At 39.4% G+C, this 100956-nt stretch overlaps 3 protein-coding genes across 4 annotated transcripts; 1 reads left to right on the top strand and 2 right to left on the bottom strand.

The window, feature by feature from the left end:
- Positions 1-5966: 5966 nt before the first annotated feature.
- Positions 5967-21120, bottom strand: egln2 (egl-9 family hypoxia-inducible factor 2). 2 transcript variants are annotated; one of them, XM_030152526.1, is made up of 6 exons: positions 20842-21120; positions 18824-20255; positions 9249-9368; positions 8917-9053; positions 7790-7857; positions 5967-7646 (listed from the first exon to the last, which is right to left on the bottom strand). In XM_030152526.1, exons 2-6 carry the CDS (start codon positions 20063-20065, stop codon positions 7594-7596), a joined length of 1620 nt encoding a protein of 539 aa, XP_030008386.1. In that variant the 5' UTR covers positions 20066-20255; positions 20842-21120; the 3' UTR covers positions 5967-7593. The 2 variants fall into 2 exon arrangements, with proteins under 2 accessions (XP_030008386.1, XP_030008387.1); XM_030152527.1 differs by lacking the exon at positions 20842-21120 and adding an exon at positions 20608-20629.
- A 14491-nt stretch (positions 21121-35611) lies between these two features.
- Positions 35612-41562, top strand: tmem160 (transmembrane protein 160). The gene is made up of 4 exons (XM_030153040.1): positions 35612-35927; positions 36075-36099; positions 38117-38209; positions 40221-41562. Exons 1-4 carry the CDS (start codon positions 35706-35708, stop codon positions 40547-40549), a joined length of 669 nt encoding a protein of 222 aa, XP_030008900.1. The 5' UTR covers positions 35612-35705; the 3' UTR covers positions 40550-41562.
- A 4895-nt stretch (positions 41563-46457) lies between these two features.
- npas1 (neuronal PAS domain protein 1) lies at positions 46458-83111 on the bottom strand. Its single transcript, XM_030151248.1, has 12 exons — positions 82973-83111; positions 73602-73769; positions 71928-72166; positions 60301-60368; positions 58495-58584; positions 52813-52987; positions 52496-52611; positions 51874-52070; positions 51567-51673; positions 51231-51378; positions 49905-50017; positions 46458-49798 (listed from the first exon to the last, which is right to left on the bottom strand). The coding sequence occupies exons 2-12, from the start codon at positions 73694-73696 to the stop codon at positions 48696-48698; spliced, it is 2451 nt and encodes an 816-aa protein (XP_030007108.1). The 5' UTR covers positions 73697-73769; positions 82973-83111; the 3' UTR covers positions 46458-48695.
- Positions 83112-100956: the final 17845 nt, after the last annotated feature.

Below are 100956 nucleotides of genomic sequence, written 5' to 3' on the forward strand. Positions count from 1 at the left end.
TTACACATAGTGTTTCATAATCCTAATGTCAAAGGGGGGAAGGGGAAGACAGATGCCCTCAGGTGAAAGAGGATATTCACATATTTCATAAAACTGCATTCAAGGAACAGCTTGACAGCCACATGTGCACACAGAGGAGGTAGTTGTAGGAGCTGTGGAATGACATTCCTGCTGTTTTTCTGCTTTGATGTCTTGGTACAGATGCCGTTCCGACAATAAGGACAGAATGTTCGGTCATCACCCTGAAACAAGTGCACACCTTTGTGTTGTTTAGTGTATGTTCAATGTGGGTGTTTTTTCTTTTGTAGTCTCTCTCTTTCGCCAGTAATTTTTTTTTTTTTTTTTTTTTTAGAGGTATGGAAGTGATATTAAAGCATTATTCATGGGATGCTTACATGACCTTGACTCCAGAGACTTTCCTCAATTCTTCCTTTTAACTTATTAATTGATACAGACTATCATGATTAGAAGATACTATCATATTTATTAATGATTGTATTTGTAGTAAATATTCAAAGTGCATATAAATATTATGTTTTGTTTTGTTTTTTTAAAGGTTTATTATACAAATCTGATTGTGTGTGAGGTGACTAAAAAAGTGTATGTGAATGGTTTGTATAGATGTTTTGTGTTATTTTAGAAATATACATATTAAAAATTGTTAACAAAGCAAAGGAAGCAGAATTAATTTTATTGTTAGTTTGTAAAAAGGGGGTGGGAGTCTGAGTTATACTTCTTCCCATTCCTTTTCGAGCACCGAAAATTCTGTTTGACCATGTTGTATGGTTCTTTGTTATCTGATAATTTTATGTGCTCAAAATAAAACTAACTAACTAACTAACTAACTAACTAACTAACTAACTAACAGCACAAATAATAAAGCCTTAGTTCTGCATCACAGTACAGTTTCTTGACTGTTGTAATAAAAAAGCGACACTCTAGATGTAAATCATGAAAAAGTTTAGGGCATATTCATGGAAATTAAAGGAACAAATGAATGTAACCTTAAATTTTAGATAATGAGCCCATGGTAGAAACTGTGAAAAACCCATAAAACAACAGATAGTGATGATTAAAAATCCTGGACAAGTCATGTTGACAGGTAAATGATTTGTGAGAGGCCTGGATTAACTAAAAACATGTAGGAAGATGTATGGAATGGCAATAACACATGGTTTTGTGTAGAAAATTAAAATGAGCTACATGATCTAAACGTGGAATATGACTTTTTAATCCAATGCACTATTTTCCATATTCGTAGGTTTTCTCATGTCCTGCTGTGTGCATAGAAAAAAAATGAACAAGACAGTAAACAGTAGCCCCTGGCTCCGTAAATAATGGGGGAAAAAAAAAGAAAGTGTTCAGGCCGAACCACAGAACACTATTCCACCAACCAGGTCAGTGGATTTTGGAGACAGATCATCTAAAGGAACTTAAAAGGAGTGTGTGTGTTTGGCTATTAGTTTAATACATCTGCAATCCCTGACTCCACCTTCCAACTACTGACGCACCCGGTAAGACTATAGCAGGCCATATAACTATTAATAGGAAGAGTAATAATTTGGAAGGATTGCATCATTATGACAAATCTACAAAAAAAATAATACTTAAGAGACCTGTAAGGACTCCAATATAGTAAAATATTGCCTGCCAGTATCTCATGTTTGTTCATATAAGTGGAGAATATCCTAAACCGTACAATATTTCTATGTTATAACCACACTGCCTTGGCTGCATCTGTTAGCGTCACATGTCCAGTGTTTGTTGTCAGTATAATGTGTGCTGCGTCAAATTCATACTGCCTATAAAAAACAGACAGAAGGTACAGACACTGAGTAATGCTTCACAAAGACAGCCATTCACATACTGCGGTGCACTGAGAATAGATTCACACCATATCATGTCCTGCCCTCTTGTGGTTGAATATGACACTACAGTAAGAATTTATTTTATGATATGGAGAGAAAAAGCCACAAGGTGGAGATATATGACAACAACACTAATACACATCAGCTTTGTAGGTGCATCTGTGGTAACACATGGATAAAGTTAACCCACAAAGACCCAAACATCCAGTGATGACCATAAGCATCTACTGACCTAGAATGTTTAATACCTGTTGATTCACTAATCCTATCAATACATGTAAATAATTGGTGTAAAATGCAGTTTGTCATGTTTCATGGTCATCAGATATGACCCATTTGGATGTTCAGAGGCTCCGTAGTTACTGTGGAAACACCATCATCTTCTACAAAATTGATTCGCTAGTAAAACCCATGGAGTTGGAGCAATGACAGTGGATGGACACACTTGGTTTATGTTCAGTTAATGAGAGATTAGCTGAAAAAAAAAAATCACTTTTTCTTCAGTTTTCTCTGATTTGTATGGAAGAGGATTAGGGCCACTGGAAAAAAGGCCCAATACATTTTCTTTTTTATTATTCTGAGAAAAAAGTCAGAATTCTGACTTTAATCTCAAAATTCTGACTGTTTTAAATATAAGATTAAAGTCAGAATTCTGGGGGGAAAAAAGTCTGAATTCTGACTTTTTTTCTCAGAATTCTGACCTTAAACTCAGAATTCTGGCTTTTTTTGTGGAATAATATTTTTAAAAATATATACTGACCCTTAATTTTATTTTTTTCCTCTTCTGTAGTTTCTGATATAATAACCTTCAACTTTAATCTGAGTTTTTTATGAACGTCTACACGATCAGAAAATGAAATATAGGAAAATACCTGATTTCCACTGAAAAAATGCAAAATTCAGAGGATAATATATAATAAATGGTGGTAAATCACTTAAAAAATGTTGAATAGGGAGAAAAATCCATTTGGGAACTGTTACAAAAGTGGCAATGTGTCTTTACGGGTTAATGTCAGTAGCAGTCATTTTATTCTTTTTTGTTGGCTTTTTAAATTATCTGCATTTTAAGTGATTACAACTAAATTAAAAGATCTTTGTGCCACTTTCAGCAGCAACTTTATGAGCAAAGCTTCCCTGTGTTATCATCTTTCTTTTTACCAAGCAGAGTTTGAGAAACTGTAGAGGTCAAGGCTTTGTAATATGCTGACTATAATGTTTATGGGAAACATAAAGCAGGCACTCCTGTTCTGCCTGAGAGTGCCTGGGCATTTCCATTAGACTGCATTATGTGTTTATAAGGTCATTTATCAAGGATTTATGGGATAGGTTCACTGTGAAAAAAGAAGGAAGCCTGCATTAAACATACATTCTATGACTGAACCTCATTGTTTGATTGAACAGTGGCATCATTTTCCCTTTTTTCTTTTTTTTTTCACATACTCTAAACGCATCACTGTAAGTACTGCAGAATCACTGGAAAGGCCTGGCATTCTCAGACCATGACTTTTTTTTTTATTATTATTCTTTTTAACCATTCCCTAAACACAGGCTGTCCTCCAACAACCATACTCCACTTTTACAAGCTTCAGTCTAAATGGAAGCTATTTGTTTCTCCTCTGACTTTTAATTTCCCCTTCAACCATGACAGTGTCTTGTCAAGGAAGAAATTAAATCCTGTGTGTTTTCCTGACCTTGCTGTTTATATTTTTAATTTGTCTCAGACTGTTAACTTTTATACACACACGTCTGTGTCATGAGCTAAAGTGGGACTGTATTCCTGCGATCCTCTGTGGGATTTCATGACATCAGAGCAGTTTGTTTATGTGCATGAAGCATGTGAGTAAATAAACTAATGAATAGCATCCGCATGTCAGTGTCAGTGTGCAATGGAGGAATTTATTTTGGCAAAGTCTGAGATGATAATGTCGCACTATCACACAGGCGATAACTGGAAGGGGCAGAGTGACATATTCGTTAGATTTTTCTCTGTGTTTTTTCAACAAATAAACTTGCTCAAACTTGCAATGTCAACTTCACTGAAGAAAATGCACAGAGTTTAGTTTAAAAAAAAACACAAATCTGAACTGGAACAAATATTGGAATCTGACTGAAGAGCAACTAAAAGCATTCTTCTACTTGAATGTCATTTTAATCACTTAAGAATCAGAATAGAGGAATTAAAACCACACCCATGGGCGACATGATTAGAATACATTCGACTTTTACTGCAGCAGAGGATGTCCTTTCTTTTCATGTCTTTGTGAAGCCTTGGACAGTGTGGTGCATTGCTATAGCAAATACAACACTACAGTTTGTTTTGTAAACTTTTACACGCCCTAGTATAATGGGGGGGGGGGGTGTAAATGGTGTCATTTTAATCATCTATTCAGGAATGCAGAGGCTTTGACCTTGGCAAGCTCCAAGTTTCCATTTGCATTATGAGACAAGGCAAATATAACTTTATCAGTCTGATGATATTGTGTTCATATGTGGTATGCTATTGTGGTAAAGCTCCCTAGAAAAACAGAACCAGTGATATTAGTCCTTTGTGACTGTTTCAGTATTGTTGTAAAGAGCAGCAGCAGGACTAAGGTTTTCAACCCTCAAAGACCTAAACCAGTGTTTTTCAAGCTTGGAGTCAGGACCCCACATGGGATTGCCTGGAATTCAAATGGAGTTACCTGAAATTTCTAGTAATTGATACAAAAAAACCAAAAAACAAACAAACAAAAAAAACTTATTGATAAAAAATATATGGTACAAAACAGACGTGACAAACTCTGAAGCTGAAACTGAAGCACTGTGGTACTGTTTATCTTTCAAATGTTCATTGTGGTTGGTTTCAGATGCTGCAGCTCTTTCATAATTCATAGTTTGAGTTATTGTTTGTTCAGTATTAATTGTCAGCCTTGTAAATACAAGCTGGACTGACTGTACATATCCTGACCAAGGAAAATAAAATTCTCTCTTTGTACAGTAATCTGAACCTGGCTTTTCTGCCTCCGTCCATAATAATATACATTTTATAGCCTAAATGTCATCTACAATTAATGTTTATTTGCAACATAGTATAGCTAACTATTACATGATCAAAAACAAATTAATTTTTGCAAAAAATGTCTCCAGTTTGAATGTCTGGGATCGCCAGAAATTTGTGATGTTAAAATGGGGTCACAAGCCAAAAAAGGTTGGAAACCACTGACCTAAACAGTAGCAGACAACCAACAGCCACCTATTGACTTAAAATATTTAATAACTGTTGAGCCACTAAATCTATCAATACATTTAAATAACTCAGATAAAATGCTGTTTTGCAGCTTCTCTGCAGCATCAGTTCGTACCCATCTGGACATTCACAAGCTCCATAGTGAACGTGGAAACACCATCAGCTTCTGCAGCAGTAATTCATCGGTAAGACCCAGTTTGTGATTGTAGATGCTTGTTTTCATGTGAGGTTAATAATATATTTTGTTGGAAAAGATGCTCTTGCTTCAGTTTTTATAATAACCTTTGAATGTAATGATTTTTTTATTTATTCTTTTGAAATTATTTCAGTAATGTTATATTTTTATTCTTTCTCTTTTGTGTATTGTTTATTTCTGGGGAGGAATTTATATGAGTGTCTTTTGCTTCTATCCTCTCCTGCACTATGGTGTTACTTGTATGATAATTTCTTTTTATTTTATTTTTTCTCATTGTTTATGATGTGCAAATAAATAAATATTACGTACTAAATCAACTGAAAGGTTTAATAAACATCTAAATGGTCGGTGAATTCAATATTGCTGGTCACAGAACAATGCAGGGGAAAAAATAATACATATCGGCAAATCATTTACTAAAAAATTCATGTGGCAGTCACAAAAAAATAGTCTTTATGAGTTAAAGCTTAACAAATTTCATTGGACTGTGCATGCAGATTGTCTAGTTATACTTTTTCTTAACTTTTTAAAGTTTTGGTAAGCTCTAACTGTCCCTATAATGTTCTTAAATAAGCCACTGTTTATTTTTCCTGGTTTTCTACAGTGCACTCTGCTGTATTTTTTTATATCCCTTTTATGGCTATAAAGATTTAATAAAAGACGACTAAATTACAAATGCTTGTGTACAAAACAGACAGATTTTAATTAAATACTCCAAAATTAAAAAACAAAAATTAGGCAAACAATTTTCAGTTGTTCTCATTGTTTTAGTTTCTATTGCATTTGAATGACCATAGTATCCACAGCATAAAGGCATTAATCTACATTTTTTGTTATAGTTTTTTCCCTCTATCTTTCACGCATGGCATTTCAAACAATAAAGTGCTTAATTTTTTTAAGAACCTTCTTTTTAATCAGTCTAACAAACACTGAGACAATACCTGCGATCCTCTCTGAGACAGTGGAATTTGTCACATACACGTGCATGGAGACATTTACATAAAAACACTCAACCCCACACACCAACAGGCTGTCATCTGAACCTGCAGCTCAAATACAGTGTGTTTGTGTCTGTGCTTTTTACTGTAAATGCTGTACAGGTAAAGTGTACAGGATGGGTGAGGTCACCATTCCCCTAAGCACTGTTTAGTACAACTTTCTGCGACAGCATCTGCACTGATTACACATACTTTTTCCATCTTTTCAAGAACAGTTAAGAGACAAGCTGAATCTGCATACTGTCATAAGAGCACACATACATACAAACACACACAAACATGGACAATAGTTTTAATCAAACCCTGTGTTAATGGACAGCTTGTCTCTTGCCTCATGTGTGATCTATGTGTTTCAGCCAGAGAGCACTACCTATTAAATGTACAGAAAAGCATTCACGAAAACATATGACACATACCGCAACTGATTAAAATGAACATCTATTGTCTATTCTTCAGCATCTTTGTTGCTCTAAAACTTTTGCAAAAATTTTTTTATTGCAGTGGCACAAGAACACTACTCGACTAGATGTGCTATACAGAGTAAAAACTACAGTGTAGAGTTGTCTTTGTGCACTCATTCTACGTGTCTTAAGTGTATCCCTGTAATGTTTAGGGAAAGTGCTTTACTGAACAGAAGCCAATAAGGCAACGTTTCACTGTGTTGTGGCTGAAAGTACAATAGGGCTACTTCTTTTGTGCATCTCTGTCTACAATGACCACACCATGAGACAAAGGGACCACTTCCCAGACCAGGGGAAATTACGAATTTCAGAGAAAAAGGGACATTATCTCATTGAATTTGGATTTTTATCTCTCTTTTCCCCACTGTCTGTCCACTGTCATCATATACTTTAAGTTCCTTGTGGTTTTATTGAAAGTACGCCAGAGCACGCAGATTAAAACAATGATTTCTCAGTACATCACAACATCACTAGTAAATGAACAGGAAAAACTGCAACAAAAGAAAATCAAGGAGTCAGTTTTTCAGTTGTCTTCTTTGATGATTCGGTGAGATGTCTAAAGAAGAAAGAGAGTTTATCTTTTATTTCCTCTTCTTCTTGTCATGTCCCCTTTGCCATACAGTCCATTGGTTTGTGCTCTTAATGTGCAGTATCTTTGATCAGAAGCCCAATTATGTGGCTGGAGACATTACACCGCAGCTTGTGATGTCAGTGTGTGACAGCAGACACTGAAAGAGCGACATGGAGCTGCAGCATCGACTGACAGTTCAGCGGCGTCTCCCTTTAGGGTCATGACGTCCATTAGCAGGAAGGCACATAATGCTCTCCAGTGATTAGATGAGACTTATGTCCTGCTGTTTTGAGTGACAGGCACTTGAACACCTTTCTGTCCTGTTGCTATGGATGCAAAAGAAAAAAAAAAGAAAAAGAAAGGAACATATTAATCATAAATTTAAAAAAAAAAAAAAAATATGTGACCCAACTCAGTAAACAAGGCAAAAAAAATAAAACAAAAAAGATAAATAACAAAAAATTCTTACCCAATCTGTACTTCTCTTTCGCCTCTGCTCTCTCTTTTGCATCAAAGTACCAGACTGTAATGGCATAGCTGTAAACACAAGAAGATACACTAATAAGACTTAGGCAAGAAGCAAACTGGCTGTGCATTATATAACTGCTGAAGAAAACCCTGTTTTCTAGCAAATGTCACTGAAATAGGCCTAATCATACAAAACTAAAATATACTTATTTATTTATTCATTTATTTATCAAGGTCAATGCAATGAAACATAGTGGAAATACGGAACATCAGATATTATGCACAAAGAATATATAGCATTGACCTAATACGCAACTCTTGTGTCTGGTTGCACTTTTCAAGAATGGAAATATATTTACAGTATAAACAACAATATGAAAATAGTATAAGCAATAATATAAACCAAACAATGTCAAGGCCTTCTCCCATCTACCTACATACATTTTAGAATTGAGTATATTCTTGTTTTTTGTCACCCAGTTCTTAATCTTTGCTGTGAATTAATATCACTGTGTTCATAAATATCTGTGCAAAAATTGTTATATATTTCTTTTTTTTTTAGCAAAAAATAGAGCTATTTTTGTTTATATGCCAGAACAGTTTTGTAATCTAGAATATTAGTTAAAAAAAAAAAAAAAATCTATGCAACTTCTGAAAGGTCATTTCTGACTGGGCTCACAGCAATAGATTACAAAGTAAATGTCCTGAATAGGAGAGGGTTAATTTCTATGGTTTCTTGCCTCTCCTGTGGGGCTGTGTTGTTTATTCCTGTCTCTCATGTCTGTGCCTCTCCAGCACGAGTCCTGCAATCGAACCTTCCTCCTCTCTCCCTTCCACCTAGCCCCTCAGGAAACACATACTTCCTGCCTCTGACCCCACCTCACCCCCCTCGGCAGTCAGATTACAAGAGGAGGAGGAGGGAGAGGAGCATACCCCTTAACAACAGACAAGACAATTTAATATTTCAATTACTTTATTTCTGGTTTATTTCTACAGAAAAAACATCGCTTGTCCTTGTGACTTGAAGATTCTCATTTGGGAGAACTGAAGAAAGGATATAAAGCACACATGCATCTGTCTTTATGTTTGTGTGCATGCGTATGCTGTGCAAAGCCAACAGTTACTAACCGAGTGGCATAGGCTGGTTTAACTTCATGTGGGTTCCTGCGGTCAGACCAGAAGATGAGCAGCCGGTCAAAGAGAGGCTCGATGTTGGCCACCACATTTTTGCCTTCGGGGTAGATCTGCAGCATTCCTCCCTGTTTCTACAAAAAAAAACACACACAACACACATTAAAGACTTTTCCATGCAAGATACACACTTCAGTGAATGTATTGCAAGCAGTTGGTCAAATGTGACTAAATTTCCAGTATCAGTTCCATACATAAATACATACAATAAATGAATACATGTTGTTTAAGTGTCTAAAAAGCATCATATGTTCAACTTATAAAAGTACCTTGACATCCCAGTTCTTGTTAAGATAGTAGATACATGTGATGCATCGTCCGTCACCATTTGGGTTGTCAACATGGCGGACGTAGCCAGCACCATTACCTGGGTAACAGGCAACCATGGCCTAAAGACAGAAGAAATGGGAACATTAGGTATGCATTCAAGTCCACCTTAGAAATTTAATAAATAATACCAGCAAAATAACAAAAAACAAAAGTAAGCATAATTGATTGCTTAAAGGGGTCGTATTTTGCTAAACCCACTTTTATTAGTCTTTGGTACATTTATTTGTGTATTTGGGGACCCTAATAGTTCAAAAAGTTTGAATTTGAACCCTTCAGGTGCTGCAAAGCTATCTTTATATTCATTCTGGCAAAAATTGAGTGGATTTCTACAACCTGTTTTAATGCCTTCTTAATTTGTTACCTCTATTACTAGTTACATCACGACATTTGCACATATAAGGTCAAGACTTCCGACGAACATTTCTCAGAGTACGCCATAATTGTTTATCATCAGCAGCAGTTGTAGTCCATACTGAAAATATGTCCAAACTTCAAGCCAATTCCCTAAAATGTTCAGTTGTTGGTTGAACGGGACAGAGCAGCACAGCCAACAACCTGGAGGGGGTGGAGCATGAAGTGGCTCATTTGCATTTAACCCTTTCATGCACTGTCCACTCCAGTGGACAGTTCTTCTCCAGCTGTTCTCTTGTATATTAATGGGTTTTGTTGTTTTAGTTCCATATCAGCCAACACAGTGGATGCTTATGCACCATCCCATACACTGTAATTCAGACCATTACTGTAACTTTACTGTTCTTGATAAACCTGATCTGCAGTAACATGTTTAGTTGTAAATCAATTGTTATTTGTTAGACAATAAGGTTTTTTTTTTGCATATTATCTCCATGAAGTGAGTAATTACTAGCATTAGAATATGTTAAAATGTGAGAAGACATCAGATTAGCAGCATTAAAAATGTTTTTATTTCATTGTTTTCATATCACTTTCTGATATTGGGTTTTAAACACATGTTTCTTTACTTCAAAAATTAAATGCATGGATATTTTTGTAACTCCATAGAAAAAAAAAACTCGATCGCATTGTTTTTTTCATGGCTAAACACTGAAGAAAAAAATCTTGACTAAGGTTCTCATAATTCGTGCATGAAAGGGTTAAAGGGCCAGCGCTCAAAACGACTTATCTGGTGTCATTACTCAGAAATAGGGTTGAAGATGGACCTGTGGAATTGAATTAATGAAGAATTCAGACCCAAGCATAGCATTTATAGTTTATGTAGACTACAGGTAAATGTCTTAAAATGCATAATTCCTTTAAAAAAAAAAAAAAAAAAAAAAGCAAAATATCACTCCTTTAAGGTCTAAAAAAAAAAAAAAAAAGGGACATTCAACAGAGCCCAGTTTTATGTCGACCAAAAAAACTCCAATATACAGCGGTCAGCTTTAACCACATTCTCTCCCTTTCCATTTTCCCATCACTTCATAGTAAATCATTTTCCAGCTGGACTATTTACAGACCTAGAATAAGATTCCATGATGTGATATGTGGCAAACACACACTCAGATGAAAGGTAGAAATATGTCAAAGTTCAGTTGTTGTTCCCAGCTTCGAAATGATTTGCAGATAGAGTATCCATTTTAAAACAATGGTCTTGCGCTGGTATTTCCCCTGCTTGACGTCTATGTGTTGGATTCTGTGAAGCAGGAGAGTGCTGCTTTGTCTGCAGAGTCCGATGGGAACTGAGACCTGCGTGAGAGCTCTACAGTCAATGCACATTCCAGGGCCACTACAAGACCACATGACTTAATGTACTATAAGATTAAAAAAACAACAACACTACTCCTCAGCCAAAGACCATAGAGACATTCTTATATTTCAGATCGAACTTTTGTAAATAGTTTCCCCAACGATCTCTACTGGTTGCGGCAAGCTTTCAGTCAGACCAGCAGTGTCTCAGCAAAGCAGGAAAAGTCGACAGCTCATTCACTTACTGACTGACATCACCTCTATTACACTGGCAGAGGGAGATTATAGGTGATGATAGCTGGCAGCATGTAGAGTAATAAGTTCTCTATTATCTCTCCAGGCTGACTACAAAAGAAGATACTGTCACTGTCTTGAGTTATATTCTTCTGCGTGGCAAACAAAAGTTACAATATCAGAGTCGCAGCATCAATTCATTTTGGCTCCAGGACACTATCATTCATGACAAACAGGTTCCACTCTGCTGCAGTATTGATTCAACTTGCCTGGCGCTATCTGCTGTAAGCTGTAATACTACTATGTACGAGTCTTAACCCAGAGGAAATCACACAGATTACTAAGACAAATGTGCCTGTGCTCTTGTAAAAAGTAACAGTCCATTTTGAGCAACAGGGCTTTAGTCAGAGAATACACCACCCTCCTCCTCTTCCTCTGATTTTCCCTCCTTATTCACAGCCAAGAGAGCTTGGACATGTTGTCTGTGACTCTGCTAACTCACTATTGTCAGCTCTCATTACAGACCAGTGCTTGCAGTCAGAGCTCATTAACCTCCAGACCTTTTGCTCCAGACTTCCACTGACAACCAGACTGTCTGCATCAAAATGGATGTATCAAACGTACACAAAGAAACGTGGTTAAAATCATATCCAAACACTGAATGACTACTAGAATTATTGTTGACATCTGAATTGAACTTATTTGATCAACTCACAGAAAATGTAAACGACTATTTGTTGATTGCATTTCAGAGTTGTAGTTAAAAATTCTATTTAAAAAAACAGACAAAAAAATGCTAAACCTCTAATATAAATGTAAAATTCAACTTGGGATTAAAGCAAACACATGAAAGTCAGAGTTTGTGCCTTAAAATTTAAAGGTTCAATATATAAGATTACCATATGCTTGTGTTCTTATGTTTTATGTCTGTTTCATCCCAGGAGCCGGTAAGGTGTTGACTGTTGATGTTTGCTACTTTCATTTTTAAGATAACACCTGTTGAGGTCGCCTACTTTCATGATAAAGCCCACAGAGTGATTCATCTACACAGAGGACTCGAGTTGGTTTTTCAACAAAAATCCTGTGCACTCTTGAATTTTTCAACACCTCTCTTCTGCTGCTGTTTGGTGTACAGCTCCAGCTGTCACTGCCATCAAAATGGAATCAGCTGACGATAACAAACAACTAGTTCTTAGCACATTAATCCTAATGTCACAAGTTGTGGCAACAACATAATTGCTTTAAATCCAAGTCTGGCACCAACCTGATAACAGCCATTACTTTGTTTTATAGTTTATTACCTCCACCAAGAGGGATATATTTTTGTTACTGTGAATTTGTCTGTCAGAAGAATTAAGCAAAAACTCAGGGAATTTACTTGAATTAAAAGGACTGCAGGGCCTTGGCGGAGGTATAAACTCTGGAAGTGCTCTTCTGGTAGTGTATATGTAGATTACAGATGAATTTTCCCCTAATGTATATAGATGAGAGCGATAATTTTGGGTGTGTATGTGTTCAAGGAAGTTCATTTTCCCAGCAATTAGCTTTTTGCAAATTGGTAACCACAATTAACATGTATCACGGCAAACCACGGACAGCTCAGCCCTAGCCTGCAGCATAAACACATCTTTCTCTCTCTCCTTCTCACACACACACACACACACACTTTACATCTAAGCTCACATAAGACAGGGATATAATTTTGGAATAGGACTGGTACTATTTTTCTAACTCCAGCAGAGGCATACAAATTACGGCCTTTAAAAATTATGGTTTTAGTTTTCTTATGTCGGTGGCTTACTCATGTGCACAATGCCCAGTATCACAACATGCTGTGTCACGTTGTAAAACTGCGTGTCATTTCTGCCCCCCTCACTGATTCATCTCTGTTCAGATCTACTCTCACAGTATGTTAAAGTCAATTTGGCACCGGCATTAATGGTCTAATCATGGTGCTGGGTAGATAACTGGGCTGTCAGCGTGATGTTCAGGCAGGCTGAACAGGATGCTCTGGACAAGAACAAAAATAAACTTCAATGCTGCACATGTATGCTGATAAGATGCATGTTAGTGAGGATGGGGGGGGGGTCTAGATAAGGCTGTACAAATACAGGCATTACTGCTTAGTGAGAAAGAGAGAAGAACCAACCATGTGGATTTGTCAGAGAGGGTAGCAGGGTTTTAAGAAATACAGCAGGGCATTACTGGTACACTGGTGGTGTTGGGTCAGGGACCAATGGAGCATTAGTTCAGTACCTCATGTGGACAAATGTTTCAAGTCAAAATACTTAAACGAATAAATGTTTTATACTTATATATATATCGATCAATCGATAGATATATACTCTATCTATCTATCTATCTATCTATCTATCTATCTATCTATCTATCTATCTATCTATCTATCTATCTATCTATCTATCTATCTCTCTCTCTCTCTCTCTCTCTCTCTCTCTCTCTCTCTCTCTCTCTCTCTCTCTCTCTCTCTCTCTCTCTCTCTCTCTCTCTCTCTCTCTCTCTCTCTCTCTCTCTCTCTCTCTCTCTCTCTCTCTCTCTCTCTCTCTCTCTCTCTATATATATATATATTATATATATATATATATATATATATATATATATATATATACACATACACACACACACACATTTTTTTATTTTTTTTTATTTTTTATGTCCACAATACAGTGTGCACTCATGCTATCTGCTTCAAATTACCCAGGGTCTAGCTCAAGGACACTTTTGCGCAACCTGAAACTGAGTTGCCATTAACGTGTTCACAAAGCTTTATGAAATTCACGGCAAAACTAGAAAGGCACTCCAAGAGAATATACACAGTCAAGCCACTACAGTCCTGTAATTCAACCAATCCCCAAACATGTAACATAAGAAAAAGTAAAAAAAGAAAAAAATAATACACAGGGGCCACTCCTTTATATGGATCTCCTCCAAAATGTTACGGGTTAGTCCTTGGCTTGTGGCCTACTCTTCCACCAAGTTTAACAAAGATCAGTCAAGTAGTTTTTGTGCATTACTTCTTCATTAAGGGAAATAAAATATGATAATAACAAAATGTGTACAGAGAAAAAAAAGGTGGGAAACAGTGCTCATGATGAGTCAGTGTTTTGGTGATAAAATTATGCATGAGTCACATTAAGATGGAGAACAGGAGTGTGTGAGTGTGTGAGTATGTATGTGTTCTGGTACATTGCAACAATGGAAAAAAAAGATGTACATGTCCAAAAGTTTTGGTTTCATTTTGAATCCGAATATATTTCAAAGCTACATGTTTAATTTAGCTAAAAATCACCATGTCTAGGAATCCTCAAGCTGCTGTATGAGTTATTTTGTACGACTTCTGCCTGCATGGTGGCACTGCTGAGCTCTAGGAGGAGCATCTAAGGACAATCTGCTGCAGCAGACATTCTCATTACGCCAGAGCTTCTGCTGCATCGCCCCTTCTCACTATAGCTCAACAATACCCTCCCACTCTTTGCTCCCTATCCCATATTCCCTTCCACTCTCACTTTCACCCCATCCCTTCCCCCTTCATGTAACTCACTCCCTGTGATAAGTTGTTTCCATCATCCCAACGGTACAATACCCCCAATACTTCTGCTATTACCTTGCAACATAATACTAACACTAATCCTATTTACATGTCTCACACACCTGATTCCTTGTGACTAAATGTTGTCACAGAACAGAGACATAACCCACTGCTGGTGAAGCAATATTTTGGGCACTGCTAGCTTCTCTCTTTTTCTCTCCATCTCTTTGATACACAATGCGGAGATTTACTCTGTATGGACCAGTTACCAAGGTAACAGCTGGGAAATATTTTGTCCAAGTACTGAGCACGGGGCAAATCAGATGAAGGAAAGTGGAAATAAAGAATATGGTTAAGGAAAAACAGGTCAAAGTAAAGGACAAGAAGGGATATGAAAAACTTGAACAGCAGCATTTCTGGACAAATAAGAGAAAGGAAAAGACACAACACTCTTCTTAGAGTATTTCTCCCTGATTTTTCCATCACTTCCTCTCTTGATGTCACTCCAGTTGTTTTTCTTCTACTACACTGTCTCATCCACAGGAGCATCAAGTCAGAACATTTTGTACTGTACCACCCTGAACGTTTTAGGCACCCAAGAGCAAATCAATACATTTGGCAATAGAACTGTTGGTTTAAAGGGAAATCTGAGAATTGGCCTGGCTACCACCCATTAACACAATGCCATGCCAAAAAAATAAGTAATAAATAAGTAGTAAGTAAACATTCCATTCTCTTAAATTCCTGCCAAAAATAGTGCATTGTGACGCAACTGGCATCAATCTTGGCAACTATGAGCAGTGATTTTCATTTTTTTTACCTTTATAAATCTAACTTATTTTTCTTTCATCAATTTTAGCTGGTTGATCCAAAAAACAGCAGGTGACATAAGGTGACAGCTTTGATATGTAAAAGGTTTTACTGATTATATTCACTGCAGCCACAAAAAGAAGCTGCAGTGTCAACAGATGAAGAGGGGTTTTCTATTTTTCATGAGCGAGGTACTGTTGGTGCTTGGCAGAACGCAAATCAGCAGCAGGTGGAAATTCTCTGTATTCTGCAGATAAAAATAGAAAATAAAACCATTTAACAGTCCCTTACTGTTTCTGTTTTGTTGGTCATTTAGTTAAAAACACCCACGAGGAATGACTTTGACCTGGAAGCATAACAGTCATCCAACATCCAAAGGAGCAAAGGCTGTTGTTGTGACGTCCCAGCTAGTCCCTGTTTAAACACTGCCTCCAGCTTATGTAAATGACTAGAAGAGCACAGAGGGCAAGGTGCTATCTCTGGTGTAGCACAGATGGGGTGAACGACGCTGTGGGCCCAGTACAGAGGGAATAGAGGTGAATATTGATCTGATTACAGACAACACGATGTGACTGCTGAGTGACCAAAGTTTTAGTTAAAACCTTTTAAGATATAGGCTACATCATGTTTATTTACAGCTATGGAAACAATTAAGACACCATTGGTTTAGGTATAAGTTTGAGTTAACTAAAAATCTTTGTTTTGTTTTTTTACTTCAAATTACTGCCAATATTTGTTCCAAATTCAAAATACTGGTGATAAGTACATTAATTTGCAGAAAATCACTGCTACCAAGTGTTTTCAGACCCCTAATAATATAAAGACAACTTTATACCACTCTTTACACAAATACTAATGTATGGCAGAATAAACCTGATTTTTAATCATAGAACTCTCCTGCACTCTTTCATGTTATTGGATGTGCAAAAACTGCAGTTTGTTCCAGCTCAGCTTTGTTTCATGGCTTTTGTCCATCCATCTTCCTCTTCATCACACTCCAGAGGTTTTCAGTGGGGTTCAGTTGTATATATACATTTCCAGCAAGAAGCAATCTGCTATCACATAATTTTCTCATAAAGACCAATACTGCTATCCATTTTCCAGATAAAAATCCAACATGTTATTCATCAAAACTGTTCTTGACTCTTTGATAGTTTAACTTGCATTGATTTTTCCTCACTGACACTGTTTTACCAACATGTTTCTGCAACTATACAAAACCCGTAACTATTAAAATCTTATCTAAAAAATGTTTCAGTGCAGTGTCTGAGTTTATTACATCACAAATCTTGACTACACGGAACAAGGGGTTTAATCAGAGACACAGACAATGTTAGGTAACAGTCTAGACTTGCATGTAATGGTTAACTCAGCTGATTAGGAAACAAACCACGACTCTAAATTATAGACACTGACAGAAAGAAAATGCAACCATGCTGACAACAGAACAGGTGAAAACACAAACAAACAAGTGACTTAATGTTTTCACTCTGTTACACAGTAAACATGAGAGTACAAATTCTGTCTGCACAAGATTTCAAACAAACGGTCACTGACATCAGCTCATTCAGATAACCAGGCCTGTGTGTGAGAAGAGGATTGTGGATGATCTGTCCTTTACAGCTGTGGATATCATGTGCAAGACAGAGAAGCCTGCCAGCCATTTGTGAACAACTCAGACTCAAATCTACACTCATATGCTTTAAAATCTAAGGGTAAAAGCTGTTTAAGACTTATTGCTGTGTCAATTATGCATGACATTTCCAAATTATGAATGGAGAATGACATGACATAAACAATTTTTAGGGCTCTGCAATATGACAGCCGTTTATAGTTTCATATTATCCTTTATCGTTGATTTCATTGTGCCACAAATCACACTCATTACGCCAACATACTTTCATCAGTTGCTTTGGGTTTTGTCACGTGACACCGATGCAGGCAGGAAATATGCATGACGACAACATAAACAGTGAGTAGCGGGAATGTGACACATAAAGGAAATACATTTCTGATATTTTAGGCCTATATGATTATATTTTATTTCAAGCTATTCAAGAAAAGCGTTAAGCACAAAATGTACCACATGACGATATGCATTGTTATTTGGATATGAAATTACCAATACTGTGAGAGCAGATTTTGGTCATTTTGAAAAAGAGGAAAATGTAATTCTAACGGTCAAACTAAATAAAGAAAAAAATATACACCCAAACATGCTCCTTCCATGCCTGCTCATGTCTGTATGGGTGAAAGTAGAGGTAGAGAAAAATGTTCAAAGGCAGAAATATAGTGATGGCATAGAAGATACAGATACTGCTTGGTACCGGTGGTATGGGGGCAGACAGAGGGGCAAACATAGACAGGCCTAAACTCAGGCACAGGGCCAGGCTGGGAGGACGCCCGCAGACTCCCTTATCAAGCTCCTATGTGCCAGAAACACAGCACGACTCTTCCTGGCATCCTACCTGTACTCAGTTCACTCCCCCACTGTGCTGGGAGTGTGTGTTTGCCTGCCTGCATGTTGGTATTAGAGATGAAAAAGGAACAGTCGTATTTCAACAACAGACACACTGAAAAAGTAATGATGTCATCAGACTCAGACTCCAATAATGGATTTTTGTGCCTTCGTTTTGGTATGTGGCTTAAAAATAAACAGTTTCAGCATCTTACATCCTTACCTTAACCTGGTTCAGGGTTTTGTATACATTTTTCAAGGTCAAATTCAAGCACTTATAAGGGTTATTTTCAATTTTTTCTAGCACAGCACCTTATCTACAGGAATAGATCTACTTATGATTTTTTTTTTTTACTTTTTATCACAATGATGTACATTGTATTATGCTATAAACATCTAAAATTATGTTTCATAACAGCAAAAGTTTATAAATTAAAGAACACAAAATTTTTATCCAAAAATAAGGGGAAGATACTTGGCATTCTTCAGAGACACTCGCACCAAGCCATAGATTAAGATAAAAATTTACCTGGAGTCAACCTAAGAACACATGCTAATTTTCTTTTTTGACATCAAGTTGTATCACCTCTCTGTAAGTAGCTTTGGCTTGAGTTAATATGAAAAATAAATACAATCGCATCACGGAGTTATAATTGCAAGCACTTTCCAGACCTTGAAATCACAACATTGAAATTCAAGCATTTTCAATAATTTCAAGCATCTGTATGAACCCTGCTGGTTTTATGAGGGCATCCTCTCACCTTAGTGCGTCCGTTGATGACACAGTCCCCTAGCTGTCCACTGGCAGCACTGTACATGACGGCCTCATCAATGTGAGCCATCAACACCCCGATGTTCTCGCACCCGGGTTCCCTTCCCTCCACCCAGGCAATCTGGTCCCCCCGGATGCTTCGCGAAGGGATGCTCTTCTGGCTCACCAACTGTCCCCCTCGAAATTTTCCACTGCGGTTTAAAACCTCCACCTCCTCCAGAACCCTGTCACCCAGCTGAGGGCTCAGAAAGTTGTCCTTCACACAGATGCCGTAGTACTTCATGCAGGGGACGATATACTGCTGGGCTATGCGTTCTGCTGACCAGCCAGCCCCAGCAGGCAACGGTGGGGTGACCATCCTGCTGGCCTCCAGAGGTGAGGTCTGGCTGGGTGCAGCAGGTAGGCCCAGGGATGCCACCTTAAGTTCATTGTGCTGGTTAGTGTGATGGACTGCATTGGTAAAGGGAGACTGAGGTAAGACACAGTGCACATGATTGATACTCATCTGTGGGGGTTGGATGCTTCCATTGACTGGGCCCGGAACTCCTCTGGCCACTCTGGAGGCCTCTGCAGATTTATGAGCAACACTTCCATCTGCCAGCCTTCTCCTCTTTATATCAGATTCTCCTGAAGCATAATCCGGGTCCACAGAGCTACCCAACCCTGAAAAGAGTCCATTTAGACTTTCTGACCCCATGTCCCTGTTCTCCCCACCCCTCCGCTTTTGTTGTTGCACCTGTCTGACTTTAAGGTCACCATTAATTCTCCTTATAACCAAAGGACACTTGTCTTGAACTGGTCTGTCCCCATTTTGCACCAGACAGGCTTTGCTGCTGAGGGGGTACATAGAGTCGTCAGAAATCCCTGCAATCCCATTACTTTGTGCCGGGTAACCGTTCGGCGTTTGAGCCAAAGCGCCTGCGTGGCTCCCCTCCACGGTGGCGGACGGAGACACCACCCCGCCGTTATAGAGCGGCACGCCGGTTTTAGTGTGCTTCGTCGGGGTTGTGATTCCGGGGGAGTCGGTTTGGGAGGCCAGACCTGCCAGTAGCTCTGCGGCTGTGGGGCTCCCGACCGGCGCCGCGCATAAGCCGTTCAGCCCCATGTCCGCCCGGTACGTGTGGTGGATCTCCAGCTGCTGCCCGGTCGTCCTCTCCTGCGAGGCTAACACAGCGACGGGTCCGCGGGAAGAGCTTGGGTTTAAAAGGTCCGTGTGTCCCAAGCTCTCCATTTCATCTCGTCATCTGCTGGATGCGCACGTACTTCACGTCCTCCCTTCATTTTCTAGCTGAGCCGCTGCTTTCTCTTACCACAGCCACTGGAAGTTTCATGTCCAAGTTTCCCCCCACTTGTACCATTTATTTCACCCATTACTCTGATTTATCACCCTCAGTATGGTTATTTGTTTGCATTTTGAATATCTGTGGAGAGTAAAATGATACACGTTAGTCCTATTAATAGCACAGCCACAAGTCCACTTGTCACACAGTAAATAAATCTACTGTATTTATATGGTTTCAAAGTAGAGTGGCCTATATTTTTTTTTAACAGAGACCCTTTTTGAAAACACATCAAGGACACTGACAAATGCAATGAAACAGTACTTGATAAAATTTTAACCATTCCAGTATTGAGTGCATATCTATACTAGTTTTCCATAGACTAGCTGAGTGTATATATTAAACTGACAGGAAATCAAAGGTAAAAAAAAAAAAAAAGTCACTATAACTGACTTAACCAGTACTAAGACAGAAAATTAGCATCTACACGTACTCATTCCGGATAACATTTATGACATACAGGAGTCATATTAGGTTGCGGTTAAACATTAAAAGACTTCAACGGTTGTCTGCGCAGCCTTGTGATAAATGTGTCTAAATTAGAAAAACGCAGGACGTCCAAATGAAACATATATGTCGCAATGAAGGCTAAAACGAATAGAATATTTAGATATCAACGTCAAAAAAGTCAGTTATATTCTGCTTTCTAACACAGCCCTCTGCTTACCTACGGCAGCCTACAGCAATGCAAATCCACAGTGAGCGTACGTGACAGGCTGCGAGTACGCATGTTATTTCCGGGATTGTCTTGCCCGCGTGTGCGTCCCATCCAATTTTCTTGTCGGTTATAAATAAAATTGAGGGGATGACGGCAGCCAGCGCCGGTCAGACAAGTCAAAGCCAACCGAGGGGCAGAGGGAGAAGCTCTAGGCCGCTCAGGGTCCCCTCAATCACCAAAAAAGACCTTTTAGTTATGTCGGTGAAAGCCCCCAGCTCCTATTCGCCTCCCCCCGCTCCTCCTCCTCCTCCTCTTCTTTACTGCCCGCGCGCTCTCTCCCTCCCTCATACACACATACACACGTTGCTGTCATTTAGGCCAAAGTGTACCTCCATGTAAGCAAAACACGTGACCACTTTCTACTACAATCGACCTACACTATCATAAATGTATCCTACAAAACTGCTAATTGTAGAATTTGAGCATATAATGCCGTTCAATTGGAAAGTAACTGTTTGTCACTATTCATTTGTGTTGGTATTATAACAGTAAAGCTCAAAGTGACATTGTTAACAATAGGCCAACTGTAACTTAATTCAATTGCATGTCTTTTGTTACCCAATAGTGTGCCATTTAGCAGTCGCCATCTTGGCTGTTTCGGAGCACAAAGTGGCAACCGTTAGACAAAAGGGGCAGGACTACAAGAGTACAAGCGGTCATGGGTAAGCTAATGCTAATGCTAGCTTACTGACATCAACCCTTGTATAACAGTGGGTTTAAGTCGATTTACGTGTCAGGGTAATCTATTAACTGTGAATTGTTTGCTAAGGAAAAAATAATAATTTTATGAAATATAAAGAAACTCCAAAAGTCTGACTTGAAAGGCAAGCAAGCTATCAAAAAACCTTTTCTATCAAAGCCAATAATGGGGTTAAGCACTTTAAAAAATAACTATGTCACTATTTTTTCTTGGTAGGTAGACATTTTGTGTCTCATTCAAGAGATGAGAGATGAAATGTTTTCAAAAGAGCAAAACTAGAATCTAGAACTACCAAGAAGAATGTCCTGGTCAAATAAGAACTTACGCAGACAACTTAGTGTAACCATGATAGGCTGGCCTTTTGGAGTCAACCCCAGTGGCTGTAAGCAGTATTAGAACTTTAAGATACTTACACTGGTTCCTCTTTTGAGCCTTGATTCTTACTTAAAGCAAATCTAATGACAGTTCAACTCAAAGAATGGAGTAACTTTTCCAGTAGTTTGCAATTTGGTTATTTCCAGTGATAGTTCTATATTATAGGAAGCTGAAGTCCCACCCTTTCCTAAATTTAGACAAAAAAATATGAATAGGAATCAATGGCGAGAGATAAATGATTTTTTGATTCTGTTTGAATTGTGCCACCATTTATGTCTGTCTGACAAAATTGGAATTTGTGGTAAAGATAGAAAACATTTGTTTGAAAGGCTCAGTGGACTGCACATGTCACCAACACCAAATTGTCTGTTACCTTGGCATATTTCAACTCGTTCCTCTAGAATTAGGTGAAAAACTATTAAAGGAAAATTTACCACAAGTCTGATCTTGTTGAAGTTGCAGACATCAGCTGTGACTGAACAGATTGTGCAGAAAGAAAATTACGATGACATACCTCTGCAACTTTTGAATGTGTAGTCTTTCTACTTATGTTTTTTCACAGTCTGATACTTAAACATTTTTACAACAAACTTTGACTTTCTTGATTCATGAAATTATCTTTTAAAGTGACAAACATCATATGGACTAATACTAATACTCTAGGAAAGAATATCTTGGTTAATACTGAGATGTAAATGAATCTTTAATTTTGTACTGAACTTTATTTTAATGTCACCACTGTAGCTTCATTTTGTGGTGTCTTGTCAAGCCATGTGGGTTGGGCAATTTATGTGCATGACAAATGAAAAAGTTAATCAAATCAGTCTATACAACATCTAACCTTATTTAAACCCAAAGAGCATTAGGTGCTGATCATTTTTGCAGTGATGTAGAACATGGATGAGAGTTTTAATGACATAAAATACAAATAAAATTTGCAAAACAAATACAAATAGGCCTACAGTAAATAAAAGTCATGAGATCAAGCTATGCAAATCAGTTAGCATGCACAGGCAGAATGAGTGGTGGAGGTAATGAATAATGTTATGCAACTTATTTTAACAGAACAAACACACTTGGTAGATAAGTTTTCTCAGACGTTAACTGAAAAGAAACAGGGAAAGGTGAGATACTCTCTCACAGTGAAGCAAACAATCCTATAACTCTCTAATAGGGCTATAAATCATTCCTCGTCATTGATTTGCACTATTGTTCCCAATGGCATTATACAACTAAAGATAAAGAAGACAGAGAGGGAGTATAGAGAATGTAAAATTCATCTCTTGTCTCTTTTCAGAGGTTTCACACCCTGTCTGAATTGGACAGTTGACTAAACTTGTTATCATAGATCTGCCAATGTATACATACATGGGTGGGGTAACCGTTTCTGGCTGTATTTTTTATCTCCAGTAAGTGCATGGTTTACAGTCAGTGTATTTCTTTTTCAATACATATATAATTCAGTTGAAGATAATTACATTCATGCAGAAGGTACACTGTAATATTAATAGTTGTGTATTGTCTTGACCTCCATATTCAGCGTTAAAGCATCGGTAACTCATTATCAGTCATGTTGTTCATACTCATTTATGATAGCAGTGAGTTTTGATCTGACTTTTGCTGATGCAAACTGTGAGTGCAAAACTGATCCATGTGCTTAATAGCTGCTTAGTTTTGACACATCCACCTATAGATTTCTGCAGCAGGAGGAAGTGAGGTAATGTGCTGTGGTAAAGCCAGGCCTGGGGTTAGGGTCCTGGATTAGTGCCTCACCCTGAGGGATTAGGGCCGAGGGATGTGCATTGACACACTGGCACGCAACATCCATCTGCTGTTTCTGGTATAGCCATGGTTCAGCCTATAGATGACCTGGAGTGGAGCATTAGGCTTTAGCTGGACACTGCACTGATTTATATTCATTACCTTGAGATTAAGCCTAACTTTTTCCACAACTGTAAAATGCATATGTCATACTTCTAACATAAACACAATAAACAACAGCAACAACTCTACATTCTTTCTGATAAAGGATACCAACTCCTACAGTGTCACGCTCTACACATATTTAAGTCCTCAAAACATATTTATCTACAGATTATGTATGCATATACATACAGAGGTGTGTGTATGTGTGTGTGTGTGTGTGTGTGTCAACAGTCATGAAAGAGAGTCAAACAAGTTTTTCGACTTAGACTTTCTGTCACTAAAATCATCTGAATCATATTTGGACATGCAAAGTATAAATTCTGAAGCATGTAAAAACAATTTCCGAGTAAAGTCATGCAACTACAACTACATACAGACAGACCTAAGGGTTAAATATGTAGTAAGTTAATTGATGCAAATGCAGATAGTCTGTAAGCAACAACTGAGTTTTGCTGAAACTCCTTTTTTTAAACAGTTGAAGTTAAAACTACCACTTGTACTTATTGCTAATATCACCTTAGTTTATCTGTTTATTTACCTTTATTTAGCCAGACAGGCCAATGGACAACCAGGTCTTATCTAATGATGACATGGCCAAGAGGCAGCTGTCTGATGCATGACAATATAAAATACCGAAAACATTTTGGTACAAAGTGAAGCAGTGTTATACAAAATATAATAAAACATTACAATATACAGTACAATGGCGCTAAACCATCTTAACAATTAGAGACAAGTGCAATGGTCATGAATTATTGACTGAACTGACTTTCTGAAAGAGGAAAATGGGACTTCTAGCTATTGTTGTAATTAGTTCCAGTCGCAGGTTGCAGTCATGAAGGCTTTAGGGATCAGCACGTTGACAACATTTTTTAGAATACAAGTAACGGCTACTGTTGTTGCAAGACCTGAAACTGAGTTACAGAGTAACTCTAAACTGGAAACCTCCAGTGACTCATCCACAACTACACTCATCATCAACATTAAATGATCCTGTTATTAAAACCTATATAACCTAAAAAGTTGAAGTACTTGACAAAATATATTAATTTGTGTTGTGTTCCGGTGTATGGAAGGAACATAAACAGTGTTTTAGGAACAATATCTTGACGGCAAACACTAAGCTTCAGGGAATAGGAGATGTGTTTGGACATAATCCACTGTGGACATAATCTGTTGCCCAAACAGGTAACCTCTGACCAGGCTTTGTGGGCGGATTTTATTTATTAATGGAGCTTATGTGGCATTAGCAGGTTAACGGTGTTCAGTGTGTTTTACTGCTGTAGAGCTTAGAAGGTGATTTTTTGATTTAGGAAAGCAAGACTTCCACAGACAGCATTTCCTACAGAGCAAGTCAAGAATTCACTGTATATTTTAGGTTTTTAAAAATAAAGCACACAACTCATAACATATACACACATAGACTGATCCAGAAAATCATGGGGGGCTGCCACATTATCCATTAATATACACAACAAAACCGTACCAAACAACGATACTACATAGAAACACAACTCCTAAACTGCAGTTCTACAGTCTCCTTAAACAAGGACAAAAATTATTTCTATGACTTTTGGAGATGGTTTTGTGTGTTTACATTTATAATATATAACACACCTGTTCCATTTTAGTAGTCTAATAATATAAACTTTTGCAGCTGCAACCATACCAGCATTACAAACCTTTTTTTTATGTGATGGAAAGTAACCCAAATCTGGCAAATGACAGGTCTACATAGTTTAGTGAACCAGATAAAAATATTACCCCAAAAAACTTCCCAGTACTGGATAGTGCTAGTGATCCTTTTGCAGTACCAGATCTGTCACACACAGAGGTAGTGCAGTGTATGTAGAGCTTTACGTTGAATTAATCTAGACCTAGAATTAATGAGCAGGTCTGTCAGGCCTTCCTCTAATAGTTCATCAAATACTGGGACAGCCAGTTTTTTGACTCAGGCCTCCTTGAGATGCCCGGTATCCACTATTTCCACAAAAACAGATTTAAAAATGGGAAATCAAGTGTTTAGAGTTTTAATATAGAAAAAGCGAATCATAAAAAAATGCAACTTTTTGTTATAACTTGAAGATGATTTTTAGTTTGAAGTTTTATGTGGAAATTTCCAATCTGTTCTCCCTCCAGCTCTGAAATCCATTATCTGAGCAGGTTTGAACTGAGACTTTTGACAGTCCTTTTTCTTTTTTTTATTATCAATTACTTTCAGTTAGTTTGTACAAACAAATTACAACCAAGTAATTTTGAGGGAGATAAAATTAGAGCAAGGGGAGAAGTCTCTTAAAGTGACATGCATTAAACTTTTGGCCGGAGTAAAAGGACAGTAGGTCGGTCATCATTAGACAGGCCTTGTTGCCATTAATAGAACCTAAAAACAGGAAGGCCAAGGCCCCTGCCCCTGTTTATATGTTTCTGTTGGTGGGATATAGATTTAAAAGGTGGTTTATTTGCCAGAACAAATGACAAAATAATAGAATCCAGTTTGTAGATATATGTTGGCAAGTCGAAAGGTAGAAGATCCTCAGAAGTACATTCATTACCTGCTATTGCATTATAAAACCAATCACTGAAAGGGGGAGGAATTCACACTACATTAACCCATAAAGACCCGGTGCTACTTTTGTGGCAGTTCCCAAATGATTTTTTTTCTATATTTAACCTTTCTTAAATGATTTATCACCATTCATTGTAATATTATCTTCCTTATTTGGCATTTTGTCAGTGTAAATCATGTATTTTCCTATATTTAATTTACTGATGATGTGGATGTTCATAAAAGCTCAGAATAAAGTTGAGGGTTATTATATCAATAACAGAAAAAAGTGAAGAAAAAGTGACTTTTTCAGCAAAAATATCAATAACTGAACATTAAAAAAAAAAAAAAGTGTTTATCCACTGTCATTGATCGAACTCCATGGGTTTTACTGGTGAATCAATGCTGTAGAAGATGACCGTGTTTCCTACGGAGCCTCTGAACATCCAAAAGGGTCATATCTGCTGACCGTGAAAAGATGACAAACTGCATTTTACACCAATTATTTTCATGTATTGATAGGATTAGTTGATCAAAAGTTCTTAAACATTTTAGATCAGTAGATGGTTTTGATCGTTGGTAGAGTTTTGGGTTTTTATGGGTTAAGGCAAAAAAGTAATGTCCTTCACTCTCCGTTTATATGCTGGTGTTACATGTCAGCATTATTGCATCTTCTCTCTTTCCCATAGATTTTTTTCTCTGCACTATCTCTCCATATTTGTTTTTGTATATTTCTGATGTGCAGTTACTGGCCTCATCAACCTGCCCAGTGTTTGAAGTTTCTCAGTGCTCTTTCTTCTACTGTCAGCTTTCAACTCACCCCAGTGATAGAAGCTTTTGTCCTGTTAAAGGGAGTTTTGTTTTGTTTTTTTGTTTACTGTGCTTTCCTCAAGGGGGACATGCTGAGGATATGTTTGTCACCCTAATCATGTAAGATCTTGAGCTTAGAAAGTGCCATAATGTTATTTTTGTCATGATTTGGCTTTTTTTTTTTACAATGTACATTGCTGGTTCTGAGAACTGATTTCGTTTCATGCATATACATGTATTGACAAATAAATTGAACCTTGAACCTTGATATATAGAACATGTTAAGTCAGTGAGATCATTTTTAAGTCGTACCTCACAGAATGACTAAGGTTGACAAGATATAACACAACCCTCCCAAGTTTTACAACTGCTATTGCAACTCTGACAGTTTGATAATACTGGAAAAATGATATCATTGTTTTCACAGCAATGAGAGATTTATGGTAATTCGTTGTCTGGTGCTGATTGTAGGCGTTATTATGTCAGTTAAAGTTTATGCATTGCACAACATAGAGTTGGAAGAACCCAGAAAATGTTTAATGACTTGATTATAGCAGCTATAGGTGGTGATATAACGCATACAGGATCACACGTGCAAACCATTAGTACATGACGTAGGCTGCAAAAATATCACCATAAGAGTTATGGTCCAAGCAAAGAAGTGGACTCAAAATAAATCACAGCTCTCATGTACGAAGAGATCAAAAGGACAGCAGTACCATAATTAAAGGAAAAAACAAGCTTGGAAACACACATTCACACACCTGCAACATTAAATAACCCCAACAGCTTTCCATCCTGTATCCTGTAGTGGTGGTACATGATGGTATTTCTCCTTCAAAATAACAATGCATGGTTTATGTAATGACATTTCAAATACTTGCACATTTTGAGTGACAAATATTCAGTTTTAACCTGTTAATACCAAACAAGAATGCATTTTTCTGTCTTTTTAACCTTTCTTAAGTGATTTATCACCATTTATTATACTATTATCTCTGTGTGTTGTGTTATTTCAGTGAAAATCAGGTATTTTTCTATATTTAATTTACTGATCATGTAAATCGTGTTCATAAAAGCCCAGAATAAAGTTCAGGGTTATTATATCAGAAATAGAGAAAACTGAAGAAAAGTGACTTTTTCCACCAAAGATATCAATAACTGAAAGTAAAAACAAGTGTCTCCATCCACTGTCATTTATGGATTTTACTGGTGAAACAATGTTGTAGAAGATAAAGGTGTTTCCACGTTCACTATGGAGGCTCTGAGCATCCAAATTGGTCATGTCTGATGACCATAAAAAGATAAACAGTTTTTTACCTGAATTATTTACATGTCTTGATAGGATTAGTGGATCAGAAGTTGTTAACCTATTGTTTTTCAACCTTGGGGTTGGGACCCCATGTGGGGTCGCCTGGAATTCAAATGAGGTTGCCTGAAATTTCTAGTAATTGATAAAAATAAAAAGTAAAAACTTACTAATAAAAAATATGTGGTGAGTTGAGAGAGACAATCACAATACATAAAAGACACTGAAGCTGAAACTGAAACACTGTGGTACAGTTTATCTTTCAAATGTTCACTGCGGCTGATTTCAGATGCTGCAGCTCTTTCATAATTCATAGTTTGAGTTATTGTTTGTTCAGTATTAATTTGCAGACTCGACAGACTGTACATATCCTGACCAAGAAAAATAAAATTCTCACTTTGTGCAGTAATCTACAGCTGGTTTTTCTGCCTCCATCCATAATAATATACATTATATAGCTTTAATGTCTTCTAAAATTAACATTCATTTGCAACATAGTATAGCAAACTATTACATGATCAAAAACAAATGAATTTAGCCAAAAAAATGTCTCCGTTTTGAATGTCTGGGGTCACCATAAATTTGTGATGTTAAAATGGGGTCACAAGCCAAAAAAGGTTGGGAACCCATGGGTTAACTGTTTTAGATCTGTAGATGATTTTGGTTGCCAGAGGCAGTTTGGGTCTTTGAGGGTTAAAGAATTTTTTTTTACATATAGCGTGCAGGCAAAATGAATGATTTAGCAGAAGCTTCTTCTTCGTCAGTAATTTGGTCTGTTGACCATTTGACACTTCAGTCTAACACTTGTTTGTTCCAGTGTACTCATTGCAGAGGTCAGTGCTCCCAATGCAGCTGGCTGGAATCCCCCAGACTGTGTAACACTGACTAGTGCAGCTCCGCACGTATACACTTCTCCTCCTCCTCTCCGTCCCTCTCTCTATCTGTCTCTTTTTCCTTTTCTGTTGACACCAGGGGAATCAAGCTGAGAGGATAACAAACAGTTAACAGTTGGGTGAAGCCTATCGCACAGTTTTGTTTTTGCGAGAATCTTCAAGTCTTTAAACGATCAGTAAACAAAAAGTTAACTGGAGATTTTGCTAGACATGATCTTACTTTTATAGTTTATAAAGTGTTTATTATGTTTGACTATGCATGTGTGTAAAGCCTGTCATTTAGACTAGGTTCAACAAAATGCAACACTTTAAAAAGGCTGATACTTTTATTTATCCTGGCTCAAAGTTCTGAGAAATGAATGACCTGTTCCTGCCAGATACATGACGATGCACATTATAAAGGTCATGCCAGTCAGATGATCATGTTAAAAATAGAGAGCAGCACGGACAGTCACGGACAGTTTGTTTTTATTTATTTAAAGAGAAGTGAGGAGAACAGGATGAGATTAAGAAACAGATCCTCCTTCTCATGTCTGTCGCCATATTTGTTGCCATGTCCGCCACAACTAAGTGTATTTGTGATAGGTCTGCCTCTTCTGTAAGTTTTTCTTTTCTATTTGATATCGATTTGTGTGTTTGTGTGACAATTCTATGTACAGTCAAGTGGAAACAAATCTCCCTTCTGGGACGCATAAAATCTAAGTCTAAAACTGTCAGGTAACAATGAAAGTGGTAGTGTGTTCAAACCAATCCAAAAAGACAACTAATAATACAGTTGATTTAAAAAAGGCTAAACTATGATAAAGGCTACAAGCTGCAACATGTCGATTTCACAATAAAGAAGTAGGTGTTGTTGAGGTTCAGACTGTCTCCTTTTTTGCATCTTAGTGACATGCAAATCACACAAAATCAAAAAAGCATCACAGAACAAAGCCTTGTCTGATTGAATTTCAATGCACAACAATAAACAAAAAAGAAAGGAAGGAGAAAGAGGTTTGGCAGACAAACTGAGGGAATAAGAGCAAGGGGAAAAGAAAGTGTGTTATAGCAGAAAGGACAAAGAATGATAGTGAAGAAGTGAGGCAGGGAGGTTTGAGGATCAACTGTGGCCAACATGCAGTCTTAAAATAACTCAGACAGTTACTCAGAATACTACTGAAAGTGCATGCTTTCAGTGTTTTAACCCATAAAGACCCAAACAGCCACCAACAATATAAACCATCCACTGATGTAAACTGTTTAATGCCTGTTGACCCACTAATCCTATCAATACATGTAAACAATTGAGGTAAAGTGCAGTTTGTCATCTTTTCATGGTCATCAGATATGACCCATTTGGACGTTCAGAGGCTCCGTAGTGAACGTGGAAACACCGTCATCTTCTACAACATTGATTCACCAGTAAAACCCATGGAGGTGGATCAATGACAGTGGATGGACACACTGAGTTAATGATATCTTTGCAGAAAAAAATCACTTTTTCTTCAGTTTTCTCTGTTTTGTTTAAATAACCTTTGAATTTACTCTGAAATTTAATGAACATCTACATGATCAGTGAATTAAATATAAGAAAATGCATGATTTACACTGATAAACCTCAAAATAAAGAGGATAATATTACAATAAATGGTGATAAATCCCCTAAGAAAGGTTAAATAGAGAAAAAAAATCATTTGGGAACTGCCAAAAAAAGTAGGGTCTTAATGGGTTAATGTAGGCATATTCCCCAGATCCAGTTTTGACATTGTTCCAGATCTTTAAACACACTTACAGACGATAAATACAAAGTGCGCAGCAAGACCTGGTGTAATCCACAAAATCTTCAGACAGATGAAAAAGTAGTACAGATGATCATTTCTACATATCTACAGTAGCTTTGTGTAATAAACACACGTAAAATAACTCATAAGGTGGCAGTCCAAAAAGTAAATTATAATACAGTTAAATCAAATATGCTACAATTTCATTATCTGTGATCTGCGACTATATGTTGTGTGTGTCTGTATACAAACATCAGTCCATTGTGTTGGAGACAGCACCGTGACAATGATCTCATCACATCAAAGATTTGGCCGCTCTGTAAAAGACCCTTCTGTCAACACACACACACACACACACACACACACACACATACACACACACACACACACACACACACACTCCCAGCTTAGACCCCTGTGCAGGTCGCTGTGCTGCTCACGCTAAACAATCAGGTATGACAGGCGTGGTTTTACATGGTCCCAGTGGATCTGAAAAGACAAAAGACCCTCAGGAAGAGGACGTTCACTCATCCTCACTGAGGACACATGGGAGTGGAGTCTCCAGATCTGTCTCTTTTGCACAATAAATATGCACACAGGGTTGTACACTGTTTGTTGAGGAGGGAAAGGAAGCCAATTCATCTTTATCTTCAGTTGCATAAAGCAAATAAAAACTGATTACAACGCTATGACAGAAATACATAAATGCAGTAAATTCTGTATTTTGCACCAACACATGGGCCTTGTAAAACTTGAAAATAACTCAACACTTGGACAAACATTGTGTAGCCAATACCAAATCAGAAATTCCAGTTAACATCATGTCAGTGTGGTTAAATGTCATGTCCACTTTTTTTTTTTTAAGTTAATCTGCTTGTATGTTTTCGAGATGTGCATTTCAAGGCAAAAATATTCTGTTGTCCTTTAAAAACTGACATAAATAATTATAGTTACATAGGCCACATGGAGTATTGTACTCTGGCACCCCTCTGTGGTGTAAATATGTAATTGCATATGTTTTACATTGACAACACTTATTTCAGAGAGTGTCAATATGAGCAAATGTGTGGTGCAAAAATGAGTAACAAAAGAACAATCAGTTGAAGATGAAAATACAAATAATTTAGAACAGAGGTGCCAAACACACGGCCCGTGGACCAAAAGCAGCCCGCCAAAGGGTCCAATCCCAAGGTGGTGCTATAAATTTATAAAATGCAAAAATGACACTGAGGTATTAAGAGTCAAGGGGGGCAAAATCATTTTAGTTCAGGGGCCACATAGAGTCCAACATAGTCTGAAGTGGGAGAGGCCAGTAAAATATTATGATAATAACCTATTAATAATGAAACTCCAAATTCTTCTCTTTGTTTTAGTGTCAAAAAGTAAAATTTCATGAAAATGTTTACATTTTCAAACTGTCCTTTCACAAAAATATGAATAACTTGAACAAATATGGACAACCTGAAATGCAGAGAAGACTGAAGAAAAAGTTACTTTTTCTGCAAAATATATTAAATGAACATAAAACAAATGTGTCCATCCATTGTCATTTATCAAACTCCATGGGTTTTGCTGGTGAATCAATGTTGTAGAAGATGACAGTGTTTCCACATTCACTACGGAGCCTCTGAACGTCCAAATGGGTCATATCTGGTGACCATGAAAAGATGACAAACTGTATTTTACCTCAATTATTTACATGTATTGATAGGATTAGTTGATAAAACAGGTGTTAAACAGTCTAGATCAGTAGATGGTTTTGGTTGACGATGGATGTTTGGGTCTGTATGGGTTAATTTCATAATGTAATTTAACTTTTTTCACTCTAAAACATAGAGAACATTTTGGATTTGTCATTATTTATAAGTTATTATGCTATTATTTTACTGGTCCTGCCTGTTTAAGATCATATTGGGCTGTATGTGGCCCCTGAACTAAAATGAATTTGACACCTTAACCCATAAAGAGCCAGTGTGACTTTTGTGGTAGTTCCCAAATGATTTTTTTTCTGTCTGTTTAACCTTTCTTAAGTGATTTATCACCATTTACTGTAATATTATCCTCTGTATTTTGCAAATTGTCAGTAAAAATCAAGTGTAATCCTATATTTCATTTACTGATCATGTAGAATGTTCATAAAAGCTCAGATTAAAGTGGAAATTTATTAGATCTGAAATAGAGAAAACTGAAGAAAAATGGTCTTTTTCAGCATGATATCAGTAAACCAAGTGTCCCCATCCACTGTCATTGATTCAACTCCATGGGTTTTACTGGTGAATCAATGTTGTAGAAGATGGTGGTGTTTCCACGTTCACCACAGAGCCACTGAACGTCCAAATGGGTCATATCTGATGACCATAAAAAGATGACAAACTGCATTTTACACCAATTATTTACATGTATTGATAGGACTAGTTAGTTTAGATTAGTAGATGGTTTTGGTTGATGATGGATGTTTGGGTTTTTGTGGGTTAATTTCATAATATTTTTTTTCCACTCTAAAACATAGAAAATATTTCGGATTTGTCATTATTTATAAGTTATTATGTTATTATTTTACTGGTCCTGCCTGTTTGAGATCATATTGTGCTGTATCATATCAGACTCTTCAAATCAAATCAAATCAAATCAAATTTTATTTATATAGCGCCAAATCATAACAAAAGTTATCTCATGACACTTTAATATAGAGTTGATCAAAACCAGACTCTGAGCCAATTTACAGAAACCCGACAGAATCCTCCAGGAGCAAACACTAGTGACTGGTGACAGTGAAAGGAAAAACTACCTTTAACAGCAGAAACCTGGATCAGACCCAGACTCCTGAAGGATGGCCGTGTGCCTTGACCAGTTGGGGTTAAAGAGAGAGAGTAAAGGAGGAGAAAAGAGAGAGTGATAGAGATAGAGAGAGACTGGGGGAGAGGGGGGAGGTAGGGGGAGACACATGGATGCAGCTGATGCACAGATGACTGAACTATAACATCTATGGAACTGTATAATAAACACTATCATAACTATATGGATAAGTGAGTGATGGCGACAAAGGAGGAGAGAGGCAGGACTACAGCAGTAGGTCCAGAGATGATCCAGGGAAAATCTATGACGATCCTGGGAAAACCTGTGATGATCACCAGCGCTTATACTTCCTCAGAAGACTGCGGCAGGTTGGGCTCGGAGGATCAGTCCTGTCCTCCTTCTACAGGTGTGTGGTGGAAAGTGTCCTCACCTCCTGCATCACAGTGTGGCATGGCAACTGCTCTGTGGCAGAGAGGAAGGCTCTACACAGGGTGGTGAAGGCTGCACAGGGGTCATCGGGTGCAGCCTTCCCACCACCACGGACATTTACATCTCCAGGTGCAGAAAGAGGGCCAACTGCATCATGAAAGATCCCACCTACCCTGCAAACACACTTTTTGTCCCTCTTCCCTCAGGAAGAAGGCTACGGAGTATCCAGAGCAGGACCACCAGACTAAAAAACAGCTTCTTTCCAACAGTGGTGAGGCTGTTGAACTCAGGCACTGCTCCGTAGCCTCTCACACAAGGGACGGTTACACAAATACCTAAGTGCACCTTATTGCACTGCTTCTTTGCACTTCACTCTGCTGTTTGCACTGTACTTCAGTGTCTACTGTGTATAGGCTAGGTTAGGTTGTAAATATGTGCTATTGTTTTATGTAGGTATTTTAAAGTTTAATTTTAGACGTATATTTTACTGATTTTAAATTAGCCTTAGTTGTAGTCGTTTTTAATGTATTCATTTATTTATTAGTTATTTATTTTATGCATGGCAAATACGGGTCCTCAGAAACCAGTGTCGTTCTCTTCTTTGTGATGGAATGACAAATAAAACTCCTTTGAATCCTTTGAATCCTTTTGAATCCTGGGAAAAGATGTGTCGATCCAGGGAAAACCTGTGAGGCGATAAAGCACAGAGACTTCAGGGAAGAAGTCAGGTCAGTGACATGTATTCACTTGGGCGTAAACAGAAGAGAGAATTAGGAGAGAAAAAGTCAGGGAGAAAGAGGAGCAGAGAGGAGGTCACAGAGGAGGAGGAGGAGCAGAGAGGAGGTCATAGAGGAGGAGGAGGAGCAGAGAGGAGGTCACAGAGGAGGAGGAGGAGCAGAGAGGAGGTCATAGAGGAGGAGGAGGAGCAGAGAGGAGGTCATAGAGGAGGAGGAGGAGCAGAGAGGAGGTCATAGAGGAGGAGGAGGAGCAGAGAGGAGGTCATAGAGGAGGAGGAGGAGCAGAGAGGAGCTCAGTGTATCCAGATGACTCTCAGCAGTCTAAGCCTAGTCTTCAGCCTTCCTTCATTCCCAGGTGCTTTCCTACTACAGCCGCATGAGGGCGCTGTGTCTGTTTCCGTGGGTTTGTGTTGCCTCTCTTCCGGGTTGTCGTTGACTGTGTTAGAGTTGACAGGGCATGCACAGGTCGTGTTGTGCTTACCTTTTGCCTTTTGCTTTTAGCTCGTATTTAAGCTGACGTTTGTTGTGATGTGATGGCTTTCCTGACTCTGTTCATGAGAAGGCAGGTGCCGCAGGCCGTGGCCCACTTCGCCCGGGCACTGCGGCTGGTCCGGCCTCCGTGCGCAGGAGCTCCGTTGAGGAGGCTGCACGGCTCGGCCCGGCTGCGGCACGGAGAGAAGGGGCCGTGGGGGAAGAGCCGGGCTCCGGAGCAGCAGCACTACCAGCTCACAGACCTGGACAAGGCAGATGCCCTGGTATGTGTGTTGAATAGAAAATGAACTAACATGAGCAGAACCGGAAATGTCACTGCTGCTTTTACTTTCCTTTTCTTCAGTTAATGTCAGATAGTTGGTTTAATTTGAGCTCTGTGATACTGACATTTGTCTCCTGAACATTTACAGATGCTGAGAAAGTCTCATGAAACAGGTAACTTATAGTATTTGTGTAGTAAATGGGCCATATCATTCCATATCTGTTTTTAAAAATTAATTTAGCAGCAACCATAATAGCTCAAATTGTAGGTCTAAGCAAGTACTTTAACATGCCATTAAGGAATAATAAGCAAATATTTAATATAAACATGAATTTTTTTCTATTATTTGTTTTTTGTGTATTCTTTATTCTTGTTATTATTTTTTTCCCTATTGTTTATTTTTTTTAATTTGTGTATTGTTTATTATTATTATTATTATTATTATTATTATTATTATTATTATTATTATTTTTGTTCCATATGTTTTGTATTATATCTGTGTCTGAAATAAACTAACCTAACCTAATTTATCATCATTGACAAAGTAATGGAGTAAGGAAAAATATACAGCAGTTATTCAAGGTTTGGAAAAAATACCAAAAAAGTGCTGTTCCTCAAGGAAAGTGCAAATATTTAGTGTACCACACTTTTCTTAATATATTAGAGTATATTATATCCAAAAATGAACCTGATACCATTTTTATTTTAGTTTTAAAAGACAATTCATGGTAACAGAGTGACAATCAAAAAAGTAACAGAGTGAGGTGTTTGTTCAGTGTGATGGACCATAATAATTATCAAATATTTGTATGAACATGTGTCTCAGTCTAGGTTTCTGTACAGTCAATGTGCAGGTGTTTTCACTTGTACCTTATCCATTTGTAACAGCCTCCTTACTCTGTTATAACATTTTTAAGTTCTATATTTTTATTAACAGAGCAAGCAACATATAAACACAAATAAAATAGTCATGAGAAAAGCCCAAGAAGGGACAGAGTGGGACAACTTCCATTTACTTTTCAGTAGCACAAGAGTTTTTGAGGTGAAACATTTATAATTGTTTGTTTCTAGTAATTCATCATTATTATATCAAGCAATCAGACCTTTTGTAAATTACTTCCAAATATTTCTTCCCTCATTCACTGCATTCAGTTAAACCATGTCCAGGGTTTCCACACATCCTGGAAAACCTGGAAAATGATTGACCAATTTTCCAGTAATGGAAAACATAGGGAAAATGAGAGAAAAGGTCAAATGTCCTGGAAAATTACTTATCCTCCCCCTGCCTTGTGACGTTGTGTGTCTAAACTGAGATGAAACAAAGGAAATTGTTTTTCAGTGGTTTATTGAAAATATACAAATATTTTAGAAGAACTGCCAGAAAGAAAGTGAGAGAGAAGAGAAAGTTGAGTTGGGAATTGCCCAGTTGAACATTGTAACTCTAGTTTGTTAGGCTAATGAAGTGCTACGCTGTAATCTGTGGGTGTGTTTGCATTATTCCATGATACATTTGTCAGAATTATTTTATGTCTGAGTAATAAACATAGAAACAATTTGGGTAAATGCAAGTTACAACTGTAGAAACGAACACTTCCAAAGAATGAGAGGGACAGGGGAATGGATTAGTGTATGACATGATAACTTGTCTCTGTCGTGGCTGAAAATGTCCTGGAAAAGTCCTGGGAAATAATTTCATAGGAGTGAGAACAATAATGCCACAGCATCACATCATTTTCTGAATCTGTACCACTCCTTAATTGTTTTTAAGGTTTTAACAGGAGTTGCAAGTTACTTTAATCAATGTGTTGTGGATCTGGTGCATTTATCAGCAGCAGACCAAAATATTAAGGATGTTACAGTGAAGCTGCTGTTTATTTATTTTTATTTATTTATTTGTTTTAATTTCATGTCTATGAAATGGCCTAAAGGAGACACAAATTTCCAACAAACCCAAACTGTTCTAATCAAAAGTAACCAAACCAGTCGCTGATTATTTACATAGATCAGGGAAATATTTCTCTGGAATGACTTAGAATGACTAACATTGAACTATGTACTTAAGGTTTTATACTGTTAAGTGATGCTTTTGTAACAGCGCAATAAGCGTTGTGTCCTTGTAAACAACATCACTGATTCTTACACATCTAATCATGCCGCTGTTAGTCATTTCGAGTTTTACTGGTTTTGCAGGATTTCTCTCGTGGTTCAGGAATGGTTTACTGGCTACTGGGATTGGAGTCATCGCTTTTGTCCAAAGTGAAGTGGGACAAGAGGCAGGATACGGTACGAGCTCCAACATAGTCCACCACAGCAGTAACACAGTGTATGGTTCTTGATCTGAGATTAATAAAAAAGACTTTCTCTCTGCCTTACATTTTTACAACTCTTGGATCTAAAATATAAATTAAAACAACACAGTGAATGTTTGAAAATGGTTGACCATGAAAAAAAAAAAAGAATGCGTGTTTATAGCAACCAAATACATCAATACTTAAAGTAGCTTCTCTGCTCTTTGTCTTAAAACCAGTCAAGAGCCTTGGAACTGAAACATTACCAGATTTGCCATAAATAATGTCACAAGGATTTCTAGAATTGACTAAAATAATGGGGAGGTTTTTGATCAGTATTAACCAATGTCACAGCTTCACGAAATGTTGGAGCGTAAAAGTTTTATCACACAAAACTATGTAAATCAGTAAAAATTATTGACTGTTGATACCAGGGTTTGTACGGGTGCTTGAAATCCTTGAAAATGCTTTGAATTTCAATGTTGTGTTTTCAAGGTTTGAAAAGTGCTTGAATTTTAGTTGAAGTGCTTGCAATTATAACTTTGTGATGTGGTTTATTTCTTTATTTTTCATATTAACTCTGCCAGGTTAGATGCCAAGCCAAAGCGTGTACAGAGAAGTGAAACATTTAGAAAAATAAAACTTTATGTCAAAAAATAAAATTAGCAGGTGTTCTCAGGTCAACTCCAGGTACATTTTTAGCTTAATCTTTGGCTCTGTGAGAGTATGTCTGAAGAAGAGCAAGTGTCGTCCCTTTTTTTTTTGAATAAAACTTTGTGTTTTCCCTGAATTTCTAAACTTTTTGCTATTATGAAACATCCTTTTAGATATTTATAGCATAATAAAATGTACATCATTGTGATTTAAAAAGGGGAAAAAATAATCCTGAGTATATGTAATCCTGTAGATATTGATTTTACCCCAGCGATAAGGGAAAAATTTTAAAATATCCCTTAAAAGTGCTTGAAAAGGGCTTGAATTTGACTTTGAAAAATGTGTACGAATGAGTAGAAACATGGAAAACCTTATTTCTAGAGGAATCCTCTGTTTCATGAGTCCATTTTTATTAGCTTACCGGCTGATAGGCTGTAAGCTATTGTTGTCATGCGGCGTCTGTCGTTGTCGTCCGTCGTCGTCTGTCATCCGTTCCAAAACTTTCAATCGTCTTCTTCTCCGAAACTACAATTCCAATTGACTTCAAACTTGGTATACAGCTTCTTTATGATGATGTCAACAAAAGTTAGTGAAATTATTTGGATCTGGATCTGATTCTGGATTTGGTGCCACTTTAAATAATTTCCCCATTATAAGAGATAGGAAGTGGATGGATGCAATAACTCAGTAAATATAAATGATATCCACTGTAAATTTCTGCAGTCCAGCCCTGATGGGGAGATGACCAAAACATAATGTCCACATGCTGATCAGGATCTTCTGGATCTGGAACTGACGGAAAATTTAACATGGGCTCTTATGGGGAAAACATTTCAATCGTCTTCTTCTCCGAAACTCCAGTTCTGATTGACTTCAAACTTGGTATACAGCTTCTTTAAGATGATGTCAACACAAGATATTGAAATTATTTCAACCCAGATCTGATTCTGGATTTGGTGCGACTTTGAAAAATTTTCCCATTATAACAGATAGGAAGTGGCTTGATACAATAAATCAGTAAATATCAATGATATCAAGTTGGAATTTGAATTTTTTACAGGTCTGATTGGAATATGACCAATATAATATAATAAATACACATAACTAGGTGATAATAAATGGCATCTGGATACATTTCCCAAAGCTTTTAATTTGGCCGGTAAGCTACAGGGTCATTGGTCCTATTTTTATTATTACTTATATTCCGTCTGTATTATTCTTTTGTCTGAGGAATCTTCCATTTTTATCCTTTACCTGAATATTAACAAGTTAGACCCTTCCTGCCAGTAAATGTAATATAGGATTAATAGATTAAATAAATAAATAAATAATGACATTGTGTTTTTCCTCAGCCTTCTTCATCCTGGGAGGGGTATGCGTGTCATTTGGCGGTGCCTCGTACATCGCCAGCCTTTTTGCCTTGAGGAGGATGATGCTGCTGTCTGTCCCAGCACTGCTGTTTCAAGGCGCCGCTGTGAGCACTGTCGCCCTCTTCTGGCTATGCGCAGTATCGCTCTACATTGGCCGCCTGGAGGTGGAGATCATCCACGAGGAGGAGGACGATGAAGGGGAAGAGTGTCGGGAGTGTCGCGAGAGGCGTGAGCACAGAGGTTACCGTGGTTCCCATGACAGCAGACGCACTGACAGTGAGGACAGTGACGGCAAAGGCACAAACAAGTAGAGCTCTTCCATGGATGGAGTGTGTGTCACTTTGATTCATCCCCTTACTTGTGTATATGTGTGCGCATGTATGTGTGTGTGTGTGTGTGTGTGTGTGTTTGCAAGCAGCCTATATGTTTATATATAGGCAACTGAGACACAAACCTATGTATTCATTGTTATATTCGTGTAAAGATTATTGACTTGTAGACCTTTTGAGAAACTGGTCTTTGAAAATGCTGAAAAATTTGGAAGTTGTGCTGAATTCGCTCGAAGTGAATAAATCAGCTTTTTTCTAAGACTTTGTATAATCACATATTCAAAGCTGCTTCACTTAAGTTATCGAGCTGTTTGAAGACTGTATAGATTTTTTTTTTTTTTTAATTTTTAGTTTTTGACATTCTCAGACCCACGCTGCAAAGACTCACTGAGAACATCACGCAGCTGTTTACTTTTTCAAAGCGCTGTATGCAATCATTTTTCGGCAAACATTGTGGTGTTGTTGCTGTTGGTCTTATTATTATTATTTACTGTGATTGACTACTTGAAATTTTCATAAAAGTCTTGAAACACAGCAAGCTGGTGGTGATACGCTGTAAGGTCTTCAAATAATTAATAACTACTACAAGCATGTTTCAGGTCTTTTTTTCTGACAAACCAATGAGGGCTCAGAATTTATTTTTAATAAAGTATTTTTTATTTTTATTTTTGGGAAGGCAATAGCACTTTTTGACTTTTTGTTTGTTTTTTGTTCATAGCTTTATAAGTGGTTCTAGTTTTGTTTGGTAATGCTGTTTATGTACATGTTCAGTACCTAAACAAAGACATGAACATCTTATTGTTAAAGTGCATATCACAGGTTCTGGTGATAGTTATATTTCTGGTTTTAATTGATGTAAAGAATAGTCAATAATTGACACTGATATGGAGATTCTTTATGGAGGGAAATAAGAGTCATATTGGTTTTTTGTTTGTTTTTTGTGCACCCCTGTGTACATAATAAATCAGGAGAAATCTGAGCTGAAACAGTCTAAATTTCAGTGTGCTTTCTTTGCTGTCACTTCTAATCAACATTTTCTTTCCTCTAAAAGCCTCATAACGATGAAACGTTACTTTGTACAATTTGTGCAGTTTTTTCAGTCCTCACCTGTAGAGAAACCAGTGAAATATCATCATGAACAGAACTGAATGATTTACAGATTTATAGAAAGGTCAGATGCCCGAGGCATGACTTAAAACACAGACTTTAACAGTTAACAAAAGAAAAAAAGAGGATTTTTTTTTTTTCTTCCCTGGAGGATTATTCTTATAAAGCACCACAATTAAGATCGTCTGCTGGTGTGATGATGATTAGAATTAAGCCAATTGGATATTCCCCTCCAATCCATTCTGGGAGATAAAACCTCAGTGATTATGCACACAGATAAATGAAGTTATTGCACAGGGTTCCTTTCAATAGCTGGTTCAAAGATTATAGAAGTCTAAAAGTGGAACAGAATACACAGGTGTAAATATTTGTGGAGGGTTATAAACTTGCACAGCTGGATGTGAAGTGTAGACAATGGAATTAGGAAGCATCCGCCTCTAACTGACACACAATTTGCAGAAAAGGATTTTCTACAGATATTTACAGCTTAGGAATCACTTAAACAGAACAAATAAATGGAGAAACTGCCCTGATAATGACAGTTTCTGTAAGAAATCATCTACTTTTATGGGAAAAGGAAACAAACATAACCATAACTAAGGAAGAATGATCAAACAAAAACAAATATAAATACAGTCCCCTGTTTCCTCCACTGTTAGCCTAAAAGTGTCCAAAAAGAAGTATTTACAGAATGTTAGACTGGACTATCTGGTTAGTTAAATTTTTATCTAATCCTGCTGGCTAGAGATAGTTGCAGAAGTAAAATCAATACCAGATTTACAGACTGGTTATAGTTTTAGCACTATACTCAGGACGTACACCTCTTCAAGGTCTTACTGTCAGATATTAAAAAAGTTATGGCAAAAAAATAGTCAGAACAGGATCCAACAGCAGGACAATTTACACTCTTTTAAAAGGAACATAGAGTGGCTTTACCTTGATTAAGTTTATAAGTTCTGTTAAAGATGGTTATTGCAATGAATTCACATATTGAAGGTAATATCTGGTTGCTTTTAACCATAATAGTAACAGTTGTAATTTCCTAATTTCTCTCCTGTAAACTATTTGCTGGCTGCACACTTGGCTTGTATGTGAAACTGTGAGTTAAATGTTTTATATTAAACAATAGTCCTTTTAATTTCCTTTGGGGACTGGATGGACTGAGGCAGACATGGATTCGAGGCCATGCCTGTTTTATATCCTACTGGTGTTTTGGGTTTATACCTGTTTTTTTCCTGGGACTACAAGTAAAAGCTAATTGCTACTACTGTGAGCTACCCCCGGTAACTTTTGTGCCCATATTTTCTGTGGATCAGTACATTAAAACAAAAAATATGAAGAATATATAAAGAATAAAAGGTCTGTTATGACAATTGTATATGCAATCTTTTCTATTATTCTTATATATATAAAATCCTTGTGTCATTCTTTCATATCATGTTGCATTACTTTTATATCATGATGTCCTACTGAATGTGTTCTCTATATACTCAAGTGTACGCCTGATCTGAAAGAATGATATAAGGATTATATATAAGAATAATATAAAAGATTGCATGTAAGATTGTAGTAACAGGTCGATCCCACAAATGAATGTAATCCTTTTTCATTGCATTGTCCAAATGCAAGTTCAGTGACATACACCACAAAAAAAGGAAGACAAAAAGTACACACTGATTAATTTAATGGGTCATAGAGAAAATCAGATTATACAGTTAAACATTAGAACACCCCTTGTTTTCTTCAGTTTCTTGTTCATTTTAATGTCTGGTACAACCAAAGGTACATTTGTTTGGACAAATATAATGATAACAACAAAAATAGCTCATAAGAGTTGAATTTCAGAGCTGATATCTATCCATTTTCCATGGTTTTTCTGATAATAACCAAAATCACTTCATTTCATACATCAATAGCTATGGCATTGTACTGACAAAAACAGTGCTTTTAGGCATTCCACGTTTTTTTTTCTGTCTGTTTTAGTCACATGATACACAGGAGTTAATACTTGATTGCATAACCATTGTTTTTGATGACTTTTGATGGTTTAATAATTTTTTTCTGTGACTGTATTTCCCTGTATGAAATGCTAAACACTAATTAAAAACCCTTAACACTGTTTAAATGGAATCAAAGTCAACAGATTTATTTATTTATTCATTTAATAGAAATAGAAGCAGAATCAGTTTGTTAGATACTTAGTTTTAATTTTAAATGGTTGGAATTAGACAAATATATAAAACCTTAAAACACAGTTGGCGCAGTCATACTACAATACAATACACTCTAAAAAATTATTAAATGTACAATATATTTTCATAAAACATGGAATTTTGTTATAAAGACAAAAATTTAAGGCCCAGTGTCCATATCCATTTACACCCCTGCAACTTGTTTTTAGAATTATGCAAAAAAGGCCCAATATACTACGATGTAAGTACTGTCAAAGTAAGCAGTTCGTCTTCGTACTGAGTCAAAGGCTGCATAAACTGTCCACAAATACACGCTGTACATGCATAATTTTTATAATGAGGCTGTGGTCTGTGAGCATGTATGAATATGTGAACTGAAGGGAGCAGTATGTGGTTGTGTGTGTGGGAGTGTTGGTGATGGGGGGGCTTTGTCTGTGATAACTATCGCTGACTCGGTTAGGGCGAAGGTCTCTGATATCTCCCAGCCATCGACACACAGTGTTGCTGTTGAGACTCACCTCAGAGTCACCCTCTCTTCCTCTCCTCCTCTCTCCTTTGCCTCATTCTCCTCCCCACTCACCTCTCGTTCGTTGATTCCCAGGGAGTTTCAGTGCAGTTGTGTTTCACATGCAGGGTGTGTCTGGACGGCTGCTGCAGTGTGACCGGCACCCCTACTCCCCTCCAGCCCCTCTCCTCTCTCTGCTGCTCTCTCCCTCAGATCCTCTTCTACCCTTTCGCCCTCGAGTTCTTTCTTTCTGGACTCCTCCTCACGTTCGCATCGCCTCCCCTCCCTCCTCTCCAATCCTCCCCTTTCCTCTTCTCTCCTCCGCGGCTGCATCTGACTGCACAGGTCTGTTTGGCATGCAGGAGGCTCCTGAGGCCTGGCGCGTCTAAAGGGCAGGGCGCCCAGAGGCAGGAGACGCGCCCTTACTGACAAACACCATCTAGCCCAGACCTCAAGCAGCTACAGAGACCACAACACCAGTCGCAGACCAGGGCCCGAGTCTGGGTCTGGCATCATGCATCTCCAAACCACAGCTTCGCATCTACACTCTCAGCCCTGAAAGTAGGAGCGGTAACCTCTGCTTATTTTGAGGGCAGATTGTTCATCTGCTCTCAGGTGTTAAATGCCATGCGTATGGATCAAAGGATCTGCCTTGAGAACTACATTAAGTATGGATTGGCCTTCTGCTGGCTTGGAGAAAGAGGAGGTTGTTGAGAAACTATGACAAAGATTAAAACAGTTGAAGTACGAGAAGAGAGATGGAAAGATGGAAGAATGAGAAAGATGTGGAGGTGTAAGCCCATGGAAGGTGGAAGCTGTCTGGGTGTCTCCCTCCATCCTTCATTCTTTTATTCCTACCCATATTTTTACTCTTTCAAATGCATTTACATGTGCTAAGGTATTTCCCCCGGGAGCATGACTCCAATTCAGGGGGTAAGATAAGCCATCAAAGTCACTGACAGAGAGGGCGTATGGGTTACTCAATGACAGGCGGAGAAGAAGACAGTCTGGAGAACTGCTATGACTTACGCACACACATACACACACAAAAACACTGCACATTGATTTCAGCTATACAACTTGTACCTTTACTTTTCTATGGAAAGATTGCAAAAGAAGAAGAAGATAAAGAGGAAGCCAACCTTATTTTGCACCACTGTTCAGAGCACATCTGCGAGCACACACCCACTTATACAGTACATACGCTTTTGCACGTACAATGGCATTTTCTCCCCAACAACTGCTCTTGTTTAGTATGCGCTTCCTTTGGTCTTGAGGAGGAATGATCCTCACTCTAATGAACTAGGGCCTGCCACTTGAATGTAAAACAGGATTTAACCCGTCTTCAATGTCAGAGCCCCTCCCTGGGGCTGCTTCAGACAACACACACACACTTGCAAATTCATAGGATGCACACACACAGACACACACAAGCAAACCACCGATGTACACACACACACTCCTGGTTGATGCACACTCACATATAGTCTCCTCTCATAAGTGAGACACTCTGCATGTACTCATACACACACTCGGTTTTCCCGTCTTCATTATCAAACCCATTTACGGCCAAAGACTTTGTTGAATCCAACACACTTTAAACTTTCCTCCTGTCGGTTGATCTCACCTGCCTGACGTACGGTACTTTTTATTATGAATGAACATTGCCGCCTTGTCGGCTCCAGATACATGTCTGATTGTCCAACTGCTTCTTTGATGTTACGTATTTGTAGTAACAAAAGCATTTTTTTCATTTATTCTACCACAGACTTGAGAATGTCCTTGAAAACTAGTGAATGTGTAATGTTTAAATTTAATAGTCTCACACGTTTGACATTTAACAGACATTTACACAGATTTCCACATCGTATATAAATGTCTGTTAGATGTCTTGAATGTATATGTATTATGAATGGACTTTGATGCACTTGTAGGAGAAAAAAATTATCAATTTGGTCTATATATTAATTATTATGAAGTGAAATAAAGATATTTATTCCATTTTATAATCTAAATTTGCTTATCAGGTGAGAGGCAATTGTTTAATTTATCCACTTAAGAAAAAAGAAACAAGGAAACAATGAGCTGTGCTCCTCTACTGGAATATTTTTATTGTTATCGTCATTTGTAGCACTGTTTTTCTTTTTACATTTGTCCATTTTATTTGATGAGTGGGTGGAGTATTCACAAAGATGAGAGGATAACGTTAGATTCACAGTGATGGGTTAGGGAGTTAGCTATTTAATTCAACAAAAAATACACACACTCACACACACACACAGTTATACAAGCATACACTCACACACTCATACACAGACATTTTTCCATTAAACACCCGAGTATACAGTATGTGTGCTCACATATTTTGTATGTGACAGCTACAGGATGGGTGTGTAGTGCATCAGATCTGAACAATAAAAAAATGTTATTTTTTTTCTTTTTTAGACATCAGACAAACCAGACGCTTAATTCAGACAACTGACCTTAATCTCATTGTGGGAGAAATAAAATGTACACACAGTGTCAGTGGCATGACAAATTTTAGATATCTAGAACACTAATTTATCTGTACTTTGACCAAAGAACAGATTAATTTTGTATTTTTCATTCCAAAGTGCTAGAGAATTTTCTGATTTTTAATTTTCCTAATAACTGCATTTTTGTTCAACAGACTACTATGATATTCAGAGCAGAAGTTAAATGAGAACTGGTCTGAATATCTGTGAATATCACATTATATACATACATAATATGTAAATGTGCATCATTTTCTCAGTTACGAAATGTTTGTGATTCATTTCCAAACTGCAATCTAAAAAACAACTCTTTTGTTTCCTGTATAAAAGGTGTTTTGTATTAGTTTCCATCCTGAGAAAAGTTACAATCAATTTATGTAAAACTGTAAATTGATAGTGTTTTCTGTTTGGACTTCATCATTATGGTGTTTATTCCAGGTGACCGAATTGAACTACAACAATATCAGAATAATTCTTTATAAAGTTCCTCTTTATTGACCACTAACGGTCATCTTTTAGTGACTGCATGTGGTCTGTTTATTTACCTCCTTTTTTAAATGACGATTCACCTCCTCTACTACACTGTGGTCAAGTTATGATATTAATGACCACTTTTGCTTCATTTCTGTTTTAACAGGGCCACACAGAGAGTGTTAAGCGATGAAGTGCTTTGAGTTCACACCAGAACAAATTTTAGTAAGTGCTCAGAAAAACACAGAGGCATAAATGATAACAAACACTTTTGTCCAGCACCATTTCCCTCCTAAACATTTTCAGAAATATCTTTTTTTTAAAAAGAGAATAATAAAAAAGGTATTTGGGTGATATTGTGCATCCATTAAAACAATGTTATTTTGCCTGTCTCGACCCATTTCTCACAACATTCTTCCGACTGTTTCATTCGGTGAAAACAAAATCAATAAAATCTTAAAAATAGAAACAAGAATATGGCTTTCTGACACAAACACAATCTCAGCATCATACAGAATATACTATAATTAATATTTAGTTAAACAAATGAACTTCCTGCAATTAAACAACAGAAACAGTTTTCTGTCTGCATTGCATTTTCTTCCCTTATAGATAATGGAATGTCTGGGACTACATTATTCATATTTTAGTCCCTAACAATGTGCTTTAAGTATGGCTGGCTGATGAGTATTTAATTTTTTTTATTTTTTTTTTGATTCTCAATACAAAAACACCAGAGGGCTATCTCCATCTATTTAAGGGAAACCCTATAATCAAATTCTTAGCTCGACCCCAATGTATGTGATGTTTTGTGTAATACTGCAATAATAAAAATGTATATTCCAAAGTTCTTTTCACTTTCATTCCTACGGACACGTGTCCATTTCTGTCTACTGGCTTTAGGGTTAATTGGGTTAATTGGGGTGACACAGGGATGAGGAGGACGTGAGCTGAGGGTCTTTATGGTTTTTTTCTCTATGTACAATATGGCTTCTCTGAGTGGAAGAGACACAGAAATCAACACAGTTACAGAGCAGAGTTCATTATTGTTGTGAAGACAGAAAGTCTTGGGGGACATTCAGTCAAAAGTTACCATGTCCTCTTTTCTCTGAGAGTCACTGTCACTTGTCCACAACAGGCAGACACAATAATTCCCTATGGCAGCCACTTGTCACATACTTTAGATCGCAGTTAATCAACTCATTGTCCAATTAGTAACATCCTTAGAGGTTTAATGTCCTGCCACTACTGTCTCTCCTGCCCTTTTCAATGTCTCTTTCTATGGTCTGTCACTCTGCTCCATCCTTCATTTTTCTTCTTCTTCTCCTCTGTAGGTCTCAGTCCTCCTCGGAGCCTGCAGCCCCCCTCAGTCCATTCATACAGAAGGGCAGACTGGAGGAAAAAGGGCTGTCAGACGGGGAAAAACCACTGAAGGGTGGCAGGCCGGCCAGTCGCTGTAGATGGGGGAAGAAAGCTGGCGGGGGTCCCTTGTGGTGGTCTGAGCGTAGCTGCAGGCCATCACCATGTCCTGCACTGTGGTGGTGGGAGGGGGGCAGCTCAGGTGGAGCATAGCGGATAGTGCTGGGGGCGTAGAGGCTCTGAGGACCCTGCGGGCCGAGGGCAAGAGGGTGGAAGAGGACCCGCCCTGCTGCGCCGCCGGCAGCCAGTCTCTGGAGCAGCTCAAAATCCGGACCACCACCTGCGGCGCTGCTGCCACCGCTGCTCCGACTGACTGCCCCCGACACGACCCGCTCCTCACGGGGCAGGGGCGAGGACACAGACATGGCGGGAGAAAGAGCTGGCGATGGGGGAGTGAACAGACCTTTCGGGGGAGCTTCGCTGCTTGAGGAGGAGTCGGGAATTGGGGTGGTGGGGCTGTCCCCGTTGAGACTGCTGGAAGGGGTGTGCACATGTGTGGGCTGTGGCTGGGTGGTGTGTGAGGTGGAATTCTGTGTGTGTGACCCCCAGCGCCCCCCTGTGGTAAGGGCTTCATGTTCAGTCTTGATACTGGGGCTGCCGGGCAGGGGAGAGGGGGTCACTACGCTCTTCAGCTGCTGGATCACAGCTCGGCCGTTGTGCACCCTACCCCCCCTCTCCCCTCTATTTGGGGTCTCTCCTCCTCCTCCTCTGTTCTGTTTACCTCCTCCCCTGCTCCCCTCCTCTTGTTTCAATCTGTCACTGTCTGCCCCCTGGTCCCACTCTGTCTCTTCCTCCTCCTCCCCCTCACTTTCACTTGCGAGGTCCGAGGAGGCGGATACACTTTCCTCAGTATGACGGAGATCCTCCAATCTGCGGCGGGTTTCTGGGGGAGCGCCCTCGGGCTCGGACCTCAGCAGGCGTTTCCTCCTGTCCTCTGGCTGGATGGCAGCGCCTGTGAATTTCTCTCTGCCTTTAGTGTCGGGGTCAGTTTTACCTACTGAGCTTTTCACTGACTGTGAGCCTGAGGAGAAAGAGAGAGTCTTGAAATAAGCAGACACATAAGCAGGCGTTTCTGTGTGTGTCTGTGGGCATCATGGGAAGGTAGGAATGTTTGTGTTGCAACATACCTCGGGTCTGTGGGGAGCTATCAGTGGGAGAAGAGCTAACACGAAGTCGTTCTGCTCTTACACTTTCTGGTAGCTGAAGCAGGTCAAGGGGTGTGTCGGGCAACTCTGTTCGACTGTAAAAGGGATGGATGGATGGATGGATTAAAAAGGAAAAAGCGAGGAAAAGGTGAATATATACACAAACGATCATCTGCCACTTAAAACCACTTACAACTAAAAAAAAAAACTAGTGCTGTGCTGATTTGAGTGAATACTTACAGATGGAAACAACATATAATCAGCCTAATAACAACCTCCAATAGCCAAACTGCCTCATACCCTCCTAACCTCCACCGAACACACACCCAGTTCTCCAAACAACAGCCCTCATCACACATATACCAGCACTGAAACAGAGTGATAGACAAACCACACCCCTCAAGACACACACACAGACACTAAACACACACACACACACACACACTATGCCCCACTCAGCAGCCCACCTATACACAGTTAAGCCCAGACAAGGAGGAGGCTGTTGGAGAAGTTAATGAGCTCTTGTAATTACAGCACTAATTAACTAAAACACCATTCAGCCCCAAAATTCTGACATCCATTTGTTGTAATTATATAGCTTCAGTCCAATTAGCATTGAAATGCAGCCTACTCCTCTTGTTTTTATCTCACTGTTCTGTTGCTGCGCATGCACTTTTGTTATGTTCTGTGTTTATTAAAGTGTGTGCATGTAGCTTCTGTGTATATGTGCATCTGAAGAGTGGATAAATACAAAGAAAAGCATATTTAGCCCTGGTTATTTCAGTTGTTGTGTCTCTGTTGTAAATAGAGTCAAAAGTAATAAAACATTTAAGGAATTATTCCAACTTGAACTGAAACCACAGGAGAAATGTCACACATTTTCATTCATCAAATCATGTCTGGCAAGTCAGAGAGAGGATATTAAATTGTTTAAGTAATGCTGTGATGAGACTGAATTCTGACAGAGACATTACTTCTTTATAAATAATTTTACATTGTATGTAATAAATTGCGTTTCAAACATCAGACATGTATAAAATATTACATCTTACATTGTTAAGTAGTCTAAATTGAAATGATCTTTTTAATTTTAATAAGCACTGGTTAATGTTCTTTGCTTTAAAGTCAAGTGTACTCATCAGTTTTCTCATGTCAGGGGGAGTGAAACTCTTCCAGTATTCCTTCTCCATTTCATCATCTATCCCTTCAAAGGATCGCCGTACTCAGTATGGTGCCTGCATATTTAAACTCAGCAGTCTCATCAGCAATCCCGGAGAATATCCGTGACTTTGCTGATATTAAACTGACCTGAGAACGTAGTTGACCCAGATGACGTTGCGTTCATGGGGGGCTTTGTGGTTAATAGAAACAGTGGCAGTGGACTGGATCCACAAGTAGCCTCCTCTTCTCTGGAGCCAGCGATAGTAACCGGTAACCACCTGGCCTTTCCTCAACACTGGGATGAAGACAATAAAACACCAAACAGAGGAGACAGAAAAGACACAGGTTCAGACTTTAGATTTGGTAGTTCATGATGATGGCAGCAGAGGGCGCCTATATCTACATGCTTTTGATTTCAACAGGCTATCCTTGCTTTCAAGTTCGGACACTTTGAAGAAAAACAGATGAATGTCATATACTCACAGTCCTCATGGCTCTGTCTGAGATTTTCCAGATCTTCTACATAGACAAAGTGGTAACATGTATGTCCCACCACTTCTGCTGGAGTCAGATCCATATACTCTGAGATCCTGTAAGGAAATAAAACAAAACCAAAAAAAAATATGTTTGTGTACAAAACAGAAGCAGATGTGTCTTCAGAAACAACCAAATGGCTGTGTGTTGTGCCAAGTACTCATGAAAAAAATGAAAAGTGGAAAAACTCCAAAAGCAACACTTCACACACTTGAACAATAAACACGATGAGACACTTATTAGACACAAAACCTACCTGTTCTCACAGTACGTGACCTGTAAGTCCATGTTCACTCGGAAGACAAACATCTGGCTCTCCATGCGGACTTCATTAAGCGTAGAGGGCGGGAGCGTGTGCGCCAGCGCGACCAAACCCATCGGCCGACGCACTGATCGTGTTGAGCCTGGAACAAGTGCAGGACGGCAGCGGATTCGACCCGTCACATGGATTACCTGAGAGAAGATAATGTATACCTTAGGGCACATTTGAAGTAAAATTTATGGAGAAAATCCCTAAAGTAAAAACAAAACAAGGAAATAGCGATGAGTCTCTTCATCAATTATTTATATTTATGTAAGAAAAACAAAACACACATATACACAGATTTTTGAGTCAAAGATGCTGCAAGACTATAACAGCTCTGGGTGCAGTAAACTCTCTGTTGTGTGCAGCAGTCCAGTGTGAAATAAGGTCATAGCCATAAAACACACTGAAACCACCACCTCGAGAGTGCTATTAAACACCGGCAGTGAAAACATAGTGACAAGGATCTCATCGTCATGTTACTGTGGCAAGAACAAGCAGGTGAATGGGGGAAATATGCCTAATAAAGTAGTTTTTTTTAATTGAACTGTGCAATTTCTTCAGTTATTTGTACCTTGTATCCAGAGGACTTGACATGCAGGCCTCTTTTGGTGAGCGTGGACTTCATGCGGATGAAGAAGCCACGGTCAGGAGGATCATCAGCAGGAGAATGGGGACTTGATGGAGCTGCTTGGGGATGACAGATGAGGGAAAACAGGAACATTTATCACCTGGTCAGATATTTAGCATTTACAGGATTAGTCAGAGATGTGTTTTATTTATTGTGAGTCTTCTAAATGTGATCATGTAAATTTAATCAACTGTCAGATAAAAAAAAAAAAAATGCACTTGTCTTTTTTATTTCTATACATTGGTCAGCATAATCTGTACCAGGTTCAGGGGTACCAGCCAGGGATGAGGTGGATGCGGAGCTTGATGCGCTTTCAGGTGCGGTGTGGCAGCCAGCCTCAGCCCTCAGATGCGGCCTGATTCCCAGCCGCTCGGCCATCTCGACGTGGTCCGCTGGGTGGATGTAGTCAAACACACTACTGCCAGTCAGCTCCACCTGAAGAGAAGCACACACACCGTTAAAAACTGAAGCTGGGCACGCAAATATCTACACAAAAGGACCTACACACACACATGCCCGCACACACACACACGAGGAAAATCAATATATGTTATGACAGGAAAATGAAAGCACTGCTCTGGGTTACAACTCAACAAGGAGTGTGGAGGTTGTAAGACATTCCCACAAACACACACACACACATGCACATACATTTAAGTCCAGTCTCAGAGGACCGAGTGACTACAGTATTACACAAATAAAACCAGGGGAGATAAAAATCAATTGTATTTGCTGATTAAAAACAGGTGAACTCCAAGTATCTCCAAAGGTCACATTACTATTCTTCTTATTCCCCGTGTCCCTCCCTGCTCCTTCATTCAGTTACAGCCAGCAGTCTATCCCAGCAGGCTTTAAGAGCAGCAACAGCTCATACAGCTCTATACGATCCTATCATCATAATGCATCAAAGTCGCATCTCTAATCATTTAAAGGCAATAATAGTGCTGCTCTTGCATAGCATCCATAAAAGGAGCACAATCAGAGCAGGTGTGATTCCATCTGAGGCAGTATAAATGAGTGTGTGTCGCTGCATGTGTGTAAGAAACAGAAAGGGAAAGGGGGTTGGGGGGGTGGGGTGGGGGGCCTGGCATGCTTACTCACATGTATGCAGCTTCTATTACATTTGTGAATGTGCGTGTGTGAGCCGGTGCATGTGTGTGCCAATACTATTCCATCTGATAAAGCCGTGGCTGCAGCAGCCTCACACCCTTGTCTGTAGGACACAGCCATTTATTACCGGATTAGAGCCATTTACTGCAGGCTTTATGGGAGCTTCAGCAGGCCTTCAAGGACATCACAGCAAGAAGGGAACGGGGAAGGTGGGAGTGGAGGAATCAGAGCGATGGACGATGAGCGGTGAAGATAGAGAAAACCCCACTGAGTGAGGGAGGATAAGTGATGGCGGGAGGTTCTTATTCCCAGACATGCAGAGCTTAATATTTTGGGGAATACCCTGTTTTTTGTTGTTTTATTTATTTTTATAACTTGCCAAATATAGTAATGTCCTTGTCACATATCAGCCTTTACAGCTACAATATGGAGCCATATTTTTCCATTAAGGTGTTACAATCAGACACTGAAAATATGAAGAGAAGCTCCTACATTAGCAACACCGTGACCACCTGTCATCTGTATTTTACCCATTTTGACAAGTATCCAGGCAGTTTTGGGTCATAAAAAGTTGTTTGAATGGTTAATATACTTAAGTAAACTACCATAAAATAATTTAGTCTCTAAAATAAAAGGCCTTTAAACATTATGTCTTTAATAAATGTAAAGGATACATATTTTTTAGTCCTGCTTCTGAACATTCAGATGTCAGCAGTGTAATTATTACAGTAGGTGCTGAATTTCTCTTCTGCATTCCTTTTGATTCTGACATCAAAACTGACTCAGTCATTAATGCTTAAAAATGAAGAGTCTGCATTTACACATTAAGAGGCAGCATATTTGACAAGCAAATGGGCTGGGGTTGGTTTGTAAAACTCTGGATGAACCTTGCTTTGGGCAGTTTTTGATACTGATAGCATCAGGATATACTGTGTCTGTCCATCCGTCGCTCAATCCATCTTTTAGAATCATTCCAATCTATCTTAGGCCAGGATGCTTGTATTTCTATGAAAAACAATTTTCCTCCAAAGACGAGTCTTGTCGTTTTTAAACAAGGACTAAATTTACCTCTGCTTGGAACAGTGGAACCAGCCATCTGAAAGAGACACAATCCCCTGGCCCTGTGGTATTGGAAAACAAGGTAGAGAGACAAACAGGCCCTTATGGGCTTTATCGGGCTTAAGACCTATCCGAATAATATCACTCCATCACAGGCAGGAGGGAGGGATTGAAAAAAGATCAGACAAAAATGAGAAGATGAGAAAGAGACGGAGCGATTGAGAGGATGAGTCAGGCTCAGACATAAAAACAGGTATAGAATGTGGCGCGAAGGGAGATGTGAGGAGAGACTGAGATCATTCAGATCAGTGTGAGTGTGTGTATGTTTGTGCGTGTGCAGCACACGGCGCATCCCTGTGTTTCTCTGCGTATGTGACTAGACTGTCTGTTTTTGTGCCTTCGCGTGTCATTGTGTGTCACTGTTTGTGTGAGCAGTTGTCTGTCAGTGCATCTATTTGAAATGTATGTGCGTGCGCGCCAACACGCACGTGCATGTACGTATGGCGGTGCGGTGGGGATGAGGGGGAGGAGGGCAGCGAGCAGGGGAAGGAGAGACATGATATAAATAATAGCAGGGGGCTTTAATATGTATGAGGCATCCGGGCAGTGGTCCACAACACACTCTCAGCCCTCAGCCCTCACTGACTGATGGGAGAGGAGAGAGAGGGAGGGGGAGAAGAGGAGGGGGAGCGGGGTCTGCATACTAACCATTCCCAGATCAATTCTCTCCTCCCTCAATCTACCATCCTTCCTCCCTTCTCTTTACCCCATTTATTCCTTTTCTTTCTCCTCCCAACACATTCTGTCCTACTCTTACTTCTCCATCCTTTCCATCTCCCCTCCCTCCAATTCCTCATCTTCTCCAGCCTTTGTCTCTTCTTCTTCTTCTCAATCCCCTGCTACCTAGCCTCTTCTACAAACCCCCCACCCACCCCCTCCATTCCCATCTGCTGTGTGGCGTTCCCAGGTTTATCCCCATGTTTCCGGTTTGAAGACCTGGTGAGAGGAGAAATTATACCTGCAGGCACCAGGGGAGTGGGCGGCAGGCTGTGCCCTTGGTCAAGGTGCCTGACCTGAGCTAAGCCGGCTAAGCAACCCCCCTGTCAGGGGAGAGACCCAGGGTGTAAGCCAGGGCAGAAGGGTCAGACGGGGGGACAAGAGACGGCAGGGCAGGGGCAGTCCACAGGGGCAACATGCCCTCTAAAACAAACCACCAGTTACACTTTTTTACTGCGAACATCGTTTGTTTGTCTGTCCTTCTTTTCTCCCCTATGTCCACTCACCAACAAAGTACATCCAAATGTTTTTGTCCTCTCCCTCCCTCTCACCTTCCCTTTCTCCTTCCTCAATGTTTTTCTTTCTCATCGTCTGTGTCCATAAACACACTATACACTCCCACCCATATATCCCTAACTCACTCTATATGCCCTTTCTGGCTGTCTCTCTCCCTCATCATAAACCCCCCCTCATCCCCACCTGCTCTCATCTTTTCGGGAAGGTAAACGCAGCATTGTATGTTCAAGGTTTTGAACGTAATCTTCGATCATAAATAATTTCATTAGAATGCTGATGGCTTAGGCCTGTTTGAGTAGATGTGATGGGTTAGGCCATCTGCTCAGCTGATAAGAACAGCTCTGTTTTATTAGCATCTCCACCAAAGCCTCGGCTGTCTTGTTTACCTAGGCAATCCCAAGGCGAATTTCATTCCTACTGCACATTTAAACTCTATTTACACACTCAGACTCTCTCTCTCCTCTTTAGCACTGTCTCTCTTTCACTACCCTATTTCTTTCCTCTTCTTTCCGTAATTGTCTGTCTGGTTCTCTGTGTTCCTGATTTTTTTCTCTGTGTAGCTCTCTTTTTGTTGTGACTAGCCTCTACTGCCTGATGTTATCATTTTAGCAGGTTCTCTTTACACTTTTATGGCTTTATTTATTGGTGTGTACATTATTACTACCACCAAGAGGGCTATGTTTGTCAGTCTGTCTGCCAGTAATTTTCATGAAACTACATTTTGGATAGACAAATAAATAAATAAAGGGAGAACCCTGGGATCTTTTTTCACTTTTTCTAAAATTGCAAAGGGTATTTAACTGAATTGGACTTAGGGGTCTTCTAGTTTATATATGCATGTCCTCTAAAGCACCCTAGAAACCCAACAGTAGGAGCAAACAACTTTTGTCTTCATCTTAAGTACTGTACATGCATATTAAATTCCTAGCTTCAGGTCGGCTTAAATGGATTTTTTTTCCCCCAAATCTGTTCCAATTCAGTGCCTGCATGTAAGTAAGGTTATTGGCAACCTGTGAGCAGATCCCAACCTAATATACATGATAATATCAAATGTTAAGCTGGATTTAGAACAGCTTTGGGGGCTGCACACATAGGTGCTGTAGTCACACTGATCATGTGGACCTCCTCAGAAATGTGATCTGTTGATACACAGGTAGTATTATGCTTTTAGCGATACATTTAGCCAAAGCATTTTCTGTCTAAACCTGACTGCTGTGATCATTTCTCAGTTACAGTGAATGAAGTAATGTACCTACCTGCAACATTTCTTAATATTATTTTTACTGTACAATTTTATTCTTGTTGGTAGGTGTATGTCACAGATTTGCTTAAAGTATCAGAAAGTGAATGAAAGATGTAAAACATAATTATTTTGGAGAATGCAGCAATAATAAGGAATGATACAGCACATCAATGTGATGTTTTAATAGCTCTGTCAAAATGTATATATATACAGCAAATATTGAACGCTACAGCAGGAAAGCTTTAAATCTTCAGCTCTTGTTCTATTTTAATGTTCAACCAATGAAGTGTCAGTTAAATCATGACTCTGTTTTCTGAATATTTATTGCTCATACTTTGTCCTGGCCTTAACCCTGAATGTGATACCAGGCTAAATGAACACTGTCAGAAAAAAAAAAAAAAAAAAAAGTGAAGTCTTACCAAAAAAAAGTTCACTTTGAAAGATTACCAACTGATGTGACTAAGTCAGGCAGCAGAGGACTTTTAATAGCATCAGCTGGAATAGCAAGAATGGAAAGGAGCGATAATGTCAACACAACATGTGAGCACTGTATGAAGATAGACTAGAAATACCACAACCTGTCTCTTAATGTCACTAGAGGAAAACATTCAAATACAGCATCTAAAAACACTCAATTGGGTCTGTTATTGTTGCTCTAACTTCCTTTCTTCCTTTTTCTCTTTCTCTCTAAAGCTGTACTGGTTCCTCTTACTCTGAAACATCTCTCTCTTATCACACCTCTCCTCTTCCTCCCCCTCTCTTTCTCTCTGGCTGTCTCTATCTATCTTCCCTTCCCCCTTGGTGTTTTTCCCCCTCCCTACAATCAATGTGGCTTTTAAGATGCCTATCGATTTGTTCCCCTAGACAGGCCCAGTGCGCTGGGGCGACACTTTGATTGCTGGGCCAGTAATTACTGTTATTATTTATGCATCTGGGCAAAATGGCAGGACTTAACATTCACAGTACAAGAGGCCACAGGCAATCAACAGAGGTGAGCACCTGGAGAGGGAGAGAGGGCGGTAGAGAGAGACAGAGAGAGAGTAGCGTCGCCCTGTGAGAGTTGCACTCCAGAGATCAGCGCAAAGAATGCAGTCAAAGGTATTCGCACTCGCACACACAAACACAGACACTCCTGAAAAGGGATATGAAAGAATAAGCAGAAGATAGGCAAAGGTGCGCAAATGCACTCGCACACTGTGGAGTGTGTCTGTGTATATGTGTGATGAGGGTGTCTTACCTGTGAGAGTCCCAGGTAGATAGAAACTGTCTCTGAGATGTAGAGGAAGCGTCCCTCCTGACTGACCACAAACACAAAGCCATCCAGAGACTATGCACATAAAAAAAAAAATACACACATAGCACACACACAGACACACACACAGACACACACACACACACACACACATAAAGGCAAACAGAAACAAGACAGACAAATTAGAGCAATTAGTGTGTATCGAACAAATTACAATGAGCTAGAGAACAAACAACCCGTCACCCCTCGGCCTCTTCTCTTCTCTCAATTCACAAGTGCACTCACACATGCACACACACATGCATAAATGTGAACAGACATGAAACAACTCCCATAGATGCAGGCTGCAACTACACACAACAGCTGTCAACAAGACCTGCATTACTAAACACACAGAGAGCAGCACAGAGTCAAAAATGCCACACGGCACACACACAGTTAGACATTTAGACAAGCACACACACACAAACAAACAAAGTGAAGACACATGAGAAAGTGAGCGTGTAGACTAGAGCTGTTTCAATCAACTGTAATAAACTCAGATTCAAAGCTTTGTCATGTATCTTTGGCACCACACACACACACACACACACACACGTACACAATCATATAGCCAGACACCAGTTTGGACACAGACACAGATAGAACCAAAGTCATTACAGCCTGCAGTGATTCTAATGAGAAGTGAAAGGTATACAGCCAGCCCATTAGAGGGGACTGCTTCAGAGAATAATATTAATCGTCATAACAAGCATCCAGGAGTGAGCAGACACAGCGTCAGCCTCACACACACACAAACACACATAAACCAGGACCACTTTGCTCTAGAAGAATGATTGCTATTTTGGCGGCCCAGTGCTTAAAGTGGCATTGGTAATTTATGCAACTGACACATCCAGTATGCAAATGTGTGGCCAGGGTGTGGGGTGTGTGTGGCGTGTCGTGTGTCGTGGCGAGGAGAAACCAGCCGCCTGAATGTCGGAGAACTAAAGTGCAATTATCAGGCTATTACGGCGGGAGGACGGCTGGGAGGAAAGAATCATACAGTTTTTCTGGAGCGTTAATTTGATTTCTATCAGCACCAATCCCTAAGCCTCCCCTTCCTCTTTAAAATGCTGAAGGAGAACAGACATATGTAACGTTTCTTTGTTTTACTATAGCCCTCTGGTTTCTAAATTCTCAACCTCTATTCCCTTGTCTTCTCTCTACCCATCCAAAGTCTAACCTGTTTCCTCCTTAATCCGTGCAGCTTCTTCTTATTCCGCTCTGCTCTGGTTGCTCTCTGAACTACCTTTTCTCCCTCAGCCACTCCCAGCCTAATGTACAATCTAACATACAATCTGCAGTGTTACCTCCTTTACACTCTCATTGTCTTGACTTTCTGCATTTGCAACCCTCCTGCCACTGAATCCCCGTCAGACTTCATTCATCTGTCAGTGTAAAAGGAGGCATTCTTTGGAAGCCGACAGTATCATATTGTCCGAGTGTCTGACACTTATAAGATATGTGTGTGTCCCAGTGTGGGTGAGCATGTATTGTAAGAGTTTGCCTGAAAATTTACATACGAAATTCACAGTGCAATCACACACAGCTTTTACATACTGATGATGAGATAAATGACCTTTTATGAGAGGGACAATTAAGCTTAAAAAAAAAAAAAAAAACCCAACCACTTACTCACACAAAACCATCAGCATCTAACATGTTAACACATATACTCAGTTGATTTTATTATCTCAAAAAGTACAACATATAAAAAAAAAAGGATCAAATGTTCGCCTTGGTCTTTACCTGTAGCAGGTGCGCCCCAAGGTGCTGCTCAAACATGTCAGTGGCCAGAGAATGAGATGATCGTCTTACTGCAGAGAGAAAGCAGACACTGAATGAAATGAACTTTCACTCTCGATATCAAGCATCAAGAAAGCGGATTTTATCAATCAATAGGAGATGAACACATTTGAATGCTTTAAGAGTGAAAATAAACGTTTGTGACTGGGTCAAAAACTCAGCCAGGTGAGGACAGATTTATGACTTATGTGTCACAAAATGGAAATAGAGACTTGTTTTTTTTCTGTTCTTGGGAAGGAAATATTACAGCAAAAGTAAAGTGTATCCTGATGAAAAGCTGAACTTAAAGGTTGAAGCGAGCAGATATTTTTTACAGGACTCCCTGAATGGGTATAAGTAACAACGATATACTTGCAATTATACAAAATGCGGTAAATATCACTTAGCAGCAATGTTTTTGAATACTGTTCCATGTTTGTGAATGGAAGGAAAAGTAAAACTCAAATAATAAAAAAAGAGTTTTGTGTCTAGAAACTGAGCATAAGGAGGGTGCTATGTGACGCACACTGCTCAACTGCCACCAGACACGCACACAAACACACACACACACACACACACACACACACATACACACTCATAGTGTCTGCATCGCCACTCTTAATGCATCCCAAACACAAGCTATCAGAGCTGCTTCAGTGCCAAAGTGGTGCTGTTTACCAAGGCAATTACAATACAAATAGAGTTGGAGGTGGTTAGGTAGGGGAGGGGGGGTGAAGATAGGTGTGAGAAGAGCAGAAAGGGTAAGGCGGGGAAAATGAGAAAACACTAAAGAAGGCGAGAGTGATCACTTTCTCCCAAGCAAACAGGAGCACAAGAGGCTGCAGTGACGTGGAAGATTAATTTAGCAATCAGCTGTATTTACTGTTTTATGTCAAAAAGAGTATGTGACAGTGTGTGTGTGTGTGTGTGTGTGTACCTGGGAGTGTGTGACTGCAAAAAAGGGACCATATGTGAGAACTAATCTCACTCCAACTGGGCTGTTTTTGAACACAATGTTCCCTATCCGGCAAACTATGTGTGTACATGTGAAATGTGTGTGTACAAGAGCATATAAATGTGTGTGGATGCCTGCATGCATGGCTTTAAGGATCATGGGATATCTGTGAGTGTGCATGTGTGTGTGCATGTGTGTGCATGTGTGTGTGCGTGTGTGTGTGTGTGTGTCACTGCAAGGCTGAGGGAAATCAATACCCGTTATGACAGGAAAATGAAAGCGCTGCTCTGGGTTACAACTGAACACAGAGGTAGCTTCTGAACATACGCACACACACATACAATCACACACACACATATATATTGCCTGGCCGGCTGCTTGTGATGTGGATTCGGTGAATAGAAGAGGGAGGCATTCCATTAGAGCTACACACACACACCACACACACACTTTAGGAATACACTGCAATGAATTCTCATGCACAGACTTCACAGTGGCAACATGCCCTCCGATTAAACAACACAAATACCCGCACACACACACAAACTCTTATACACACACATAAATACAGAGTTGCTGGACAAAGCCACAGTGGCATTGTGAGATTGGGGTCCCCCTGTGTGACAGAGTGTGAATATAAATAAGGCAAGTCCATTCACGGCTATGAAAGGGGGTCTGGTGCTGGGACCCTTCAGCCTAGCCAGTCGCTGCGTGGAGGGGGATGGGGAGCCCATCTCGCTCTCTGCCTGCCTGTCAGGTTCCCTTGTGGGGCTAGGATGGAGCGGACAACTGGGGGAGTCTGGAGGAGGCAACCCCCATCATGACCATATGAGGATGAATCAGAAAGGAAACACACACATGATCTTATTTTATGCAAAGAAAAGAAATGCATGTGAGTTTGTGTGTCCTGTGAGTTTCGCGCCACATATCCCTAGAGGCACGGAGGTGATGGTGGGTGATCAGTAGCGCTGAGTAGTGTCAGTAGGGTGAAGGAAACGCTGGATGTGACATGAGGCCAAAGGGGCTGACGGATGAGTCTACACACACACACACACATACACACACACACACACACACATACACACACACACACACACACACAAATACACAGAGGGCCATTTATTAAAGACTGTCAGGGTACAATAGGGCAGCCAGGAAACCAAAACACTGGACCTGGTGTGTGTGTGTGTGTGTGTGTCTGTGTGGACACATGCACGAACGTGTGCACATGTGAGGAAAGAGAGTCTCACAGCAGTGTTGGTATCGCACCCTGAGAACAAAGATCCTTCTGTAGTCGAGCTGTGAACCTCTTTTCTATGTGTTTGTGAGTATGTGTGTATATACGTGTGTGTGTGTGTGAGTACTTTGCATTTTGTCTCCCTGCATCCTTCAATATAACCCCTTCTAAATCAACTGAAAATCACACAGAAGTGATTAATGTGTGCAAGTTTTTGAAAAGTTAATTTCCGCTTTGAATTGATCATTTACAGACCAAGGATTGTGGAGGCACTAGAAGGAATCAAAGCTCTTTCCAAGTGGATTTCAGACAAAACAAGACCACATGTTGTATCACATAGCATCACACAGAAGGAAAAGGGACTCATTTTGTTCAGCGGTTACTGTAAATAAACCATGAGTGCTTCCATCCATGTGAAGGTAGAACTGAAATATAAATAATGGTACAGACACAACACTGCAGAAATCTAATGTGACTATACCTGAAAAAAGTAAAAGGCACCAGCAGTAAGTGATTATTAATATGTCTCATTATCATCTTGAACATCTGTTATCATGTTCCTAGTGAGAAATTATATAGAACATTGATACACTGTAAAAAAAAAAATCCTGTTGGTTTTACGAAAAAAAACACAAACTGGCAGCTGTGGTTTCCAGAACAATACTGTAAAAAACACATCCAACTGTACACATATTTACAGAGTAACATGTAGATTTAACATTTTAAACATGTAGATTTAACACTGGATTTAAATGGTAAATGGACTGTACTTATTCTGTGCATTTTCTACACCTTCATGGTGTCCAAAGCCACCAGGTCAATTTAGGGTTCAGTGTCTTACATGGACATTTTGATATATGGACAGTCTGAGCCAGGATTCGAACCACCAACCCTTGGGTTACTGGACAAGCCGTTCTACCAACTCTACCAACCCATTCATTTACAAATTTAAAATGCTAAATTGTTAAATGTTTACTTTTTTATAACTTTTTTATTTAAAAAAAAAAAAAAAAAAAAAAAAGCAAATAAGCCGTTATTTCAACATTATGGTCTTGCAATTTAAACGGCATCACATTCTTTTTCAATGTAGTTTTATTTTCTAAAAACAACAGAAATACATCATTTCTACATACAAATCTGGTTTTGTTCACATACTCTTCCTGTAAAAACTACAGCTATATTTGATTCAATCGTTAACACAAAAATCTTTTCAAATAAACAACTTTGCTTTGTATTGTCACTTACAGTTTTTTTATATTGCAATTTTACAACTTTTTGGTGTTAATTCTACAGTAATTTTTTACAGTGTAGATACATTGATGACTAACATCAGCTTTATTAAAATGATCTATAATATTATTTTTGTCCCCCACTAACTGATCAGATTAATTCATGTTTGGCCCTGCTGCATCTGCCTCTCTGCCTGTAGTCAACACTCTGTGGGATCCGGAGTTTCCCTGCTCTCAGCAACACAATCTGGTGATGCTCATCTAACTGAAAGTCACATTTTAATGCAAACTTAAATTTGACCAGTTTTATTCAGTTTTACTCAGCTATCAGTTTATTTATTTATTAAGGTGTTCGGTCCTCCTTGTACTTTTTTCATTATGAGATTTTCTTTTCTGTCTGATTGTTCCTGTAAATGTTCAGCACTACTAAAGCTCGATTAGCCATAGATTTGCTCGGTTATACTAATATTTGTCGGTATCAGCCCTGTATTTGTCACGTACATGTCATATGAACATTTTTGTGTACAGACCTGAACGCAGACCTGTGTGTGCACCTGAGGTCTTTGATCGCTCTTTTCTGTCACATTCCCACTTCATTAGCTTCCCAGGACTTGCTGTGAGGTTTAATTTCATTGTGGGAATAGGAGACAGAATGGGACGGGGCGCGATCGGACACGTTAATTATAGTCTGACTCGCAGGTCAATTCACAGGGTCTCCCCAGCGCTCCACAAGAAGAAAAGATAGAAATTTCATTTGAATGATTTTCATTATACCTCTGTCTAATACATAATTTAGTCCCAGTTAAGTCCATGAGTAATGGCTGTGCACACACATGAACACACACCTAGATATCCCTCCACTTATATGACCGCAGACATACACACACACACACACACCATCTTCCTTTTCCTCCCCCACAGTGTCAACCTTTTTAACCAGGTTAGGATGTTACCATGGGAACGGCGTAGATAACACACAGCAGATCTGTATTCTTATTCATCTTTGTCTCTCAAGTTTGGCTCCGTCGCTCCGTACTTTTTTCACAATTTCAAAACAGGGGCCTGATCACCTGCCAAGTTGTTTACTACCATCCAAATGTGACGTTTGGGCTGTTCGACAGACAGAGAGAGAAAGAGTGACCCTAATCGCAGCGTCCTTCTCCGGCGCAATTATCATCTCACTCTGACATCCATCCCTCCTCCGTCTCTCCTCTATCTCTCTGTCTCTCATCCGTCGCTCCCTCGCTCCTTTTGCGGTCGAACATAATTTGAGTGCAATTAACTTCCCTTAAAAGCCCCGGCTGCTTTAAACGCTGTGAATTAGAGGGGAGGTAGACATGAAGAGGTAGTGGGGAGGAGGAGGAGGAGGAGGAGGAGGAGGAGGCGGGTGGTGGTGGGGGGGACGGAAGGGAGGTGAGGGAGACGAAGGCAATGAAAGAAAGGAGAAGAGGGAGAGAGAGGGGGAGCGAGTGGAGGCAGAATGAAAGTCAATGTCACCAGCGCTAGGGAGGAGAGAGGTGTGTTTGACCTCACTAAGAGAGACAGTAAAACACTTCAGCTGGCCCTGTTGCTGGCAGTGAGTTGTCATTGTACTGTACCTTGTAAAGACTGAGGGGTTCTCCAGCTGCCAGTATTACACCTGTTAATGGCTGAGATCTTCCACATTTGCAGAGTTCATTTATTCAAAGCTCGAAAAATTTGAAGCAATGAAGTCTTTTTAAATTGAGTTTCCATTGAGTTAGGCTGTTCTGTTTCACATCCACACTCTGGAAATGAAATATACAAAGAGCAGCACTTTAATTGAGTTTATCTGAGGTGCTCTTTGGATGGGATACACTTACGCTTAAAACTTTAAGAAAAAAAACTCTCCTACGAACAATTAAAGTGTCTTTATTGTGATGGTACTGTCATCCTAAACCCAATAAAATACTTTGATGTGTTTTGGCGTCAAGCCTTTATGAGGGAGCAAAAACTTTTATGGGATTGTTGCACTTTATCAAGACAGATTTTATGTTTATGCATCTTCGTAATAAATGTATGTGGAGTAGAAATACTGTAGGTGTAGGGTAGTTTACAAATAGCCAAATAGTTTTTACTTGTTCTTTTTTCTGTGTCTGATTTGCAATTGCACAATTAGCTTATGTATCTATTTATTTATTTACTCTTCTTGCTCCTTTTTTTCTTCTCTTTCTCTTCTTCTCTCCTTCTCATTCTTTTATATCTTATTCTTACTCTGGGAAAGTTAGTGTATTTTTAGAATGTAAGCCCCGTTTTACGTATTTGGCTGAAGCCGTTCAATCTGAGTAGACTTTCCTATATCTGTCATGTTTGACAGTTTTTTCCATTATATTATGACTTTGTAATCTAAGTGATGTTTGTTATGTTAGTCGTTTGTCCAGGACAACAGATGGAAATTAGCTTCTCTGCTAAATCTGGTGCACGCATCTTGTTCTTTGTAACTAATGTCAATACACACTGTCCTGTAACTAAATAAATAAATGAAAAAATAAATAAATAAATAAAATACAGTTTAACTTTGTACATGCACTGATGAGTTTATTTTCCCATAGTTGCCCATAAAGTTAGAAGAACTTTGTTTTCAGACCCACTTTTCTTTTTATTCTATTTCATTCCTATTTATACATATTAGAAACCACTTTTGATCAGGTCCAATAATTATATACTGAGTCCAAGTTGCACTTTATCTGTCAAGAATTACTCACATTGTCACAACCATTTCATGAGAAGAGTTAAAAATATTTTATTCCAACTTCATGGGCAACAGTGTATGTCATGCCCAGATGCTAAAACTGTAGAATATCAAGTTTGATTTTCAGGAAACAATCACACAGATGATCATATATGTATAAAACGACAGATAAAAGCAAAATTTTTATCTATTAAAGGTATGTTTCATAGTGTTTATAGGGGCACAGACCATCATTTATAATATCCTCCGTTCCAAACCTGGTTTAGATGCTTTTATTAACTATCATTCTTCACTTTTCTGCTCTTACTTCCTGTCTTGTGTTCTCTTTCTCGCTAAACTAATACAAATAAGTTTAGTCATACTCCCTATTTCAATACTGACCTATTCCATGTACCATAGTCTTGCATGCACAAAGATTTCCTATCATGTGAGGAATTATTACCCACATCAGTTTTGGATTTACCTCGCAAATACAGATCATCCGGTAAGATATATTTTTTAATAATCTGCTTGATCCCTTTTATTTCTTCCCTCATATGTCTTCTCTTTAGTGATGTATCAGCATTTCCAGGTTTCTTGGTAAAAAAAAGTAAGTCCAGTGTTATTGTAACTGAGAGGAACGATGGCCAAACAAGACAAAAGTAAGGCCTGAGTTGAAATAAACTGGAATTGTCCTTTTACACGACATTTTAAAGGTTGGGAACATAGAAAAAAACCAAACTATCCCCCAAAGCAAAATTTACTCTACATAGACAGGGTCTGAAATATAAATGATTTCAAATAAAAGGGTTTAGTCCTTGAATGTGCTGTGCAAATATCCATACATACACATACCCGGAATGGGAATGAACATCATGGGTCATTTTACTTTTCCTCCCTTCACCCTTTCCTTTTCGTTTGCTCCCACCTTCCATAATCTGTCTCTCTCCTCCTCCTCCCCCCCTCTCTTGCTCTCTCAATCTCTCCCTCTCTTTCTCTCTGTGAAGGTCATGCAATTGATTTTCCTCTGTCTATTCATTTTTCAAGACTGGCTTTGAAACGTGGGAAGCAGACAAAAGCCACACCGGCCCCTCCCCTTCACTCCATCCCTCTCCTCTTCTCCACCCTCCAACCTTCCTTCCCTCTCCGCCGGCCCTCGCCCATCCAAAAACCTTTGGAACAAGAGGGAGTGTGGAGGAATGCAACCCACCCCTCCCTCTCACCCACCCCCTTCCTCCTTCCTTCCCTCTTTTTCTCTTTATTCCTTCTACATTTGTCCCTTCCCCTCATCTCCCCTCCTCTCCATCCTCCTCTCCCTTTCAGCTGGATCTCTGACCACATTCCACTAACGGAATTAAAGTCATGCATCACACTTAAAACCCTGCCAATGCATTGTGGGTAGACTTGTTCAAACTGATGTCCAAATTAGCATCGCATTTTCAGCCATGGGCCCGTTGAGATTGTGCAACCTGCTTGTAAAAATCTGCAAACATTTAATAAAATACTCGTATGTTAGAGTCACATCTGATGGGAGAAACGGTAAGGATAATTCTGCAGGTAATGCGCAGTGTCGCTTGCACTTGCGATTGCACTTGCTACATGTTGCAGCTCATTGTGTTTGACAGGTGACTTACAATTTTCCGTGACCTTCGTGCAGATGGGGCAGGGTTGTGTATATTAGCAGTTATGGTTCACAAACCTCTTGGTTTAGTCTAAACAGCACACACCACAGTTTTCTTTCTTATACCGTTATTCGTTTTCATTCACAGGACAGTACATCTACCTGCACAACTACGTTTCTAAACAGCAGGTACTTTCTATCAAGGCCAAGGAAAGCCTGGAACGCAGCAGCAAAACAATTTGTGAGGTGTAGATCACATTCAAGGCCACAACTGAGTGTCGGAGAACAAGTGTATAGATATCACAGTGTGGAGCTGTGAGGCAGATTAGATATTGATGGATCTAAATGGATTTACCGCTAACAATGTATAGTTTCTGATTCTACCTATGTGAATGGGATTGTTTTTTACTGCAAGTACATGATCAGGTTCTTATTACAGAGTAATTCAGCACCTCAATACTCTTTTAAGAATGTAAGAGGCCCTAGGATCAAATATTATAAAGTCCATCAAAACTGGTACCACAAAGTTTTAGCTGTATCTACATTTAAGGTAGTTTTGTAGAATACAGTAATGGTCAACCTTACGTACAACACAATACAAGTGAAGGTATATTAACCCATAAAGATCCAGTGCTATTTTTGTGGCACTTCCCAAATGAATTTTTCTCTAATTCTACCTTTCTTAACTGATTTATCACCAATTTTCTTTCTATATTTTGCATTTTTTGGTGTAAATCATGTATTTTCCAATATTTAACATATAGATGTTCATGAAAACTCAGAGTCTATTGAAAGTTAATTATTAAACAGAGAAAAATGAAGAAAAGTTACTTTTTTAACAAAGACATTGCTAACTGATGGTAAAAACAAGTGTGTCCATCCACTGTCATTGATCCAACTCCATGGGTTTTCCTGGTGAATCAATGTTGTAGAAGATGATGGTGTTTCCACATTTGCTACGGAGCCTCTGCATGTCCAAATGGGTCATATCTGATGATCATGAAAAGACGACAAACTGTATTTTACGCCAATTATTGACACGTATTGATAGGATTAGTGGATCAACAGGTATTACACAGCTTAGATCAGTAGATGGTTCATTCGCTGAAGGCTGTTTGGGTCCTAATGGGTTAACAAACTGGAACTCCTATGAGCCAGTGGTGATTAAACGTCTACAACAGAAATGCAATTCATGTCATAGCCATGAAAATCCAGTCCATGTATTTTACCAACTTATTGTTAGATGTGACATCCTGCTGTTTCTTGTCTGTAACTACACTATGACCATTAAATAAAGGCAGAAAAATGTATTCCTGCATCATGCTGTCATTTCTCTAGTGGGGAGATTTATCTTATAATATGCGTCTTCTGAGTGTTTCACAAAGACTATGTTCATATGCACACTCATATTCCACGATTACTTTCAAAGTGACACTATTCTGAATTTGACAGGTGTCATGTAAACAGCAAATTCCATTTACATATTCTGATTTTTTTTTTTTTTAGGAATGGAAGATTTTTCATAGACATATGTGACATATTGATATAATTCTGGTTATAGTTATATAATTTGGACATACACAATATGGAATAAAAATATTAAGGCATATCACACCCACACTTGAAAGACTTCTCATTCCTTTTGATTTGAAATATTATTGTGATAAAAATGTTCATCCAATACATGTCAAATTAATATTTCTTTTAAGTTAAAAGTCTGATTTTTCATCCTGAGTGAGAGTTGATTATTCCAGATAGTAACCTGTGGTTTATGGGCAGATGACAAATATTTCAGAAATCTAGTTGTAGAACATTTTAAATAACTATATATTAAAAAAAATTCTACATTGAGCAAAATTAAGTAAAATCTAAGCATTTTGTGAACACAGTGAAAACAATGCTAACCCTTATTACAATTATATTTATCCTATATTTATAAAATACTGTGAGAGTCATTCGCAGCCCAGCACCCTGTTAAAACACTTCAATTCAATGTGTCCCAATAATTTTGTCCATATAGTGTATGTTCAATCCATTTGGAATATGCAGCATTTTACCACAGACTGTGACTGTTTACAGTCAGCTAGAGTAGAGACAAAAGGTCTTCACTGGTAAATATGAAAAGTCCACATTTGGAGCAAGAAGAGGAAACACATCTACTTGGAGACATTATGAGAGAGGACATGAACAAGCTTGTGGATATGCACAAAAGCTGACCTTTCCAAGACGTTTGAAGAAATGAAAGAGGGAGGAAGCGGTGGCACAATGGAAATTTGTGGAAAAAAAACAAAACATTTTTAATGCATGGAAACAGGAATTACACAGGAGGATCCATTCACTATGTAAAAAGCTCAGTAGGGGTTTTGTTAATATCATCATTAGATTTAAAAACTTAATATTTTGTGCAGGGGTTAGGGTTAGGTCACTGTCACCTTTAACTGTGTTAACGTGCACCTAATCCACCTGCATTTAAGGAGGTAGTCCCTGTTCTGGATTATGCCCGTCTATGGGAGTGGATCTGTCCTTCGCTGTGGTTCTCCCTGATGTTTCTCTTTTACTGCTGGGTTTTTGGAGTTTTTCCTTGCCGAGAAGGAGGGTCTAAGGACGGGGGAGGCCCAGGACATTAATCCATTTCCTTTATCGACTGTTTATTTGACTGTTGTTTATTTTGATATTCACCAAATTCTGTAAAGCTCTGTGAGGCAACCTTGTTATGATATTGGGCTCTACAAATAAAATTGAATCGAATTGAAATGAAATACAATTCACATAATGGAATCAAGTCCATTATTTCATTAGAATTACAATTCCTGTCCCATAAATTCAGTACATTTTAATAAATATAAGTATGATCATATTACTACTGATAAATGCTGTCATAAAATAGGTCTACACATTACAACTTTGCTGACCTCTCTGTGAAAAATCAGTAAAGTGACTCTTGAAAGTATCCACACTTCCAAACCCATTTACCACTTAAATAATTATGTCTTGTCTCTTATGTGTTACATATTACAGAGAAGGAAGGTACACACATTCAAGTGCAAACATGCTATTAACATGACTGTTCTTTCCTCACATTTCCCCAAATTAGACAAGAACAATCATGAAACAAACACACACCCACAGACACACAAACACACAACTCTAATTGTACTGTAGCTGCATCGTTTCCCCTCAGTAATAGTAGCAATTAGACAGGCTGTATAATTACACTGTCCTCGTTATATAGTTAATTTCTGTAATTACAAATCGCACCAATAGTTTCCTCCCTCTTTGTGTATCATCTCTTTCTCCCTTCACATATAACACACACGCACACACACACACACACACAAAATGTACATACTGGTCATACTCTGACAAAAAGGACTGAAATTAAGCAGCCGATGCGAAGATGTTGCATGATTATATGCACATGTATGTTGAGAGATTTGTGCACTCACATAGACAGCAGAGATAATTATGGTCACTAATAGAGGAGTGGATAATTGTCCTGGTCCGAGCTGGATTTTTGCGGAGTGGGGTGTTTCTGTGGTTGGGACTAAGAGGGCAGATCGTTTTGATTGAAAGAATGGTGTGAACTGAAACATGAATTTCAGTGGTTTCTGTCCACTGGCAACACGCATCAGCATTTTTATCTCTGCTGTATAATTTTCTTATAGGCTGAACTGCATGAATCATGAGCAGAGAAATGATCCGTCTCAGTCATGTTTCATTTAACTCTGCATAGTTGTACACGACGCTGCACTGCACAAAACTGGAAATGGTAAAGCAGAAAAAATACACTACAATCACAACTACACTCTGCTTGTTTTTAAAGAAGGTGGGAAGAGGGCGATCATTTCTGTCTCGCTCACCTTTGTTGCAGTTGCTGTCTCCTTCCAGCAGAGGGCTCCAGGGCGGGTCTCCTTGGCTGGCAAAGGTGCGCATGTGCAGGTAGCTGATGGTGAGCCTGATGACTGATGCTTTGTCGAGCTGGCTAGTGATGGCCCCGGGCAGTGGCAGCATTTTGGCCAGCTCAAAGAACTCAAAATTCTCCTTGCCTCGCCGTGAACGAGCCGCATTACGAGATTTCTCTTTACGCAGGTTCTGCAGACTGACAGGTGAACAGGGGAAGAGCACATTAAGGGACGAGACATAAAGTGATGTGAGAGAGCATGCAGAAATAAAATGGAAGAAATTGCTAAAAGAGGGGAGCAAGAGAAGAAAAGGGTTGACACAATGATCTGAATCAGCACTGTATAAGCAGAGAAACTGGATAGGGGTATCTCATAATAGCCTTTTACTGACCACCTGTTGATTGATTCATGCTTTGTATAAATGACCTGAGCATCAGTCACGAAAAACTCATTTCATAAATACATATAATGATAATGGGTCCTGCAATTCAAGTGAAACAATCTCCATTCTGACCCATCTCTTGCAGAATGGCCTGGTAATTACAGACAAACTCCCTTCTTCTGTCTGCAGAGCGGAGTCCTAATAATGCCATTTGCTCCAAAATCTATATGTGAACACGCACACACAATTTCTCAGCCTATCTCTCATTCTCCCCCTCCCTCCCCACCTCCTTCCCTCCCTCCTTCTCTCTTACTCCCCCTCATCTGGTCCCGGGCTGGTGAGCTGAAGCTGTGATTGAGGGATCAATAGGAGAGGGAGGGGCGGTGTGACAGAGGGGGGCCGGGGCTCAGGTAGCCTGTCTCTCTGATTGGATATTGACTCTCCTCAATGGGGCCTGAGTGGTGGAATTATGTTGTCACAGCCACTTCACAATTTGTGTCGGTGCTGCGCAGGAATAAAGTGTGTGAATGTGTGTGTGTGTGCATGAGAGAGAGAGAGAGAGAGAGAGAGAGAAAGAGACAAACTGGCATCTCTCCCTTGTGTCTGTGTTGTTGATTCTCATCATAAGAAAGACCACCAGCAGTGTGTGTATGGATTCATCTGTGAGCAAAAGAAAGAAAAGAACAAAGGGAACGACTACACATAGCGCACGCACATATGTTTATATCTTAATCAGCTGACACAGCTGTTGTATTTCTCCTTGGTTTTCTGTAATAAGAGAAAACACTGTGTGCATTTTTCTGTGTGTGTGTGTGTGTGTGTGTTGTTGTGCTGCTGCCAGCCTCTGTAACATCTCATTATTATACTGCCTCGACCCCAGCCACCGAGAACAATCAATATACACACATTGATTCTGCTTAGTTTTTATATCCGCCTGTAAATGACTGCCCATTAATAATTCCAGCCAAATTTACTTAATCTCCCACTAAGGGGAGGGGATTCACAGGTCTGACAGGATTGGCAGGTGAGCAACAATGCAGGTTATATGTTGCACTGAGGGGAGCAGACGTCTTGTGAATTGTGTCCCATTGATAGAGAATTCTTCTTGAGGATGTCTGGGTGTAGGAAGGCGTTAATGCATGGATTTCACCTTGCAGAGATTAATTCATGGACATGTACTCAGGCTTATACAGTATCGGCCTGTGTGTCGAGGTGTGTGTGTGTGTGTGTGTGTGTGTTTGAGGTCTTACCATGGCAGGGTGGGAGGCTTGGCCAGTAGTCCTTGTAGGAAATCCCACTCTACACTCACACACTTCCCCTCGCTGACAAATGGCATGGTTGCCATCCTTCTCCCAGTCACGTGCCGACGCTGCTGTTAACGAAGGCTCTGATTGGCTGGGGATGAGACAGACTCAAACCTGAAATCCAGAAGAGAAGAAACAAAGTGTCAGTGAATTAAGAAGAAACATCATACCAGTGATAAGTCATTATTTATAATTTATTCACCACTGATGACCATAATGTAGTTATTAATACATGGAAAAGTGGATATCACGTTTTTGGGAGCACTTTTTTAAAAATTAGCAAACATGACTCTGCTGCCATCGATTGCATAATTTATTATCTAACTAAATACTTTTTCTCCTGGAGTGAGCATGAATTTTTTCAATAAAGAAAAACGATGACATTTTATCTCCATTTGCAGTTTCCATTCAGCCTGTTTAATTTGATAGAATATAATTTGCATTAAAATGCTTGGATGAAAACCCATCTTATGATTTCTTACTTCATCTATCTGAAAAATTGCATTTGTGCTTGTTGAGAGTATAGGACCAATTCTGCAGGGAGACAGACAGACAGTTAGTTCAGACAGACAGACAGACAGTTCAGACAGACACAAAGAAAGAAAGAAAGAAAGAAAGAAAGAAAGAAAGAAAGAAAGAAAGAAAGAAAGAACTTGCCTACTGTATTCCCCACATAAAGGTCAGGGACTGTAATAGACAAAACATTGATCCTTCTTAAAAGTCACAATTAAGCTGAAAATCACAGCTCTCCAAATGTCTCCCTTGTTCGTGAGATAATATTTAAATGCGGCTGAAGCTCAAAGCTCCAAAGAAGTAAAACACACCGCTTGTTGCTTGATACCCATCCTCACCCTCTGCCAGTCTCTAATTCTTCTCTCTTGTGGTAGAAGTTGCCAATACTCTTCTCTGTCCTCAAACCATGCTGTGCTCCTCAGCCATTTCCCTCCCCTCCATGCTCTGTTGACATTTAAAGGGCTAGTGTGGCCCCAAGCACCATGGTGTCATGCCCTTGGGCCTTAGATGCCCTCTCTCTCTCTCTAACTCTCTCTCTCTCTCTCTAACTCTGTCTGTCTTTGGCCCAGCTGGGTCAGCACAATCAAGTCAGTAGAGCTTTGCCGGGGCAGTAGAAAATGGATTATATCTTGAGTTTGAGCATGGATACACTGACCTTGGCTAAGAGGGGTCAGATGAAGCTGGGCAGGTTTGGCACATATCAGTTCACAAATCTGTCTAAAATAGCCAACATGTAATGTATGCATGAAAACTTCTTGGACCCATTTCAAAAGCAGAGCGGTCAATGAAGGGGTCGACACAGAGAATAGCCGTTCAAAGGGGAGATCGGGTCATTCACTCACCTTTAGTTTTACTCTGTATTTAGGCAGAGATGGTAAAGTGAACAATGGAAAATGCGGTCTGAGGTCAGTGATTGAAAGATTGGCCTCAGCTCAAACAGATTATGATTTCCCTCAAACTTTTCCACTCAGTCCTTCAATGACTAATCAGAATACATTCATTAATAGTTCGTGAAAGTCTACTCTAACTACTTTTACTTCACAGTACAATATGGAAACCTGAAGTTAGCTGAAACTACACAACTGCAGGCAGTGAAGACAACTATAACTGGATAAGTATTAAATGTCTGGACAGATTTTTTGGGCTGACTGGCCAGTAAATGCATTTTTTAGTGTGATTATCAGATTCCAACAACTTGTGTAGTTATGTTTATTAAATTTACTGAAAATGTGTGACATATGCAAAGAAATTTACATGTATTACTCACTTTTATTTGCAGAAATAGATCACCTTACTTGATTTTTTTCACGATGATAATAGCCTGAGCGCTGATTTACAATCACACTGAAAAACAGTTTGATTGTTAAGTTCTCCTCTGCTCTAATACATACAATGTGGAAACAGTGATTAACAATTGCACAGCAGACTCAAACACAAACTTTATGTTTAAACTGGTAAGACAGTCATAAATACAGTTAAGGTCTCTCCCTTTATATTCATATTGACAGAGTGTTTTGTCCTTGGCTTAGGTTTAAGCTCCATTTGACCATATAGGATTCCTATACCATTTTTCCAACACGTTTTCAGCTTGTAACACTGACAATCCTCTTTTCAGACAACACGGTGAAAAGAAGACAGGGTCGAGCAGAGGGCAGAGCACCTCTGTCTAACAACTTCACCTTTGTCACCTTCTCTATCTCACCTGGATAAATGCACTACATGCCAAATTAGGCTGCGTACAGTAGGATGGGGAGATCAAAAGGAGACTCACAGAGAGGCAGTAATTTACTATCACATTTTCACTGCCACACAAACACACACACACAGCCTTTCTCCAACCCGTACCTGTATGTTTATCTCTTAATTGACCCTATCTGTGCTTATCTAATCTCCCTCTCCATCTTTCTGTCTCTATCTGGCTCTGCATCTCCCTCTATCTGGGCAGACACAGGGGCATAATGGACAGGGGCCTCCACAGTAATTATTCAATCAGCCTCATAACCTTGTCACAGGTTGGGCGGCCCATTAATGCACTCACCCAAATGGACCCCGCCACTTTGACTGCTAATGCTCCTGCTAGCTAGCAGCACAACAGGCTGAATGTCAGAAGTGTCATCTGGAGACTGAGCGCCAAACAATCCGCTCGAAAGAACTGAGTCAACTTATTCAGCTGTGCACAGTGGGAAATGCATGGAAAAAAAAAGTGTGATTCCTGAGATCACAGAGAGTAAAAAATATAGAGAGATCAACCTGTATAAGTGCAGCCGCAGGTGTTGACAATGTGTTGCTGCAGTGCTCCATATTCATAAGTGAGTCGTGTGTGTGTGTGTGTGTGTGTGTGTTTGAGACCCCAACCCTATAGAGCCATGCTCTCTTGGCACAGTCTCAACAGTAACAGAGATGAGGGCACTGCGGCGAGCGTTCGTAGCCGCTGTTTGCCGTGCGTTCTCTCTGGCTGCTCGCTTGGCTCCCGCTCTGTTTATTTTCTGCAGGGACGTTTAATTAGGGCCTCCAGCTGTCAGAGGTTCGTTAGTGTGCCCCTCCTCTCCCCGAGCAGCCCCTCCCCATAGGGAGTCAGGGGCATCAGGCAAATGAACACATTTAAGTCAAACAGCACGCAGACAGACAATAGCCTCACTGCCATGCCACCAGCTCCCCTAGGTAGAGACATGGTTGTTTTATGCCTCATCTCCCCAACCCCTGGGGCCCAATACAGAGCCTGGCCAAGACTGTAAATGTGGAGGCAGAGGAGCCCAGTGGAGACCACATGTATGCTGCCACATGCAAAGGTGAGGCAGGACCAAGCCTGTGGAACAGATAATTTCAACAAAAAACAATAAAACAGGCTTTGATTGTTTTTATTTTTGCAAGTCTGAGAAACACCTATAATTTTAATCTGATGCTCCATTACCTTTTATTAAAAACAAACAAAAAATAAAAAATACAGCGTATAATTGTTTAAGTAGAAGTCAGATTTTTTTCTATTACATATCATGGTGGCACTATGTACTTGCAGTGTCCCTGTTTTGGTTCCAGATGGGACCATTTGTTTCAGGTCCTTTTTCCTACGTATTTTCTGTCACATCTTGATTGACTTTAAAAGTTTTTTTTCTCATTTTGGAGATTGAAGCCTGTCAGCTGATTGTAAAACTGTGTGCAGCCTGCATTCTGGATATTTTTCAGTGTTTACTCGCATGAAAGTTTACTGAGTTTTCAGACATGTATTCAACCCCTACACATCTATAATCATCTTCAACCAAAGGTAAAATCAGAGTACACATACAACAGCACATGTAAGTTATTCCTGTGAATAATATTTTATCAAATAGAGAACGTTCAATATCATGGAAGATGTAGAAAACATGTTTGGAAATAACATGAACAGAATATTTAATGCAGCTAGTTTTCTATCTTTCCTTTCATGTTGTTGAGTAGTTGTAAATGAGTGTCTGGAGCGTCCGGGGAGATGAAGTTTGGTATTCTGGTTGGAGGGCTGAAAACTACTTATCATGCATTACGGCCCTGGTTGGACCTCAGGATTTGGAAGTCAAAAGACTTTTTAATGTACAATTTTTCAGCCGCTGATCAATCGACAGCTGCTGGACATGAAGATCTCTCTCGCCCTCTCCCTCAGTATTCCATATTCCGTCATGCTCGGCATTCTGCTTCCGTATCGGAGCGCCGGCTGCGGTTGACCTTGAGGACTCTGGATCATTCCCAACCCAAGGTTCTCTCCAACTCTCAAGGGCCTTGGCGCCCCCCCCACCACCCACCTCCTTCGCCTCCCCCGTCATCCTCACCCTCCCCTCCGCTCCACTAACCCCCTCTTTGCTCCTCCCTGGCCCCTGCGTGGGTCATTAATTATCTAATGGAATCAATACGGCGTTAGATTGGACCGGAGTGACCCCACCCGCCCCCAGGTATCTCTGCGGTGATGAAGAGGAAGACGAGGGTTCGGAAAAGGGTGTAAAGAAATGTTGATAACAGCCTGTGTGAGTGAACCAAAACCATACAGTCACAGCGTGGACCGTCCCTAAACTGGAAGAATACAGAATAAAGAGATCAGTGATAAATAAATGATTAGAACGGGAGAGAGGGGTGGATGGAGAGCGGATGGGGGATGGAAAGAGCATAAGTAGAGGCGGAGAGAGACAGAGGCAAATCGGACAGTGGGGAGATAAGAGAGAGAGAGAAATGATGGACGGATGAAGACACAGATGAAAAAAGGAGAGAGAAAGAGATTTGCTAATGTTCACCCTTGGTAATCAATATCGTTCTCCCCCTCCTCTTTTATTACAGAGGCCTTTGGTGAGCACACTTTGATGTCCACTCCTCACGGACGTGGAGCTACGAAGAATGTAATCCATGTCTGTCATAATTACCATCTACCTTGGTCTGAAAATAAAAATAAAAAAACGCACTGCTTCAACTGCCCATGATTAAATATGAAGTTGAAAGTATCATCACACAGACTCCCAAACACACTACACAGTATTTAACAGAAAAAATGTACCTGTTCACTGTAGAGAGCTTGCCAGTTTTTTTTTTTTTTTAATCAAATAAACTTAATGTCATTCTGCACTCAATAAAGCTTTTAGCAGTACGAGTCGAAGATGAAGCAGAAGCACTTGTGAATGACAGAGATACAGTTAATTTATTAAACTGTCACAGTGTGCCTTGTCGTGAGGACAGAAACGCCCTAGTCAGAGCCTCAGAGGAAACATTCATACAAAACAAAAAATAATATGTTCATTAAAACACTATTTCTAAACAAAATGTTCTCACATCCTTAAGCCTTCAATTAGAGGTAATGGTAAAAACTTTCTGGATTAATTATGCAACGTAATGGTTTGATTACAAAGGATCAACGTAAAGAGAAGTAAAATTCACAATGCTGGAGAACATAGAAACAATTCTTTAAAAAAAAAAACCTAAATTTATGAAGCAAATGAAAAAATGAAAAGGTAGGGTAGATGTCAATCATAAAGTTGACTTTAAATTATTCATCCTCGGAACAGAAAACGCTAAAGGTTGGTGAAAAAGCTTAGGTAAAAAGAATAAGTGCAATACATTTAAAGTTAAATACTCTGACCTTGACATAAAACTAGAGTTATGGTAAAAAGAAAAAAGTTATAGTGCAGTCAACCAAAAAGCCTCTTATTTTCAGCGTGTACAAAGAACATCAAATGTGCTTTATGTAAAAAAAAAAAAAAAAAAAGTGTATGTACATATATATATATATATATATATATATATATATATATATATATATATATATATATATATATATATATATATATATACATACATACACCCCATTCCCCATTTCCCCTGGAAAAAAAAAAGTTATTGGTGAACAAACAGTAAAGGTACACGAGAGACAAAAACTTCTCCCTCTGACTGTAGAAGACTCAGCTAAGTGGATGCAGTTCTCTATAAGGCTGAAGATGGTAAATCCACTCCCGCAGGCAGAGACCACATCAGCACTGACCTCCAAATAACCACAGGCCAAAGCACAGCACACAGGGTCATTCACTCGCTCCAGCACATACACACACTCACACCCATGTGTGTTGTGGATACAAGGACTTGAAAGCTCATTCTCATTTTGCACATAAGCAAAGAGATGTCCACATGCTAATTCTGCCACATCAATTAGCATGGTGCAAATGTCAAAGTTCAGACTAGTGTCAAACTCTTGATAAGAGTTGCACAACTTGTGTAGGTGTCTTGCTGCTCACAGGGGAAACCATCATACCCACTGGCCTCGTACTATATTCCCACACACTGCTGAGAAAAACTGTGTGTTTGAATATTTCCAGATATCCTGCTAATTTATGACACTTGTGCTTGATGTCAAAGCATAAATTAGTGAAAGGAAAAAGGAACAAAAAAGGAGAGGACATAAAAGAGTGGCTGTGTGGGAGATCTGCGTTCTGGAAATGATACCGTGTAACCTCATCTGATATTTAATTTAGACCCAAAGTGAATGAGAGTGTGCGTGCCTATACATCATGTGCACATCACTAAATGACTGCATGTGTGTGTCAGTGTGTGTGCACAGGCTGGTGGATCCCTTCAGGCCAGTGTGTGAATGACAGCGGGGGTTATGTAAGGAGCCACAGTGGGGCTGGAGTGGACAGTCCGACCGGAGATCAGGTCAGCAGAGTGTGACACTAAACACATCTCCCTGACACTGCGCTGACACCCTCTGTCACAGACCCACACACTGTCTGTCAACGCTCTTCACACACACATACACGTGCACAGCGAGAGCAAGAAGTGTGTGAGCGGCTGTCTGTCAACACACAAGGCAGTGACCGTCGTAGTGTGTGTGTTGGATCGCAACAGAGAGAGACAAAAACATCAAGAGAAAAATAGAGAGGGAGGGCGGATAGCTGAGGTGTCTGTCTACCTGCGAACTTGTCAATGAGTCACTAAGAGTGTATGCGTGCATCTCGCTTCTAATCAAGATATTGTCATAAATTAAACAATTTGCAAAGTCATTGTACTGATTGTGTGTTAAATACTGATTTTTTCTTATGATCTGTGTGCACGGAAAATGGGAGGAATAACACTGATATAAAGAACATGTTAATCTCACCATCAGAAACACACATAAGCACTGATCTTTTCAGAGCAAAAAAAAGGTATTCTGTGGTTACATTAATTTGCCTGGTTTTGATCAGACTTTTGAACAGTTCCAATTACCCTTAATTACATTTCTGTCAGCTTCGTTTTGTCTGCAGTCTTTGAACAGGACACTCACTCGCCAACATTTTCACTTTCTGAGAGCAATCCAACTCAGGGTCTGTTACACAGTTGTCTGTTGGCATGAAATGCCACTCCTTAAGTCCTAAAGAAAAAAAAATTCACTATCTGAGTCTAATAAAAAGGCCTCAAGGTAGGTCACGACCACAGCATCATGCACATGCGAGAACTGAAACGGGTGGAGAGGCTTATAGTGGCTCAGTGTGCCGGAGCACAAACTGTACCATGAACATGCAATACCACGGTCTGGTCCTGTTTAGTGTCAGTGTCTCTATTCAATGTTTAGTGAAGCTAATGACACTGAATATTTATAGTCAGTTAAAATGGTCAGTGGTAAACAACAAAGCTAAAAGAGAAAGATAAAAAAATATTGTCATACTGGGAGTAAGTTGCTTAAAACTTTCAGTGTACCCACGATATGATTTTTCTATTTCTGCACTGTACAATTGAGAAACATCAGCCCAACTCACCTGAAAAAGTCATTCTGTGTTCTATGTGTGTGAAAAGGAAATCTGTATAAGTTCTAGCAAACAGTATGAACCTATTCGGACTATGTGTGTGTGTGTGTTGTACTTTGTTGGAATTTATCCGAACCTGCTGTTTTAGCAGGTGTGTGTGCAAAGGTGGAAGGTGCAATCTAATTTTTAGCTAATACACATCACAGAATTTGTTTTTCAGGGATGACATACGAAACGCACACAAACACTCGACGGATACAACTACATATGAAAACATGCAGATGAAGGAGATCTGGCGGACCACTATATACGAAGGCTTAATGCACATGCACACATTGATACATGCACAAATTTTTCCCTTTGTGCGCAAACTGTTCCACCTTTCCAACAGTCTGACTTTTACTCCGAGTGACACCCTCACAACGCAAACACAGAAAATTATGAAAAAAAAAAAGCCAGAAAACCTGAAATCGCTATGTGATCGTTTGATGTTGTTATTTACTTTACAGCAGCAGCGAACACTGTGCGTTTGTCACAGTCATTCTACCAATTTGGACCACCTGCTGCAAACACCCTGAAGGCACCGAATGTTACTAAGCCAGTAAACTGTGACCAATTCTCCCTCTGCAGGTGGAGACGGACACACTGCCGCTCACTCTCTGCTTCTGTATCTCAAATCCCAGCAAACACACGTACACACATGCCCACAAATTTATCCAGGGGTAGAGAGCTGTTATAATTGAAGTCAAGCAGCACAGAACATAAAGGTACATAATTATTTGCCTTATCTGAAAAGCAAATATTGCAATATTTGCAGTGAAAATGTTAATCAGAAAATTTCAGGAACACTTGGTGGATGAAAAACAGAAAAAAAGAGCAATAAGTTGCATGTGGATGAAAGGTGCTTTTAATTACATTTACTTTAATTATCTGATCACATAAACACACCAGCATCTACAAGTATCTGCACTTTTATGCTGAAATATGCAGGTTTATCTATGTGGTTTCTGCAAGCACCAGTGTTTTTAATGTTAAAAAAGAGACCTCTGTAATTAATGGAGAGATCAATTTTTTAATACAAGTCTTTTTTTTTTCCCTCGTATGTATGATTTAAGAAAAATGAGCTGAAACTTTCCACTAATTGCTGCTGCACTGGTTCTATCAGATAAATGCTTTAAATGTATAACACCTCTGTTCTGACTCAGAAAAAAGTTATTGCCGCTGACAATCCTGACAAATTATCTCAAAGAAAGAATGAAAGTTCTTTAGTTGGAGATTTAACAAATTATGATAAATCAGTTTCCATAAAAGATTCCCCTCTTATCTAGATTTGTAAAAAGACATGGAAATAGACTGACAAATTGGATTAAACTAAGCACAAAAATCGAACAAAGTGCGACAACTTTATGACTGCGTGCGAGTGTGTGTCCAGTACGTGTGTGAAAAAAAGCAACAGAGTGAGAAAGTGTGTGTGTGTATGATGGTGTATGTGTGTGCGCGTGTGTGTGTCTGTATGTGTGTATCTGTGTGTGTGTGTGTGTGTGCCATAAGTTGTTGGATCTATTATCTACTCACCTGACAGGCATTTCCAGCGCTCGGTGTGCTGCTGTTGATCTGATCCACTTTGTCTTTCTCTTCCTCCTCCTCCTCCTCTTCTTCCTCTTCTTCTTCTTCTTCTCCTCCTCTCCGGTGCCCCTGCTCTGCCCTGGCCGTGCCCCCCCTCCTCGACCACCACCGCCTCCACCACCTCGATCTTAAACACAGCAAACAAACACTGTGTGTGTGAGCCAAGGGGGCTGGGACAGGGGCAGCGTCAATCCCCTCACTTTCACAAAAGCCGTGGCCGCTCAGCCGGACACATCGTGGGCTCCCGTTGCAAGAGAGTGTGTGTGAAAGAGAGAGCGAGTAAGAGTGTGTGTGTGTGTGTTTGTGTGTGTGTCAGTGGAGCTAGCTGATGTAGTTCTCCTTGGCTCTCAGACTCACTTCACTAACACTCTGCTCGGCTGCTTCTTGGAGATGGACTCGGATTAGGACACAGCCAGTGTGAGAATCTCTTTCTCGCTCTCTCTCTCTCGCACTCTGACTCTCTCTCTCGCCAGCCGGCATGCTCCCTCCCACCCTTCCTCTCTCCCGCTCACTCATTCACTCTCCTTGCTGAGCTTCTTTCTTTTCATTTCCTCTTGGGAAAGCCGTGCACACCAGTTGTCTCTGCCTTCAGCTGCTCCCTCTCTCTCGATCCCTCTCCCTCTCTCTCTCAGTCACTAGTAAATATAAAAGGCATGCTTGTACAGCCCCTCGCCTCAGTCTCTCTCTGCCTCTCCCTCCCTAACTCGCTGTGTCTCATGCTTTCGTTTACCCCCACCTCCCTGTGCCCCCCTCACTTTCTTTCTCACTGTCAAAGCTGCCTTTCAAATGCTGATTAGCACCCTGAGTAAAGGAGAGAGAGAGAGAGAAAGAGAGAGGGAGAGGATGACTGAAACAAGTGTGAGATTCCATCACAATCAAACATAATAAAACGTATGTAAACTGTGACTCCTGTCACATACAAACACACATTTACTTGTTAACTTTTGTCAATTAAACTCAACTGACCTGCACTTAAAGCCTTAAAATAACCTCACCCCAACCACAAAGAAACACGCAATACTTAACTTTACGGAACATGCTCTGAATTTAGACACTAAATAAATAAATATTAGCACTGAATAGGATTTTGTGCTATTATTCATTAGTTTAATGCAGAAAAGTGTAGATCCATGAATCAGGGACATGGTCATGGTCCGCACTAGTACCAATTTTGCATCTGGGCCGCCCCGCAGTATGTCTTTGACAGACACCGTTAACTTTTGCCTCCACCATCATTAGCTCCGGTCCAGTTTAACAGGTGTAACTCTCACACCTTTTATTAACCTGACTATCCACAATCTATTAAAATTGTCACGCTACTCTTCTCTCTCTCTCTCTCTCTCTCTCTCTCTCGCTTTTCTCCTGATAGACATCAGATGTGGTCACAAATGAAAGACATAAGACACATCCACAAAAGGTACTTGTAAAGCCAACGTGTACATTGATTGCTTTAGACATTTTAGCAGATGAGAAATACATGAAATACAAGAAAACTCAAACAAGCAGCTGCACATCACATGTACAAGTGTGCAGCTGCAAGATATCATCAGGAAAAGGGCGGACGTGAAAACACACACAAACAACCAGACACACACATACAGGCATGCCGACATGCATGCACACACTACCTGTTAGCTATCCACATGTTATTACAAGAAATAGTTGCAAGTAAAAGTAGAAATAAAACAACTTACAAATTTAAGACCCACATTTTCTGCAATGCAGTTCATGACATCTATTTTTAATGTAAATGTGTTAATGTATAAGCTGAATTCCACAGTTTTTGCACAGTTTAACCTCTGTGTTAATACAGTGGGTTAATTTTTCATAATGCATTATCAGTTGTTTGTATGTAAATCTTTATCTGAAGTGAATGCAAGTGTCAATTTATGTCAGCTGAGCGACAAAGAAATCTATCTGATATACACTCATTGCAAACAGCAGGTGTTGTTTTCTGCTGCCACTCACAACTGTAAAGTTTCAGAACCTATTGGATGACATGTGCACCCACTGCTAGTAACAAGTACATAAGAATCATATGATGAAAACTGCATAAAAACCTGATCGACCAATTTGTTTTAGACATTTGACACACTTTTGGTATCTCTTCATGGAACAGGATGGTTTAGAATGGGTTAACTAAATAAATCCTGAGTATTCCCAAGTAGTCTAATATATAAAAGCATAGGTATTGAGCATATTTGCCTGTAATGCTGTACTTAATTGCAGAAACATATGCGTTTTTTTTTACATCGCAGCCGTGCAGAGTTCTAGCTATACTGTATGTGTAACCTAGAGCTGACATATAAACCCCTTTTGCGTACATTTGGACGATCAACACATACAACTGCAGACACACACATGTGTATATGTGAACAAATAATCACACTCAGAGACTCACTCAAGTACTCTCTCACCAATCTCCCTCCCTCCCTCCTTCTCCCCTTCCCCCTCTCCTCTGTTCGTTCCCCTTGCCCTCAAACACTACTCAGAATATTGATACATCACCCCCTCCTCCTTTTTCTCTCTCTCTCCGTCTCTCTCTCCCTCCATCACTCACTTTCTCTACTGAATACTGATAGGCTGTCTACTCCGTGGTCTGAGTTTCAAATCTCTCCCTCCCTCACGCTCCCTCTTAGTGCACCCACTACAAAAAACAGCAACATAAAGGAGGAAATAGCAGAAGTTAATGCACTGAGGTAGACATAAATTCACTTAAGTACCATTTCAGATTATGTCAAGCTAAAAATGGGCTTAACATTGTGGGAAGGAGGGAAGGGGGGCAGAGAAGGGAGGAGGAAAAGTGCTGCTTTGGTTGGCTGTCTTGCCAGCGGAAACTGGCCGAGTGGCTCGCAGAACTGTAGTGAACGGCCGGCCGCCAACAAAAGGGAAAAGACGTGTGAAAAGTTCAGGCAAATGAAGACGCATTCAGTGTTTTTGTCTGACTCCCACCCTCCCTGCTCATTGTTGGGCATGTCGGCTATGGCGCAGCTGAAGGGGGAGAAAAAGGGAGTGAATAAGGTCGTCAAAGAGTCCCAATGAGCCCCCTTCACTTCACACACATACACAGACAAACACACTCACACACACTCAACAGCTTGAAACAGCTGAGAGCAGGAGAGCTACAATAAGAAAAACAACAGACAGAAAATGTCCTGCTCACATGGATGGGATGGTGGAAGGGCCTTTCAGGGTATTTGTGTGTTTAAGTGTGTGTTAAAGCAAGTGTGTCTGCGCAAGAATTTGTGTGTGCCTAGTCTCTTTGGAGAAGGCTTTCTGTCTGCATTAGAAGTGCAGCGCGTCTGAGACACTGGGAGTGGGAGTGTGTGATTTTGTCCTCCAAGTCTTCCCCAGGCGTCCTTGAAGGAGACTTGCAGGGAATATCTGACTGTGTGTGTGAAAGTGTGTGTGTGTGTGTGTGTGTGTCAGTGTGTGTTTGAGCCCTCACAGGTTTAGTTTAGAACCGGAGGCTTGCCTTGCGGAACAGTATTACAGGTGTTCCCTTCACAAATCAGGGTACTCCGGAAAGTAACAAAAACTACAACCTCAGGCTGCAGAATTAACACACTCCTGATGAATGGGAAATGTAATTGAATCGAGTGTGTAATAAGAGGAAAAATCCTTAGTCAGTGTTTGTGTGTTTCGGTGCACGTGTGTGTCCGTACTCGCATGTGGAATAGTGTGTGACGAGTCAGCGAGACAGTCACACCCATGTCTGACCTTGTTTCTCCACCTGTCTACACATGATATCGGCTGTGGTCAGTTTGATCTAGAGACAGGAAGCTGCATTTTCAGGGAAGCAACTTAAACAGGACAGAAATTAACCCTTCGAGGCCTAAAACATGTACCGATCTAAAATGTCTAATAACCTTTGGACTGTTAATCCTATCAATATGTTCAAATAAGTCAGGTAAAATTCAGTTTGTCACCTCTTCAGCAACATCAGATGTGTCTTACTGGGACGTTCAGAGGCTCTGTAATGATTATCTTCTGCAACACAATTCATCTGTAAAAAAAAAAACATGTAGTTTGACAAAGGACAGTGGTTGTTTTTCCTTTCAGTTAAAGGTATACTGAAAATAAATCACTGTTCTCTGTCAAATCTATGGCAATTTACCCACATCCTCAGTAAATTAAATATATTACACTTTTCAGATTTTCCCTCAAAAATGCTAAATATAGACAAAAATATTATAATAAGACCGATAAATCACTTAAAAATTCATATGGAAATCGCAACATGAATTGTTCTAGATCTTTGAGGGTTAATAGAAAACTCTTTGTTTCCATAAAGACCAACATTACATTTTTGTATATATCATAAAAGTTGTATAAGTAAAAGATATTACTCAAAGTATTTTCAACAAAATATTCTTGACAACCATCTATAAAACAGATTTTTTATAATGCTGAATTTTTTATACCGGCGGCTACATTTACACTAGTACTTTATATTTTATAAGGTAATCTTCTGTGTGCGAATAACCTCACAGTGGTTAAATATGTGGAGTATGTTTCCCTCTGAGCATCACATGGCAGCTTAAAAAGGAAAAAAAATAACATGTAAGGTGCAAATACTTAACTTTAATGTATGTACAATACATAAAGAATGACCTGAGCTGCAGTTTAAAGAATAAATTAAAGGTTTCCCTGCCGTTCATTACGTATACGTGACTATGATTTGCTCATGGATTAAAAACCCTGATCTTTAAGCTGAGGTCAGTAATATTAAATGACAGGGGAACAACATCTGACAGCGTTCTGCTAGAGGTTGATCCCATTTACAATGTGTGTTCTGAACTACCACAGAGCACCTTCTGTTTCTGTACTGTAGGTTGTAAACTCGGTGAAGACAGGCAGACTCTTTACAGCTAAAACATACTGTCTGTGTGCAGTGAATAGAAAATGAAGTTGTTCTGCTGAAATGTTTCCCAAAATAAACCAGGCTACATCAGACATATACATATTGAAATTTCCTATTAACATGCAGCAGGTGAATGTAAAGACCACACAAAGAGGAAAAACTAAATAAGTAAATGAGCACAAAGTATTAATGTGGTTTATGTGTGCATCCTTATATATTTTATTAATCCATTCACACAAATAATTAAAGTCTTTAATTACTCAACTTTAGAAATGTGTGTCATATGGGTGTATGGATGCCCTGCTGCTCTCTCCAGACGGTAAGTAACAAAAAAAAAAAAAAAACAACAAAAAAAAACATCATGAGGTGTTTAACTACAGAATTGGACAAACAAAAATTCAAGTGGTCCAGAACAGATATTTATTTTATTTCTGATAGCCTTTTCCAGGGCAGAACGGAATGCATCGACATTCAGTAGCTGTCAGCAAAGTATTTAAGACTAAGAGAATTTAGCATAGCAGAAGGAAACATTTTATTCACCTTCCCCTACAGCAGCTCACAAAGATGATAAGTATAAAAGGGTGTTTAAAGATAACTGCCATAGAGTAGATAATATTCTAAATCTTTCAGACAATAATTCTTTGAGGGCATGTGGCCATTAAGGAGCCATTTCGCCTTTTGTTGAGTATGCTGCTCCATATTTCATTGAGATGCATATCTGCCTTTCACAATGTCTGCCTGCTCCGCTATTCTCTATTCAACAGTGACCCATTGCTCCCTGCCATACAATCCTTCACCTTTCTGGGCTTAAAAGTAATTACCACTTTAATTTGCTGTCCGCTTTTGTGCATGCCTGAGTGTATCTGTAACTGACTGGAGTGCTTACCGCGTGTGTGTGTGTGTGTGTGTGTGTGTGTGTGTGTGTGTGTGTGTGTGTATGCATACAGGAGGCATGTCGGGGTAGACATTCATATTGATCTGAATGCTGCTAAAACAATGAGCCAATTAACAGAGAAGTGAGTGAAAAGCAAATTTTATGCAGGCAATTAATTGCTAAAGTAATTTATCAAACATAGATAAAATAACATTGTTTCCAGTTGCTCAAATGTGGGGATTTGTTGCTTTTTTTTTGTTTTTTTATATCTTGTAAATGAGAAGGATTTGGACTGTTGCTCAGATAAAAAACAAACAATTTGAGGATGTCCCCTTGGGCTGGACTCTAGGAGGGGTTTTGGCCTTCTTCACTATCTATAGATGCAATTAATCAATTCATCAGTAAAGTAGATAATAGATGAAACACTTATAAACATATGCATATGCACTGAATGCAACTATAAATGTGGGTGTACGAAGGCTGTGTTGGAATAATTACTGTACATGCGCATTAATATTTATATGTGTGTACAAAAAGCGCATCAGTGTGTGTGCTTAAGTGGACACTTACACACGTGAAGATTTTTTTCATGTGTAAATTGGTATGTTAATATATCTAATATATAAATGTCTTTGTTCGTGGTTCAGAAACATTTGTGCAAGTGAGAGAATATAAATGTGTACGTGTGTCTGTGTGTGTTTATGGATTTCCTCCCATTGGCCCAATTACTCCAGAACCAAACCCCCTCTGCTTCCCAGCTTCTAAAAATCCCTCACCCTTCTCACCTCTCAGTCCCAGCGGTGGACCCCCTAAACACCCCAACCTTCCAACTCCCCTCCGCCCCTCCACCCAGCAGCCCGGTGCAGCCAGATTGTCCATCACGTTACAGCAGACCCCTCAACGGACCCCCACCCCTTCCACCGGTGCCTCCTGCACCCTCACATCTCCAGCAGTCCTGCTAAATCATCACCACCGCTGCCACTTCGTACCTCTCCTACTGTCATTTTGTCTTCCTCCTCCTTCATTTACCCCTTAAACTGCTCCTTTTGCCCCGTTCCTCCCATACACCCCCACCCCCACCCCCTTTGCTTTCCGATTCATCCCACTTTCACCCCCCTCTGCCCTCCCCAGTCCCAGGTGAGCTGACGACACAAGGAAAGCAGAAACACTCGGCGAATATTAATGGTTTGATCTGAATATTAATAAACCATGCATCTTAATGATCTAAAAAAAAACAAAAAAAAAAACAAAGAGCCACAATATACCACCAGGATACACACGCACGCACAAAGGCATATGTGCTTATGTGAACCTCCACACACACAGCTGAACTATCTGTCCTGCACAGTGTAGATTAGTTAAAACAGGGCCTTATCCTCCAACCTGCTGTTTAAATGCTGAGCATCACGTTCAAGACAAATGTGTTGTCTTTTTTTTCCCCCCTCAGTAAATGAAGACACCTCTCCTTTCCCACGTCCTTCTCCTCTATCTCCTCCTGTTGCTCTCTTCATTTTCTTTTTATCTCCTACTACTCGTTTATTTCAGCCCCCCTCCTTACCCCACTCCCGCTACCTCTCATGGTTGCCCCATTTCACCCCCCTCTTCCTCTTTACCCACTCCCTCCCTCCTCTTTTTCCCCCCTACTATCTCACCCTCTCTTACTCTATCAGTTTCTCACTAGATTACCCCGCCTCTCTCTCTCTTTTTCTCTCCCCCCTAACCTGCCCTCCCCCCCCGCCCCCCATCTCCCAGCCTCACCTACTCGATATTCCAGCCTTGTTCTCCTGCAGTCTCCAGCACAACTTTCTGACCCACTTCCTCTCTCCTCCCTGGCCCCCTGATCAAAGCCTGCAGGACGGCATCGCCTTGGGCAGCGGAGAGGGAGAGCGCGAGATGGGGGGATGAAGGGATCCAAGCTGAGAGAAGAGAGGAAGAGACAGATAGAGAAGGGATAGGGAGGCACGAGAGAGAGGGAACAGAGAGATCACAAGGACGGGAAGAGGAGCCAGGTGCCCTCTCTGCCCAAGGACAAAAGCTCTTCCTGGCTGATCACACACACACACAGCGAGTCCTGTCAGCGCCGTCATTCCTGGTCATGTGCGTTATGTATGACAACAGGACTGACATTAATGTGGTGTGATAAAAAAATAACATTTTTTTTTTTTTTTTGCAGCCCAAACCCCCAAAACATCTCAACTTTACAAGTGATGGCCATTAAAATTCAACAGGATGTTTAATAAATTACACTTTTAGATTACATGTTGTCCTATCTTGTTATTCTGTTTTGCATTCAGACATTGCACAGGTGAGTATGCTGCCAATGTGTATCTGTATTGCAGCAGGTGTCAGCCAGGGTGTAAACTCTCCTTCACATGTCATTTTTGTCACTTTTAAAGGTATATTTTGTTTTGACATGTACAATAGCAAACGGCAGCAGGATCACCTCGGTTTGAACATTTCTTGTCCATCAGTTTAAATTTTTTTGTGTATTGCATTTGTCCATTTGTACCTGGGTGTAAATAGTCACATAGAAGCTGTACGGATATTTATAACCGAACAAACACACTAACAAAATATGCACTGTTATATATAAAGTTTCATAGATTGTGGATGTGGAAGGTGAATGGATTTGTTGCAGGATTATTTTCAGTTTGATTAAGTTTAGGGACCAAAACTAGACTTCTCTTTTTTTTTTTTTTAAACAGGGTTTCTACAGCTTCCTTAGGGATACTTGTGAGAAAAAACATACCCAGTAAAATTAAAAGGACTGAGTCAACTTCTTTACTCAATTGAAAGCTCTGAAATATACTCAAAGAGTAGAGGTATTTCTGCACTTCTACTGGCTGTTTCTGTGTAAAGCTATAACTTAACCTCACATTATCCATGTTAGTATTAGTTCCCCAGGTCTCTGACATTTCATTAAACATATGGGACTTTTTTTCCATGGTCAAGCCTCCATGTTCCCTGTTTTGTTTTGTGTCTACAACATCATTATCTCTGTAATCCTTTTACAGTCCTGTCCATATATGCTGAAATCTGTCTTAATGTTGGGAAGGCATGGTAAGATACAAACCCATTACTAATTAATAAATAAATAAATAAATAAATAAATAAATAAGGCTGTTTTAGACATGAAAGGAATAGAAAGTATAGACAATTTAATGTAGGGTTAAATGTATAAAAATAAATACTGAAGTAAAGTACAGATACCTGAAAAACTCTAGAAACAAAGTATGTGTATTTCATTACTTCCCACCACTGAGCTTTAGGCTTTAGGGTTAAGACTTTTTTAATGCACCCCAGGGTTACATTTAAGATCCAATAACAAAAACTGAAGGAAAGAAGATGATTATTTTTGATTAAGAACAATTCTACCTATGTTGTAATATAAAAAAATGACGTGAATGTTAATTTCACTCTTCAAATCGCTGTAGCATTAATGTTCAAGGCATGCAGTAAATACTTTACAGGTTTTTAATTCAAATTACCTGTAAAATCCTTCTCCCCATGATTCACGATCTTGTAAACTCTTGAAAGATCAAGACATTTTAATATCAGTCAATGCCTTATTTTTTAGAATGATTAATTCAATCCCTTTTCAGACTTTTACGGATCCATATGAAAGCTGGTTTAGGGAGTAAATCTACTTGTGTAGGTTTGGCAAACAATCCTGGTTTGTGTCGAAATAGACCTTTTCACAATGTTCATCACATGTTAGAAACTCTTTCTGAAGAAGGCTTTAAATCATGCAATGCTATAAAATACATGGGTGTAAGCAGCGTGGTTGGTTGTAGACACACAGGTACAAATAGTGTCTCCACAGAGTGTGGATGGCCAGGTGTACAGACCATCTGTATTTTTAAATTCCTTCCTCTTAAAATGTACACACTCACTACTTGAAACTAGTTCTTCTCACCTTCACTGCTAACAAGTAAGGGCTTTATGAGACACACACACATATTTTTGCAGTGAATTATCTTCTTCTCTGTGGAGTCGTTACAATTTTAAGAGTCTGTCTCGGGGTTTTGGATGTAAGGTCTGTCCATCCCAGTGGCCGTGTCTGTTGGGCAGTTGGGGCGGGTGGGAAGGATGGAGGAACACCACTCCATTTGTACCCAGAGTGAGGTGGCGTGTACCTTAACATTCCCCGCGCATCCTGACAAAGAGCACTAATTATAAATAAATTAGGGACACGACACGGTGTGCCACAGGGGGACCAGCCAGAGCAGTCACAGAATAGAGAGACTGATAGAGAGAGAAGAGGGTGTGTAAAAGAAACAGAGAGGCGGGAGGGAGAGGAGAAGACAGAAAGAGAAGAGAGGAGAGCAGACAGGAGAGATTTGGCAATGACATAGAGGAGCAAGTAGGAGAAGAAAGTAGATAAGAAAATAGAGGAATGGAGCATGGGGAGGCCTGGGGATAGAGGAAGTGGGGGGGGGGGGGTGCAGTGTAATCGAGTGGGTATACAAGGCCTGAATCCTCAAAATATAGCTTCAACATACATCTGCTGCCAAAAACTGGCAAGATTCTCTCTAGATGACAGAAGCAGTGCAATATGTTTGAACATAGATAGAAAAGGTGGCAGGAAAATTAACAACCAAAATGAAACAGAGGAAGACGTCTTAAAAAAATAGACCTGATACAAGATGAACACTACAGACAGAGGAAAATGGGAAAAAAATATCTGCACTGTATCAGCAAGAAATTGATTTATGTTATTTTACAAGTAAATAATACAAATCTGATTAAATAAATTGTATACAATAATCATAAGGTGGCCATATCTAGCAGAGTGTTCTACACACACTAGTAGTCAACACTACCTACCTGTCACTCAAGCTTATCTGAGATGACTTGTCAACCAAGCAAGTGCATGTCAAGAGACTGCTGTGTGTGTGTGTGTTTGTTTCTGTGTGTGTTTCTGTGTGCGTGTGTTTGTGTGTATAGAGAGAAGAGAGATCTGTTTCTGTTTCTCTGTGTCTGGGTGCACATTGGTTTGTGTGTTTGTGGGTACATACATGCTCACACGAGTGTTTGTTTGTAGTGTGGTGAGTGTTTAGCCTAAGTGCGCACACATGTGTGCACGTGCACAGGGAGAGAACCTCGCCACTATCTAAATGGATCACACTTCAGAGTGTGCCACCATTTCTCAGAAGCTGCCATCTCTCTGCAGACAGACAGACAGACAAACAGACAGACAGACAGAAGGGGGGGGGGTGCTCAGACTCAGCTTGCTCCACTCAAGGTTATGTCCTGCCTGAAGTTGAGGACTGATGACTGTTGCCACAGCAGGAAAATGTGCCGGAGTTCAAGAGGAAAAATAACCATCGTCTTTTCTTGCAGGCGTATCTCTGTGTGATGTGGTGTGAATGTCTTAAATGATGGAAGTTAACAACCTGGCCGGATGATAAAGCTGAGAGACATTTATTGTCCGTGAACAACCACTCTGTGTCTCTGAGTCAGGCCGAGGCTCAGACTTCGGGGTCAGAGGTGAGCCAACTGTGACACAGACAGAGAAAGGTCGACTAACTGACCTGCGATTGGCCCCTGACAAGGCGACCCCCCACTGACACCACCGTAGCCATGGCTACTGAGCTGCAGACAAACATGATGTCAGTGTAAGGCTTAGAGGAAGGGTGTGGAGCAGAACAGAGGTCAAATAATAACTAATCTACGATTCCCCTCAACACGCGCTTTCACACACAACTAACCTCCCATTATAAATAATTATTATGAGATCCGAGTAGATGTAAAACTGCACCTGATTTGCTGAACCCACATTCGCAAATAGATCTGCAAAGTGCAAATAACATGAAAACGTCAGGGTCTCCATTATCAAAGTCTATGCCTGTGTCTATACTCTCTAAACTTTCTACACAGAGGAGAGTTAAAGAAGAAGAAAGGTAAAGAAGGGGGGGAAGACAAGAGAGGAGCAGCTTGTTGCATTAGCATTCCACCAGCAGAGAGGCTGTCTGTTTGCCTCTGGCAGCAGCCGAGAGAGGGGGACACTCTCTGCATCCTCACACAGCTCGTCTATCTCTCCCTCTGTCACTGTCTATCTCTCGCTCTGTCTATCTCTGCCTGTCTCCCTCTCCCTCGCTCTGCCTGAGACTGTCTGTTACATTTCTTCTTCTACTCTGCCACTGCCTGTCACTGTTTTTCTCCACTCTGGACAATTTTCTCTGCAGTCTTCTTGTATCTCCCTATCACTCTATCTCCACCTGTCATCCTTCTGTTTATATTCCTTTCACTAATTTCTACTTCTCTTGACCTTTTTTTTTCAGGACCTCATGTGCCCCTTCACTCTCTCCAAGAAATGGTACTCTTCACTGCTGAGAAAATCAAGCCAGCCAAGAGCGCCAGCAAGTGTTTAATGTGTTTTGCGTCTAAACTGGTACCATATTACAACAGAACTACCCTCATAAAGGATTTATAAATGGATTATGATTTAGTTAGGTAATAAACACGTTATAAGTCATTGAGAAACAGTTCTTACCACAGTTTTCAAACACTGATTCAGGCTAATTACTTGGTAGGATCATGATACAATCAATCTGCTGTGTCTTCTGTTAAATATTAGTTGTTGGTAGCTGTCCCTTTATCAGTCAGGATGTTAAGCAATTAACCAAAAAAAATACTCTAATTCTGAAGCAAAAACATTACTGAAAAATGCAAAACCCCAAAAACAAATAAAAGAAGCTCAGAGATTTGGTGCCTAATAGTAAAAGCAAATGTAGGCTCACTATTTGGCAATCAACAGGTCCTTTTTGCCATGTTTCCTAATTAATAACCCAAATGCAGTCCTTCATAAATCCTTTTAAGGCAAGTCCTATTGTAAAATGGTATATAAGCATGTTTAAAGCGGAGACATTTTCCCTCATCACTTAACGTATCTGTAATAAACAGCGCACACACGCAAAAGTAATGAACAATTTCTTTGAAGCTATGTCTCTATTCAATGTACATTCACTGCTGAGAAATCCATTCAGGGACACATACTGCTTCACAGTTCTTTTCTTTTATAATCACCTCTTTAGATAATTTAATTAAAATGCTAAATGTTACAAAATGTGAGTGTTAATTAGAATTTTTAATTTAAATAACATGCCAATGCCGCTGACTCACACGAGAGTAAATACATTCAGGTCACAGTTGCACGATGTCAGTCAAGTACAAAGTGGCTACCCCCCCCCCCCCCCCCTTTGTTGCCATGGCGATTTTAATAAACACAAGTCTTGACCGTTCGAGGCATGCAGATACATAAAAAGCAGTCCATTAAAGAGTATCACTTTCATTTTCAATTATTCATTGAATGTATTAAAAGGTTATGTTTTGGAATTAATTATTAAATGTAGTTTCTGCTGTAAATGAATACAAGAAGAGAAGTGCACAGCCAAAGCAAAACATGTATCTTCATGTCTAAATTGGAACAATATCACTGGTTTATAAGTAAACCTCCAGAATTAAAGTAGTGAAATTTTACCAAGTTTGAGCCACTAATAAAGAAATATTAAGTCAAAAATGTGGGTTGGCTACAGTTTCCAAGATTGCCTTGGGTCAAAATGTGAAATTCTGAGAATGAATGAAAGAATGGGTTTTACTCAGAAGGAGTGTTTGTCTCAGAGCTAAAACACTGTCTGCACATTACAATACATTCACTTTCCAGGTTCTTTCGAGTGGAAGATTTATGCATCTATTGTATAAATTAGGGCTGTCAAAATTAACATGTTAACGCAGATTAATCCATCATCATGATTAATTTGATTAAAAATTTTAATTAACACAATTAATTTATCTGCAGCGCAGAACATCTCTGCCAATGCATTTGGGGCAGTTTGTCCAGGTAGAGTTAATGTCACTCATGCACAAATGGGCAGATGATCCAGTAGTGACAGGCAGCAGAACCAACCCATAAAGATGGAAGACACTAAACAGCACAGTGGTCCTTTGGAAGGAAATATGAGTGAAAAAAAAACAAGATGGAACAGTTGTTTCAAGTTGTTTTGTTGAAACTGTTGAAGGTGTTAAATAAACACGTTAAGTGCATATATATATATATATATATATATATATATATATATATATATATATATATATATATTCCCTTCTGTCTTGAGTCTGTTTGCTCATGCAAAATGAAACACCATTATTATACATCAAAAATAAATGACATTTAATTGTGATTAATTGAAATTAATCCACATTAATCCTGTGAGTGATTTGATTTAGTCGTTAAACAGCACTAGTATAAATATACACAAAACAATATATGTACAGTATATATGTGTGTGTGTGTCATCTTTCAGCACATTTAATCTCTAAAAACAAACAAAAAAAAAAACAGTACACCACTGTAATAGGTGTGAACACTCCAGTCTTAAGTTGTAGGACAGTGAAACAGTTTACAATGTGTGAACGCTCTACATTTAAGTGTTAAATGGTGGTTTAGGTTCAGCTTGTAGATTTATATCTGATGGGGTTAACACTGATAATAACTGAAAAACACTACGAATTATACCCATTTTTCTGGACTAACCCTGCTACATGATCAGACTAAACACAGCTCTGAAACACCTGAGTACTTGAGTTGGCCTACATTTATTTTAGGTTTTAACCCACATTTACTTGAACAATGTGTCCCCTGCAGTTGAAGGGATATGGATAAACACAACTTAAATAAATATTAATTTAAACCTGATGGAAAAAAAAACTGAAGTGTTTTCATCTGATATGGTCTCATTTCAAATCCAATTCTACTGTCAAAGAAAAACTCACACGGTATTTCTTTTGCTGTACAAAGCAGCACAGACACAACATAATATATACAATGAATAAGTAAAAATAAGGAAGCAGAGAACCAAAACAACTAACTGAAATGTTTGCTTCCATTTGACTTGAAAAAGCCTTGAGTCCTTTTTTTTTTTTTTGACTTGTCAAGATCCAGTCTGTCTACTCTGCCATGAAAGAAGAAGTCAAACATTTAGGAAATTCAGCTTTTGTCAGCATCTTCTACTTGCAAGCATGCTTTGTACAAGTTCTGACACAGTTTACTGTCCTGCTGAAAAACAGCCGTGTGCTATCAGCTACAGACGGGCACAGTATGAATGCAACGTGAGGAATAATCAGACAAAAAGTTCAATAGCAATAGAGCGAAATCACCTTATCAGCATGATGAGTACTCACAATAATACTCAGATGATTACTCTGCTTTATCAAATTGAATTAGATTATAAAGGCAGGTAAGTAAATCACGTGGCATTTAGAGCTGAGCTAAAGCCAAGCCGACTGTACCGTGGCAACTGAAACAAAAAGCATTCAAACAAATGAATAGTCCATTAAACAAAGAAAGCAAAATGCCCTCAGCTTAGAGCCTTAAAAGCATATTAGCATTAGAAGAGAAAAGGCAGTCATTTGTCTGGTACCACAGTGTTTTAGTTCAACTTCAGTGAGAAACTCTGGGATGAGTTGCAGCCCTGTGCTTCTTTCTTTACATACATCCGGCGGAGGTCTTTATGCCTGAAGTGCAGTGAGTGATGGTTCCGCCTGACCCTGACATGATCAATTCTTTCTTTTTTTTTCCTTTTTTTTTCCACATTGTCACTGGAACTCATCCTTCTCATTTAAAAGCTACTGTATCTCCTTGTTCTCAATTAATCTCTCTCTTTCTGTTTGCCCTTCCGTTTTTCCTCTCCCCGCATCCCTGCATCCATCTTGTTCCTGCCCTCCCCCTTCCCCCAGGCCAAGGCACCACTCTGGTATTCCCAAAGTCATCTGCAATCAGACATCTTCAATGGATTAATTACACTGTCCTCACACAGCTTGATTGAGCATCTAACATCTACACCCCACCTCCTCAGACCCCAGTGCTCCCTCCTCACCTCCACCCACTTATAGACCTCATCTGCCTTAAATGCTTTCTTCTCACCCTCTTTTCATCTTTTTCGTGCCTTAAGCATCTTCAATACCTCTGTCTTTTTTTCCCCTTTTCTCTCCTCCATCTCTACTTTTAACTCCAGACCCCACCCCAACCTCAGCGCTCTCCAAAATGACCACAGCGGGCACCCCCCTTTTCTCTGGGCAAGAGGAGGTTGCTAATTGGACATCGATTGGTGAGGCCCTCTCCATGATCTCTCCTGAATATCGGGATCACGCTAATTGAAGAATTAACTGAGGTGAGACTCAAATGTGTGAAAAAGAAGAGAGGGAAAAGTAGAGACAGACAAAATGGCTCAGCTTAAAGAAATACAATAATATAAACTCTGGGGTACATGTGTACATCCTGCCCCACACATCCAGGTGCTCTCACATATTTAATTGTAGAAGAAGAAAATGTTACAACGATCACTGTTATCTGATTTGGAGTAACTGGGTCTTTGTTAAACTCTTTAACCCATAAAGACCCAAACATCTACTAGCAACCAACAGCATCTACTGATCTAAAATATTTAATACCTGTTGATCCACTGATCCTATCAATCCATGTAAATAATTGGTGTAAAACACAGTTTGTCATCTTTTCATGGTCATCAGATATGACCCATTTGGACGTTCAGAGGCTCCGTAGTGTACGTGGAAACACCGTCATCTTCTTCAACACTGATTCATCAGTAAACCCATGGAGTTGGATCAATGACAGTGGATAGACACACTTGTCTTATGATCTCTTATTACCCCACCCCCCAAAAGGGAGGCAAGGGGTATTGTTTTTGGTTTGGTTTCTTTGTTCATTTGTTTGTTTGATGGTTAAAACTCTAGCAGCAAAACTACTAGTTGAATTCATACCAAACTGGGTTTATAGATTGCCAGTGACACAGAATAGATCTGATTACATTTTGGGAAAAGTAGGTCAAAGTTCAAATTTTTATGAATTTTTTAAATCTTTCTTTCCCTCATTTACTTATAATGGGCGAAATTTCAAACGTCTGTAGCAGCAAAACTATTAGTGGAATTCATACTAAACTGGGTTTGTATATTGCCAGTGACCCAGAATAGAGGTCATTACATTTTGGGAAAATAAGGTCAAAGTTAAAATTTTTTCTGATTTTTTTTAATCTTTTATTTTTCTCCCATTTACTTATAATGGGTGAAATTTCACCTGTCTAAACATCAGTTTTGTTTCAATTTACTTCAAACTTGGCACGTATATAGAGGCAACTGACATGCTTCACACACATATACGACATCACACACAACTGACATCAACACACACATACACGTGATGACATAAGCTGGATCGATGCCAAAATAAGCTATAATACATGTGAGGGGTGGGGTTTGTTGTGCCTGGCACCACTTGTTGATAATCTTTGCTGAAAAAGTCACTTTTTCTTCCGTTTTCTCTGTTTCTGATACAATTAATATACATATCAGGGTTCCTACAGGTTTCTACAAGTTAAATGTAAGACCTTTTTAAGACTTCTTGGAACAAAATTTAATGCCCATTTCACAGCCTATTTCCTGGACATACTGGCAAAAATTCATGACTCCTAGAACTTAGGAAAATGTATTTATTTACACCAAAGTTAGCCATAATTAGTTCCTTATTTCAATATAAATTGTCGGGTTAGAACAGGCGGACCTGAGTCGACTACAGTTACCTTCTTTGCAGCTTGGACATTTCCCAGACACATTTAAACACAGTACAGCGAACAAGTTTATGACAACATAACTTAAGTCCTGCCATATCAAATTTAATACCTTTTAAAGACTTTTTTAAGGTATTAAATGCAGATTTGTAAATTCAAGACTTTTAGGACTTTTTAAGACCCCGTGGGAACCCTGATGTACAGTTGTGGGGAAAAAAATGGTTAGACCATCAAAAGTCATCAAAAACAATGGCTATGTGCTAACGCCTGTGTGTATCATGTGACTAAAACAGACAGAAAAGAAAATATGGAATGCCTAAATGCACTGTTTTTGTCAGTACAATGCCATAGCTACTGATGTAAGAACTGAAGTGATTTTGGTTATTATCAAGAAAACCATGGAAAATGGATAGATATCAGCTCTGAAATTAAACTCTTATGAGCTATTTTTGTTGTTATCATTAAATTTGTCCAAACAAATTTACTTTTAGTTGTACCAGGCATTAAAATGAACAGGAAACTGAAGAAAACAATGATGGTCTAATATTTTTTTCCGTGACTGTATACAATATATGCACTGGATTTTCATGAACACCTAAATAAAATATAG

This window comes from Sphaeramia orbicularis, chromosome 13 (assembly GCF_902148855.1).
Source record: "Sphaeramia orbicularis chromosome 13, fSphaOr1.1, whole genome shotgun sequence".
Lineage (NCBI taxonomy): Eukaryota > Metazoa > Chordata > Actinopteri > Kurtiformes > Apogonidae > Sphaeramia > Sphaeramia orbicularis.

Coding starts and splice junctions, on each gene's coding strand:
- egln2 (XM_030152526.1), bottom strand. CDS start 20,065: ATGGAGAGCTTGGGACACACGGACCTTTTAAACCCAAGCTCTTCCCGC. Junction 9,369..18,823: donor TCATCAACGGACGCACTAAG/GTGAGAGGATGC, acceptor TTCTGTCTTTAG/GCCATGGTTGCCTGTTACCC. Junction 7,858..8,916: donor AAACCAGCCTATGCCACTCG/GTTAGTAACTGT, acceptor TTGTGTTTACAG/CTATGCCATTACAGTCTGGT.
- tmem160 (XM_030153040.1), top strand. CDS start 35,706: ATGGCTTTCCTGACTCTGTTCATGAGAAGGCAGGTGCCGCAGGCCGTG. Junction 35,928..36,074: donor TGGACAAGGCAGATGCCCTG/GTATGTGTGTTG, acceptor GAACATTTACAG/ATGCTGAGAAAGTCTCATGA. Junction 36,100..38,116: donor GAGAAAGTCTCATGAAACAG/GTAACTTATAGT, acceptor CTGGTTTTGCAG/GATTTCTCTCGTGGTTCAGG.
- npas1 (XM_030151248.1), bottom strand. CDS start 73,696: ATGGCAACCATGCCATTTGTCAGCGAGGGGAAGTGTGTGAGTGTAGAG. Junction 52,612..52,812: donor GGCTGGTACCCCTGAACCTG/GTACAGATTATG, acceptor GTCATCCCCAAG/CAGCTCCATCAAGTCCCCAT. Junction 50,018..51,230: donor TGGGTCAACTACGTTCTCAG/GTCAGTTTAATA, acceptor TCCCTTTTACAG/TCGAACAGAGTTGCCCGACA.